General features: G+C 45.6%; 1 protein-coding gene across 4 annotated transcripts; it reads right to left on the reverse strand.

The window, feature by feature from the left end:
* Nucleotides 1-12,686: 12,686 nt before the first annotated feature.
* Nucleotides 12,687-94,836, reverse strand: LOC144943969 (la-related protein 4-like). Of its 4 annotated transcripts, none has more exons than XM_078871919.1 (17): nucleotides 94,573-94,836; nucleotides 44,306-44,393; nucleotides 41,866-41,967; nucleotides 38,987-39,080; nucleotides 34,086-34,222; nucleotides 31,987-32,090; nucleotides 29,342-29,452; nucleotides 27,913-27,966; nucleotides 26,052-26,270; nucleotides 24,609-24,715; nucleotides 24,085-24,123; nucleotides 22,054-22,287; nucleotides 20,711-20,756; nucleotides 19,365-19,592; nucleotides 17,934-18,046; nucleotides 16,218-16,371; nucleotides 12,687-15,007 (listed from the first exon to the last, which is right to left on the reverse strand). In XM_078871919.1, the coding sequence occupies exons 1-17, from the start codon at nucleotides 94,588-94,590 to the stop codon at nucleotides 14,696-14,698; spliced, it is 2,160 nt and encodes a 719-aa protein (XP_078728045.1). In that variant the 5' UTR covers nucleotides 94,591-94,836; the 3' UTR covers nucleotides 12,687-14,695. The 4 variants fall into 4 exon arrangements, with proteins under 4 accessions (XP_078728045.1, XP_078728025.1, XP_078728016.1 ...); XM_078871899.1 differs by having other exon boundaries at nucleotides 38,987-39,077; nucleotides 44,231-44,393; XM_078871890.1 differs by having other exon boundaries at nucleotides 44,231-44,393.
* Nucleotides 94,837-144,179: the final 49,343 nt, after the last annotated feature.

A 144,179-nucleotide genomic window follows, 5' to 3' on the forward strand; every position in this document is an offset into this window, starting at 1 on the left:
TAGAGGAGGTCGCGAGTGGTACCTGGGGACAGTGCAGCCATGCCTTGTCCCCCGGCTTCCACTGTAGCACGTGTGCGCGACCCAGTCTGAGCCGCTCATTAGCTTTCTGACGTAGGTCGGAATTTTGCATGGCAGCATCCCGTGCCTCTGTTAATTTCGCAAGATTAAATTTAACATGGTCGGCCAATTTAGTTTTACCCTGCGGCGCGGGGATCTGCAGCTGGGCCCGAACAGGTGGGTCAGGTTCGCGGCCATACATGAGGAAGAAGGGGGAAAATCCCGTTGCCGCATGGGGGGCCAATCTGTATGCTGCCAGGACCCCTTGAATTTGCAGGTCCCAATCGATCTGTGAGTCCGAAACCTGCTGTGACAACATGGACGTGATGGTTCGGTGCAGACGCTCGACCATCCGTCAGTTTGCGGGTGATAGGGAGAGGTACGAATTTTTTTCGTGCCCAGGAGCTCACAGACTTGTTGGAGCAGTTTGCCGGAAAAATTTTTGCCCTGGTCGGTCAGCAGCCGCTCGGGAGCACCTTTGTCCAGGACGTATCCCTGGACAAAGGCCTCCACGATGGCTGCTGCCGACTGGTTGGCCAGGGGCCAGGCCATAGGCCAGCGCGTAAAGTACTCCACCCCGGTCAACAAATATCTATTGCCCCTGGGGGTGGCGGGGAATGGGCCCAGAATATCCAGCGCGACAAGTTCGTTGACTCTGGAGACTCTGATAGACTGCAAAGGCGGGTTAGACTCCCGTGCTGGTGGTTTCCGTTGCGCACACCGAGGGCATGACCCCAACAGATCTGCGACATCCCTTGTCATGCCCGGCCAAAAAAAATCAAGCTGGAGCAAGGCGAGGGTCTTTTGGGTCCCCAGGTGGAGGAGGCGCTCATGAGCGGCCCACACCACCTTACCCCGTAACCCAGAAGGGACCACCAGCCGGTGTCGATGGGATTTCCCGTCCCAATGCATCAGCAGACCCGTGACCATTTCCCATGCGTCGGCATCACCCCTCCCCCGCCCAGCATCCCCGACGCGACGACGCAACGCGAGGAGGGAGGTATCCTCCATCTGTAGGCGCCCCCATTCAGTGACAGGCAACCCCAACAGGGAATCTGATCCCTGTTGTGCGATCGAATTCGTCATTGACGCTGCGTCGTCTGCGGCTGCCAAGACCGGAACAGATATTTCACCCGGATGCCTGCAACGACCCGACCCCAGGAGGCATGCGCATTCGGGGGTGGTTGGCATGCGCGACAGAGCGTCCGCATTGGTGTGGCGGACGCCCTTACGGTACGTGGTTTCAAAATCAAAGTCCTGGAGAACCTCCAACCATCGAGACAATTGTCCCGATGGTTGTTGAACTCGCAGGGCGTACTGTAGTGCCGCATGATCTGTACGGACGGTGAAACGCTGACCGTACAGATATGGGCGGTACTGTTGGATGAAATAGACAATTGCCAACAGTTCCCGACGGGTGACACAATATCTTTGCTCCGCTGGAGACAACACCCGACTACTGTACGTGACTACCCGTTCCACGCCGTCAACCACCTGGGAAAGCACGCCCCCAATACCTGTGTTGCTCGCATCGGTGTCGAGCACAAAGGGTTTAGAAAAATCGGGGTAAACCAAGTGAGGAGCTTTAACCAGAGCGTCCCGAAGGGAGCGGAAAGCAGCCTCCTCCTCCTGTCCCCAATGAAAGCGGACCCCCTTTGACGTCAAAGCGTGTAGGGGCTTTGCAATTGTCGCAAAATCCGCGACAAAGCGTCGGTAATACGACGCGAATCCAATGAAACTCCTGACCTCTCCCACAGAGGTGGGAGTCGGCCAGGAGCTCACGCACTGCGTTTTGGCGGGATCGGTAGCAATACCTGAGCGTCCAACGATGTGTCCCAAATAATGCACAGATTCGCGTAACAGATGACATTTTTGGGGTTTAAATTTCAAATTAGCAGCCTGCATTTTGAGGAAAACCGCCCGCAACCTCTGGAGTCATCCAAATAAATTAAGCATGAGTCCCATTGCAATCCAGCCAAAACCAATTCCATCAATCGCTGGAAAGTCGCCGGTGCCGAGTGGAGTCCCATCGGCAACCGGTTGAATTGGAAGAGACCCTGCGGTGTACGGAATGCAGTTTTAGGCTTAGAATCATCGTCCAGAGGAAGCTGCCAGAATCCCGAAAGCAAATCCAATGTGGAGAAGAATCGCGTTCCCGCCAAGGCGTCCAGCGATTCGTCAATCCGTGGGAGCGGGTATGCGTCGGCAACAGAAATTTTGTTGAGGCGGCGAAAATCGACGCAAAACCACAACGAGCCATCCTGTTTCTTAACCAGGACGATCGGCGCTCCCCACGGGCTGGTAGAGGGAGAAATGATGTCGGCGGCTAACATGTCATCAACAGCTGATTTGACATGGTCCTTTTCGGCGGGACTTAACCGAAAAGGATTTTGGCGTATTGGCGCGCTGTCACCTGTATCAATATGGTGACGCAGCAGATGGGTACAGCCCAAATCGAATTTGTTCTGACTGAAAACGTCGGATAATTCACGCAGCAGTGTCCTAAGGTTTTGACGCTCTAAATCCGACAGGTCCGTCGATCCCACACAAAGCGCCTCGAGCCACCCTTCATCGGTGTCCGAATGTGGATGCGGCAGAGGGACAGTGCCTACGTGATTCGCGACAGGTTCCTCACAGGGCACCGGCGTTGCGTGAGCAAGCACGGTCCCTTGAGGAACCACCACTGTCTGCGACCCCACATTGAGGACCGCGATGAAAGGGTCCCCGTCCCCTTTTACGATGGTCTGGGCCGGAATCAAATGAGGCCCGCTAACCCCGGCCCTAGATGGCCCCTGCAGAATTCCCTGGTCCCCAATGCCTTTAGCGAAGGGCCGACGAAGTTTGAGAGGCACCAACATTTGTGCCCCCGGCGGTACGCGAACCGTTTTAACGACGAACGCCGGTACCGTCGCGAACGCCGTCCGAGCCGCAGTAGGGGATGGCAGAAATGCCATGCGTCGTCCCGACGGGAGCTCAATGCAGCCCTGGTCTATTAAAATACGAATCGGCATTTTGCCCAAGAAGTCCGTCCCCAGCAGGCACGGAACCGCCAGCGAGGAGGAAACAAAAATCGGGCCGGACAATTTGATATCACCGATACAAATTTGTGCTCGAATCTGTCCAATGATGCCAAGTGAGCCCCCGTTAGCAGCATAGAATGGGACGTTAACCGGCAGTAAAGGACGGCTCTGGACAGGGAGAATATTGTAAATCAGTTCCGAAATGATGGTCGCCGATGCTCCTGTATCGACCAGGATGCGCACCTCAACCCCGTCAATGTGCCCCACCACGGCTGACGACCCCGACGATGCAGCCACAACGCGATGGGCCAACACGGACCACTGCCTGGGTTCGATCTGAGTCCTCATAGTGGTGCGTGTTGGCGCGACGGTGCGCAATATCGGCCCCCCGTTCGTTGCGGTGTGCGAGTGTGTGACGGGTGTGTGCGTGGGCCAAACATGAGGGGTGCCGCGACTCGCCGGGTTATGTTGATGGAGCTTGGGAGGAGGGCCGGCGTCCTGTCGAGGCGTCGTCCCGCGCTGCCGAGGAGAGCGGCACCCCGAGGCGACATGGCCCTGGATGCCGCAGTTGTAACAGCGCGGCAGCGCAGGCGGCGATGACGGATGGTCGGAGTGGCTCGATCCATCCCGGCCCGCCCGTACTCCCACCCTCTGCTGCAGTCGATGGTCGATGGCGCAAACTTCCTCCACCGGGAGGGTGGCTGCAGCCACCGTACGTCCGGCCGCTGCCCTGCTGGCCTTCCGTCGCTGCGACAGCAGGTTGGCGTGAAGGAGCCGCGCAGCCTGGAGGGAACCCATTTCTGTGTCCTCCTGTGCAACGACGGCGATGTCCAGGTCGTCCTGCAGGAGGATCTTTTCTGTTACCATCGCGTCCACGCCTTCGTCGTCCATTCGTGGGAAGGCCGTCTTCGCCAGCGCCAGGAGACTCGTACGGTACGCCAGGGGCGACTCCTTTGCACCCCGCTGGCGATCATAAAAGAGCTGCCTGCATTCTGACGATGGTCCGTAGACCGCAGCCAGCAACTGCAGCGCCATCTGTAGCGTGGAGCGTTTGTCCTTCGGCGCCGATGTAAGAGCGGCGAGGGCGTCGCTGTCGAGGAGCGCCGGCAGCGCGCAGAGAGCCTCGGCATCCGACCACTGCGCCATTTCCTGGTGCGCGAGAAAGCGCCGCTGGAAGCCGCCCCAGTCGCCCTCCTCGCCCACAAACTCTTTGAGTGGAGGTAGCCGTTGGTGCAGCGCAGCGGCCGCCGTGGAAGCTCGCACTCCGCTGTCCCCGTTACTCGGCTGGGCTTCGGCGCGAACGACGGATGGTATCGCCGGTCGCACCAGTGGTGACGCTCTGTCCGCTGGTGATGACGCGGCAGCCCCTGTGAGGCCGATGTCGGACCCGAGGTTCAGGCCGGCCACGCCCTCAGCAGCTGCTGCGGCGATGGCGGGAGATTCAAAGTTGGGCTCCGTTCAAATGGCGGGAAGGCGCACCGGTCGTCGGCTGTCCTCGCCCCGTGGCGGTCCACCAGCCCCCAGCCGTGTGATGTGTTCGAGCGTGGCGGCAGCAGCGTACAGCAGCTCCGCCAGTCTGGCGTGAGCCAGCCTCAGACCTTCTGTTGACGGCTCCCCTTCGTCCCGATGCTGTGGTAAGGATGCGTCCGGCCCCGGCTGCTCGATGCCTTCTTCAGCCGTCTCGGGCTCCACAATTTCAGCGGTGTCCTCCGCCTCCGGTACCCCGGCTCGAGCTGTCCGGCGCGTGTCCATGTACGTGGTCGTTCACTTCTGTCACCAGATGTAATATCGTTGAGGACTCTTGGACGCCGGGGTTGAGGCACACGTATTTATTCCGCAACAGTTGTCACAACCGCAGACATACAACACTGGAGGGGGTATCGGCCCCCTCACCCGGCTAGCTGGGAATACACTGCTAGCTATCTCTGACCTACCTCCTAGTCCTCCACTAACGGGCTAGGGGAGGCTGTCTGGCCCGACACTGGTAAGTTGGGCTACGGTACCCGGAGTCCCAGAGCACTAGCTCTGGTTCTCGGGACCACGCCGCTGGCTCGGTCCTGCGCGGCCCTGACAAGGGCGGCGACCCAGGGGAGTCCAGGGCTCTAGCTAGACGATCTTCGGTCTTCACTGGTTTAGCTTTAACATTGTTCCCCGAGCTCTCCGGCTCATCCCCTTTTATACCAAAACCCCCCGCTGAGGGGTGGGGCCAGCCCCCCAGGCTGCCCTGTGCGGACGTCGTTGAGAGCACCTCCCCGTGCACTCACGAAGCCCCGCCCACTGTGTTTGTTTCCCGTGTGATCCTATGTATACAGCCCCTCCGTAACACCCCTACACATTTTATACATGCTCTATGTGCCCTCCACCTGCTGTACGGACAACATCGAGACGATAGTTGAATTCGTTCCAAACGCTTTCCTTTGTCACCTGCACGAAGAGCCTGTAACATTTGCAACCGGTATGGCCTCATGATTAGACGTCGCCTTGACACACGCCAGACAGTCGTATGCGGGATCGCAAGTTTTCCGCTGGCACGACGAGTGGACTTGCGCGGGAAATGCAGAAAACTCTCTTGAATTCTCACGTTTTCCTCTGAGGTGCGTGGTCGCCCTGTGCTCTTCCCCTTACATAAACAGCCTGTTTTCTCAAATTGTCGGTACCAACGAAGAATGCTCTTTGACATTGGCAGATCAATGCCAAAATGCCGTTGAAACGAACACTGCACCGCAATTACGGATTCAGTCTTGCTGAACTGCAGAACGCAAAACGCCTTGTGTTGCGGGGTCGCCATCTTGCGAATGACTGAGGCTAGGGGCTGTTTGTGCGCTGGGAGAGGCATCTAGTGGTAATCATTTGAAACTCTATGCCCTGCCCTTTCAAGTGGTAAGTTTCATTCATGGGCGGTTCGTGGTTGCAGAGATATAGCGATTTAAAATTGGGTCCATTTTTTTGAAACACCCTGTATAATGATCTCAGTCTCTCCTTTGCAAACACAGTAACCAACTATTTAGTTTGGCTCTCATTCCACATTGCTAATACATTTGTGTTTTCTTTTTATGTACGTTGAATTTGAACTTCTTTCGCATTGTACGCAGCCATCCGTGCTAATGGAAGGTGATATACACTTGGTTATCTCTTCTTTTAAAGTGATGATAGCACTGCAAGTTCATTTGAATATACACCCTAATCCCGAAAATATAGTAATTTTATATTCATATATAAATACTTGAGAAGTATTGAAAATGGAATTGAATTACATTCATTATGAACTCCAATATTGTTACTTAATGCAAACTAAAATAAAATGCTTAACATTCTTGAAACATCAAATTTCAAACGTTATACAGTTCAACTGGGTACGTAGTGTGGCTGATTTAGTGAACATATTGCTTCTTATACTTATGTAGAATAGTACTTATTGACACCAAGGACGATTGTAGAACCAGACCGAGACGAGGATTCTTACACACTCTGTCCACTGTACTCTCACTGCTGGTTTACACTCTCTGCACTCGACGCTTACACCCGTTAAGGCGCACGTCAGAACTCTGTCTTTCACGCGGCCATCCCTTCATTATCTACGCCCCGGTATGGCTCCCCTTTGTCGACCCACTCGTCCGCCCCGGGCGGAGGATCACCAAATACCGCCCGGCGTCGAGGTGAAACCTCTACATCTCGAACCCTCTTCGGCGGCGGCTAGGACGTCGTCCACGCAGGCTTTCGTTCGTCTCTCTCTCCCTCCCAACGACGGCGACCTCAGTCTTCCAATGGCGACCCAGAGCTCACGCACACTCCTGCTTATATATCCCTCCTCATTCTGAGACCGCACGTGCCCCCACTTAAGCTGCCGTCTCCATGGCGCCCCTCGTACTAGCTAATCCTTATCCTCACGCCCATCTCCCCGGCACCAACCCTGTGTTCCCACGCGCACACCTGTTCGCCCCCAATTGCCCCCACTCACAGAGAGACTTGCACAAGGTTGCATGATGCATGCCCTTGCACGACCTCTACACCAACTCACACGTACCAGAGCTCGTCCCTCACAGTACTCCTCGACACATATTTGATCAGGGTATATGGCTTCTCATCTACCCATCTCAATGTTTAGTTGCATTTTTTACACAAACGTTTTTAATATTATTGGGTCTTTCGGTAAAGTCACGTAGATAGGTTCAAAGAAAATAACAAAAAAATAACAAAAACTACGACGTTTCGGTCGCAACACAAGCAATCGTCATCAGGAGAAAATATCGGGAAAGCTGCTGAGACAGGATGTTTTAAAGGTTTGAAATGGGTGTAGCCCAAGGGTCATAAGCAAAGTGGGCGGGGCTAGTGATGTTAAAGTGAGACATTTGCATGTAAGTGTAAATCAGAGAGCTACCTCCACGACGATGAAGCTGCGGAGGTGGCCATTGTATTGTGAGAGATTAGCATGTCAATGTAAGATCGCAGTGCCACCGCCACATCGAGGAAAACGAGCAACGGTGGCTGTGTTAGTGTGAGACATTTAACCTGTTAATGTAAAACCAGAGAGTCGAAAATAACTACTAACAATGGAAGGTAGGATGGAAACATCACATTTCAAACCTTTAAAACATCCTGCCTCAGCAGCTTTCCTGCTATTTTTTCTCCTGATGACGATTGCTTGTGTTGCGATCGAAACGTCGTAGTTTTTTGTTATTTTTTGTTATTTTCTTTGAACCTATCGAGGTGACTTTACCGAAAAACCTAAGAATATGAATTCCTGCAGTCATGAAAGCTTTAAGTCAACGCTTTTAATTTACCACAACCTATCTCATAACCTCAACTTTTTGCTAAATAACTACGATATACAGAATACATTACAGCTTTAATGGCAACTTGAAACTTACTTGACCAACACCGCATACTCTGCCCATCTTTAAAATCTTTATGGTTTTCTTTTTGTAACATGGAAGAAAATACCGTGCAGTATTTTGTGAGTTTATTCATCTATCAAATGTATACAACCCTAGCAAGCACGTCTGCTAAGTATTAGACAGGCAATCTCTTGCAATCGGAGATGGTGCTTTCCCAGATAGTGCTGCGGTGGGCTACGTTCGGTCCGAACGAAGTTCAACGGACATACATACTTTTGAGCATTATGCATACGGACTAACATTGCTCAACAATGTCTGCCAATTGTATTACGGTGAAATACTGTTACAAAATACGTGAGTGGGCCCTGTGCATTTCCTTTTGAATGAAAATTCTTAAATATGAAATGACAAATGTAAGAAAAAACGTGCAATGTAATAAAAAGTATATTCTAGGGGTTTTCCATTGCTTAATAAGGCCTTCCCCACTCCAATGAGGATCGTGGGGATAGTTGACCACACTTGTCAGTGCGTGTTGTTGAATGCAGGGAGCATAGATGTGGAATCGTTAAGTTCCGTACAGTAATCCCTAGTGTCGCGCGGTAGATGGGTTCGTGTAAAGTGACGCGTTAAGCGAGGAATGACCATTCACAGAATCACATTTGCATCATAAAATCGGCCTGCATTAACCCCCAGCGCGACACGTACTCTGTCGTTCAGTGCACTGTATCATTCCGCTCAGCCGCACAGCTCAAAAAAGTAGTTCGTCGTCGAACGCTCAGAATGCGCGTTATCACGCTGCTCGTTCCGCGTTATAACGGGACGCGTTCCGCAAGAAAAGTGTGCCCTAATAGAAGAACCGCGCTGTAGTGAAAAACACGTTGCAATTAAAACGCGTTCAGCCAGGACTTACCGTACAGCACACCAATGGAGTTAGCTCTACTGCCCCAAAGATGCCCATAGCATGGCACGGCTCTGCACTCGCCCATTACATCCGAAAATAAACAATTAAATTTGCATGCTATCAATACACTGAAGCAAATAAATATATTCGCTGGTGTTTTATATCACTGCACCTTTGAAATTATTGTTAAATGAAAGGAATGCGAGGAACATGTGAATTGGATATCTGTGAAAACTACTGAAAATCAGTGAAAAAGAGCTTTATAGCTCATCGGATTCCTCCAGTATGAATACTGATTCAAATTGTTCATTCTACTGTATCCCGCTTTTTTTTGTTCACGCAGTTGGGTATATTCATCCTTCTTATTTGTGATTTGCCCTCTCGGGAATTAATTCCCCCCAACGAATGCGGGAGCTGTCACCTATTAATGAATAGTCTGCTTCTTTAATTGCTGTCTCTCTTAAGCTGATGCTATACGAGTAGCTTGGTTTGAAGAATGTCGAACTTTTTGCGCACCGTACGTAACCATCCGTGCTAATCAGAGGTTCGCCCTGTGCCTAGTCACCTGGCGCCCCCTCGTGGCATAAACGACCGTGCAGACAAATTGCGACTTCTGTGACTTCAACACCGATAGACCAACGGGGGCGTCGCACATAATCGAATAAAGGTCATCATCGATTATCCGGCTGCTTCCAATATTATCCGGCGGTCCCGGGCCGATCCGGCGAAACCGGCAAAACCGCTCCAAAGGCTGTACACCAGTCCGACCATCGGCTATGCTCGATTTCAGTGTCAAATGTTATTTACGGTACATTATACACTACATACAATTTAAAAATTAAAAATACTGCACGTGTTTATATACATCACCCCAGATTGGAGTGGTAAGTACGGTACAGTAAATAGGTCACTTTTTAAAAGTAGGATGTTTATTTTTTGTCTATTTGTATGTTTATTAATATAAATTTCATAGAATAAACACATTTAAACCACAAAAATAACACCTAATCACATGTCATACAAGAATGCCCCAAAGTAATCTATCTTAAACAATTATCTAGTGATTATCCAGCGTTTTTTTTTTAATCCGGCGCCCCCCTCTCCCCCAAATAATCGATGATCGACGAACTCAAAGCCGGGTCTAAAAGTGCCAACCCAATCTTGATTTGGAGCTTTCGTGGCTGGAGGAATCCATACTCTTTGATTCTTTCGGTAAAGTCACGTAGGTAGAAAAAAATAATAGATCACGACGTTTCGATCGTAACACAAGCAAGGCCTGAGGACAATTGCTTGCGTTGCGATTGAAACGTCGTGATCTATTATTTTTTCTACCTACGTGACTTTACCGAAAGAAGCAAGGAGTATAGTGCCAAACCATATTTGGTGTTTTGGTAGCAGGAATGTTGGACATGCCGTTATTGCTGCACACACACCATATCCACCATGAAACGTATCGTGCCTCGGGGGATGTTGGGTCTTCTTCCGTTATGCCTTTTTTTGTTTGAGACCGGGAGATCGATGATCCATATTTGGTCGCCGCGTTGATGGCATTCGTCGTCATTTCTCACTTAACAGAGTTGGACCGCGTGAAGGCCGCTGCCGTATTCCACTCCTTCCGCACGGCTGCTGATGTAGATGCAGAGCAACAACTACGATGTCACATTGAGGTGGTCAAGCGAGACAACAGTGTCAGCGGCAGCGGAGTCAGAGTGCATCGCTGTGATGATGTCTCCTTCGTATTTGTGGATCGGGCATTGCGACGTGAAACGTTGTACGGTTTGCTCTGGATTACCAGTCACGCAATGGCGAGTTTTTTTTCCTTTTGTCCATCAGGTATCCGCATCTGCCATGGTTTGTGTGGATGTGGTTTGTACATGTGGAACGAAAATGCTATGATTGTAAGCACAAATACTACGTGAACTGTTTACACAACCGAATATTCTGGAGGTTGCTAAAGTGTGGGCGGACTATATTTAGAATTATGATGTGATGTGAAATAGTTGACCTTATTTACACAATTGTATTATTTGTATGATTTACTTTTCTTGTTTGAATCACACGTGTGCAGATGTACCGGCTGGAAAATGTGTCCCCAAGAATGTGGTCACATGTAGTGATTGTCTCGCCAGTGGTGGATATTGTGCCTGGTGCAAGACACTGGTATGCATAACTCACAGCAACACTAATCCCATTCACAAACACATTCCTGCGGAGGGAGCTGGGAGGAACGTTGGGTTGCTCGGTCAATGGCCAGGGTCAACGGCGGCGTGGTGTATTCCGCAAATATGCCCGACTGTGAGGGCGGGCACAAGCCGGCGTGAGTAGGTTAAAAGTTGAGTTTTATAAGGGCACCACGGGATGACCACCCAGCCCCTCCCCACCCAGCCCCTCCCCACCCAGCCCTTCCCCACCCAGCCCCTCCCTGCACGACGGACACAATAATCCCCTGTGGGCTGGTGTAACCAGGAGGTTCCTACCAGTATTAACTCTGCCTCGTAACGGCACAAATATAGTCGGCTGAGGTTTTGTTGAAAATGGTCCTTGTATTGAGAATAGAGACAGAGGGCAGAGGGATTGACTGACTTGTAACTGGAGTTAACCACTTTTAAGAGAGTTGAATATGAACAGTTTTGAATTTATGCGAGCAGTTTTCTATTCGCGGAGTGATTATCGAACAAACCATTTAGTCAGAAATATATATACATTTATTAAAAGTGAATTATCCATACACCATGTGACATGCTCCCACTAATTTCCTCAAAATACCCTCCACAATGTTATTCATTGTTTGCGCACTTGGATTAAATTACAAAGTGTCCCAGTTTGTTTGGTGAGTTAGGTTTTAATTGTTGGATGTTCTAACCATGACCGTATGGAACTAAGCGAGGGTACTGGTAGTTAGGCTTGTTAAGTGTCTCTAAAATTCTTGATAAATGAATAAATCCAAACGGGTACCGATTTCCCACACATTTATAAATGTCTAGAACGATAAATATTTTGTGGTTGCCTTTTCAACTGAGAAACAAAATGAGCTGCCGTGCTGTAGCTGTTGGCACAATGGTCCTGCAATGCAGAGGTCGACAGTTCAATCTCCTGGCACGGCAGGTAAACCGTTGGTGCAAGTTTCTGAAATCCCACCGGGGCCTCAGTTCACCCAGCAACGTTACATGGGTACACCAGCCAAGTCTATGATCGTTGGCTGGTCACGCAAAGGACAGGCCAAATGGCCTCGACAGGAGCTGTCAACAGCTCCCTTGACATACTCTTTGGTTCTTTCGGTAAAGTCACGAAGGTAGAAAAAATAGTAGATCACGAAGTTTCGATCGCAATGTAAGCAACCGCCTGAGGACGACTGCTTGCGTTGCGATTGAAACGTCGTGATATTGTTTTTTTACCTACGTGACGTGACTTCACCGAAAGAACCAAAGAGTATGGATTCCTGCAGTCACGAAAGCTTCAAATCAAGCTCCCTTGAGTTGAGATTCCCTCCATCAGCTGTGGCGTGAGCAAGCAATGTTACGTGGACGCTGCGGTGGCGAGATGTTAACTACCTCGCCTGATATACAGGAGGTCGTGGGTTCAATCCCGACCCTGACGCCTGTATATTTTTGGAGTTTGCAGTGCCTCTCTCCCCGTGGTCGCGTGGATTTTTCTCCAGGTCCTCCGGGTTTACCCCTCCATATTTAGAGACATACGTTTAAGAGGACTTGGCTGCGATACATTTCCACGTGATAAGCAAACTGTGTTAACCTATCATTTGTGGGCAGGTCACTTCTGAAAAAGAGCTGCCTGGTAAAATAAAAAAAAAAATTGTTGAGTTTAGTTCATCGTTTTTTCGGAACAAAACAGAAACAAACATCCCCTTTATTTTAAAGTGTTTAATCACAATACATTCAGTAAAACCAGCATCGTATGACAACTCAAATGAATAAGCACAACGGCATTGCAAATTAACTTCCGATAATCCATACATTTTCAACGTGTGCATTAAGAATAGTTGGATTATAACTAGTGTTGACTTAATATTATCTTTTCATATCAGCATGCCAGCCACCAAGTTTGAAATATGTAGGCACAGGTGTGGGAGACAACAAATGACAAAATTGTTGACAACTGTAAAAGGTGTGAACAATGCATAATGGCAGAACGCTATATTAGCTCTCTCAAACTAAAAACATGACCGTACATTCGTAAATTATGTTTTAAACACTTACAATTTTAAAGTTAATTGTACCCTTACATTCTTTCAAGAGGTCGTTGTGTCTGCATTAAAGGCAGTGCCAACTTGTGGAATCGTCAGCAGATGAAGTTGTTAACTACACAGCATGGCTTTGCTTTATGTAAACAAGGTAACATTGACATGAAAACATAATAACTGTAGGTTAAATTGTCCAAACGCAATGACGGATTTAGCACCGGGATCATGCGATCGTAGAGCAAGATGAAATGATGATTTTTAATCAACATGGCTGTTAGTGCAACGTTAATCGCTGAGCAAAATAGCTCGGCAACACCGACCTGTAACCCTATTCTATTCCAAGCACTTGCATTAAAAGCTATTACAGAACAGCAAACTCAACGGTAAACAACTGGTTGCGATTAATCATTACGATAAAATCATTCAGTGACGTTTGCATGTGATTTCAAGTGAAAATTATTAGAAAATAGCGGCGGCGAAAAACGTCGATTTATTAACGAACAATAATTTCACTCGGAAGGAAATAAAAACACTGGCATCAGCAGGAACCTCAGCGCATGAAACGGCGAAACAGCAGTGCACCACACCCAGGCTATCTTACATTTTGGATATCTCTCAAGAAAGGAGCTCACAATATATTATGTTTATCGTATGAAACTAACAAAAAGGAAACTTCCAGTTTAATTCTAAAACTGAACAAATGTTTATATGATATCTTCATTGCATTTACCTTGTTAAAGCTACGGGATAAAGTAAGATTCAATCACCAAAAAAATCAAGCAAACGTAACCTAAAACCAAAAATCCCACTTATCTACACAAATAATCATTGTTACAGCAACTTATTACTCTTTAAATATAGTGTGGATTAAACCTAGCAATATAAATATATAAAATGATATGATTTTTTTTGTATTTTTTACATTGCATATTTTTTTTCTCACCCAAGGCATTAAAGCTTGCACTTTAAAATATTTAAAGGGACAGCGCTACACTAAATATTTTTTGCTCCAAACAAATATTTACATATTCTGCTAAATATGCACAAGCTCAAAGCACAGGTGTTGGTTTTTTTTCGTATCAATATTTATGTGAATAATATACTGCTTACTTCTAGGTCACAGAAACTATGGTTATCTAACTGGTACTTCCTTGTAAACATTTGCCAACGTACGATCACAACTCGCGCTGAGACAGCGCCAATCTGAAAAGCCACCTCTCCTCTGGGAACACCTATGAACGACATTGTTTTTGGAATAACTGAGGCTTGTTTATATTAAGATGACTTTATAATGACCTACAGAGCTTTGGTAATTATTTCATAGCTGAACACTTTTATTTCTCATAGCAGTACCATTATGAGCAATTTCAGGAAATAACATAATACGTTATGCATTGCCATTCCTATCACTAGAACCATGAAAAGATTTTACTCCAAAATCTACAAATAATATCACGCAACAACCTTCCCTTCTTGGAAATTAAAGCAGTTGTATCTTAGGTACATTCTCCTGCATTTCATTACAACCATCAAGTACAGTACTATGGTTGAATTATGGAGATATTCTCGTACTGTTATTCTCCGTAGCCCTGCTAACGATAGCAAAACAACCTAGACCACAAGCGACATTAACCCCTCGAACCGCCTCGACTCAGTTCGCCTCTCGGCTGCAGTGTGCTGCCCGTCAGGCTGTATCTCTGTGTGCGGCCCTGCCTGCTTCTCTCACGTGCTGGCGGCTCACTTTAGAGCCTGCCTCCCCGCAGACCTGCGGCGGTGTCGGCGGCAGACACGCTCCCGCGGGGGCCTCGCTCGGCCTGGCGGCACATCCCGAACGAGCGTGGCCATCGCCGGTCTTTGCCGAGGCCCCGCTGCCCTCGGCCGTCCCCGCCTCTGCCGGCGGCTCCTCTTCGCCGGGCTGCAGAAGAGGATCTACGAGCGGTGCCGGGAACTCCTTGGAGACGCGCTGGCAGACCTGAGCGTAGCTCAGCCTCTTCAGCTGTACGGACAAACCACACACACACAAAACAGACTTCCTATAATTTCTAATACTCGTTGAAAGCACCATTTTGTACGAATTGGTGATATTTCTACAGACTAGCCCTGATCACAGAAATGTGTAATTTGCATCACTGCCTCGGAACATCCCGCTGAGATTAGCACCGCCAAAAGCTCTTTTTGAGCAGGAAGGAAAACTTATTTGTAATATACTTTGTATGTTTGTATGTATGTATGTATGTTGAACTTCTTTCGCACCATACATAGCCAACCGTGCTAATCTGAGGTTCGAAATCGGAGGTACTTTGATGATAGCAAGAAGCCACGTGTTGGCTTGCCACACAGGTGGCTCAGAGGGACGAGACCTTTGACAGTTCTTTGCATTAACGCCTTTTAAATGCTCGATTTGTCGTCGGGATAATATCTGTGAGTAAAACCAAGTTATGTATTGTAGCAAGTCGATTGTCTTAGCTTCGTCACATAATTGCATACGCATTTATAAATGAATATTAATATAGATATTCCAGCTCTGTTGCCTAAATATTGATTGATTGCCATGGACAAAACGATCTCTGATGAGAGGCTCATAGAAGTGACCGAAGGAGTAGATTTGTGGTGTCATCTTCGAGAGAATATTCTTTGACAAATTCCTTTTGTGAGTTATATGGAGCATTCCTCCATCACGTCACATGACCATCAGCACAATTCCGATTAACATAAGATATAATGCAACAAAAAAAACACATCTAAATTGCTCCAGTACCTTGATGGGTGATCCATTTGTAGGCTATTCCTGTGTTATTTCCCAAGGCTAACCTTCATAAGCAATCACCCCAATGGGCTATTGTCTATCTGTAACATAAATGATCAATTGCTGAATATATCTTAAAGTAAATACATGGTTAAGCAGTGTAATATAATTAACCGCATAATGAGTTCATTCGTTGGCGCTCTGTTTTACACGTTCCATGTTTAAACAACAAAAGATTGTCCCGATGCACAGCTAAGTTACGACGTCGAATTAACAACGCCGTTCTGGAAACAGCACGGTCTCAGAAATTGCACCAGAATCAGAATATTTATACTGGAGAAATCCGATGAGCTATAAAGTTCTTTTTCACAGATGTCCAGCACCCAACAACAATAGAAACAAATTAGACTGCTGCCTTCTACATAACGTACCGATGAGAATTAATCTCAGCGTGATGTACCTGCGTGTCTGTGCTGCCGGGTTGTGGCTCTGCAGGTGGATTGGCCTTGGCTGTAGTTGTGCAGTCCTTCTCCTGCTCATTCGCTGTCAATGGAACCTCCACAGCAGCTGGCTGAGGGCTGCCGGGTTTGCTTCTCTCAAGGCTGGACTGTGGGCTACAGTGATAAACAGGACACAAAGACAAAGATCTCCCGTATAGCCTGAACAAACTGTTAGGGAAAGTGCTGTTTGCGAGCATCTATGAAGGCCAGCATGGCACATGCAGGGGTGGGTGGCCAGCACCACGCCCGGCCACCTTTGTCTCCCTCGTGGCGATGTTTACACACCGCGCCAGGTACTCACTTGAGGCCAAGTCGACCTAGGGGAGGCCCAGGACCGGTTACGATAATCATCACTGGTGTTGACCGTGAGTGGGAATCAAACCCGGGTTGCCAGGTTCGTAGCACAGCGCGCTAACCGCTACACCACCGCTCCCCACACACAGGACACACACATTCCACAGGAGCAACCCATCACACATGTCCTGGTAAGTGAAATCAAAGATGTGATTGGACCTCACAATTGGAGCTCAAATGCAAATGACTAAAGTGAGATATGTCGATTGTCATGTTGTTCGGAATGTAAAACCTTACAGTCACAAATTGAATAAATGGTGACATCCACGCACTGTGTATTTTTGAGTGACACCCCTTTTTTAAAAGAATGGCCTTTGATACAAGAAATTATGAGTCTAAAGAGTATTTTGATGAGGGTCTTGCCAGGCATGTTTCATCTATTCCTTAATAGTTATTTTCCCATACAGAAGAAAACTGCACCATAACATTATTTTTTACATCTACGTGACTTTACCAAAAGAACCAAAGAATAACATTAACCCGCTTTAAACAACCATGGACAGATCAGCAGCATGCCACACTGCCACATACTGGCCACCTCAGGTACTGCAGGTCAGGTGCTTGGACACGTGATGATCTCGGAATGAACGACCTATCCCAACTGAGCTTTAGTGCCATTCACCTCCGTCAGTGTATTTGACACGGGGCATGGAATACCCGTCTCTCCTCGGTGTGATGAATTGTCAGAATTGAGGTCACAATTACATTCACATTGAGAATCATCTCTTGTCATTACGGTGCATGCAGAACGTATAATATTGATGGCGAGATTTCCAAGGACATGCAGTTTCCACGAATCAAACGGGGCCAATACATGGATTGATTCCTACATGGGAAACTCGTCGCAAGTACATGTTAAGATATTGTATCGATCCACTGCTAAATAAGGGCATCCTCACACTGTTCGGGTCATCGAGGTTATTTTATGATACTTCACCACGCTGATCAGTGTGGGTCGGTGAAGGTTGGTAGCATAGATGTGGGAGCATATAGGTGCAGTATAACAACGGAATTTTACTACACTTGCCGCTGCTGCCTACAACGTAGAACCACAGCAGCCTATGACACATGTTTTGTGCACGGTGGTGACCCATATAAGCATTGTCCAGGCTCACCTTGCTTATATTCTGAGATCATAAGGGATCTGAGCATTCTGGGTAGCTTGGTCAAATGCTTGATGTATGCAGCATGACATTAATAACAATTATATGTAATCTAAACATTTACAAACCGTTACCAGCTTACTAGATACCGAATAATTATCAGACGTCAACATTATTTGAAAACTAATGGTGCTCTATGCCCCAACTCTCTCAGCTCACCTGGCACTGCATGCGGATAGCAAGCTGGGTCTGGGCACGGGGATCTGTGCTGTTTGGGTTTTGCATGGGGAGGAGGGTGGGGGCGACACGCCTGGAACCTCTTCACCTTTGGTCTGTGCAAAACAATAAGAAAATACGTCACTTGATGACAAACGTCGTCTAAGCCGTACATGCAGACGCCTGCAAGCGACACGAGCAGTTTGCGTACGTGGTATATCTTTTTGTAAACGAACATTCCCCATGAATGTGAAGCCACTGCTACAAGAACAACAACAAAAACCTGCCATGCGTAACAATCTAAGTGTGTGTGTGTTGCACACAATCTCAGAGCATTCCACCAACCATGGCTCTAAAACCAAATTACTGGGGTCAGCCACTACGCTCAGCAGACTATTGACGTCAGCATGCAACGCAAGAAAGTCGCCTCGCTGTTGAAACCAAGAAATGTTCTTTCAAATGACGGGCCAATGCCAACTGGTAGACAGAGATTTAATGAGCAATAACTACAATGCACGTTGCTTACATAAGATGAGCTTCACAGTCGTTATTCACAGCCAAAGGTAGTTAAAACGTCCCGTAATAAAGCAGGTAAATGTTATAACAGTTGCTGTAGGTTTTCCGCAATGGATTGATAATGAATGGCATGCAATCCCCACTCTCTCTCTCTCTCTTCACATTGTCCAAACACGCACTGTTGTGCACTCTGTACCACATCTGCAACTTGCAAATGGCAGATGTAAATGAGGGAGTGGTGGTACAAGCTATTCTGCATGAAGTTCGTAAATGTAGTCACTGGTTAAGTAAAGATCAACAACTATTACGTAAAATAACACTGTCATTACCTTTTGTTTCCATTCAAACGGCCACTGGATCACACACATTCAGATGTGCTTCTGCGGCTGTCTGGAACGCTCTTCCAATATTAAGAAGCCACTGGCGCTATGAACGTTTAAATCTAGATTGAAAACTTATTTCTATAGAACTGTTCTTGTGTTTAGTTTGTTGTCCTTCACCTGCACCTCCAATTAGCACGGTTGGCTGTGTAGGGTGCGAAAGAAGTTCAACATACATACAATGTTTTTCTGACACTTATATAGTTAAATGCAGGAGTGCATTGATCCATGAGAGAAAATGAAGTGAATTACAACAATTACACTTAAAGCAATGCAGGTTGAACCATAACTATTCTTACGGCTTCGCGTTAACACCCGGCCGCAAGCGAGTGCTCGTCCAGTGGCCCGTCAATTGTGAGCGTGGGGCCTCACTTGGCCGTGGAGACTGATTCAAAAAGGGGCAAACTCTCCCGAACCCGGGTTGCAGTGGTGGGTGGCAGCGGGGGGGGGGGGGCGGCGGGTGGCGACGCGCCCGGAAAACGAGACCATGGCGAGCGATGAGACGGCGAAAACTCAGGGAGGACGCGCAGCCCTTTACCGTGGCCGGCTGCGGCTTCCCCGCGGGGACGGCAGGCTGGGAGGAGGAGCCGCCTCCCTCCGCCTTTGGCTTGGCGGTGGCAGCGGCGGTGGCGGCGGCGCCGGCGCTCGTCGCGGCGTGTGGCTTGTCGGGAGTGGCGGGCAGCAGCGGGGGGAAGCTGGAGGCGGCCAGCTCGAAGCGCGACATCGCCGGGTTCGCCGGCTCGCTCGTCTGAAGCTGCTGTCCGCCCTTGGTGTTCAGACAAACAGGCCACGGCAAAGAAAGACAAAGCCTCAACAGATTGTTGAGGCAAGTGTCCGCTAGCGAGTAGCACCTATGAAGGCCGGCACGGCACACGAGGGGGTGGGTGGCCAACACCACGCCTGGCCGCCTTTGTCTCCCCAGTGGCGATGTTTACACATGCCAGCAGGTACTCATTTGAGGCTGTGTTTACCTAGGGGAGGCCCAGGACAGGTTTAAGCAATTGTTACTGGTGTTGGTGATGGATAACCACGACACTGCCGCTCCCCACAGACCACCATCAACACACACACCGTAGCACAATTATACTCATGTCAGAAGTAAATGAATATTCACACTTACAATATTCAGCATCTGCAACAAGAACCAAAACAAATGTAGAGGCGATTAAGTAAGAGGTTTCAATTAGCACTGGGGTGGAGCGATGTATTGATTTGTGGATTTATGTCGATGGTTGAGCTCACAGTTGTGCGTGTAAGAATCAATGTGTTTCGATTTGTGTACATGGTAAGTAATGCGTTCACAGCAAACTGCAGCCACATGAGGCTCTATAGCATTCACCGTAACGTGAATATAAATAAATAAAATATCCATTAAATAGCTGGGAGGAATTATTCCATCCCATAAATTAGAGAATAACATTCTATTTCATATCAAGACAATTGATATTTTTCCACGTTGAATTAAATATTGGGCAGTGATCATCTCAAATGGCGGGCCAAAGCAAGAATTTACAATTCCAAACTTTGATAACTATGGCCAGTCTCTCCATTGCACGGTCACTGTTGGGGGGTGACGGGCTGGCGATGTTATTCCAAAGCTTCGCAACATTTGGTAGGAGCTGTAAGGGAGGGGGGGGTTGTGGCAGCTCATAAGAAGTGTGGGTAAACTGTTTCCACAACAGTGGCCAACCTAGCCTGGAGTAGCTCTCATAAAGAGGCTCTCTGTGTGATGAGTGCTGAGGTTGCATCTCTGGGTGGCAGCACTGCCAGCAACACACATACTGGAGGCTCTGGGCACTACGAATTAAAAATGTTGCGAGCAACTGTGAACACATTCCAGTGGGTAAAATGTTAAATGTTACGATTAAAAACACATTCACTCACAACTGGACGATCGTCATTTCGTCTTCTCCCCCTGTAGCTGGTGCGTCTGCAGAGATATAACAGCAAATCACAACCAATGGCAATATTTCTTACACCGTACGTAGTGCTGGAATAAAGGCCTTAAAATTGACAACTCCAGCCAGACGTTAAGGCATGTGAGCCACCTCTCGTACAGGCGCTGAGATGAATATTCAATTAACATCTTTGAAATGTGCCTCATGTTCACAACCCAGCCTTTAAAAGCTTGCCAAGGGACCAGAGTCGTTCAGGAGAATGTTTAATGTGCGCAAGTCACAATCCATCTCTCGAGAGGAACACGAACACACCGAATATATAAAACGATATTTTGTTGCTATACAGCATACCAGGCATTAGCCAGCACTCAAAATCACCGTAGTCATTGCTATTATCTCATGACGCTCTTAAATTATGTGGGGGTCACACCAGTACGTGTAATAGTAACTAATATGGCCATAATTTTACAGTCTTTATGTGAAGCCCTAACTCTGCTTAACATAACCACCAAATAAGCATCTCTGACACACATTCAGCTGCCAGAACAGAAACTCTGTCAGCGTGGAGAGATCTTTATCCAACAGTGAATAGTTCATGGCAGATGATGATGGTATTAACAGAAACAATGTCAAATGTTATCATGCAATAGAGTAACGCAAATGTCGGAAATGGCTCCAACTTACAATGAAAGTTTAACCCGAGACACGTTAATGAACACCCCGACGCTGGACGTGCAACGTCCACAAGGCAACTGCAACTCGGATGATTCCTCTGGCACTATTCCGGGGCATTAGATGGACCCAGCCAAAAGGAGACGATCCCCTATTAAGAATTCAATGTCACTTATCTGATGCAACCTTGTATATCCTACCCAAGCATTAAACAGATCTGACCCCGCTAAGCCTCTAAGACCTGATGAGATCAGGCCAGCAGTGTTAATGCACTGTCGTCACTAACACGTACTATAAGTTTGAAGAAAGAGGGATCACGACACCGCAATGTCAGACGTATGTATGCGTGTTGAACTTCTTTCATAAAAACATGACGGAATTTCAAACGGGCAAAAAAATACGATAAATGCAAGGCTTTGAACACTTGCGCTTACCAAAAAACAAAGATCCCCCGCCCCCCGCCCCCCCGGTATAGCCTCAGCAGACTGCTGGGGCAAGTGCTGTTAGCGTGCAACCACTCGCGTGCGCTGCCAAGTGTGAACACACCGCTTGTGCAAAGCCACACGGTAGCGGCAGGGCTTTGTTTTGTGTCACCGCGAAAAATGCCCTTGAGCGGGCACAGTCGTGCGCTTGTTGCTCAACGGGTGTTGTAATCACCTTCCCCTCCCTGTGGGCGCGAAGGCTTCCTCAGCAGCAGCAGCAGCGGTGGCAGTGGCGGCGGGGTGCTCCCCCCAAGCGGGGTGCGAGTCTCTCCGTCCGCGCCAGGTCCTCCCCGAGCCAGCCGCCACCTCGGTGCGGGCCGACGCCTCTCCCCGCTCGCTCGACGAAGGGGCCTCGGCCTCGATAGCGAAGCCGCCGGAAGGCACGGCGTTCGCGTTCTTGCCGTTTTGCCTGCGACAAAGCGGAGAACGAGCGGGAAAATCGTACGTGACCGTAACATTACGGACGGGGGGAGGGGGCAATAATTCCTGCGGCAATCGTAATCAATTCGTAATTATTCCATCCCGGACGATTTTTTTTTCAAGCAATGACGATTCTTATGCTGTATAGGCGATTCCCGTGTTAAAATCTCCATTCGTTGGGGATGGGATTCTAGCAGGGATTCTGCCATGGAAGGTTCAAACATCCTGGCTGCGGGTAAGGACCATGCCGAAGCTGGCCTTAACGAGACTAACGAGACCATCAATGTGCTGTATGCCCACCTGCTTTGCTTGAATGCTACAATAATTGCAGCCTCTGTTTTATAAAGCACCTTTCATATTGAAGTATCTCAAAGCGCTATACATGGAAATACAAACTACACTCACAAGTATAGATACAATCATGGAGAAATAGAAAGCTGATAATAAGTATATCAATGACTACACTCGAAATTCCAATAAAATGAAGAACTATGATAACATCGAAGGATAATAATTGCATAGTAATCCAATCGGACAACAAATATGATTTTCAAATCTTAAGTTACGCGGAAAGCCTGCAGTACAAACTGTAGAGTTTTAAGCCGCGATTGAAAAAAGTGAGACTCAAAATCCCCAACGGACCAAGGGGAGGGGATTCAACAATTGCGAAGGCTGGCTGCAAAACGCTCCGTCTCCCATACAATTCATCACAGCCTTCTCTTTGGAACGATAAGTAGACCAGGATCAGCAGATCTGAGAATTGGGAGTGGAACCCAGTCGATTCCAAGCACTAGGCATCAGCCTTATGTTTTAATGGCATTTCTGGCCAATACCACCCGACTGAAATCAACTCAAATACCAGCCGGCCGATACCACCCAGATTCACCATTTGAACGTATCGCATAGGCGTCTGCTATTACACCTTTCAATGCCATGCTGGGACACTGCACAGCCCAATCCCCTACCCCACCCTTGACTCTACGAGGCTGCTGATCCCACGATCCATTGAGGAATCGTATTTGATTACAAGAATCAAACTGAGTTGCACTGCTGAGAATAAAGAGAATCGCCCAGCTGTAATCTACATCGGTGCGTAATATGTGTTTTGCTGTACTTTTATTTCTATACAAAATCGCACTGTGCGCTGGTGAACGTGACTTACGTTTGTCGACAACACTTGACGAAAACACCAACACAACCCAGTAGTAGCATTCTTTAATGGGCCACACCGTGCAGACGCGACTCTTGAGAATTCAAAGTGTTGTCGAGTGAGTGGTTTGCCTCGTTTAGATAAATTAAACAGGAATAAATTGATCCAAAAGAGCCCCATTGGGTCACTGCCTTAGACGTCGTATTATTAGGGTGATTTTCTTCCGAGAAGAAATCTTTATACGGACGAGGGGGGGGGGGGTCGGGTGTGAGAAGAATAGGGCTAGGAGGAGAATAGGGCTACAGTGCAATCTGAGTGAAAAATGTATCGTGGGACAGACGAATCATAGGCAGAGAGAGAAGAGCATGACCTGGACGATGATTTCGATTATGATCATGTCATCATCACCATAGTCAACAAGGCACCGAGCATGGGCTAGAAGATGGGGTGTGTAACTATCTCAGAGGGAGGGAGTTCCAGACTGTGGGCAGCAGAAGAGAAGAAGCGAATGCCTCACACCTCATCTTCCAAATGCACAACATCTTTAATAACATCGGTAAACCTAAACCGGCATTTTTCAAATTATTAATTACACAATTTGGTATCTTAACACAGAGTCGGGAATTGAAATATTACCTGTAAGTTTGGGGCGTCTTTCTGTGCGATTGGCCCATTCTGCAACAACAACCAAAACATCAATCGAAAGCATTTAAATAATATTTAAAATTAGATAAGATCTGTCGGGAAACATCAGAGAAGTGGAAATTATCGATGCTTCTGAAGTTGTCCTTTGGGTAATGAATTCAAAATAAAAAAAAAATCAATACAAGTGAAAAAAATGTGAAACGCCTTGCTCTGAATTGTTAAATTAAATATTTTTCAAGCTGTGTTACAACTTAAATAAGGGATAAATTCAAAGCATTTTCACGACATTATGCAGGTCTTGTTTTCTACATTTCTAATGCCAATTCTGTTTGACTATAAACATGCCATGTCAGTTTACAAACAAGATTTTAATATACATATTTAAAGCAATGGCTTTATATTCTAAAATTTCTCTCAAATGAGTCAAGATTTTTTGTTTGTTTTCCAGCAAAAGTCCAAAGGCACTGATGTGATGTGGTTCATAACGCGAATGCACATTGTTGTCTGTCAATTACCTGCTTCTCCAAAAGTGCTGTCTTGTTCCATTCGGTAAAAGTGCACTGGTTTTGAACGTCCCCGGGTATGTGTATCCATTCATATAACCCATGCTGGAGTAAGGTGCCTGAAAAAGGCAATGAATGCCATGACAATCATCAAAATATTCGGAGTAACCACGGGGGTCACATTGCCTCCCTGCTCACGCGAGCATGGGCCCATCTCTCTCGTAGTGGCCCAAAGCCAGTGGTGGAAATTACACAATGCTAGGGAAAGGGTCAGTCTCCAGAAAACAACCAAGTTCCGTTTGGCACGCTCGAGCTAGGAGACCACCTCTTAGCACCGGCAAAGCCCCGGACTGGACAAATACAAGCGATCTGGCCTTGGGCGATTGGAGTGGAGCCTGGATCAATGGGATGGAGAGAGTGTGCACAATATGCATTATGTGACACAGGTTTGAGAGAGGAAGCGACTATGGGGCAATGCTCATATCCACTGTAGGCCCTGAGCACAACGAGCAATAGTATACTCCCCGATGCAGACAGCATGAACTGGTTCTGACTGCCCCCTATGTCACCAACCTGCACTGACCAGCATGGTGAAGTATGGTCAAATAACCTACATGACTGACACGGTATGGGGAGGCCTTCATCCAGCATTGGATTGAGGAGGGGCAGAGAATGATTATTATTGTTGCTTGTTATAAAATATCTGTCTTTCTGCGAGACCAGAATCACTGGCCACAGCTATGGGTCGATAACCTACTTAACACAACAGAAGCCCGGTTGATGCACTCGCGTTTTTCAATGAACTCGTTAAAGTTTTAATTGGTCTATTTCCTTCTCTGGAATCAATGGATGTATTTATAGCGTTTCTCATGTCACCGTGAGCCTCCTTTCCTGAAAAAGCTCCCAGCACATGAATCGAAACGTCAGACATAGTTCCAAACAACCCTGCAGCACAACCAAAGAACACATCGGTGAGAGATTTGTCTTTGAATCTATCTTTGATCCTTTAGGTCAGGGCTCGGCAACCTGCGGCTTTGGAGCTGCATGCGGGTGGCTCTTTAAGGAACTGCAGTGTGGCTCTTAAAATTCTAGAAAAAATGGCTCTTCTTGTTTTTTTGGTTTCAGACCCCTGACCAAGGAAGTCCAGTTTACCATGGGCAGGGGTCATTAAGGACTCTTTCGTGATGTTATTTATGAAGGATCAAGAGCTCGTATTCACATGCATTGCGTCTCTTGCATTTTTTTTTACCGAATTGGGAAAAAATGTCTCTTGTTGTTGTTTTGGTTGCCGACCCCTGCTTTGAGTGGTCCGCAAGTGGTAATAGTAATAATAACAGATAAAGCAAAACATCCACTAACTTCACGCGTGGCACCGCTGCCAAACAGGTGGCTGGGAGGTCCAAGTCTCGCTCGCACGTGAGGGCCACAGCAGTGCCGAGGAGAGCAGGGACTCACCAGAGACGCATCCACGTAGGGTTGGGCCGTGGTCCATCCCGCGGCTGGGACCCCGTAGAGGGAGTACTGCGGCTGAGTGCCCTGGGGGCTGTACACGGGCTGCACGAACAGCGGCACCACAAACTGGGGCGCCGGCTGAAGGCTGCCGCTCCCCATCAGCGGGTAGCCTTTCTTCGGCGGTGCCGACGCAAGCGCCACGGGCCTCGCCTTGATGCGGACCTGGACGGCCGTGAGTGGGTAACATTGCCCCGTTTTAGGTAAGGGTATAAGTGGAGCCCTGCGATTACTCGCCTGTGCCACTGCCGGTAGCACGTTCTTTCCTTCCCCCCCATCCCATGCCTCTCATGTTTGAAACGGTTCTATTAGTTTTCTTTATTGAGAAGCATTTCTCGGCAGCAGGGCATGTGGGAAAGTTTACCCCCAGTGTGTGGATAGAGCCCACTTAATTTTGTACTCAGAAGTAGTTCTGTGAGAGTATGAAAAATAAGAATAGGTATTACCCTTTCTGGCAATAAAACAGGTGTTAAGATGTTCAAACACCAAACTAAAACCTTATACAAGGAATCAAGTCTGCATTAACCACAATACTTGTGGTCAGAATGCAAACAAAAAACGTACTCTGATAATATATGCATTGTCTTTGAAACTGATTGTTCCACACCAGAGACAGCTTTCTTTTCAGCCTCATCTCAAAACGGTGTTAGACCAGAGGGCGCCAAAAGGCATTTTGGTACTGGCAAAGGAGGTCCCATGATGTCAGTGTTAAGATGTTCAAACACCAAACTGAAACCTTTTATTTGCTTGTTTGTTTGCATGTTCACCATACATACGTGTGGTCAATGCAGACTTTATTCCTTGCAAAAGTCATCTTTGGTGTCTGAGCATCTTAACACCTGTTTTATTGCCAGAAAGGGTAACCCCTATTCTTCTTATTCATACTTTTGTAGGGGTATCAGGGGAAGGATTCCCACCAATAGGAGGGGGAGTGGGACGGTGACAGGAGAAGGGGGAGGAGCAAGTGAGGAGATATAAGGGAGAGAACGGGCGGGAAGAGGGGTTGGTTGGCGGGATCGAGATTGGGACGGCTGGGGACAGCTGTGGATGGGAGAAAAGGAATAAAAGACGAACCCCCTTCAACCTTGTGTCGGCTCTTCTTTACACTTTGATATTGGCAAAAAGGAGGTCCCATGATGTAGTTCTGTCACAGCTGCTTCTGCGGGCCATTCTCCAGCACATGCAGTATGCACCGCCATGTGAGAGTTCTGAATGGGCTCTGTCACATGACATGACGCTGACAGTGCAATTAGAATAAATTACAAACGCAATGTTTTGCTGGAAATTCTTGGGGGCCTTTAGAAAACATGAAAAGTCTTGACATAGATGTCCCACAAGATTGACATAATCCGCATATCAAAGTTTTTCCACTGATTTGCATGGGTTATTTTCTGAATACTCCAATCTCGTACAATGCGATAAATATTAATTTCGGGAAACTGGCCTAACTTCCTATGACAGGACTTCCTACGCAAGTATTGCACCTCCGCTAAGCACGGTCGGCTGTACATTCTCAGTAAAGCTTTCCAAGATAAAGGACACGACAGTACAGTGTTATAAGATTGTCAATGATAATAGAAGGTGAATCCCAATATCGACCATCAATTGGAGATTGCCATGTGGTCGTAATTGACAAGGAGAGTTTATGTCCCGGCTGTCTGGATTTCACGACCACAATGATGCCCCCGTATTAATATTGTCCATTTCCATTGACCCTGATGTACGTAATTTTATACATCGTTTTGCTGAGAAAAATCCTCGACCAAAATTGCCGATCGGCGCTGTGTGGCGCACAACGCGAACTCACCAAGAGGGGCTTGCCTTGAAATGTCTTCACCTCTTCTCGGAGGAATTTAAACGCCTGCAATATATCAAACCAGGCTCAACAAAATATACATTTTACTTCCCTTTTTTCACAGCCACGTTTGTGGCCCCAGCTGAGACTAACACTTTGCTACACCAGAGAACCAGATGTGATCTCAAGATGACCACTACGATTAAAACACAGAATGGATGTAATTTTGGCCTGTTGCTATGACACACAAAATGCACTATATTAGCCACCTATGCTACAGCGCTACCTCCATTGCAAAAAATATCCATCATAGAAGGTTTTTTCGTTTAGATCGCGTAAATATCAATGTAAGAGTAAACCCATAAAATTTACAATTACAACCCACAACATTTACAATTGTTGTGAGTTTTTTACTCTCCAACACACTGGTGTGCTGAATTAGTAACTAATTGGCAGGCTTGGTTTACGTGACAAACCTTACTGATTGGCTGTGTCGGGTGGTGGGCAGATTTAATGATAACATTTATATTTATGCGATCTAACTAAAAAAACCCTCTATTATGGATAATATTGGTCGCGAAAGTCTACTACATGTTAAAATTGCAAAAAGTTACGTTTGAAAAACAAACAAACTTCTGCTCCGCATCGCCGATTCCATTTGCAGGGGTTAGGTTATTGTGTGCCAATGTCACCACCTACATTTCAAACAAATTACGAAAACTAATGACGCTTAATTAACTGTACCATTACCCAAGGTCAAACTGGGTTCTCGCCAGGTCCTAAAACGGAGTAGGCATTGTACAAAACATGCAGAACTTCGCGATGCAATACATAGATCGGCTCACGAGCCGTCGATAACCCCGTAAAGTCCGTCGGGGAAAGACAACAAGGGGCTGCTGTGGGACTCAACGTGGTTCAGAGAAAGCCGGGACAAAATATCCCCGTGCTTCATCGGGGTTAGCCGAAATCCTTTTGGTGTACCTTCATGTGTATATATACACATATATATGTAGCTGTCAACAAACGGTAAAGGTACAGCCCTGCAATTGCTTGCTCACGCCAATGCGCTCTTGAGGCCACTCGGCCCACGGTCGGTGGCCAGACGACTTTTGGAAGAGGTGCAGAGTACCCACACTTGACCCCACCACGTGTGACCTGTTGATCGGCCAGCTCCAGTGTACCCATTTATACCCATTCTTACCTCCGATTAGCACGGTTGGCTACGTACGGTGCGGAAGAAGTTCAACGTACATACACAAACTACTGGCTGGACAGAGGCGAGGGAATTAAAACAAAACTTGCCCCATTGCATTAACTGCCGCGCCAGGGAGATGGAGTCGAACCGGCGACCTCTGGAGTTGAGGTCAGGTGTGCGAGCCATAACACCATTGCAGCGCCCCACATATAGACACAGGCGCCTCTATGTGCGACATGACCTCACCTGCTGGGCGTCCTCGTCCGAGTCGAAGGTCACGTACCAGTTGCTGTTGTGAGCAAACTCACAGCTGCTCAGCTTAGGGCAGTTCTCACTGCTGAATATCGCTTCGACCTCCTGCACGGACACACAGACACACAGACACACACAATATCAATGTCGATGCTATCTTTATCTCCTTCACAATGCAAACAGTGCAATGCACCGGGGTCACACGCAGCACAAAGCAGTATTTATAGCAACACTCATTGGCCACTTAGCACGTACTTGCTGGTAGTACGTGACCCAACAGTCTAACTTGCCTCAACAGGGTGGGGGGGGGGGAATCTCTGTCTTTTTATAGCAACGGTGTTTCAATCTGATATGTATTAGATGCAGAGTTCATCATGTTCACGTAAAGTGGCGCGCGGTTCATTTAGACATTGAATGTATGCTCGAAAACATCAATTTTAAACGTGAACATTTTGACCCCCTGTTATACAGGGTGCCGTGGTAGCGAGATGTTAACTACCTCGCCTGGTATGCGGGAGGTCGTGGGTTCGATCCCAACCCTGACGCCTGCTGTATATTTGGAGTTTGCGTATCGCTCCCCGTCGTCTCTTGGATTTTTCTCCGGGTCCTCCAGTTGTTCCCTCCACATTTAGAATCAACATGCATTTAGAGCATTTGGCTGCCATACATTTCCACGTGATAACCCACATTGTTGAGCTATCAGTTGTGGCCAGATCGCTTCTGAAAAACAGCTACGTAACTCAGTGGGGGCCTTAGCTGGTAAAATAAAACATAGTTTAGTTTAGATTCTACATATCAATACTTTAAAATGTACATGGAAGGATTTGAATTGAGCACTGACCCCATCACTGTTATGCTTCATGAGATGAACATGGACTGCGATGCCGATTCGAAGACTCTAAATCCCCCGCTACACTGCGGCAAACTGGCGAACGCAGAGCAATGGTGCAACGCAACGCCAATTAATTTATGAGCCATCACAAAAAGAATGTGGAATCCGTTTGAATTGAAACGCTATCGTATGAGTAATTAGATTTGGCCACGCTTTGTTAAGTATTCAATCTCTAGGTCACTCCCACAGGAATGCACAGCCCCATTATCGATCCACTGCTAGATGAAGGCCTTCCCCACGCTGTGTCGCTCATGGGGGTTTTGACCGTACGTCACAGCGTGCGGGTCGAGGCTAATATGCACAAATTAAAAGCGTTCTTGTGTATTCATTCTAGATTTGTGTAGTCACATTGCTACGCTGCTTCTCATCATCGAGGTCAGATCCTTTAAAGCGCCCCCAATCTGCCGTCGTCATCATTTATTGTGTAATTTTCATCCAGTCCCACTTTCAATAACCGCCCACAGTAGACTCTTGATGTGTCTGCCAGTTCTTCTTCTTGGTTCTTTCGGTAAAGTCGCGTAGAAGGGAAATAATAATATAGTAAAAATAAAACATAATAAAGTACAATTCTCACGACGTTTCGGCCACAACGCAAGCAGCCGTCCTCAGGTGAAGAACAGGTCTGTCGGAAAGACAGCGTCTGAATGAGCACCACCAAGCTTGGCAGCGTATATTTAAGTTGGGTTGGAGGGGTACCGCCAGCAGATATATTACATTACTAATACAGAGATCAATGAAATGTTCTTTATAAAACGAATAAAACACTTGCATTTATTTATTGAGCATGGCTTTCTAGTATCGTCTGCTATATGTAGTTACAAATCAGTCCTAAAAATTCATTGCGACACTTTTTAATTATCCACTATGGCCCACATTTGGGGTGGCAGAGTGGCAACGCTTGTACGTTCTCTCCCCCTGTTATGCACGGGTTTCCCACCCAGGCTCTCCGGTTTCCTCCCATAGCTAAAAAAAAACACTTTGGCCAAGCATCCCAACTCTGGAACTCGACCTGCGAATTACTCAACCGGGATTGGATGGAGAGATATCGCCCCCTTCTGTGAAAATGTGGCAGGAACCCTCCTGAAGAAGAGTGTTGCGACTCATGTGAGTGAGGCTTTCCTGGCTAAATAACAATCGCTGAAACACATAATCTTGAAGGTTTGCCCCATTGCTGGTAATGGGAGGCCAGATGACAATGAACATTCATCAACATGTGTGTGTGAATAGACTCTTTAGGCAAGTGCTGTTAGCGAGTAGCACCTACAAAAGGCGGCACAGCACACGAGGGGGTGGGTGGCCAGCACCATGCCCAACCACCTTTGTCTCCCTAGTGGCAATGTTTACACACCGCACCAGGTAATCATTTGAGGCTGAGTCGACCTAGGGGAGGCCCAGAACCAGCTGACATATTCATCACTGGTCTTAGTCATGAGCGGGAATCGAACTCGGGTCGCCGGGTTTGTAGCGCAGTGCGCTAAACGCTACACTACCGCTCCCCTTCATTGGTAGGGCAAAAACAAAGATCCCCCATATATTATAAACAGATTGTCGATTGTCAGGACAAATGCTGTTTGCAAGCAGCACCTATGAAGGCCGGCACGGCACACGAGGGAGTGGGTGGCCAGCACCACGCATGGTCGCTTTTGTCTCCGCAGTGGCGATGTTTACACACCGCAAAAGGGTATTTATTTGAAGCCGAATCGACATAACACGCATGCGCACACCACACAAACACACACTCGTGTACCTCGACAGGAGTGCTCTCGGGAATCTCTCGCAGGATGACGACGGAGCGCGCGTGGTTGGGCCTCACCTTCTCCCCCTTCTCATCGACGTGAACAATCGCTGAGGCTGCAGCAGGACAATGACATCGCAGCCTCTTGTTAGGGACACACGTCGAACACATTTCAAACCGCAGGCCTCAACTTCACCCTCACCATGTATGTATGTGTGATGAACTTCTTTCGCACCGTACGTAGCCAACCGTGCTAAATGGGTCACTGTGCGAGTCCATGGGTCACTGTGTGAGTCCATGGGTCTCTGTGAGTCTATTTATGTATATGTGTTTAACTATTTTCGGACTTCAAGTAGGTAACCGTGCTATTCGGAGGTGCAGGGGGGGAAGGACAACAGACTACACAACAAAAAGCAGTTCTAAACAAATTCATTTTCAATTCAGATTTAAAAGTGCATAGCTCCAGTGGCTTCCTAATAAACCGTGACACGAATGACCGCCGAGCAAACTTGTACTCTGCGTGTATGCAATCAGTCGTTCATTCATTACAGTCGCCCTTGCTAGTCCTGTACGTTGACAGTCTGTTTTGTCAAAACACTGCAGGATGAGGGTCTCCACCACGCCTTGGGAACCGTGGGAGTTGTTCAACCATATTTCACCACGCTGGCCATGGCAGGTTGGTGAATCGGAATACAATGGATTTCGCTGCACTGCCCTCTACTGTCCGCAGTGCCCATTACACGTGTATTTTTTACATGGTGGTTGCCCAACCAGGCCCTATGCAGGCCCAACGTCCACCAGGGAGACGGAGCGATGAAATCTGCTCGCGTGCAGGTACTAGGTGGATTGTTCCATCGCATGGGCCGCGTACTGAGTGTGCGGTCCTGCGCACACTCTGCGCGCTTGCCACAAATTAACCACAATACCTTGCTGATCTTGTGAAGGAGCATAAACCATCACGCGAACTCCGGTCATCATCGCAGAAGCTTTTGGCTAACGATCGAATAAAGACGATCACTTCATCACACGCTTTCAGATGCCCTTCTGCGGCCATCTGGAACGCTCTTCCTTTGGATATTAGGAAGCCATTGGAGCTAAGCACTTTTAAATCATCTAGATTGAAAACAAACTTCTTAAGAACTATTTTTAGTGTTTAGTTTGATGTCCTTCCCCCGCACCTCCAATCAGCACAGTTGGCTGTGTACAGTGCGAAGGAAGTTCAACATGAATACATAGACACATTACAAGGTGTGATAATTCTACTCGTAATTCCCAAAAGCAATTACAGAGTGGCTGTAGAAGCAGACCTGATGACTCTGTGCTAATTGGAACATTGGCGAGTCAATTGACCTCTATGCTACCCAGCCACGCTATCCAGCGAGCATACCTCGTGATTTAGTATCATGCCAGCATTAGTAATGGAATTATGTAAAATCTGAAGTTGTTAACCTCAGTTAACCCAAACCCTCACATATCCACTTAAACCCATTGATGATGCAATTTACATCCATTCCATTTGCACGCAATCCATTATGTGCGTGTCTATACATATATATTACTATTGTGCTAGCCTTATCACTAGGCCAAACCTACAGACTCGATCTAACATAATCAAGTTTATATTTATAGCACCCCTTCACTCAAGGCGCTTAACATACCTTACAAAGCGGTGAAAGAATGGAATGATTTCAATGGCACGGGCATGCTACAAGGATTGAGGAATGAGTGACAGTGGCAGAGGGGCACTCAAGGATCACGAAAGATTAGGGGAGGGATGGGAAGGTGTGAATGGGGCGAGGGGGGGCAATGGAGAAGAGGTGAGGCTTTAAGAGAGCAACGGACAGAGGTTAAGGAGGGGAGACTGCATAATTTACAAGGTTTAGGCCACATGGGGTGGTGGTGGGGTGGTGGTGGGGTGGTGGTTGGGTGCTGGTGGGGTGGTGGTGGGGTGCTGGTGGGGTGCTGGTGGGGTGGTAGTTCGATGGTGGTTAGACAGTGGTGGTGGGGTCTCACCACAGACATTTGGCCGGATCGTCACGCGGCCTAAACATAAGCGTGAAGCCGTGACCTCCCGTTTGACAAATACCGGTGGCAGGAAACAGTGAACGTACATCTGAGGACCTCGACGATGAGGTCCATGTCGGTGGTCAGCCGTTTGACCTGGTTGAAATTGGCGATGGTCCATATGGGCACGTAGTGCTCGCCGTCCATCTGGGCTACCAGGTACAAGTCCTTGGCCAGGTTCTCCCTGAAATGCAAAGCGAGTTGTGGGTCACAATCAAGGCCTTGGGAGACGCACAATCAGCTACCCCACGTGTGCCTCGTTCACATTGGTAGCATCTGCTGTCCATACAAAGTACCGTACTGTATTGTGAAAATAAAACGGTATAGGAACTCAAACACTGGGAAACAGGTTAGAAACATGCATTCACCCGGCACGTTGCGAGCACAGCTACGAATGGTATATGCATTTGTTTACTGAAGGTAAGGGATGCTGCCACAGTTAAGTTTGATCTGCCAGCGTGGCAGTTGAACCAAATGGGCAAGATAATTAAATCCCTCCCCCCCACCTCTGTCCACCCAGCAGTATAAATGGATCGGCAGGTCACATGTGGTGGGGTAAAGTGTGAGTACTCCCTTTAGGCATAGCCCTTTTACCAACAGTGGGTGCCGCGGTGGTAGAGATGTTAACTCTCACGCTTGGTATGCAGGTTGTGAGTTCGATCCCCAACCGTGACGCCTACATAGTTTGCATGTTTTCTCTCCCCGTGGTTGTGTGCATTTTGCTTCGGATCCTCTGGTTTTTCCTTCCACATTTAGAAACATGCATTTATAGTATTTAGCTCCTATAAATTTCCACGTGATAAGCCACTTCGTTGAGCTATCACTTGTGGCGCGGTCACTTCTGAACAAGAACTATACACCTCAGTTGGCCTTTAGCTGGTAAAATAAAAACATATTTTTATAGTTTAGTATTCGGCTGCTATAAATGTCCACGTGATAAGCCATTGAGCTATAATTTGTGGTTGGGTCGCTTCTGAAAAAGGGCTAAATAGCTCAGTGGGCCTCACCTGCTAAAATAAAAAGTTTAATTTTGTTGCATAAGCAAGCAATTGCAGGGCAGCACCTTCGCCCTTTAAAAACATATTTTTGTTTATGCATATTACTGGAAGCCAAAGGGTCAAGGTCTTCTTTATCTGTGCAAGATTTTTCAAGCCAACATTCTGGAAAATGGTCAGTGTTCTCTCACTGGCACAGAGGCAATAAGGGTGAGGTAAAGGGCATTCGTTGGTATTTGTGAAGGTCAAATTCCCACTGCATACTGCCCGATATTTCAGTGCCAAAAACATCACGCTTTTAGCTCAAGTCTAAATTAGATGGAGAAGCATACTTTTGGGAGTGGCTGGGATGAAGACATACCAACCCTCTTTCATGGGATTTCTTTTTAATCTTTGACGCAAGAGGAATTATTGAAAATAATTAGTTTCATTGTCAAAATCCAGATACGTCAAGGCATCCTATCACAAGACTTGACATGGAATAATAACCACGTGAATAACTTACGGAGACAAATTATGTACACATAAGAACGCAGCCAACATCTTCTGAGTCCTGTCTTCAAATGTCACGTCCGATGGAGCATCTTAACATACTGTGGCAGTTTTTCACCGTATCGCATATCAGGTAAAGATATATTGGTGTAATAAAACGGAATACGATTTGGCTTTCCACAGCATCACAACACACAGAGTATCTATCGCCTTGTCATGATTCAGTGCCGTGTCAATGCGCAATGAAGGCGAGGTGGGAAACAAGCAGATATATAAGCAGGCCACTCGCTTCATCAAAGAAGACGTATTTCATTCACTCTCTCCCATACGCAACTATAAAACGTGGCTGTCACGGATGACACGGCCTTTCTCAAAGTCAACCTAAATGTCACCGGTTTCTTGCGCCTTTTTGAAGCAGCAGAAACCTATTTTTAGCCTCGTTGCACAGGGCCCCGGCCGCGACGTCACAACGCCAACGCGGCGACGAGGCTGCAAACCGCACCGCGGGCGCGCCGATCGGCCGACCGAACGTCGCCGTCTCCACGTGGCCGCCCCACCAGCAGCTGCTCTCTCAAACAATCTGACAGGAAGACGCGAAGACCAACGTTCACACTTGGCGGTAAAATCTGGCGCTTTTCTCCAAAGAAAACCACAGAAAAACGCCAGGGTGTATCTTGGCCCTCGAATTAGCATCGGGCGATGCTCATCTTTGTTGGTGGCCGAGAGCCGCTTTTATAAGTTTCACATTCGTATGGCAGAGGACAGTCTCTCCAAAAAGGACAATAACCATTAATATGTTTGTCACAAAGAGGCACAGATATTAACTGGCTGCAGACAGATGATGCGTCGAGTCAACTTCCAGCCAAGGTTAGAGATCGAAACCTTCCCACTGTGAAGAGAAAACATCTCCGTAACGGCACCACAAGCGTTTTTTATATATATACACAAATACCACCTGAAAATAGTGCCAACATGTAAAACGGGGCCCATGGGTTGATAAAACGTTAGCTGACATAGGGCAGGGGAATTTACTGGGGAAGAGATTGTGAAACATCAACCGGTCGTCGGAAAGAGGGGTCCTTCACACAGCTCCAGACCGTATCGTTGGCTACCGCTTGTCTCGGTCTTACAGCCCTCGACTGTTCAAGCAATGTATTAACAAATAAAATAAACTATTCCAACGGGAAATCAAAAGATTGACCCACACACGCCCGATGCAAATATCCAGGAGGCAAGCGATGAATGGCACTTCTATGCCAAACTAGGGGTGTGTGCGGTATTATTTACATCGCTCCCAGAATAAACTGAACCCTCTTCACTCTCCTGCGAACACCAGAGGCATTTCCCCTGAATCCTAAGCATGCCAAAAGCGGCCACCATGGTGAGTTCCCTGCGCTGGGGTAGTGTACTCTAATCAACGCACAACGCTGTCTCTTCGTTGAGAAACCTATTGGGTGTAGGGGGTGTGGGGAAGCATGTCTGCTAAACTCACTGCATGAAATGTGATGCGCACAAACGTGTTTCTGTACCAACCCCACAAAGTCTGAAGTTGAAATGGCAATGGTTAAACCCAGCATGACATGTCACCAATTTATATGCAGTAGCCTGGAGTATTTATGACCCAATTTAAATTTACACGTCCGATACAGTGGCTAGGCAAATATTAATGTAAACAATTCATTGGGCCATGCGGGGTACAGTTTACTAGCGCAACCGGTTTAAAGGTCATGATAATGTAATTACTACCTAAAATTACCATATCGGACCACACCCTCCTCCACCAACATCATCACACCTTATGGACGTTGCTATATATACACGCACACACATATGTTCCCTTTATAATGCAGCGTAAGTAAAAAAAAAAGTGGAGTTTTTAACGTTACAGCGCTTGGCTCACGACTATAAGGCTCTGCATTCAAATCCCACGCGGGAGTCAACGCTCGCTGATATCCTGCCCGGGTTTGATAACAAGGAAACCTTTTTTTACGGAAGTGAACAGTGGATAGATTGACCCCGTCGTGGCAATGTGGAATTTCCACCACTTGGCCCAGGGCCTCCAATGGCAATGCAGTGCTATGCCATTGCTTGGTGCAGCAGGGAAACGTTCGGATTTGTTTTTTGACTTTCACTGCAGTGCGAGCATAACCCCCACCCATCACTTCCAGCACGAGTCGAGATTCCTTTGCCCAGACATGGCCAGGAGGCTCAGGTGTCGGAATGCTGAGCTGGCACCATTGGAGGCCCTGGGTTCAAATCCAGGCAAGCCACCTGTGATTAAACTGGGCTCTCAAGTGTAGCGAACTGACGTATCTTGGTCACGAATCACTCTTGTAGTTTGTTCAGTTATTGGTACTAGTTCACGAGTTTACATTTTTATGGATTCACAAAACCCAATGAGTGTGTTCTTTGCCGGACATTTTTAACTTTACGTTTTTCGAGTGTCTATTGTAGACAACAAAACAACGTACGCAAACCAAGTGAAACGGTCGCTTGTTTTTCTCGCACAGGCTGATATATTATGATGTGGTCAGTGTTTTAACACTACCTGTGGAAGTAACGCTACCTGATAGCACAGAAATATTGAACAAGGGGCATTGTTTCCCTGCGTGTGTGTGTTTGACGAGAAGTAACCGCTGACCCCCCAGGAGAGACTATTCTGGTGCAGAATTCCCGAGATTACTGCAGGCGTAGGTTTTTGCGGTTGTGCACTCCAAATCTCCGATGTGTTTACGGGTTGTACGACATTTCTGCCATTTGCTGGGACCTTCTTCATGAATTTAATACAATTCGCTTTGCTCTTTTTAATGTGAAGAACATTGTACCTTCTTGCCAAGTTGCAAGGGGCGCCAGAGTGGCGAGATGTTCACTACCTCGCCTGGTATCCAGGTGCTCGTGGGTTCGATCCCGACCTTGACGCCTGCTGTATATTTGGAGTTTGTATGTTCTCCCGTGGTCGCATGGATTTTTCTCTGGGTCTTCGGGTTTTTCCATCCTCATTCAAAAACGTGCGTTTAGAGTATTTGGCTGCTATAGATTTCCACCATTTCATTCAAGCCATTTCATTGACCTATAATTTGTGTCCTGGTCGCTTCTCAAATCGAGCTATATAGCTCAGTGGGCCTTACTTGGTAAGTATATTGAAGTTCTTTCATACCGTACGTAGCCAACCGTGCTAATCAGAGGTAAAATGACAAAAAACTGTTTAAGTATCGGCGACAGAGAGGTGAGTAATATTTCCGTGTAGGTTTTCAGAGCTATGCCGTACGGCTCTAGCAGCAGCCGGATAGAAACTTCGGATGTCAGCCGAACACAATTGCTGACCCACCCGTACTGGACATCAGTGAACAAGAGCTCATGGGATTACTCCGGTCTGAATACAGATTCTGACTGTAAAGATTCTGAAATTGTGCGTTACAACTGGACAGCACAAGGAAGAGTTTACCGGCCTACACGCGTACCTGGAGAAGTAATACTCCAGCTGTTTCCGCAGAGCCTCCCGGAGCTCCTCCCCACACAGCACGGGCAGAGACTCCGCTTGCTCTCCTTGTCCTGCTGGTCACACAGAGAGTTTGCACGCGCAAGGTTAAGCAGTCGCAACGCCATTCCACAGCAGTGACAACAGAAACAACGTGTTCTCACCAACACCCAAGGTAATTTTCAGCCAATGAAAATGAGTAAACTCTCTACACACGTTCCGCAGCTCAAGATGATTGCTCAAACCCAGTGGACAGGCGACACCGACGTTCAAGAATCACGTGATCTCGTGATTTTCAGCCAATGAAAACTACCACGAACTAGGAGAGATGGGTGCAAGTGGAAACGGGTTAGATATGTATGTGTCAATTGACACCCTTCAATAAGAGATGTTCCACCTCAAGCAATTATTTAGGAAAAATATAATTAATAAGTAAATAAAAGATATTTAGAATGTGCAACATGTAATGACATCGTTACACAAAACACCCACAATACCCTGCAAGTCACGTAAAATGTATGGTTAGCAACCTGACCATTAAACATCATAGGATATAATTTGGCATTATAGCTACACGACGATTTAACCCAAAATAAACGAGTCATGAATCATAATATTGCTCGTTAAAGACTGCGTATAATATTTCCCGAGAAAATTGAAATATAAACATGTAAGAACCTTACAATTGTATTTAGATACTTCATAAATCAATTAATCAATAAAAATGCGATTACATTATACTTTGCCAAATAGGTTCTTGTTATGAATACGTGGTATTGAAGCAAGGATGATGTATGATTGTGTTTACTGGAATTTAGTATGCAGCAAATATCATTCACAAAAACGAGCCAATAAGGTGAAAGTCAACATAAAAGTGGCTCACGCAAAAATCCTCCTCTCAGTAACAGTCTTATCTGCAATTGACAGACCCATGAAATGCCATTGTCTGTGACCATTTTTTGATCACTAAAAAGTCTGATGGTATTTTCTCGTCAGATTTAATCCGCGTAAACAAAAGTGCTTTGTCCTGCGTGCGATGTTCTCTGTTCTCAGCAGCATTGTGGCTTTCATAAGTGCAGTATTGCTGACACGGTCAACGTACGTTTCACGTCGCTTGGCAATGGCGTGCGTTGTGCGGCGCGTTAACAATCTGACAAACTGGCAGTACATGCATTCACGTGACACGTTACCGAAGGCCATGGAGATACAAGAATGGGAGTTAGAATCTATAAAATCCATGACGATTTCAATTTCCATCACGGTGACAGCTCCCGCATTCGGAAATTAATTCCCAAGAGGGCAAATCACAAATAAGGTGGACGAATATACCCAACTGCATGAACAAAAAAAAGGGGCTATTTTATACCTACGTGACTTTCCCGAAAGAACCAAAGAGTATGGATTCCTGCAGTCACGAAAGCTTCAAATCAAGATTAAAAGGGGCTCAGTCGAGTGAACAGAATCAGTATTCATACTGGAGGAATCCGATGAGCTATAAAGCTCTTTTTCACAGATGCCCAGTAAACATTTGGTCATTGGACGCACAATGAGAGTGCCGGTTACAATAGGTACGATAAGAGGTAAAATTGAAATGGACAATTTGACATTTCTGGAGGGCAAACATCACTCTGTCTCCAACCTTCGGAACTGTGAACATACAGAAATATGAAAAATTACCTCGCGGAAATGTTTTATTCGTTTAATATTTTTTTTTACTTTTCTGTTTACCCTATAACAAAAAAACTCAACACATCCACCAATAAGACCGTGGCCTTGAAAGCAAACGTAACAGTCAACATCCCCTACCTCTGCGTGCTCTGAAAAAGGTCCATTTCCTTGAAAAGTCGCCTATTATATACTTTTCCTCTGAAGGTCACGGCGTTATTGATACACTTGTTGAGTCTATAATAGAGGTTTTTGGGTTAGATCGCATACATATAAACGTGTCGTTAAACCCGCCACCACCTGACAGCCAATTAGCAAGGTTTGTCGTGTAAACAAAACATGGCAATTCATTCGAGTGTAGTGACTGAGAATGTCACTGTGTGGTGCCGGGCCTGCGAGGCCACGGCGGGATCTCTACTGTTGTGTGTACACCCCGGACACGGGGTGTAGTACCAGCCCTAGTGGGGGCTTGGGTGAGCGCTGGTTCAGCGCGGTGGCACCACGCACAGCATGCTGTGCGGGCTCCCGTTGAGAGAGCGAGAGAGTGTCAGCCAGCTAGGGTTACGTTGGGGGCATGATACTCTGGCTGACCTGGGGACATGTGACCGGATGATACTGGAGGGGGGCCACTGGTGGAGGGGGCCAATGGGTGGTCACATGATCCGAGAAGAACTCTCGAGAGCCTTCAGGCAAGGGCGAGAGAGATCGAGAAGGTGGGCGGGGCGAGAAGTGGAGCCAGCCCCAGCCCGGCCCGATATAAGGGGGGCCCTGTAAGGGGCTCGGGGTTCTTACTGTCGGAGAGGCAGGAGACCCACGTCAAGCTTGAAGAAGCCTCCAGCCACGCGGTCCGGGACCCAGCTTGTGGTCCGGACCGTGATAGTGGAACCGTGTCTAGTTCCGCCGTAGCGTGGTTAGTTGGGTGGTCACCACCCGACGGTGTGTTGTGTCAATAGCCTCGAGTATGTTGTGTTAATAGCCTGGAGTATGTTGTGCAAATAGTTTAATAAAACGTGTTGCTTCCTAAGACAACCTTGGACTCACTACACTAGCACAGCACACCGGTGTGTTGGAGAGTAAACCGATAACATTGTTGAGTCTGTCTGTGATTTGTGCTTGTAACATGACTGCCAACGCAGCATCTCCGTGTAATTTGGTTAGACCTTAACAGTGCTGTTGAGGCGTGACCTATGAGCTTACCATCTCTGGCAACGTGCATGTGCGATTTAAATGAATCAGCCAGGGGTGAATCCACAGCACACTGCATGGCATCCTTCACTTGGCCATTGGCACTGCTGCTGCCTGCAGGACGCACAGACGCACAGCTCAGGACAACAGCACAAGAACATCACAAGAAATACACCTCTCTGAAAATCCCGTCGCGCGCTTACAGACACGCTTCCGCGGCCGTCTGGACCGCTCTTCCTTCCGACATTAGGAAGCCACTGGAGCTAGGCACGTTTAAATTATCTAGATTGCCAAACTCATTTCTTTACAACTGCTTTTTGTGTTTAGTTTGTTGTCCTTCCCCCGTACCTCCGATTAGCATGATTGGCTACGTACGATGCAAAAGAAGTGCAACGTACATACATAAATAAAACTACCATTGGGGTAAACAGGGCCATAGAGTGGGGGGGAGGCAGCAGTCCTCCCCCATGCCTCAGCTCTAAGCGGGCCTCAAACAAGGCAATGGGGGTCTCTAGGGATAAGAACCTGGTGTCTGTGGGGCAAATATAACTTGTCTTCAGTACACAGCAGACAAGTCCTGGCGTCTAAGTGGCATATATAACTGGTATTGTGTATCCCAGCATTAATTAGACAATTGTGACAATGCTGTAAAATACTAAACAGTTTTACAAACAATCTTAGCCAGTCCTGCGTTATAAATAAGACAGACTGACTATACTACTCTAAAAAATGGCTAACAAAGGGTGCTGCACTGGAAAATGCCTTTCCCCTTCTTTAATGGAAAACCGTAAAAAAAGGACTAATGGGAGATTCTCATCTCTTCATTTGTAAAAGAACATTTGCTTAACATTTCTTTCAAAAGTTTCAATCATAGAAAACGGCAGATAATGTTTAATGTGATATTCCACGCTTTAGGGGGTACACTAATGTGAAATGTATATTCAGAAGCTCAATGTATTCACTATAAAAATACATAAAAAGACCCCAAGAACTTTGTAATTAAAGGTCTTTTACGAAATTCTATAATTTACACATTCAGACATCTTAAATTATTAATGGCTCCTTACATCTTGGCAGGACGATACTGTACAGTAAATCCCCGTTTACCGCGCATTCACACCACGCGTTTTAACTTCAACACGTTTTTTCTTTTGCTTTATTGCTGAACATACACCGTACCCGCTATAACGCGAGTGTAGCGCGTGACGGAATACTTACGATAACGCGAGTCTAGAGCATGACGGACAACTCGCTAAAACTTGAGTGTAGTGCGTGAAGGACTACTCACTATAGCGTGCGTGTAGTGCGTGACGGACTACTCACTATAACGTGAGTCTGGAGCGTGACTGAGCGGCATGGGTGTTGGGAGCGTTGTTCGGTGATGCTGAATCTGAGATAAAGATTCTGATTCCGATGCGCGCTGTGATACACGCCATGTCTTCCCCATCCTCACTGTGTGTTCCTGCATCTTTGTGTGTGTCGCGTCATTTTGCTTTCCTCGTCTTTTTCACTCGCCATAGCTCTCCCCTCACACACTTCATATTTAAATCAATGACCGTCACACATAGCATATTTATAGAAATACTATATAAACACAACACATTTTAAACTAGACATGTAAAACAGTATACTGCACCGTAAAAAATAAAAACAATAATAAAATTACGGGCTGGAATAGCACTTCCACCTTCACTGTTATCCCTTATGGGAAAATAACTCCCGCTTAGAGCGAATTTGCTTCACACGGCAATTTTCAGGAACGGAACCCCCGCGTTAAGCGAGGAATTGCTGTACAGTATTCCCTCGTTATTTACAAACTTGCTATCCGGATTTTGGCTATCCGCAAATCGCGTCTGGAACTCCACACGACTACTGCATCGAGAGAAAGATAGAAGGAAAGTGATGAGAGGTAAAGTGATGAGAGAGAACGTGATGAGAGAACGTGATGAGAGATAAAGTGATGAGAGGTAAAGTGATAAGAGATAAAGTGATGAGAGATAAAGTGATGAGAGGTAAAGTGATGAGAGATAAAGTGATGAGAGAGAACGTGATGGGAGGTAAAGTGATGAGAGATACAGTGATGAGAGATACAGTGATGAGAGATACAGTGATGAGAGGTAAATTTCTAAGAGGTAAAGTGATGAGATAAAGTGAGAGATAAAGGGATAAGAGAAATTATGAAAATAGAGCAATGTCAGACCACGTGAAGCGTTACGATCATTTTCATGTATTTAATAATTTTTTACGTATTTATTCAAGGCAAATCATAGGCCAACATCACTATCCGCGGGATTTTCTCTCCACGAGCATCTCCGCAACGTATTCCTCGCGAATAACGAGGGAAGCGTGCGCCGCGAATCATCTGATGCCCGCTCACCACCGTCCAGCCCGTTAACGGGGCTCTTTGAACTTTGATCGTTGGGTGCGTCCAGGCCATTGGCGGAGGGCTCACTTCCAGCTGTAGCTGGGCCAGCTGCTCCCGCTGGAGGGCTCTGCCAAGCCTTAGCACATGGGTTCAGGCCCGAAGGCAGGCAGCCATCCTGCAGAGATAAACAAACGAAGCACGATATAAAAAAAACAAATTCAACGCCAGCACTCAAAACCCACGTGACTGTGTCCGCATCGGTTTAGACCGTGCAACCACAAATGCGTTATTGCATAGTCTACACGGAGGGCGTGTGTCAGGGTAGGCAAATTCTGGTGCGACCGTGAACGTCGTGGCAGGAAAAGGACATTCCAGTTCCCTTCAACAGTGACATTTCTGTTGTCATGTTTTTACAAAGTCTTTTTTCATCCCCATCAAAGTGAAAGAAACGGGAACAATCACGGCTTAAAATAAAAACAAGGCAAATTACCAGCACTGTTTTTTTACTCATTTGAATATTTTAAAAATAGATTTATTTTTTAATGAACAGGGATATGATTGAACTGTAAACGCTTAAAAATGTAGGCATACGCATGAGACATTAATAACACATCGCACATTTCCACCACAATCACGTACACGGTGTCAAATACGGACGGCACAGACGTGACACGCGCACGCCGTGAAGTGACATCGGCTGTGGCATGATTACCACGGTTGGCTAAGTACGGTGCAATAGAAGTCCAACATACATACCTACACATAGCAGGAAACCCGATGCAAGATTACAAGCAACATAGGATGGCAGTGAGGCGAGGTATAAGTGAACAAAACGTTGCTTTTCCTTTAAATATGTATCTTCTAACTGGCGGTACTTCCGATGATAAACACTGTAATGTGTTTTTTCTGATATAATCACTGCGTTCCAACATGACCATTACGGATACAGGTTTCCGTCAAAGTTACGAGGGGACACCATTCTACTCATGAAATGCAAAAGTATCCCAATGGCCATGCGAACTCTCTCGTCGTACACTTCTGATTCGCCGATTAACAAACCTGCAGTGCACGTCCACAGGGCAAGAGGTAGGTAAAGAAAAAAGGCACTTTCCTTCACGAAAAATGGGGAAATGCGTGATACTGGTTTTTGTTTCATTTCTTTAGCACTGCTTTTTGTGTTGAGTTCATTGTCCTTCCCCCGAGCCGCACGGTTGGCTACGTACGGTGCAAAAGTTCAACGTACGTCAGCGCGTACACTTTGCGCATGTGGGGCTGGTAAAGAAGGAGGGCCGCTCTGGGTTTGGACCAAGGCTCGAGTCAATCCGATGCGATCGGATTGAGGTCAAACTGTACTCATTAAAATGCTGTCCTTGGAAGTTGAACGGCTGCAGTTGGTCAAGTTGCTGAATGCTATTCTGAGTCGTATTCTCGCATCGGGCACCAAGCCGGTACCCAGTAACTAAACTTGCTTCTCGTTTGTGTTCATATTTACATTCTCAGCCTCGTCGCCCCTGGAGTGCACAAAACAATCTCGCGATCCTCATCCACCAGATATCCGTTGCTGACTGAAGGATCTTGCCACCTCCATTGTTTGCAAGCATTACACAAAAATGACAATGCAACATTTGGCTATTTAGTTTTTATGAGCAAATCTCTGCTCTAAAAAAGGTTTTTTGTTTTTAATACGGCCCTGAATATTTGACAAAAGCCATGGCGATCAAAACTTTTCACAAGCACTGAGAACAGCTATCGGGTAACGTGTGAGAGGTGGTGATTTTACAACGGTTTCAGCAGTACTTTATTTGTCAAATCTGAGGGCTCAGATTTGAGGTTTCCGCAGCTGTTTGTCGATTGATGGTCATGATGTCAGTGGCACACGGGAGATCAGAAACCTCGGTGTTCAGTTTGACCAGTCATTATACTTTGAGGAACATATTTAAGGTGGTTAACATGTCCTTTTTCCACCTATGAAATATTGCCAGAATGCCGACTTGGAGAGACTGGTCCATGCTTTTGTATTATCCAGACGACTGCAACACCTCACTGGTTGGGATACCGAGCAAAGTATTGGGCAGACTCCAGCTTTTAAAGAATGCAGCTGCGAGAGTGCTTACACCATGTACATCATTCCGTGAGGACATTACACCAGTTATCTAATCTCTTCATTGGCTACCAGTTAAATTCCGAGTGGATTTTAAGATACCGCTGTTAACCTATAAGGCTTTAAATGGGCTCATCCCACCTTACTTGCAGGAACTAATACATTTATATATTCCATGAATGTCCTTCTGATCTCCAACTGGTCAACACTCCCAGGTCTAGGTTGCACTCTTTTGGTGATCGGCTTTTGTTAGCGTGGCACCCAAGCTATGGAACGCCTTGCCACTTGAAATCAGGCAATCAAAGTCGGTAAATATATTTAAGTCTTGATTTGAAGCTTTTGTGACTGCAAGGATTCATACTCTTAGTTTTTTCGGTAAAGTCACGTAGGTTAAAAGTTTTTTAATAAATGATTTGCATGAATTTTAATTTCATTTTTTTACCTACGTGACTTTACCGAAAAAACTAAGAGTATATTTAAGTCTGCTTTTAAAACCCATCTCTTCAAAGTGGCCTTCCTCCTCTTCGGTTTGGTCAGTTGGGCCCTGGTTCTGTTTTTGTTTCCTGTTTTATCATGCATTGCGCACTGGGATCCCAGGATGGGATGTGCATTATACATTTGAATTGTTATTATTTGATAAAAAAAGTTACATTTCAACTTTATTCAGGCAACGACTGCGTGGAAGACTTCGCCATCAGAGTTGTGCAAGTCGCCCTCCTACAACCCGGCGTCCGGAGCCCACAAAGGGCCACGCAGCGAATTAGCAGTGGGATTATAAGGAGATGGTGAATGTCCCCAGTGAGTACCGATGTAATGCTCGCAGATTGCGACACTGTACAAACCGCCCACGTAGCCTAGGTGGCTTATGTAGCAGCAGTAAATATAAAGCAGCAGCCCACGCAGCAGCACAAGCAGCAGCAGACCGTAAGGCAGTGGCACATTTTATAACGACAGAGGCAGCTAGAGTCCAGTTCGTTAAGCCTTGTCCGGCATCAAATTCACGTGATATTCCTCAGATGGAGAGCTAATGTCTGACCTGGATATATAGACCCTGAAAGTGATCCAGATGTGATTACTGTACATTAGAGAAGTAATCTTAGGATTTTCGCATACAGCATGTGTCCTGGCCCCAAACCTTATTACTGTAGGTTGTAATGTGTATTGCTGACAACTGCCTTCTTAATTGTTATGGGTATCAGTCAAGTTGATGAGATTTCACCAAGCTGCAGCTGTATACATGTCTTCCATGCTTTTAAGATATGAACCAACAAGATCCCTCAGATCCCCTGGTACTGGTCTTTTAGTCGTCCCAAAGGCCAGGACCAAAACCTACAGAGAAGCGGCTTTTAGTGTTTACGGTCCTCGCCTGTGGGACAGCCTGCCAGGGCATCTGAGGGCTTCAGAATCATTAAGCACTTTTAAAATGAATCTAAAAACTAACTTTTTTTAACTTGCTTAATTACGATTTCCTTAATGTGTTATTTCTATTATGTCTTTGCTATAAATTTGTCACGTGATTTTATTTGGCCTACAATTTCACTTTTATTGTTCGTGCCTGTAAAGCACTATGTATTTGCACGAATAATGCTATAGAAATAGAGTTTGATTGATTGATTGAACTGTGGACAACGTGAAACAATACATGGATTGACACGGCAAGTCACACCCAAATAAATTACGGGGGCAGTTTCCCAACCTTTTCGATAATCTACCGACAGCAGCAGCAGCGCCGTTTCTCCGTCTCGTGACCCGACTCGGGATAAAATTGCTGAAAAAAATGAGGGGAGAGAAAATAATTCACCCTCCACTGCCCTTGAAGTGCCAATTGAACGTAACTCGCGAGTCATCGGCGCCCCCTCCGGCAGACCCGCAATGACAATACGCTCTTCAACAGTCGCGCCATCACAAAACGCCTAGCCGCACGGGGCTTTCACGGGCACGTGTTTAAGTCTGCAGCATAGCCCTGCGTCGCCACGTACCAACGCGACCCTTCGCACTGCGGCGCACAGAGTCTGGATGGCGGCAAGTGACCGAGTCCATGGAGCACCCCCCCCAATCCCCGCTGCGCGGACTCGGATCGAGGCCAATCGGCGCGATCCTGCGACCGGCGAGGCCAACTCCACATTCCTGTGAGCTCGTCCAGACAGCACATTCTTGAGCCGGCATAACAGAAGTGCATCCCGCAGGGAGCAGCCTGCAATAGAATGAGAAATCCCCAAAAATAAGAAGCTCGTACTTTTAATTTTGAGTTTGAATTCGCGTTGCATTGACTTTTTTTTTGCAGTGGCCAACTTGCAAAATATGATGTCGACCTATGAAAACTGTACAGAGGGATACACTGGTATAATTCCCATTCAGACATCACCAACTGATATTATTTCCACATGTTATCATAAATACCGAAGTAAAAAAATATTTAAGTTGCCGAAAACGAAAATTGTTCTACATGGTGCAAGTTGCGTTTTATTTACACCAATCCGACGGGGGGGTGGGGGTAATGTATTTTAAAGCCCCAGGTTTTTAACAACTCCTGTACGGTATTCCTATATTTATCCACAAATCTCACCCCGAGACTTAAGACTCTTCCTCGAGAGGATCTTTCAAGTGTGAGATAATTGGCCAGCAGCTCCCTATCAAGTGTGCGAGGAAACTGGAGCAAGCCAGAAAAGCGCGGGGGGGGGGGCCTGTGGATTACTCACAAAAGTGCCTCGCGTATCTTTATTTAGTCACCACTGGATAAGCCCATCAGGTTGGGAGTCTTAGCACATGGAAGATATTTGCATGATCCAACAACCTTGCCTGCAAAAAACCACGCCAGACCAAATGTATGTTCCACTAATAATTTAATTCATTTAAGTATTTGTGAGATCTGAATTGAAGTATCGATTTAAATGTTAAGATCGAGCTTCCTACCGATATCCCACGCCGAAAGCTTTTTCGAAGGCGGTGTACAGTAACGTCGTGATTGGTTGCCGAAAACATGTGTCCTTCTAGCCGCTGGGCAGCCGCTGAGGCTTGTACGAGCGTTCGCCATGAATAATTCAGACCTCAGAGGAAAGCAATAAAACCCAAGCGGACAGTTCCACGGGCCTTTAAAGGGTGCGTCCAAAATGTCACCTCGTCCGGTTGCGCTCATCACACGAGGACGATCAGCACAAGCACAGGCTGCGTTCGCATGATGGGCGACATCCAACAAGTTACGTAACCTTCTTTTCACTCGACAGCGGTCGATCCTCCAAAATCGAAGGTGAACGATTAAAAAGGGGCAGATGTTAATATTGCACGATTCCCTAAAAAAAAACCACATGCAACTGATGGTGTTTCAACACCGAGAACAATTAAAGGGCCATATCCAAACGTGTCATGTGCGACTTTTCCAAATAAAATAAAAACATGATCGACAAGATGGGCAGAGCTGTCAAAAATCCAAATCCTGGTCGATATTCGGAAGCCACTGGAGCTATGCACGTTAAATCCAGATTGAAAAAACATTTATTGAGAGCTTATTGTGTTTAGTTTGTCCTTTCCCCGCACCTCCGATTAGCACAGTTGGCTACGTATGGTGCGAGAGAAGTTACATTGACATGAATATGAATCCCTGCAGTCACGGAAGCTTTAAGTCAAGATTTAAATTTACATACTTACATTTACATACATACAAGTCAACCCGTCATCATCCCACTCAAGTCAACAACAACAAAACCTCTGCTTGTGTTCTCAGGTTGTACTGGGTATTGCCTGGCATGACGTCCGAAGTTTCGCTCCGCTTGCTGAAAGAGGCTCCCAGCACGTGGAGCGAAACGTCGGACGTCGGGCCAAAAGCCACGCAGTACGACGGGAAAACGCATCTGGTAGCCGTGGTGATAACACAGGGACCACTCGGTTCGCATTCAATGGCAGTTGTGGCCACAACAAGTGACATTCCTCACCGTAAGAAAGTGATGTTTATTTTTCTTATACGCATTTTCTATCGTCATTAAAGAAACCCAGAATACCCTTCACTCGTGCTCTATACCGGGCTCTTGTTTATTAACTACTATGTTTTTAAAGAACCCAAACATTTCAAAGGGAGGGGAAAAACAGCAGGTAGCGTGTAACAAGTTAGGGCGTAATGCCACCCTCATAATTAGGGAACGAACGAGGGGCGTCCGGGCTCGCTGCCCTACCGCGGTGGGGGTAACAATCTGGGAGCGGTGAATTTAACGGGGAGGGGAAGCAAGCAGGAGAAAGGGAAGGCGGTGGAAATAATGTAACCAAACACAACCAGAAATATAATAACATAAACACCATTTCCAAGTTTGGCATTGTTTGTTTGCTCCCTGGCGCAACTTATTACCACGTGTTAACGAAGGTGGCGTAGTATCCAGAGTCCATCACTTCTCCCCGTCCCCCATTCTACCGGCTGTTCATGCCGGAGTTCGGCAAGAACGAGGACCATGTGCCCTCGTACTCCCTCGCCTTCCCTTTTAACTTGTGACTCAGATATTCCATTCCTGCCAGAGAGAGGAGAGTTATATGCCAAAGTCTTTCTAGTTTGGCCAGGGTGGTTTTCCTTGCCACAATATAGGAGGTCTGAAGCCGAGCGAGCTGGTGGTTTGACGCTCCTTTTGGTTTTTAAGCACCACAGAGTCAAACTAAACAAAAAACTTAAACGATTTTTGTGTTACCTGGTAAGGTCCACTGAGCTATGTAGCTCTTTTACTGGTAGGAACCACCTGGTTCCTCCAGCCCACAGGGGATTATTGTGTCCGTCCGTCGTGCATCCAAAAATGGGAGGGGTCGGGTTGGGTGGGGAGGGGCTGGGTGGGGAGGGGCTGGGTGGGGGTGGGAGGGGTGGGAGGGGCTGGGTGGGGCTGGGTGGGGTGGGGCTGGGTGGGAGGGGCTGGTCACCCCGTGGTACCCTTATAAAACTCAACGTTTAACCTACTCACGCCAGCTTGTGCCCGCCCTCACAGTCGGGCATATTTGCGGAATACACCATTAACCCTGGCCATTGACCGAGCAACCCAACGTTCCTACCAGCTCCCTCCGCAGGAATGTGTTTCAGAAGCGACCTGGCCACAAATGATAGCTCAACAAAGTGGCTTATCGTGTGGAAATGAATAGCAGCCAAATACTCTAAATGCATGCTTCTGAATGTGGAGGGGAAAACCGGAGGACCCATAAAAAAAATCCACGCGACCATGGGGAGAACATGCAAACTCCAAATATATAAGCGTCAGAGTCAGGGTTAAACCCACAACCTCCTGTATACCAGGCGAGGGAGTTAACATCTTGCCACCATGGCAACCACAAAGTGGCATTTCAAAACATACGAAGATCACGAGCCAACATTAACGTGGGGCCTCAACAAGAACCATTCGCAACGTCTTCCTCTTCAGTTAAAAGATTAACAAGAAGTAATTCCTGTTGTATATCTTTCCGTGTAATTCACAGTTTCTCTACAGAAAATGTTTCCATTGCTCGGGAATCATACGCGACGTACTTCCCCAGCATTAATGGGCCTCGCAAAACATGGCGTTGTGACAACAGCAACTGTAAAACGTTGCAAGAGTGGCCCGAACACAAACCTAACACCAACATTCACAAAGAAGAGCCACTGTGTGTGTGACGATGACGATGATGACGACGTTGCACACAGCGCACCTGGCCTGTCTCTCTCTGTGCGTGAGTGTCCCTCTCGGTGTGTTTCTCTCTATCTCCTGCCCTCGATGTGGTGTTGTCCCTCGTTTGTTCCCCTCGTTTTCTAACGAGCTGGATGTCGCACTAGCACTGCCACCGTTGCGTTGGTTCGTTTACATTGACATGCTCATCTTTCACGACGCAATGACCACCTCCCCAGCTCTCGACCCCCCCCCATCTCGGTACCCATCTTTGGATTTCCACCCTCTTGCCCGATGCGGCAACCCCCCCACCCCTCCCGGCTCTATATATAAGGACTTGTTTCAGCAGCCTGTTTCTCTCTCCCACCTGAAGACGATTGCTTGTGTGGCGATCGAAACGTCGTGATCCATTATTTTGTCTACCTACGTGACTTTACCGAAAGAAACAAAGAGTATGGATTCCTGCAGTCACGAAAGCTTCAAATCAATAGTAAATCACTCTATTTTTGTGACCGCTGTTTAAACTACTCAAAACGCCTTGTGCGAAGGCGATCTATAAATATAAAATAAGAAAACCAGCAGGGAGATTAGGATCGACGAATAAAATAAGTTTTACTGCATGGGCTACTTTCTTTTCCCCGTAAAAAAATGTATTTTACCAGGCAAAGCCCACTCAGCGATAAGGTCTTTTTCAGATGTGACCTGGCCACACGTGATAATGGCTCATCGCAGCAGCTGATATCATCATCATCATCACACGTGGGAAATTATAGTAGCAGCCATATAATAAAAAAATATGTTTCTGAATGTGAAGAAAATAAAACCAGCGGGCCCAGAGAAAAATACACGCGACTACGGCGAGAAAGAAAACGCGGACTGCAAATGTACAACAGGCATCGTCAGGGTACGGGATCGAACCACGACCTCCTGCGAACCAGACGAGGGAGACAACACCTCGCTGTCCTACACATCTACGTTTAAATATCATCATAAGCCATGTTCTATCCACTGCTGGATGAAGAACTCACGATGCCAAACACCACCCATCACGGCCCCGCGATGCCGGGACCCAATTAGTTCCCCAGCGCGAGCTGATTTCATCTCCCGTGGCGGTCGTTTTCTTGGGCGTGTAAAATTCAGTCCCTCCAGAAAAACGCGATTATGCGATTGCAAGATTTCACGCAAAATCAGCCAAAGTCCGCATATTTATGCGGGGGGCGCGTTTTTTCAAATACGCCGCACTTTCGCCGCATAAATTGCAGATTTCCGCGTGCAAAATATGCGGGCTTGCATGATTTCATAATCCCCGCATTTTCGTTGCAAAAAGTCACATATATCTTAGCAGAAAGTTGAAAAATGTTGCGTTTACTTCACACAAGCGCAGCCATTTCCCCTGTTGCCATGGGAACGTTATGAAGTGACGTCACTCATTACGCGACATCATTGAAAAGCTGCAAACCCCGCGATGCCAATGAAACCATGATGAAGCCCGCAAATCTTTCTCATTTGCCAACAAACATAAGCGCAAAAGACCGCGCAAAGCAGTTCCCCAGTGTGTTACATGACAGTGGGGGCAAATTATTTTGCATAGCTACCTCTGTAAAACAGGAAGCACACATTTTATTTTTTAATATTTTATTTATTCATTTTTACAGAAGTTGTAGCATATTCATTTTGTAAAGCTACAGAACTTGTTCGACTCAATGTTTTGTAAGTTTGAGCCATCTGTTTGTTCAGGTCTGAAATAAAACAAGATGAGAACTTAAATATTCCCAGCACTTTCTGTGATGTAGTATGCTTGCTTATCATAGGAAGTAATAAGAAATGACTCTTTACATTAAAGTAGTAGCCTAGTGAATAGGGTGTTGGGGGAATCACTTTTTTTCTCTTTTTCATCAAACCGCAGTTTTTGCAAGTTCCCGCAATTTTTGCAAGTTCCCGCAATTTTTGCAAGTTCCCGCAATTTAATCGCATAAAATTGCATAAATATCCCGCATATTCCATCGCATTTTTTAAGAAAACGTGCCGCATAATCAACGATTTTTGCCCGCAACAATCACCAAAAAACTCCGCGTTTTTCTGGAGGGACTGAAAATTATTCGGATGCCATTCCATGACCAGTCTCATCCATCGGCCATCATCCCTCGAAGTCGAGATTGGTCTCTGATCTGCACCTCCGACTAGCACGGTTGGCTACGTAAAGTGTAAAAGAAGTTCAACATACACATGATCTATGTATTCCTCTTTCTGTCTCTCAATGTGATTCTAAGCGTGGGGCTCTCAATACTTCTTCGGTTTTCATTCAATCTTCTTTGTTAGTGTCCATGTTTTTAATCCATTGTGCCATTGCAGATGAGATACACTGACTAAAACCTTCTTCTATAGGCACATTGCTCTGTTGCTTTTCATTATGACATTTGAATTTTACAAAAACACTCCAAACCCATTCTTGCTTTGCCGCTATTTCCTCATTTGAATCTGCCTGCAAATAATCGCCCTGGACAATAATAATAATTATATCAGATTATTCCCGAATTCTACAATGGCATCGCTGCACGTGCTACGAACCTACACATCACAACAAGCTGCGTCAGGGCTACTGATGAAAGCGCAACCCTTGCGCATTGCTCCTTCGGTGGGGGAAACCCCACTGTGCATCGCATCTGCAGATGTACAAGAACACACGAAGCCCTCCCCGCTTTAGCTCGCCCGTCTAACCGCTCCCATCAAGTGGCCGTGCGCCGTCTGCTCTGGGGGCCACTGCAGCTCACACCAAACATGGACAACTCCCTGCCGCACCGCGGTCCCACTGAAGGTCAGACGGGAGCTGTCGCTAGGCTGCCCCAGTGTAATTTATTTAGTGCCCTCTCACTTGGCAGATTACATTTCCATTTAAAATACCGCGGCCCTCACATGGACACGAGAGCCATGGTGATCGGCAAAACGGTCTGCTGTGATGCTTCGGCAAGTGGCTGTTGCCAGTCTTGAGTAAGACAATCAAATGCTTTCATTTCACGGGGCGGATTGTTTTTTTTCGTGTCAGAATGCCTCCCCCCGCCAATAAACATTTCAACCTTGTGAAGAGAGGCGCAGACATTTTGTTCATCGGAAGGCTTTTAACATTCAAACAACCCTGCCGATGATGCGACCGCTGTCCTTGGGTGGACCTCTCTGTGACTCGTACGTGGCTGCCAAAAATCTCGCATGATAAATCTGCATTTTAGAAGTACTGAGCCCGCATTAATCCATGTCTGTGACCCAATGCGCCCGATCGAGTTCGATCTCGCAACATTCGTGCTGGTATCGTGGTTGGATAGCAAATCGCCTCGCATGCATAACAGGTGCCATAAGCTGTGGGGGCTATGTGGTGGGCAGCAGTGAAGCTCTATAATTGTACTGCACTTCTGTGCTCACATATCGATGCTTTCTCACCTTCAATAACCCGCACTGTCAAGACATGGTTAAGTATGGTCAAATCGACTACGGGACAACCATCCGGTAGTGGACTGATGGATTGGGGGATTGGGCTGTATATTTATGTGTATGTAGGTGGCTCACATCGCCAAAGGCACCAGTATAATTATACATTATGACATCATTCCAAATTGATTTGGTCTATGACACATATTGCAATTCTGTCTCTGGCATTTATTTGTTTATTTCCCCCCCCTCCACCACAACACGGGACAAGAGATCTACTGCATGTAAAAATAAAATGCTTCGCTTAATAAGCCCTTCGATATTTTGTAACCAATGGAATAGGTCCTGTTATTGTACACCAACAATAACTCACATTCACATGAAAAGCGTAAAAACATGTAGCTACGAGTGTAAACTACGGCATCCCAATCATTTTTACAGTCGTCATATCTCTTATTGAAAATTCGTCGTTGTGATTTGGTGGAAGACGGAATAGATGTTGTACAAGCAAAACTAAATCACCCGCACACAGTAAGAGCTGCCTGTTTGGTTTATAATCATATAATTGCATTGTGGGTCACACCCATTATATGCAATGACTTTGCCAAATGACCTGTCTGTACCATATGACATTCAGCAGTGTGTACATCTCAATAGAAACCAATAGAACTTTGGCTGGTCTAACAGTATCACAAACCCGAGGGATATTTCGGTAATCTTTTTACAGCTCTTAATAAGAATCGGCAATCCATGGATTACCAGATGAATCACAGATCGGCCCAACCCCACAGATAGCATCAGCTACGGATGAGAGAAGTTTCACTGTCTGGACAACTGCCCAACGTACAGAACGTACTTTTAAATATCATCAGCCCTGGTCCGTCCACTGCTGGATGAAGGCCTCCCCCCCCATGCCATCGCCACCCTTCACGGTGCCGTGACGACACAATCCATCGAGGCACGTGTGGAGGTGGGGTCACCAGAGATAAGAGAGAATGTGTGTCTTTGAGGAGTTCCCCTTTGAACTCGCTAGGCAACACTCATGCTGTGTTTATCTTCAGTGCAAGGTGCCCATACTTCCTGTTGATTATGCCAGTGCTACTTCACAAAGACAAAGACCCCCCCCCTTATAGCCTCAATAGACTGTTGGGGCAAGTGCTGCTTGCGAGCACCACCTATGAAGGCCGGCACGGCACACAATGGGATGGGCGGACAGCACCGCGTCCTACTGCCTCTGTCTCCCCAGTGGCGATGTTTACACAACCACACCAGGTACTCATTTGAGGCTGAGTCGACCTAGGGGACGCCCAGAACCGGTTCAGATAATCCTTGCCGTTGTTGGCCGTGAGCGGGAATCGAACTCAGGTCACCGGGTTCATAGCGCAGCGCGCTGACCGCTGTGCTATGGCGCACACACACACACACCTTGGTATCATGAAAGCAGTCCCTGCATTAAATGAAATGAGAAAAGACGCCGGTAATGTTGCCATTTGGGACCATGGGGTCCTTGTAATGACCCAAATTCACACGGCGCATGGATAATCTCACGTGACCCAAGCAGAACTCCTCTCATCTGTAAATTATCTTATCTGTAAGACTCTGCTACCCCATCAATGCTGCTTTCTCGATTGAAAACTCATCTTTTTTGAACTGCTTTTTGTGTTTAACTTGTTGTACTTCCCCTGCACCTCGGATTAGCACGGTTGGCTACGCACTGTGCGAAAGAAGTTCATTATTATACATACATCGCAAATGGGAATATTTCTACAATTATTTGATTTAAATGCAATACATGCTTTTCTTCTAAACTTACCACACGTGCCCTTTAAGCCTTATTATTTTACGGGTGCATTTATAACTTGTTTCACATATTAATGACATGACAGACATAGACAAGAAGCTTTGCACGACATCCATCAAATTACATGATAACCAAGAGCCATCAACTGACACAAGGCTCAATGATGAACAAACATCACAAATCCTGCACTCTTTGTGCAGTCAGCGGGACGGGTGCTGCAGAATGTTCTAAATAGGCAACAGATTTCCCATATTGTTCTCATGAACCGCGCTTTGCCGTTACATAACATCACGGCTGGCCTCTGCCAACAACAAATATCTCTCGTAGCATTTCACTCCACGTAACACATGCTCGTCCTGAAATCTCACACGACACTTTGGGTCAGTGACATCTGCTTATCAGCTCGTTGTTTTTCACAGTTTTACTACCTTGCAGAACCTGTTATACAAATCCGCAGTGCCTCAGCATCTGGTTGTGCCCGAGGGTGCCAACCAACGCCCAGTCACCCAAACGCCTTGCCTCCAGAAGGCGATGTCACTGTGCCAAGTCTATGTGTTCAGATGTGGGGTGTTGAAATGTGCTCAGTAGAGGCGCGCCACTCTTACAACTCATAGCCTGGAATCACACATTCAGAATCCAATATGACAGATCGTGGTATTGCGAGTGGGGCTCTGCTAAGCCTGGCCTGGCGTTCAGGCGCGAAGGAAGGGCCCCACCGGGCGTGGCTGGCCTGGTCGAATCTCCACTGAAATATATGGACAATGCCTCGAGCATGAAATTGGCTTGCTGATTCTGGTTCTCAGGCAAGAAGGGAGGGCCCCATGGGACCTGGGCCATCCTCGTGGAATTGCCATTGATTTGAATGTTGATTGTACTTGGGTGGTTCCTCAGTTGTTAGTGACTGCCCAATCATTTGAATGGCGATGCAGGAATTCCCGTGGAAATGGTGATTCTACTGAATGATTCCAGGGCTCTCAAACAAGCATCGTTCATTGCAATTGAAGATTGCTGCTTCTACATTCAGAATGCCTCTTAGAATTAAATTTCAAGTGAATGGGGAGTTTTTTTAAATTTGAGAATCCCTCAGAGGATCCGTAGGGATTCCGGTACGAATCATCCATGGCAGAAGTGGCTTTAAGATAAAATCCCTACAGGAATCACCCTGGACTAATTTGCTGGTGTATGCTTTGTGCTCAATCGCTCACGGACACGCATGCTCTGCTCCCGCATCACCAAGCGGGAGAAAAGTGATGTCTAACGTATGTATCTTGAACTTCTTTTGCACCGTACATAGCCAACCGTGCTAATCGGAATTGCGTGGGAAGGATAACAAACAGTGGATTGTGTCCTCTCGACCAGAGAGAGGGTGAAAAGCTCTGGATTGCAAACGCTCCATCTCTTTCTTTCCTCGTCTGCCGCTCCGCTCTCCAACACTGAGCCTTGTGCTTTAGAAAGCGTTAGTCACTAACCCTGAATGCACAGATTATTTTCACTTACACCGCAGCTCGTTTTTAATCCCATAATAGCTGCAAGGTGTAATTACCAAATGGGTGGTACAAGTAACAGGAATGATCCTAAACAGCCAACACATCCTGGCCAAAATGTAGCCTCATCGGTTACACTTCCACTATGCTTGATATGACCACACGCCTGCCTCTCCAGCGTATGCATCGCATTTGCCAAACAACTCATTACGCTTAATCACACAGAAATGCCTCACCGAGTGTCAGCACTGATTCAGGAGGGTTCCTGCCAGGTTGTGGCAGTCGTGGGCCGATGTTGTTGTTGCTGCTGCGTCTAATCCCAATGAAGTAATTTCCAGGTAATATTTCAGCATCGGGAATGTTTTGGCCAATACCGGTTACACTTCAGTGTTGTTTTTCTTGCTACGGGAGGAAACTGTCGAACCCGGAGAAAACCCATGCAGAGCAGGGGGAGAGAAGATACAAACTCCACACATGAGAGGCACCCAAGTCAGGAATCAAACCCAGGGCCATCTGGCTGCGAGGCACAAGCGGTACCACCGTGCCACCCCGCCGTCTTTTGTAACAGATACGTAACGTCAGTGCCGGATTAAGCGAGTGCGGGGCCTGTAGCATATGTTAGAAAGGGGCCCTAAATAAATAAATAAACACATACATATTAAAACACGTAAATGTTTTACTTGCATAGTAAATTATTTGTATTTTTTAATTTGCTATACAGCCAGATAATACGACAAATCGCTAAACTTAAACACCCAGTCGTTCATAAAAGTTGAAGGCAGTATAGTACTATAGTCATAGAACAAGTGCAGAATCACTGAACCGGAATTGATAGCTTGAAAGCATTTAGCGTGGGGACCTTGAAAGTGCGGGGCCCGTAGGATATGTAGCTACTTTTGCTACTAGGATATAATCCGGCACTGCGTAACGTACAATGTGAAATCCCTCGGCGTGTGTTCTGAACTGCAACCACCACCGGCTAGGCGTGGCGGTTGAGGGTCTTCGACTCTCTGGGCCAAATGGCCTCACCTCGTTTGAACCATCACGTGTTGTCATGCATGAATATTAAATACACGCGGAAGGCTAGGTGTGGTCGTGCGCGCACACGCACGAGCACCTGAAATCCGGGAGGGGAGGTGAGATCATGCGTGTGAGAGACACCCGCCTATAGAGGAGGGGGCAGCGAGACGTTCTGTGGATGCAGCACAGTAAAGTAGCCTTCTGCAGCCAAGTAGCACAGCAAGTAGGTTGCAGCAAAGTGTCTCGTTTAAGTATCATCCCCTGATTTGTGCAAAACTTCTCTGGACACTTTCAATGCCACCCACCCTGATAAATATTCAAAGCCCATCGCAACTTGATACTCAATGAGGTTGCCTACAGGGTGGTGCAATTAATTAACCCCCACATTCTTTTTTCCTTTTAATATTCATTTTTTATAAACCTTACTTTTTAAAATATTACGTTTTAGATCATTAAATAGGGGGGGGGGGTCACAAGACATCTGGACCACCATGCAGCTAGACATTATCACCGCACGAACCATTATGCAAGCGGAGGAGCGGTGGCTCATTGGTCAGCACACTACACTGCTGTGACCTGAGTTTGATTTGTTGATCAATTACCAGCCATGGCTAACATCCGTAGCGGAGCGATATCCGGAAGCTGCCCGGCACGGGCACGCCTTCGCATCCCAGTAGAGTGACAAAAAGGGCTTCAGATAATTACACTGACGATGACTATTGCTCCAAGCAACGACTCAGGCCTCCTATCCATGTGTGACCCACCAACCCAGCCTCCAGCTTGGGCGTGCAAGGTTTGGGCCAGCATGGCCACCAAATACCGTGTTGTACATTGCAATGTAGAGACGTATTATAGTGCACTGTACATCAATATTGGTTTACCTGTTTATGAGTTCATGACAATAAACACAAACGTTTACGAACAAGCAAACCAACGCATGCACCACCACAACAAGATTCGCCAATAAGTGGCAGTGACGTCATCACGGCGCTTGTGCCAGGCTAGGTGCACTGTAAGGCCACGTGAAGTATCGAACGCCCGCTGGCAGCTCACGGGACAGACCCAGGTGCCATGGGTTGATTGACTGAGATGACTGGCCGATGCACCACCTGTGCCCCCTACTATGCCAACGTGCATGCACACAGACACACACAGATTCATACCATTCACATCACTGCTCCGTTCAATGCAAGACTCACTCACAACTGTAAATCAATCACAAGGAAGAAAAAATAAAAGTGCACGTAAAAAAACAACTTTTTTCTAAAGCAATAAAAACCTTGCGTAAAAAAGAGGTATCTTGATAAGCCTTTACTAGGCGAACCCCTCTGTTAAATAAAGTGGTGGTAAACATTGGCCTCTTGTTTTGATGACATGCATTTCCTGATAACTCCCACAGCTTGCCACAGGTCAAAAACCAGTGTTCCAAAGTTACATCGTTTAATGTTTAATGAATGTACTTTTAGCCTGGCAGATTGTTGAATGAAGATTCAATCAAGGCACATGCCAGACCTCTGTGTAGTATTCAAGTTCTGGAATTCCTACTGCAGTACTGTGATTGTCCTTTTTTTACAAGTTTTTACTGACAAACACAACTACGGTGTTGAATGATAAGAGATCACCCCTTTAAATTCACTGCTTTTACACACAGTGAGGTGTAAACCAAATGGGTGGGACAGTCTGAAGAAATGTCGTAGTTCATAATGCAATGAGATATCAAAGCCACGTTTGATACAGGCTATACAAATGAGACATTTTAATTGTAGAGGTTTCTAATCTTGTTGAAACTTACAAATGCCAATCGGAATGCCGTGACACATAGGTTTGACAACAATGTCAAGGACAACGGCCTGCAGTTCCAATATGGCTACCATATTTTATATTGGAAAGGTATGCAGACATAATAAACTTCCTGTACTTCTCTTTTCGAAGGTAAACTAAAAAAATATATCCTGCACTATGTTTTACATATAGATTGTTTCTATACAATTACTACTTGCCTTTTTTCTCTCATGAATAACGTTTGTTGTCATAGTCTGAACAGTCGCTGTCTAGACATCCTGTGTACTCTGGGTACACATTTTGGGGTGCAGCAGCAAAGCACGGTGTATGGTTAGAACATCGCTTATTCCTACCCTGTTATTGATTAATGTGGAAATTAACAGATCAATTCCAACCGGCTAGATTACCTTAATTATGCATAACTCTGTTAATAAAAACAGGAGCGATATCATTTGCATCAAGTTGCAGTGTTTACGAATAATCGCTGCATGTCACGCTGTGTTGATCGTGGAGGTAGTTTAACCGTACTCCACCACGCTGGGCAGTGTGGATTGGTGAAAGGTTCGGGCCTCGGGGCACAGGATCAGTTCAGAAACCACTCGCCACTAATGCTCACCATGGCTGGGAATCAAACTCAGATCTCCGGACTCGCAGCACAGTTTCGCTAACCACTGTGCCACGGCTTCCTCAACACGGCCCAATGGTTAGTCTCGACTGTTATTCTCGTACATGTTATTATGAACGGAAATAAAACATATATTCGTGAAAAAGTAATATAAAAAAAAATTCTTCCAGAAGAAAAAATGCGCTCAACTAAGGAGAAAGAGCCCCTAAATGGTGCCGAGACTGTTTAATTGTGTGTGCGTGATGGCTGAGATTATAAACAGCAGCAGCAATTAGACACCCGCCGAATTCACATATATGCTGTGTTCATCTCAAGCTTATAAAAGACAGGCATCCTCTATCAGCATTAGATGCAAGGTTTACCGAAACGGTTATGTTGCCAATGTCATGCCAGGCTTGGCTTAAGACTGTCCCGCCGCACTGGGAGCGGTATTTAGTAATCTGGACGTTTTCCCTTTTGTGTTGAAATATTCATCAGGCCACTCGTTTAGAAACACAGAACCGTCACTTCACTGTGCAGATAACGGGAGACAAGGATGAGTCAGCAGACAAGCTTATCGCTCTCACGGTCAGCCAATACTGTTCACGTGCAGAGTTCTCCATTGAAACACTGCGTGTACGACAGCTACATTAACAGCGAATCTAAATTGCTGAACTCATATTTAAAAAAAAGTTATTTCACGGAAAAAAGTATTGTATTTTTTTTATTCAGCGCCCTTCAAGCCGAGGCGTCTCAAAGCGCTTTACACGCCAAAAGCAACTTACATCACATCTCGTATCAAACATTTTAAAGCGCACCCCCAGTGGCAGCTGTCCCGGTATAGCACAAGGCGACTCGGTACATGGCCTGCAATTGCACATGATTCTCCCAATGGGGGAAGATGATCGCCATGTATAACCCCAATTGAGTAATTCGAAGGACATTTCTAATTAATCACATTTGGAATGTGACACTGGCACACAACGGTCTACTCACTTCGTATGACATCAGGGGATCTTTCAACATCCACTACGAAGCAGACAGCTCACAGCATTTCATGGTTAATATACCCCGAGCAGTATTAACCAGGGCTTCCTGCCGTACTCGAACCGCGGACCTCTGCAACAAGTGGTGACCGTGTTCCACGCTGGGCCCCGTCACCGCCGGGGCATGTTTACAATTTGCAAAAAACTCGCCACCATTTGAACTTTGGCTACAATTTTTTTTTTGGCATGACCCGAAATCCCCATGTGTACCTCCTCCCCAACGCTTCACTCATTGCAGCAATCGTGGCGGCCAATCGGGAGACGGCGCTTCAGTCCCTCCTGACACACGGCTCTCGTTACAGTGCGTGACCACACGGCAGGGTGGAGATCCACCTGCTGGCAATGCGCAGCCATTGGGTCACATGACTCATGGTTGTGACTCTTAACCCTGCAGACTGCAAAGGGGCCTAGGCTCTCTTGTCATTGCCACAGAAAACATGAACTGTCACAGGATACAGCCTGCCAGGGAACAGTCTATCGATCTATGACATTATTGCAGACGGTGACACGGCCCAGTGGTGGTAGCGCGTGCCCCATTTGTTGCAGAGGTCTGCGGTTCAATACTGGCCAGGCAAGGCCAGCCCGATTGTTACCGCTGGCACATTAATCAAAGATACCCTGACGTCAATCGAAAGGGGTAGGTCAGTGTGTGCCAGTTTCACGGTCAAAATATGCAACATTCTAAACATTACTCAATTGGGAGTAAGGCCGTACGAAGCAACATCACCCCACCCTGACCGTTAAGCTACTGCAGGCCTATGTCTGTGAAACATCGCGTCTTCGAGATGATAACCTTGCGCCATAAGTGTGGCATGAATAAAACTGAACCACTAAAACTAAACTATTTTTTATTCTACCCGGTAAGGCCTACTCAGCTATACAGTATAGTTATTTTCCTGAAGCGACCGGGCCACAAGTGATAGTTCAACGAATTTATCGTGTAGAAATGTATAGCAGCCAAGTACTCTAAAACGCTTGCTGCTTCTAAATGTTGAGGGGAAAACCGGAGGACCGAGAGAAACATCCACACGACCATAGGGAGACAGACATGCAAACTCCAAATATACAGCAGGTGTCAGGGTTGGGATCGAAGCCACAACCTCCTGTATACCAGGCGAGGCAGTTAACATCTCGCCACTGTGGTACCCCAAAATTTCCCAAAATGTTACTCATAAATACTGTATGTCGAATCAAATTGCCAGCACATTTGGGGTGAGTGCCACGTGGGCACAGATTTGGAGGAGGGCAGACAGCACATGGCTGGAGATCAAATCACTGGACTACAGCGGACAAAAACTAAACATTTACATTCGTAAATTAAGGAATTGTGCTCTTAAATAATTCACATATATTTTCCAATCGTTTCCATTAACAATGAGTTAAACATTTCAAACATTGCTTCGGATAAACAATTTGTTAAATTTGTGATTTTCGAAATTATCGAATTGAAAACATGAGCCATAATTTGATTTGCAGCACCTACTAGTGTAGTTTGTGCGTCAGGGTGAGATGGATGGCAACGGCCTGGGAAGGCCTTCATCCAGCAGCAGATAGACAATGGCGATTGATGATGACCTCTGAACAAATGTACGTTTTCCCGAGGACGAAATCCCAAAGCAAAGCAGATTGTACACACTGCCACCCAAGTTGCTCTGCTTGGATGGGGTTACGCTGTTGTGACATGTGCGGCATGTTGCAACGCGTGACACTGCCCGTGTTGTCTGCACCAAGACATCTCGTTCGTATCTCCTCCGCGTCCACCAGACACACATTGTGGAGGTCTCAAAAGGAATGTAGTGAGCGGCAGGGTTGAGCAGTGGAAACGCTTGTGCCTCACAATGAGAAGTGCGTGGGTTCGATTCCCGATTAGGCAGCCTTTTCTGTGTGGAGTTTGTATGTTCTCCCCCTGTTCTGCATGGTGTCCCTCCAGGTTCTCTCGTCTCCTCCCATAACTAAAACAAAAACGCACAATGTAACTGGTACGGGCCAAACATCCCAAGTGCTGTAAAATTATTAGCAAATTACTCAATTGGCATTGTACTGAGCAGTAACACTGCTCCCTACCGCGAAAACTTGGCAGGACGCACCTCAAGAAGATTTTAGACTTCAATGGGTAAACAAGAAAAATCACCATCATCACCACCACCGCGTAAAATTGTAAAACTTTTTGCAGCCTCTCAAAATATGAATACCCCTGTGACCGGTCTTTTAACGAGCAAGTTGAGCGTAGCCATCGTCAGGTTGAAATTTACAAACTGCTGAGACCCCTAAAGTGGACACACAAACCGTCAGTGGGAGTGGGGAGCAGTGAGGAGAATGAGGAACTGGGACAGTAATGCACACAGCTCAATTCCCAGTCCAACCCATTTGTGGTGAAGTATATTCTGCGGAGATATGAGGAAAAAAAACGTGCACATTAAATCTACGACACAGAATTGGCAAGATTATATTTTTTTAAAAAGACTTTCAAGTTAATTTCCAATTGCATGTTAAAACAAAAAAATTATATAACGAGGGGAGAACAATAACAATGACGCGGGTTTAAAGAACAGCTGTAAAAGTTGGACTCAAAGCCACGTACAACACGTTCACCCAACAACAGTGACAACAACTGGGACCCACGTGAGGTTAAAGCATTCCCGGGGTAAGTTTCTTGAAGGTGCTCCGAGGTGACAACGGTGACACAGAAAGGTGGACAAGAGCAGGTCGGAGCGGGTACATCAAGTGTTCGTCACGAGAAATCAGATAAATGAAACTATTTTACCAGGTAAGGCCCCACTGAGCTACGTAGCTGTTTCAGAAGCGACCTGGCTATTACAAATGATAGCTCAACGAAGTGGCTTATCACGTGGAAATGTATAGCAGCCAAATACTCTAAGCACGTGATGTTCATTCTAAATGTGGAGGGGAAAAACCGGAGGACCCAGATAAAAAGCCAAGTGACCACGGGGAGAACACGCAAACTCCAAATATACAGGCGTCAGTAGTTGGGATCGAACCCACGGCCTCCTGCATACTCGGCGATGTAGATAACTTCTCATCAGACTGACAGCTGCACGAAAAAATATGGACAGGTTTTAGTAAACACTTTCTTTCCCTGTATAGCCTTCACAGACTGTTGGGGCAAGTGCCGTTAGAGAGTAGCACCTATGAAGGCCGGCGCAGTACACGTGGGGCAGGGTGGCTAGCACCACGCCCGGCCGCCTTTGTCTCCCCAGTGGCGATGTTTACACACCACACCAGGTACTTATTTGAGGCCGAGTCGACCTAGAGGAGGAGGCCCAGGACCGGTTGAGATAATCGTCACTGGTGTTGGCCGTGAGCGGGAATTTAACTCGGGTCGCCAGGTTCGTAGCGCAGCACGCTAACCGCTTCACTGCCGCTCCCACCAATTACCTCATGCACAGGCAAAACTGCGTGCGTGCTCTTAGCCACCGAAATATTTGGCAAAAAATGAACGCACCTCGGCACAGAAGTTTATGAATTCTGGCTTCCTCTCTGGTTATTCCACAACAAATACCTGCTTATTCAGTCCTGCTCTTTTGGCTGCCGCTCTTACTTTCTGTGTCCCTTGGGGCACATTCAGCAGGAATACTTTTAATTTAATTTGGGAACAAAGAATTTGTTTCTGACTCTCCCCACGTCTACCTTTCCAAATGGTGTTTTTTCATCCGTTCTAGCAACATTCATTAACTACCAGACATGCACAAAAGCTGTACTTGCAGACCCAACATCTTTGTCACTCATTTCATCTTCATTAAATTGTATCATATTCTTGGTTCTTTCGGTAAAGTCACGTAGAAGGGAAATAATAAAATAATAAAAATAAAACATAATCAGAAAAAATTCTCACGACGTTTCGGCCACAACGCAAGTAGTCGTCCTCAGGTGAAGAACAGGGCTGTCGGAAAGACAGCGTCCTAATGAACACTGCAATGCTTGGCAGCGTATTTTTAAGCTGGGTCGGAGGAGGAGAGAGCCTTGACAAAGGAGGTTACATATACAAAGGAGTTTGTCAAGGCTCTCTCCTCCTCCGACCCAGCTCAAAAATACGCTGCCAAGCTTAGCAGTGTTCAATAGGACGCTGTCTTTCCGACAGCCCTGTTCTTCACCTGAGGACGGCTGCTTGCGTTGTGGCCGAAACGTCGTGAGAATTTTTTCTTATTATGCTTTATTTTTATTATTTTATTATTTCCCTTCTACGTGACGTCACCGAAAGAACCAAGAATATGAATCAATGCAGTCACAAAAGCTTTAAATCAAAATTTTAATTGTATTAAGCAAGATCAACAACCAATACTGTTTTTTCTTACATTATGTATATTGACCTGATATTCCACTCTCTCTTCACCGGCTTTCCCTCTGCTTAACACTGCAATACCTCTTGCCAATAAATGACGTTGAAAAATATGACATTACTAGTTTGTACAAGTCTGTAATTATTTGTTAGTAATAGCATAATTCCCAAGTTAACTGGTCAGTTTCCTCAACCCAGTCAATTTGTAATCCCTCCCTCTTGCTTATATTTCGTCTCAAGCTCCTTGCAAGATAAATGTAACTCTCCCCTTCTTATATCACCCCCACCCCCCCCCCCCCCAGGAATGTTAAAATGTCCCCATAAGACTCCTCGCAAAACTTGTAAAAATCTAAGCATGCAGGACTGTACTTAACTTCAGCCTTAAAACTCCACTTACAACTTATTTCCTACATTTGTTTTCCATTCACAAACAACGATTACAGAACATCTCTGTCCTCAAAGCGCTCTAGTCCCTTCTCAACTAGTCTCCCATATCACCATGTTTCTTTCAGCATTCAAACAATAATCATTCAAACTTATAATGCGCATTCCATCCAAAATCATAGAGGCACGTAAATAACCTTCATTTCCCCGTCCATAAATTTATTCCCCTCCGTTTATCTTAAAACGGTAATCTCATCTATTCCTGTTTGTTTCTAAAGGACTGCATTATTACAATTCACCACTGCTCTTGCTGGCGTCTCTCTCCCCCTGCGCTTTGTAAATTGTTACCTCTACATGCCTGATTCAATACTTTATTCAAATACATTTTACATCGTCAGGAATTGCCTTTCCGAGTTCAGCACAGGTTTCTGGTAGGAGCACCAGCAGCAGCGGTAAGCATAGACATATCTTCCTTTAACCACACGTGGCAACATCAAAGCACCCGGCACGGGCCAATTTTCAGCCACTCACGATCAATGCCGTCTATATTTATTTGAAAACGTAAGTGATGCAATGAGAGGCATTATGAAATCAGCATATTGCCTCTGACAAGATAGCGTCCATATTCCATGTCGTCCTTCCGTCACTATCAGGACGACACCTTAATGTGCAGGCACCGCACTTAGTCGATCGCGAGCAAGAAGTCCGCTTAGTTTAGTTTCGCCTAGGGACCCCCGTTTCACTCATCCAGAAACCCCCCTTTTTCTGATATCAAAATCTTCTCGTCAAGTTTTGTTTTCTTCTTCTGTAAAACCAAGTTGTTTATGCTGTCCTTCCATGGAATACATCTCCGCCCTTCCTGTCCCTCCAACTTCACCAACCAGCCCGAACCCGGCATGGTGAAGTATGGTCAAATATCCACCATGGCTGACATGGCATGGGGAGGCCTTTATCCGGCAATGGAATCACGAAGAGCAGTGATATAATATATATAGTTGTAGAATACGATGGACATATAACGTGTATTTTCTACAACCACAATTACAAAACATCAGAGAAAACATTTATTATTTCAAAACGTAAAATTATTAAATGAGCAACAAGTCTCCCACTTCATAATCTACACAATTAGCAGTTAAATAAGCTGTTCCTTACACATTCACCAATAGCGCTGTCCTAAAAAGACAATATATATAAATAACAGGCAACGTTTCAGGCAATAAAAATACTTCATGACAGAAAGATGTGACTTGTGCCATGCAGAAGGGACATTGCTTAAAACGTTGCCTATTATATATCGTTTCCTTTCAAGGGCAGTGTTAATGATGAACGTGTTGAATTGAAAATTATATATTATTTGTGCTTATGCACCCCACTGCCAAAGCAATATTATGAAACACTGTTTTATTTGAATCCTTCAAATCAAATGTTTTTTTTTATCATGTTGAACTTAGCAAACATTGCCTACGAGTTTCATTCATCGCTGGTAAACTCAAATGCAATCATACAACTCCAAACCCCTTGTGGCTGTGATTACGTGCAAACAGATGGAATTACAATGACAAAAGGGACCAAATGTAAGTTGTATCAATTCACAATTTGACTCCACCGACTGTGAATGCGTTTGAATTGGTGAGACCGGTGTGTGTAGCCGCCTTGAATTCTCTTCCCCCCCCACCAAACTTCATGCAGCTGAGACTGCTGCTGCCCTCGTTCAAGTCCAGACCTTAAGACTGCATTCGTTTTCACGTTTAGAGCCCAAATGTTGTTAATTTTAATCTCTCTCTCTATCCTCTGCGAAGCGTCTGGAGATGTGACTGGGTTTAGACACTGCTATATAAATTGTGTTGGAAGACTGCGGTGCATGCATACAGCTTGAAACCAATAAATCACCTGTTTGGTGACCACACGGATGTTGTGGTTCTGTCTGCAAATTAGTATTCTTGCAAGGACATTTAAAAATACGCATTCTCAAACAAAACGACCCAGTGTGTTAATACTGTACGATTACAACTCAATCCAATACGATGCATTAATCCGCAGGATTAGCCCAGAACTCTGTAAGTTCTGTCCGTAGCACAGTGATCCCTTCAAGACAGTACATTGTTGTGTACAGTGCACATGTGTACCTAGTATTTGGTGGGGGTTTTTTACCGGATAACTTCAAACATTTGCAGCGAAACTGATGCAAAGTTGTCACCCGTCCATCCCGAACCCAGTGCAGATTGTCACATGACGGACACGTGTTGCTTATGACACATCTTGGAAAAAAGCGGTGTTTTCACCGTATGATGTAGTCACTCAACAGCAAGAATGTGCCAGAGTTTGCAGAAGCAAAAGGTCCCAGCTTGGAAAGGGCTGACGGAGGAGCGGGGGATCTTGGTAGACAGGGCCTGGCTGGCCATGAATTTCCCGCAATGCGATTCACAGTAGATCTTGTTAGTCAAGAGTTGAACGACAATGTGTGTCGTACGCCCTCCTCCACCCGATACAGCCAACGAAATAAAGATGCCACGCGATCAAACACGCCAATCTTTTCGATAGCTGCGGCACTACGGTGTGTCGGGGAGAAATGAACATGCCTGTCCACCCTTACCAAGTTTTAAATATACCTAGAAGCTTCAAGGCACAGATAATGCATTGAATTCGCGATGTGGCTATGTGGGTGTAGAGTCGTTTGGTTTCCACCACCTGTGATTACCAAAGGAAAACTGACATCCAGGTAAAAACTAACGACAGTAGTCCCTCCGTTGACAGTGACATCGGTTAACGGTTTTTCAGTTAACGTTTCGCCTCCTATAGGACCCCATGGTTTCAAAGAACGTTAACATTCTGACTAACGGTAGTGTTTATGTTATGCACGCGGGCGTCAATTTCGGTCAGCCCTCAGCCAATCAGCGACCCCCATTTATGAGCGTTTAGACCTGGACTTTGTTTACATTGCGTTTTCTGTTTTGGCAGTGGAAATATCTCTTGCAGACTCAGCAATTTTTACTTATTTTTCTACTTACATGTGAACTAACAGTGATTTAAATGGCCCCTCGAGTGAATTCGCAAAAAGGAAAAGATAAGTAGGAAAGTAATTCGCCTTAAAACGAAGCAGCAAATTATTGATGAACATGGAAAAGGGGTTAAAAACTATTTCTTCAGAAAGAGCCCCAGATTGGACATATTGAGCGAGCACTTTTGAACCTCCAGAGGTTCCTATGGAAGGACACTCTCCTTCCAAAAATGCATTTTCTCCGACCTCAACTTCTCCATCGGCCCCCATTAAGCCAGCCATCTTCTTAGCCTTAGGTAATACAGTTTTATGCTCTATTTATTCATTATTTAACTATGCTTCTATTCGTATCAATCCTTTAACATGTTCTCATGTTGATTTATTAATATTGAGTGTTTAAATGTTATACGCTATGTTTTTAGGGTTAAAAAGGTCAACTTCCGATCATCTTGGAACGAATTAATGCTTTTAACGTGTAATTTCGATATTCGATTTAGTTATTTTGGTTAAAAGTAGTTTTCATGGAACGGATTAAAACACTTAGCCAAGGGACTACTGTACTATTTTTATAATACCAAGTAAGGTCCACTGAGCGATACAGCTATTTTCCAGAAGCGACCTGGCCACAAATGATAACTCAACGAAGTGGCTTATCACGTGGAAATGTATAGCAGCCAAATTACTCTAAACGCATATTGATCCTAAATGTGGAGGGGAAAAACTATCCTGGAGAAAAATCCACTCGACGACAGGAAGAACAAATATACAGGCACCAGGATGGGATCGAACCCACGACCTCCTGCATACCAGCAGAGGTAGTTAACATCTCGCCACCACAGCGCCTCAGGCAACATCCAGCCTGTGCATGGCATAATAACACGTAGGCCGATTGCGTAATGAACCCAGCTCATTCCCGGCGGCAGCAGCCAGTATGTATGTGTGTTGAACTTCGTTGGCACGGTACGGAGCCAACTGCGCTAATCGGAGGTTTGGGGGGGGGGAGGACAACCAACTAAACACAAAAATCAGTTCCAAAGAAATTAATATTCAATCTAGATTTTAAAGTGCACAGCTCCAGTGGATTTCCAATATCGCAAGGAAAAGCGTTCCAGACGGCCGCAGAAGAGCATCTGAAAGCTCACGACGTGGTGAAGACTGACATCGCCAGCGTGAGTGACGAGTGACATCGCCAGCGTGAGCGACCGCTTCGCCAGTCTGCAACGACCAGCGTAGTTACACGGTTCGGTCAAACAGCCCGCATGACAAACGCGGCGAGGGGAGGTCTTCATAAAGGGCTGTAAATTATCATAAATGTGATAGTTTTATTGTCCTCGATGTTGCTATACCATGAAAATCGAGTCCAGGGCAAAGGGCTGCTAAGAACCTGGTTTGCAGCGCTACATGCAGCTATATGGCAATAAACAATTTTTAGACGCCCTCGCCATCCTGCCATGCCTTGGGGCCCCGTCTTCCCGAGTGAGCCAGGTGCTGTCTGTGCCATAGCGACACTCATTCAAACACGCGGGCATAAGCTCAATGCACGCACGCTTGCTCACCTCTCCAACACAATGGCCACTCCACTTACAATGATAACATTCGGTCGAGCCCAAAGACACCACGCGCGCCACTCCACGCAAATAACACGGCCACAACTCGCGAGCCAGGAGATGTTTTTTTTAAATGCCCGCCCGGTTTCCAACAGCCCCCCGTTGAGCACGGACGTGCAGGTGGAAATAGATTTGATCTCAGTTTGGCGTCTCGAGTCGTCGATATAGCAGATGACACGCGACTAGTTAATACTTGCACGAGTGCGGGCCAGAGGCATGTGCTGTGATGCTCTGTGTACCTGTGCAGCTCACACAAACCGGCAACGTCAGAATGCAGCTTTCGCACACGTTTTGTTGGCTGAACCTTACATGCATTTGCATCCATAAATATCTATGCATATACAGTGGAACCTCGGTATACGTCGTAATTCGTTCCAGAAGGTAGGACTTATACCGAAAATGACGTATACCAAACGAATTTTTCTTCCTCCTGTGGGGTCGCCTCGATTCCGTCATTTACAAAACTCGACAGAGAGAATGTATGCGTCGTGCATCTATGTCAATGGAAGTCAGTTTGAACATTTGTTAAAATAAATGAAATCATGCAATGTGATCTGTTGAAATATAATAACCCTACACGTCCTGGCTTTTGGGCCACCCTGTAAATATAAACATCAACAGCTGAAATTAACGATGCTGCAAGAACAGACACATCGGAATGCCTTGCTTCTATTGATACTACTTGCTGCAGAAGATGATGATGATGAAATAATTTCACCCCACGAGGGTCCAGTATTTGATTGTTTAGCCAAATCCATTATAACAAATCGCACGTAGATGAAACCAAGCATAAAAAGGAGGTAACACTCAAAGATGTATGTTGAACTTCTTTCGCACCGTACGTAGCCAACCGTGCTAATCGGAGGTGCGGGGGAAGGACAACAAACGACTGCACAACAAAAATGAGTTATAAGGAAACGAGTTTTCAATCTAGATGATTTAAAAGTGGCTTCCTAATATCGGAAGAGCTTTCCAAACAGCCGAAGAAACGCGATTAAAAGTGTGCGTGATGCGGAGACGGGACACACATGGGTTCGTGTACTCACGTGCGGAACTGCCATTTCGTCGCTATGATGTTTTCGTTTCACGAGTTTACATAATCCCGCCGGACCAGATTAGCACGATCGGCTACGTACGGTGCGAAAGAAGTTCAGCGTACGTACGAATGCACATCCACCGACCATCGCTCGCTGCTCTCTCTGGCAGCTCGCTCGCTCACTCGCTCTGCGTGCAGTCCCCCCCCCCATCCCTTGCTATGCCGCGCGTGATTCGTTTGCCATGTGGTGGGCGGATGCGAATTGGACCGCCGTCAGAACGGCTTGAAGGGATGCGGAGGATGTCCGTGCAATGGGGAGATGGACCGCTTGAGAGAGATGAGTCGTGGTATCGCGGGACCGTGAGCGATAGTGACGGCGCAGTGGCGAGTCCAAAGCTGGTGATGGTCAGGAAAATTAACGTGATGATGAAAGGTGAAAGCAGATATGAAAACGACAATAATGATGAGTTTGTTGTTTTTGCCACTGCCGTCATCTCTCGTCACCTGACACAGCACGCTACGACTACGACACCGCACGTCTTCCGTATTTTCCTATCATCCACAACATTTTCCTGCATAAGGGGAGTTGTGCTGTCGTCTGCGCTAATAAGTTTACAGAAGTGTGGTGTGGTGGACAGCCATGGAATGTGCCATTCTACAAACGTTCCCTTGAAAAAGACATTTAAATTCCAATGGACTCTCACCTGAATATTGAAAGGTTTACTTATCTATGAGAAACACAAATGCCACACACCACTCCAGGTCCCTCACGGACTCCATTAGTGATACGCACAACACAGACCTTCACCGCGATGTGAGTAGCACGCTAAATCATACTCTGAGCACAAATGCAATTCTTTCACTTCTCCACTCAGGATCCATTCTTTAAGGAGGGAAACGCAACGAAGGCGCTCAACTCCCCTTACCGATGGTTCCTGTCATACCTGAATCGTCCCATTATCCATGGAACGCCCGCATCCTCAGCGACGAGGAAGGGTGCAAATGGATAACGGAAAAACTTTCCCCGTGTTTGTTTCTAGATCTCTTCTTCCTGGCGTGCTCTCCTCCTTTCGAGAGTCCAAGGCTTTCCGTCTTGGGGACTCGACTCAACCATGGCTCACAGTGAGAGGGTTAACCGCCCCTTCTCCTCCGCTGTCTGCGTCGCTTGGAATTACCTGCCTCCAGCCCAGGTCTGCTACTATTACTACGAGTTTTATTTTACCAGGTAAGGCCCACTGAGCTGTATCGCTCTTTTTCAGAAGCGACCTGGCCATCACAAATGAGAGCTCGACGAAGTGGCTTGTCACGCGGAAATGTATGGCAGCAAACAATGCTCTCAACGCGTAATGTTGATTCTAAATTTGGAGCGAGAAAACCACGCGACCACGGGGAGAGAAACACGCAAACTCCAAATATACAACAGGAGTCAGGGTAGGGATCGAACCCACTCCCTCTTCCATACCAGGCGAGGCAGATAACATCTCGCCACCGCGGCACCCTCGACTCCCTGTCCCTCTACTCAAGCACAGGGTTAAGACGTTTCCTCTTCACGACCGCCCATCTCGTAACATACACACGCTTACTCCTCCTCGTTCCCCACGATGAACAGGTCTTACACGGCATGGAGATGGAGTTGCATTTGAACCCCATGCAACAACCATTGTTGTCCCCCACCACCCCGCACCTCCGATTAGCACGATTGGCTACATGCTACATACGGTGGGCAAGAAGACCAACATACATACATACATGCGATCCAAAGTTAGCATGCAATAAGGGCTACAGATCAAACGTAATTACATTAGACATTGTTATTCTATCAGTAAGAATAACAATACACCCCTTGGGGCAGTTTAGCATTACCTTAAATAAATATACAGTACATTGGTTTCTTGTCAAGTAATCGCCAGTTTAATTCGAGTAAGCCGAAACTTCAATATGTATCCAGCCGTCACGATTCCGAAGCTAACAAGCTTGACAACTGTGCGCAGCCATTCGCAGCGCGCCTGCACGTGAGCGTGCATGGGGATCGGCGGCGCAGTGGTTAGCGCACTAAGCGACGAGCACCAGCGACGCAAGTTCGATTCTGTGGCCTCCCCCAGGTCGATTCAGCCTCAAATGAGTCACTGGGAAGAACAACGGAGGCCAGCTGTAGTGCTGGCCACCTACCCCTCATGTCCCTTGCCAGCCTTCAATAGGACCAATTTTAATGTGCAATTTTATTGAGGGACTGTGCATTTTCTTGGTGTGGTCTGGGACTGTTCTTGGTGTTGTTTTTCTGCATTTGCCCAAGCTTGGAAATTGGTGTACTCATGCCGTTTGGACTGATATACTTAATCTATTTTACATATTCAGTTGTATTGATTTGCTAACCTTTACTATACTTTGCACTACAATAGTATTTTTGTTGCATTGATTGTTGTTGTAACTTTCTGACCCGCCCCAACTGGATATCTGTGAAAAAGAGCTTCACAGCTCATAAGATTTCTCCAGGATATATAAAGATTCTCATTCTGATAAGTGCTCGCTAATAGCACTTGTCCCAAACGGTATTTCAAGGCTATACGGGGCATCTTTGTCTTTGTGTCAAATAGCTCGCAAATGGCTTGGGCTGTCATTTGACTCCTGCTGGGCAAAGGCAGCCCCCTCTGTCTGTGGTGATCCCGCTGCAAGTGGCTGGCCCATGAGCCAATCACGCTCCAGGGCTACGGCAGTTTCTACTCTGTGGGGGGGTGGGCAGAGTTAAAGGTCTGCCTCGTTTCTCCCACTGCTGCCATCAGCCACCACAACTTATATCGATCACCAAGGTTATAAACAACACTGCGTCTTGTCGCGTGAACGCTCACCACCGTTACCTTACGAGCAGCTTCTTTCGTACGGCCTATTTTGAGCATTTCTAAGAGATGCCGTTTGAACCGAATTAGTCATTCAATTTACACAACAGGCGACGTTTCGGGCAATGGCCTTTCTTCATGGCACAAAGCACATCTTTCTCCTTTATAAAGTATGTCCACTGCCCAAAACATTTCCTATTTATTGATACAGTAAACCCTCGTTAATTCGACACATATGGGGCTCTGGCCTTGCTGAATTATCAAATATTACGAATTATGTACAATGGGACTCCCTAGTGCATCCTGCCCCAATATAATTTGTTTCCCAACTCTTCACACACCATACGCATTGACACACCTGCATCCCTTCCATCCAAAACATTGGATTTGTCTCGCAGACTAAGGGATTTATACTTCACTCCCATTCTATTACTTCTTGATGTACGGTAGGTGGACATTTCTGCGGGGGTTGGCTTGCACAGAGTGCATAAACAAGGCAAAGTCCAAAGCGATGACGGGTCTGCACCGACGCTCACCACGTTCGCCGCCACCAGACCGAGTCGTTGTTTTGGTCGTGGCGTGCGGCGTCACTCCACGTGCATGCCGAAATTGGACCATTCGGTATGGCAATTCGGCTCATGGTGAATTACTAATATACTGTGTATATGCCGAAAGCGCAGCCGTGCCAAATTATCCCCAATTACGAATGATCAAATACCGAAATAACGAGGTTTTACTGTATATATATATGTCTTTTTAGGGCAGCGTTTATTGGCGAATGCATTGCATTTCTGGCCATTAGCACGGTCGGCTACGTACGGTAGCCAACCGTGCTAATGGCCACCATTGTTGCTGCTATACATTTCCGCGTGATGGTGCAAAAGCAGTTCAACATACATACATTATTATATACCTTTCCTTTTAAAGCCACGGCGTTATTGACAAATGTGTTTTTTCTTTGAGTCATTCAATTGTTTTTTTATGAGTTGGGGGGGGTAGCCCTTCCCCTACCCACCACCCACCACCTTTCACGTGTATATTGGGGAGCAGTGGCAATTTAGGTGGTCCGTGGTTTGGTGTCCGCAGCTGCTGTTGCACACAGGGGACAGAGAGAGAGTGAGAGTCTGTGATTTTACATTTGTGTGTCAGGTGTCCACATCTCCCGTGGTGTGGATCTTGGAAAACATAATCATAAAACTATTTTTATTTTACCAGGTAAAGCCCACTGAGCTATGTAGCTCTTTTTCAGAAGCGACCTGGCCACAAATGATAGCTCAACGAAGTGGCTTATATACTCTTAACGCATGTTTCTAAATGTGGAGGGGAAAACCGGAGGACCCGGAGAAAAATCTATGCGACCATGGGAAGATCATTGCAAGCTCCAAATATACACCAGGCGTCACGGTCGGGATCGAATCCACAACCTCCTGTATAGCAGGCGAAAGAGTTAACGTGTCGCCACCGTGGCACTGAGCAATTCTCTTCCAACGTCTAACAACTCAAAACACTCTTGCCTAATATCAATAACATTTAAGTGTACAACATTTTCATTAAAATTATGTTTAAATAAGTCACGGACAATTACACACAAGTGCTTGTGCGTAATAATTCCACAACGACTTTCATAGCTGATTCAGCTTTAAAATGTAAACATGCATGCAATGTATGCTTAAACTCCTATTACCCGAATTCCTATTATCCGATACGGCTATTATTTAGACTCGCAAACTGACTTTCACAACATCCGGAGGAGCTGAAGAAAAATCCACACGTCCACGGGAAGAGAGATACGCAAACTCCAAATATGCAGGCGTCAGGGTCGGGATCGAACCCACGATCTGCTGTATACCAGGAAAGGTAGTTAAAATCTCACCGCCGCGTTAATCACGCAGCAACAGCATGCCGATCCCATCAGCATCACCACCCCTCCTCCCCGCTTCATCCACACACGCACGGCCGCCATACACTCAGGGTCACACGCTTCAAACGGCACCGACTGCCCTATCTGTATCACTCTATCTGTGTATCTCCCTCCCGGTCTTCCCCCTGCCAGCTCATCCGCCTCTCCCACAACCCATGCCTCCACCCACGGGTGCAAGTAAAGGATGGGGAAGTGAACAGCTTGATCCAGACCACCCCCATTCCCCCCGAGAGACCGACCACTTAGCCACAGCACTTCACCGGACACTCGTATTCACGCTTTTCACTTGTCACGGCATGTGTAGTGGGTCCAACTGAGTCAAAGACGTTGTTCCTTTTAGAGGCAACACTTTTATTTGTAACACGTAACACAAGGGGTAACCACCCCTTTACCAGACTACAGCGAGTAACTGCTACGAAGGGTCGATCCCTCACTCGGGTCTTCCCGACCACGTGGTTGCCTCGTAGGATGGAGAGCTTTAGCTTGAGATGTAGAGCTTCCCGCTTGTAGATGTTGAGCTTCTAGCTTGTAGAATACAGCGACCCCGGTCCGAGAAGGACCCGCCTTATATCCCCATAAGGTCGGGGCTGCTCCGCCATCGGCCCCGCCCGCCTGCTTGAAAATTCTTGTTCCCTCTCGATCCTTCTCAAGAGCTCTCTCCAGACACGTGATCACTCCCTAGTCCCCCCACCTGGGGCCCCGTGTGGACATTCCGGATCACGTGTCTAGGGGGTCAACCAGAGTGCCACGGCCCGGGGCAACCTTGCCCCTGGGCTGATACTCACCCCCTCCCCCACGTGGGAGCCCCCACCACACGCTGTGCGTGGTGCCCGCACTATGCCAGTGCTCGCCAAGCCCCGCTAGAGCTGGTGTTACACAGCCACCCACACGGTGCTGTCCACGATGTAGGAACATCGAACGGCACGACCCTTCCGGGCCGGCACCATACAGTGACATCCGCAATGTCACTACACATGCGCAAACTGTGCCTGTCCGTGCAATTGTCAGATCACAAGGGCATAAATAACACTTTTCGCCAAGTTACCGATGACAACTCCTAGGTGTTTAGGGATTGCTGCTGCATTACGATGACGCTACTCGACTGTTGGGCAATAATGTCAATAAATTACCGTACGTTACGCTTGCCGTGTTTTATACGTAGAGTGTAACAAGATGGTGCTTATTAAACAGTCCACTGCGCTATGAACCTAAGTTCGATTCCTGGCCACGGAGAATGTCAGTGGTGATCTGATCCTAAAACTAAACTATTTATGAAACTATTTTTATTTTACCAAGTAAAGCGCACTGAGCTATATAGCTCAAATGATAGCTCAACGAAGTGGCTTATCATGTGGACATTTATAGCAGCCAAATACTCTAAACGCGTGATGTTGAGGGAAAAACCCAGAGGACACGGAGAAAAATTCAGGCAACCACGGGGAGAACATGCAAAATACAAATATATAGGCGTCAGGGTCGGGATCCAACCCACGATCTCCTATATACCAGGCAAGGTAGTTAACATCTCGCCCGTTCATCGACCTGCGCTAACCAGATCAAACAATCCCCATGACCACAATGGCATGGGATGCCTTCATCCAACAGTGTAATGACTGGACCAATAAGTTATTACTTTTAACAATTATTAAACGGACATTCCAAAATAGTGAGAAGAATATCCCTCATTCCACTGATTAACATCACGCTCTCTATTCGAACTACAAGCCATCACCCAGACACCAATTCGCTCTGCTATGCTTATGCTAACTAGTGTCATGTTCTGTCCTAACAGAGGACAGATACAGTCAACTAAGCCGGTCCCCTACTCAAACAAGCACAGGGCAGTGCTCATCTTCAGTGGTGGGTCTGAGCTAAATGGTAATTCCACATTCCTATGGCACGAGATCATCAGATCGACAATCGCCGATAACCTCCAAAAACAAATTGGTATGTACTTTAGGGACCCCAAAGGGAGGACTTGTGCCGACTCAACCCAAGACAGGATATTGAACTTCCTACCCTTCCACCAGTGAGCGGAATTGCCCTAACCACGGAATGCCCCTCACCACAGCATGATCAGGCAGTGGTTGTAGATGCTTGAGCATCAATAAACTACTCGTGTGCAACCTCAGCAGGAGTTCTTTGCGAAATGGGAAATATCAGGGAGTGTTTAAAATAAGTCACCTTGAGAATCAATTTTGCTGCGGATATTCGTGATCGTCGTCAGCCATCATCTATCCACTGCTAGATGAAGGCCTCTCCTCAGGTCATAATTTACATGAATTGAGGATGTAAATGTATCATCAATGACACTGTAAATACTAATTAAATTGCGCAAAATTACCCACATCTTAGAACAGATGCAAATATAATTATAACAGTGGATAATCAAATTAGCAGCGAATTGGGTCATGGATAACTGCTGCTCTACTGTAGTATACATTGCTTTAAACAACTTTAGCTATATAGTACTGTACAGTGTCATTATACATTTCCACTTCAGTGCTGTATTCATGAAATGGCTTGCCAGCCTGAATGCACGGTTAAACATTCACAGCAAAGTCAGAATCATAATCTTTATTTAGACTGGAGGAATCCGATGATCTATGAGGCGCTTTATCAGTTATGTCCAGTAAGTAAAAGTTCAGTTTGACAAGGTAAAATAACATAAGACGCCAATGTAAGAAGCAACACGGTAAACCCTCTTCATAAAGGCAGGGTATAAACAATGCACGAAGAGCGGCAATGATGTCAAGACAAATCTCAACGCGTACCATAGTATTTGAAAATGTGTCAAGTTATTTGAACGAGTGAATTCTAGCACACGCCTGTAATCCAGCACTTTGAAGGGGGGTTAGTGGCCAGGGCAAATATTATTACTGTACGGTCCTGCACTCGCATATGGGGGAAATGCTTCCTTGGTGTCGTGGTTAGCACAACTGGACTTGCGATTCTCGTCACGGTTCGATTCCATCTCCTGATGAGGCAACTGAAACAATGGGGCAACTTTCTTCAATGCCCCGCCTCTGTCCGCCCAGCAGTTATAAATCGGTAGGTCACAGTCAGTCGACTGGCAGGTGGCATAAGGTAAGGTAAAGTGTGGGTACTCCCACCGCCCTCAAAGAGGTCTGGCCAGTGTGGAAGAGTAGGCCAAACCACCTGCTAGGGAGGCTCTCTAGAGCTCCCTCCAGTGGAGACCCTTCCACCAGCAGTGGCATGAGCAAGGTATTTCAGTGCTGCGCCTTTACAATGTGCAGTACTTGAGTAGAACACCCAACTAGGCATGGTTCTAGACGGCCAGTAGACTGCAGTGCAGAAAGCACGTGACACACCTATCCGAACGTTTCCTTTCGGGTGGATTCTCCAAGCATGTACTAAATAAGTATTTTATTTTCCGGGCACTCTTGTTTCATCCACAAACAACATCAATAAAAAAAAACTCAACCCAAATCCTCCAAACAATACCCGTCAGAAAGTGAGTCTTTATAGCCTGGTGGGGAAAGAGCAATAACATAATGTTACGCGTTTCGGTATTGTGGGCCACCTCCATGAGGCATCACTGAGGGCTATGATGCAAGAGTACGGTAACATATGCACACAATGTATATTTAATAGGCCTACACGACCAAGCAGCTTGTTCCCTTAATTTATGGATTAGAAGATGAAAAAAACCGAATGGAGAAGAAATGCCTCTTATCAATTTCGCACATAATTGGAAGATACTACAGTATTCAGGCATAATATAATCTGCGGATCGATTCTCATCATCCGTCATATAAATTGCAAAGCACACAGTTCAATCGATGTTAAATATATTTTAGGCCTATTAATCTACAAAATGTTTCATCCCCCTTCGATTCCACCAATGGGAGCACATTCATGAAACGTATACGCACACTTTCCTCTGGCATCAGACGCAAGCATGTGTAGGGGTGTTAGAGAGAGAGCCCGTTATGCATGGCAGCTTATGGCAAACAAACACAGTGGGCGGGGCTACGTGAGTGCACGGGGAGGTGCTCTCTACGACGTCCGCGCCAGGCACCCCGGGGGGGCTGATTCGGAGTTATGATCCCCCGGGGCCCCACCCCTCAGCGGGGGGTTGGGTATAAAAGGGGATGTATCGGAGGGCTAGGGAGTCTTGTTAAGCTAACCAGTGAAGACTTAAGACGTCTTAGCTAGAGCCCTGGACTCCCCTGGTTCGCCGTCCTTATCAGGGCCGAACAGGACCGAGCCAGCGGCGTGGTCCCGAGATCCAGAGCCGGTGCTCTTGTCAGCGCTGGTCTGGGACTCAGGGTACCGGGCCCGACTTACCAGTGTCGGGCCAGATAGCCTCCCCTAGCCCGTTAGAGGAGGACTAGGAGGCAGGCTAGAAAGTAGCTAGCGCGTGTATCCCCAGCTAGCCGGGTGAGGGGGCCGACACCCCCTCTAGAGTTGTATGCCACAACCGTGCTGTGTGTAATAAACCCGTGTGCCTCCAACTCCGGCGTCCAAGAGTCGTGAACTCTACTACACATGCAAAGTCTGCTTTGATAATCACCACTGGCGCAAAGGTTAGCGAGCAAATATGAACATTGACCCCCCCATCTCCGCCACTTCAAAACGATGGCACTCTCATCCGGCCCAAAAAGGGGAAGATCAAATAAGCTGCCACCGTATCAGCGTCGGTTACTTGTCTAACTTAACGGTGCAATTACTAATGTACGGCTGGCGCACAATACAAACGTTGCAAACAGGAATAAATCATGGTGCAACCTCTCTTCATTTTTTTGTTTTCATAAAGGGCAACAGTTGGTTTGGGGGTTAATATCGGGGGAAATGCAATTTTGCAACAACGACAAAAAACATTAAACAAGAATGGTATCTTTGTACCTTATTACCAAACAACAAACAGAGGGTTGTGATTAGTCCGGCAGCTTATGTGAAGGGAGGTGGGTTTACGTCTGTAATTCTGGTGTCACTCCACAGGCGCTCAAAACAACGCTCATGCAAAAAGCAACAGACATACTTTTGTGCGTACATAACTGCACGCGTCTTTTTAGCGGAATGTGCTCATGCTATGGACTGAAGCCATTTGCTACACAGGCTGAAAGGTCAACTCCGAGCTATGCCATCGTGAATGTAACCTACTCACTCATGGCTTCCCCCTCCCCCCAATCTGCATGCATTTTTCATTCACAACTTATTTTTGGCTTTCAGGCCAAGTAATGATCTGGAAACATTTTGACGTGTCAACCTCCGCCGTCCGACACAACCAAACAAGTGAAAGCATCACGTGCACGTGCGTTTGAATATGCCAATTATGAGTGTCGTTTCAACTCACTGGTAAGCTGAACAATGTCGTGACAACCGAAACGTAGCGATTTAGAGATGCCTTTCCACTGGAAACTGCGTCAACAACCTTCAGGTAAGTGAGAGAACATGCCGTCAGGGTGGTGAGATGACCATAATTTGGCTAGACCATTGCGCGGCCTCCTAACCCAACAATCAGGGTGCCGTGGTGGCGAGATGTTAACTACCTCACCTTGGAGTTTGAAAGTTCTCCCCATGGTCGGGTGGATTTTTCTCCGGATCCTCCGGTTTGTCCCTCCACATTTAGAATCAACATGTGTTTAGAGTATTTGGCTGCTATAAATTTGCACATAAGCCACTTCGGGGGGCTAACATTTGTGCCCAGATCGCTTCTGAAAAAGAGTTATATAGCTCAGGGAGGCCTTGCCTGGTAAAATAAAAAGGTTTTATAGTTTAGTTCATCAATTCTGAATAATAACATTGGCTGGGAAAACCGCAGGCGTTAACACGGTGCATTTCATTAATTCCTTTCAAACGAATCCCATTGTTAATTTCCACCAGTGAAAGTGACTGGAGAAGAGGCACTGAAGAGATGCACACAGGAAGAGAAAATGAGTAGCCAACCCCATGCAATAATGGGACTTCTGGCATAGAAGATCTTCCATACATTTTGGCCAAACCTTGCTCCAATAAAATTCAACAGATAACCCTAAAGAACATTCGCGCTCCTGAAATGTGTCCTTCGACAAAGACTAAGGTAGGCATGGATAATTCTGCTTACGCACGGTGATAGAGACTTGTGATTAAAGCCATGTAGTTACAGCACAGCATTCAAATCTGCTACTGGCTGATGCTTTTGAGTTTCAAGGATGCAAACTGTACAAGCCGTAAACCACATGACTGGCTTCATTCGGCTTTCAGAACCAAGCTGGCTATTTATGAACCAAAACTAAACGCCAGTCTGGCAATTGAAATCATTTCGGCACAAAATAGGCTTGAAAAATAAAAAGCGCTTTAAAATTGCAACCATTTAGGAAGGCTGAACACTTCTCGTAACACTACTTCGGATTGGAGCTGTTCTGCTATAATGCTATAGGTACAACATACAGTGTATACAAATACAAAGATCCCCTATGTAGCCTTTAACAGACTTTTGGAGCAAGTGCATTTAGAGAGCACCTATTAAGGCTAGCACGGGACACGACAGGGTGGGTGGCCAACACCATGCCTGGCCGTCTTTGTCTCCCCACGTGCTGATGTTTCCACACCACACCAGGTACTCATTTAAGGTGAAGTCAACCTAGGGGAGGCCAAGGACCGGTTCAAATAACCGCCACTTTTATTGGTAGTGAGCGTGAATCGAACTCTGGTGACCGGGTAATGCTAACCACTGTGCCACCGCTCCCCACAATACACAATGCAGAGTAATGTATTGTAGAGTACATATGCGGTTCACATTTTCATACTTTCTGTAAACTCATAAGGAATAATACACATCAAAGGTGATTTCGAGACACAAAAATGTACAATTGCGACCACTCAATCAGTACTCCCATCATGGCTTGCATGTCACGTGACATTGCCACACTGCATGTGTAATGTAGACCTTATTTTTTAGACCACAAACTCTGCTTGTTGCCATACGATGTATGTAAATTGTTGCAATCGGATGTATGTATGTTGAACTGCTTTCGCACCATACATAGCCAACCATGCCAATTGCCGATGATTGTGCTGATCGTGATGTTGGACAGCAGTACTGTATAAGCATGAGACAACCCAAAACAGAGGACTGGTTTCATCCTTGCAATTTATTTGCACCATCTCCTTTGTATTATTTATCATATACGTCATGCATTGCCCTTCTTGTATTAGCCCATAATGTTGGCTCTGTAAGCTTAATTGCAACATTAACATACTGTATTATGGATATGATTCACACAAATCTTGCGTCTCAACACATTTAAATCAATAATTTCTTTACGTTCCCAATGATGAGGCACGTAACGATTCACCCTCCCTCCCCTGCGCTGTTGATAAAGTGCCACTATTGGATTCTAGCACACACTGCCATCTCGTGTGTACTGCATCTTTGTATTGTACATTCCGTGCATTACGTCTCGTTCATTCTAGAGTACTGGCCTGCAGGTCGGTGCATGAGCGAACAGTTTGCATATAATTCACATCGTTCGCGAAGCCTCGAGCATCGGAATTCATTTCGATTGACGAACGGATGGATCGGTGCATGCCCAATGGTTAGCGGTGAGAACAACAGCTGAGGCTGATAACAGCGACGGCAGCATGAGCGGCCGCTCTTCTGCTCTGCGCGTCGTCGATGACTTCGATGGCGAGGACGGTCACTGCCTTCGCCACGCCCGGTCGCCACTCCCAGGAGGACGGGCGCGCGCACACAGTGCCCGCCAACAGTACGGATTATACAAGAACGACAGGCGAAACCTATAACAACGACGACGGCGGCGTGAGTCTGCCGCTGTTCTGCTCTCCGCGGCATCGATGACTTTGATGGCACGGAGAGCCGCTGTGTTCGCCACGCCTGGTCGCCACTCCCTGGAGGACGTGCGCGCACACAGTCTCCGCCACAGTCGCCTGTAGCAGCACACGGCTCTACACTAAAAACGAAACTCTGAACAATTTTTATTTCACATGTTAAGGCCCAATGAGCTGGATATATTTTTTTCGGAAGCGACCTGGCTGTGACAAATGATTCAATGCGGGATATAATTGTTTTTTACACCTTTTTAAAAGAAATTTAAGTTGAGAGCTTTCTTTCATTGTTAATAAAAAGATGACAATCCATGTGAGGGCTAGAACTGGGGTGTTGGGCTGGGCCCCGAAGCACAACATTTTTATTTGGCCCAACCCAAGTTCATTCTCTTAAGAATCTAAAACTAAACTATTTGAATGTTCCCAGGTAAGGCCCACTCAGCTACATAGCTATTTTTAAGAAGGCATCTGGTTGTCACAAATGATAGCTGAACGAAGTGGGCTTATCATCATATGGACATTTACAGCAGCCAAATACTCTAAATGCACGTTGATTCTAAATGTGGATGGAAAACCCAGAAGATCCGGAGAAAAATCCACGCGACCACGGGGAGAACATGCAAACTCCAAATATACCGGTGTCAGGGTTGGAATCGAACCCACGACCTCCTGCATACAGCGGAGGGAGTTAATATTTCACCACCATGGTGCCCTAATGTGTTTTATCCGTGTCACAATCAATGGCAAAAAAACGTGCACGGACAGCAGTAAAATCTTCCACTTTAATTTTTTTTTGTTTTAGTGGCTAGAGTTGCTCATAAAAAGTCATATGATCTGCAATAATCAAGTTTTGTTGTTGTTGTGGAGAACATAAGGACGATTCTCCTCATTAACCAATTCACTCATGTGTGACAGGACCCTAAGACTGCCATGGATATTGCTGGAAGAAAAAAAGCTCATCTGTTACAACGTTGATGCAAACGTTGATGGACCGCCCAATTGAGGTTTCTTTCATCGATGGAAGGGAGTTGTGCAGTTATTGCAGATAACAGGTTACGAATAATACGAGTGTTTATTGCTGGTAATTAGACAAGGCCACCTCCGCTTAAAAAGCCGACAGGAGTTTTACTGTATAGGCTTGCGTGGGAACGTAATTATGCAAAGAAAAAGATGCTTTACCCTTTCCGGCAAGAATACCGATGTTAAGATGTTCAAACACCAAATAGACACCCATCACAGGGCATCAAGTCCGCATTAACCACACATGCGTGTGGTAAAACGTGCACGTCTATTCTTTTTCTTTTCATCATCTTGAGACTGGAAATAATAGTCCCATAAAAACAACATCATTGCTCGTGTTGATATAATACTACCTTGTTGACATACGTGTGGGTGTCATTCACCAGCAGCAGCGTGAATTACGATGCATGAATTGCAATGTTTTATTCTAGTTCGTATCTAGTTTGGCAGCATTTCCAAAAATTAACTATACCTTGCCGTATCCTGGACCTAGTATTTCAGCCGAGCCTCCCTTGAAACGAGACATTTCTCACTTAGGCTCCGTCCCGTCTGTGTGCGAAGATTGCGAATCAATGACCAAAATGATACCCGTTCACGTATAGCACAGAAGCTCATTCTGCAGCGCCTGCCACTCTGTACACAGCACTGCTCACAACACGTTAACTATATAGACCCATTAAGCTCTTTAGCTATTTTTTCAGAAGTCACCTGGCTATCTTAATTGATAGCCCCCCAAAGTGGTTTATCATGTGGAAATTTACAGCAGCCAAACACTTTTAACGCGTGATGTTGATTCTAAATGTGTAGGCAAAAAAAAGGGAGGTCCCTGAGAAAAATCCACGCAGCCACGAGGAGAACATGCAAGCTCCAAACACACAGGCGTCAGGGTCGGGATTCAAACCCCGACATCCTACATACCAGGCGAGATGTTAATGTAATAAAAGTGTGACATCACGTAAAAATGTACACGGACTTATTTTATGTTGCATGACTACTGTGGTCTTAATATGATACTGTTTTCACAAAGTATAGGATTCTCTATTGATCCAGTGTAAATAAAATAAAACCCATAAAAGTGGAAAACAAACTTTGAAAACCAAAACCAATGGTAATAAATCAGTCTTCTCAGCGCTCTGATTTATTGATGTCGGATTTACAAGCTACATATATGTTGCATACAGTATTAATATATATACGGTGTCATGCTAACATTCATTTGCCTTGCAGCAATTCAGCCCAGAACAGTCTCTGGCAGCTCAGCAATGGCACACTGCCTTGGCAGGCACGAATATAGATACACACACACACCAAACGACAAAGATCCCCCCCCCCCCCAATTAGCTGCACAGGCTCTAAAATGCTGAGAGTGACTCCCCATTAAATATGAAATGGAACACAAGGGGAGGTGTGGGCAGGCATTGTCTCCCCATCACTGAGTTTGGTCATGCACCAGGGTACTGTACTCGTTTTAAGATGAGTTAATCTCGGGCAGGCCCAGGAGCCAGTTCAGGTTCCAATCGGCACTGCTGTTGTGCATGAGCAGGAATGAAACCTGGGTGGATGGAATTGCAACAAAGTGGCCCAATTGACTGTGCCACTCACTGCTCCACACGCACACTTACAGCATGCACATTTAGCCGTGTGCTATTAAGGCAACAAAGACAACGATCCCTGTATAACCTATAGCAGCCTGTTGGGGCAAATGCTGTTCGCGAGCACCTAAGAAGGCCGGGTCGGTGCGCTAGGGGGTGGATGGCCAGCACCACACCCGACTGCCTTTATCTCCCCAAGCAAAAATTTGAAGGAAGAGACCCAAGACCAGTTCGGATAATTATGACTGGTGTTGGCCATGAGCAGGAATTGAACTCGTGTCACCGGGTTGGTAGCGCAGCACGCTAACCGTTTATCCACCGCTCCCCGCAAGGGGAAATGGTGGCTCATTCACATGCAGCATGGCGTTACGTGATGATTCGAAATGAGAATGTTAATTTTATTTTAATACAATCATCAATAACAATGTCACCGGCCAACTCTTTTCACACACTTGTAAAACGAACCGTGCCTTATAATTCCGAAAATTAGTCAAAGATATTTTCATATTTTGTGAATTTAATTAAGGCTTTTCTAAACTCGCAATCGATTACAACCTATGCTCAAAACGTAAGTCTTCACGAGATGCATGCAACCACATATGCATTCGAAAACAAGCTTGGCAAAGGGTTGGCAAACGTGGAACTGTGGTGGATTGCAATGCAAATTTGGAAGCCGTGATTTAACACAAAAGCCTAAATTCAGGCGTGGAGATACGTGTTCGCTAAATCTGCTATAGTAAGGAATATAGGTATTCCCGCAAACAGATCCCCTGCAGCAAAAGCGAGTGATAAAATCACTATCGATTCCAAGTTCTGGGGAGAAGCATGCTTGCAAAGACGGTGCCTCTTGCGAAGAACAGATGCTTGTAAGAGTCGTAAATGGTCATGCATAACTGAAAAGGAGCCTGACATGAAAATTTACATATCTTTATCTTTTTATACATGTAGTTTTGTGTTTTCTAATTTTTAAAAGTCAGTGTTCCCATGCCTAAATGAGCATAGGCCAATGCTTATCTTTTGGGGGCCCAAATGCAGTTGAAGCAAACGCCACATTTCAATGTCCAGGGTCAGTCTCCCCATTACGAACGCTACATTAACTGCAAGGTATGGGTTTGTGTGTTTTTATGCAAGTGCTGTGTACTTGCACATACAACGATGTGTAGATAAATCATTGTTCATCGTGTATACCCGTAAGGTTTAGTTTTACACACAAGAGGTAACACGAGCCCATTCGCACCTTAAAACGATGGGCACAGGACACCCCGTGGCACTTGAGCGGAAAATTATCAGATTGTAAACATTCAATTTAAAAGAACAACAAAAACACAACTTTACTGTTTATAGTACACTGTGAAACAACACCTCATGCCGCACTATAAATTTCGACCAATGGAATATAATGTGATTGCCAAGCACGCTGGCAAAACACCAAAATCACTAGGTGTCTATGAGCTGTTTTCATGGTGACAAATGTGTGCCTTTTTTTGTTGCCAAACTGCAGAGTGCATATATTGATAAGGCCCTTGGGGCAGAAGGCAAGGTGTGCAATTTCACACAAGTGAGCTAATCGCTCGAACCAAAACTCCACCGACATAAAAGAGCCTCGAATAAGTGAAGCTGCAGCTCTCAAGAATGGCAGTGAAAAGCGTGTTAAAAGCAATTTATGGCATCGCAAGTGTTGTGGCACTTTGTGCAAGTCGACTCATGCAGTGGTGGGCTACCTGCGGTCTTGCAGGCCCACCTGCCCGCCCTCTGGAGCCACTCACGGTGGCCTGGTCTAAGTGTGTCAGGGTTACAAGGTCGCCCCCTCATTATACGCTCAAAGTGCTTGCCACAAATGTGAACCACAATACCTTGCCGATCTCGTAAAGGAGCATCAACCATCGCGTAAACTCCGGTCATCCTCGCAGCGGCGGCTTTTGGCTAACCGGCACACGAAGACGGGTCACTGCATCGTGCGCTTTCAGACGCGCTTCTGGAACGCTCTTCCTTCTGATATTAGGAAACCGCTAGAGCTATGCACTCTAAATTGAAAACTAATTTCTGTAGAACTGCTTTCTGTGTTTCGTATATTATCCTTCCCCCCGCACCTCCATGAGCACGGTTGGCAGTGTACGGTATGAAAGAAGTTCAACATATGTACATACATATGCATGGGGTCGTGGTTAATGCACTAGCACGATTTCAAGCTTGCGGCCCACTCAGGTGAAAGAGGGCTGCTCATGTGGCCCACTGACTTGTCCAGGTTGCCCATCACTGTTCTAAGGCGTCGCCTAAGGCTGCTGGTAGCGTAGGCTTCCGTAACAAAACACTTGAGCTTTACGTCATGTTTACATTTATACGGAAAGTAATAGAGTGATGGACTGCCCAACATATACGATTCAGATATTAAACTATCAATTCACAGCATTTCATTACGTTTAACCCCGAGTAAAAAAAATTGAAACTGGGCAGCAGACGGTCATGATTTAGTTTGTTTACACTAAGCTGCGTTATTGATGGAAGGGAACAGTAGCAAGTTGGCAAACGGCTCAACACACTAAATAACTGCTTAGACAGCACATCTTGATAACTATCAGACCCTTATCAGCCGTCAACTTTGCACAAACCAATCAGCTCAGTAGCTCAGAGCTCGTCCGTGAAATAAATGACACATCTCAGCCAGCTGTGTAAAATGACGAGAAAGCCAATAGAAAATTATTTTACACGCGGGCAGGAAACCAATTTGAAATGGTGGTAGGTAGTCCGTGTTGGAGTTTAACAAAGCGTAACAGCTAATAGTGCGGATGCCTGGCCACTTTCCAGCGGAACATTGGACCCAGAGCCAAGGGTGGCACATGCCTATCAGCAAAAACCTACAACCGCAGATGGCCTTCTGTGACTTGGAGAGGCCATGAGAATATTTATTTGTACTGGAGGAATCCGATGAGCTATAAAGCTCTTCTTCACAGATGTCCAGTAGGAGCACGAGGTCAGAACGTTGCAACAACAAACAATACAAAATCGCGATAGGAGTTCAAAGTATAGGAAAGGTAAACAAATCATTTAAACAAATATATACAAATATAACTAAACTATGTTTTAACTTAGCAGGCAAAGCCCACAGAGGTATTAACTTATTTTTGAGAAGCGACATGGCCACTACAATTGATAGCTCAACAAAGTGGCTTATCATGTGGGGCAGAGGCACATTTCATAATCGGGAAGCCCGTTGAGCAACTTTTAACTTGCACTGCAGCTTCTAAACCTGGCGGCGAGATAAGAACAATCGTGGCTGGAGGATGCATCGGTAGCCCGAGCTGGCTGCATCCGACGCTGACGCATTTTCGAGTAACCTGAACTCGACCGGGTCACCTTCACCGATGGTCGAATCCACAATCGTGTTTCTGCGCGTATCTCTGCAGTGGTTTGTACTAATGAGTGTTCTGCGCAGAGTACTGGAGTCCGCCATAGGAATGTGGAATTTATACCAATAACTCAGGTCTACCCATGGAGTTGAGGGGCCCGATCCGTGCTGATTTGAAGGCGGTGATGGAGTGATTGCTCAGAGCATTAAATCAACTTGAGGGTATAAAGCAAGCTCTTTAACGTGAATGTGACATTTCATTGAGGGGCTGCGTGTTACCTTGGTGTGATGTGGGACTGTTTTGTCATAGTTTTTTTGCTGCCTTGCCAAAGCTTAATTAATCGGACCCATATAAGTAATGTATTCATAATTTATTGATATGTAGTGATTTTGCTTATTACCATTTTATTTATTTTGCACTCCAATCCGATTTTTGTTGTTGTATTGTTTGTTGCTGTAACTTGCTGACCCAGTGCCCATACTGCCCCATCTGTGGAAAGAGCTTCACAGCTCATCGGGTTCCTCTAAACAAAGAGTCCGATCTCCTGCGTTGCAGCTCCGCGCAGACAGGCTGGAATTAAAGAGTGACATTTGCCGCAGCAATCAGCGTGCGGGTATTGTATTTGATGCAGGTCGTGTTGTGTAACACTGGACACTTGAGACCGTGGGTAATTAATAGACGCCACCGGCAGCTATATCAGGAAGCATAAAGGGGGCAGGGGCAGGCAACACAAACATAGGTGGCTGTAATTGCGGATGACATCAGACGCGACGATTTTTTTTCTTTGACGCTTGCTAATAAATGTCACGATTTGAATTCAACTTCCAAAAAAACAGCCATCCGGTCACCACCCCCCGTGCAAATTGGAACCTCGACAATGTTTAGAAAGCCCCCAAAAAAATCCCTGAAAAAAAAACAAATAGACTGCAGCCTTAAACAGTTTCGAACACATGCCCAGAAAACCCTGCTAATCCCAGCAAACGCTGAACAAGGTATTTATGCCGGGTCATTATTCCGTGGCTTAAGCCCAGATCCGCCCATACCAATCCCGACCATTCAACCCCAAGAGCTGCAGATGCGTATCAGCTGATCAGGCTCAGACAAGCGTGCATCATCAGCACGCCCGCACATACATAATGCACACACACACGCACACTCACATTAACACACAGTGACTGCGGTACATACAGCCGCACACACATTATGCACACACGCCCAGTAACTGCAATACCCGCAAATACATAATAGACAAAGATCGACTACCCCCGCAAGTGCTGTTAGCGAGTAGCACCCATGAAAGCCCGCACGGTACACAAGGCGGGTGGGTGAACACCAGCACCACGCCCGGCCGCCTTTGTCTCCCCAGTGGTGAAGTTTAAACACCGCACCAGTTACTCCTTTGAGTCGACCTTTGGGGAGGAACCCAAGAACGGTCCAAATAATCGTGAGCGAACTCGCGTGGCCGGGGGTTCGTAGCGTGGCGCTAACCGCTGCGCCACCGCTCCCCGCCTACATAATGCGCACACCACGCAACTAACCCCCCACCCACCCACCAGTAACTGCGACACACACACACAGTGACTGCGGTGTATAGACACTGGGGTATTGCAGTATTCCCTCGCTTCATACATAATGCACACAGAGTGCGTGTGACTGCAGCAGTAGACACATGCAGACACCGGGGGAACACACACACTCGCACACACACACACACTGCAGTACACGCACATACACATACAGCACAATTGTGCTTGCAGTACCCAGACTGCAGCACACAGGTGACATGCACAGCCCCACACATTGACGACACCATCTACGGGCACGGCAGCACACAGGCACGCACGTATACATAGTCACTGTAACGCACACGCATACACGACATGGTGAGCGACACGCACTGGGTGAGCGACACACATGTTGAACAACTCACGCACACGGTGAGAAACTCACTCATATATACACGCAGTGATCATCTCACACACACACAGAGAAACACACTCACACACGCAGTGATCAACTCACACACACCACACGCATGACGATGAGCAACGCCTTACAGGGACGGACGGCCACAGCCCCACTGGGTCGCACCCCGCCCAGGGCTGAAGGTCAGCACCGAGCACCGAGTGAACTCCGACCACCACCAACACCAACCACCACCACCAACTACCACCAACCACCACCACCAGCAGCATTCGCAAAGTCCACACATTCCCACAGTTCATTTGCAACACAACGTGAGACACGCAGACACACGCAAAGACACACACCACATACACACTCCACACACACACACGCAGAGACACACTCCACACACACACGCAGATACACACGGAGAGACACACTCCACATACACGCAGAGACACACCACACACACCACACACGCAAAGACATACGGAGAGACACACTCCACATACACGCAGAGACACACTCCACAGAGACACACACCACACACGCAGAGACACACTCCACACACACAGAGACACACACACCACACACAGACACACACACCACACACACACGCACACACCACACACGCACACACAGAGACACAGATATTCACCACACGCACACACAGAGACACAGACACTCACCACACACACCACACACAGACACACAGAGACACACTCCACACCGACGCGGATCAACCGCCCTCTCACCTCCGCTTGCAGGCGCATGTCTTGTGCGAGGCGTGCCGTGCCGAGAGAGTTGAGCGCCGGCGGCTTGCGGGTGAGATAGCGAGACGGACAAGACGGAGGAGAGAGGGAGAGACGAGAGAGGGGTTGAGGGGGAGGTTGGCATGGAGGAGGGGAGAGAGAGAGGGGGGGGGAGTCTGAGAGGAGGCTGCGAGCGAGAGGAGCGAGAGAGGCCGCACCGCGACAGCTCCCCACACGCACCACGCGCGAGCCGGCCACTGACGGACCACGCCCCCTCGCGGGTCATGCCCCGCCCATAGAGCCGGACGCCCCGCCCACAATTATGGCAGCACCGCCCATAGAGACGGACGCCCCGCCCACAATGAGAGGGAACCCCGCCCACAACGCATGAACCACGCCCATCGAGACGGACTCACAGGGACACTTCGGCCTTCAAGGCATATGAGGTCAGGTTTAGGGCATTTGAGGTCATAACTCTACCCTAGGGTTGTTAAAACGATAACCGGTGAAACGGTAACCGTTTTCAAAATCCGTTTCCAGTGAAATGTTAGTAATGAATTATTAAAAATGAATGCATTACTAGAGTTGGCCTAATTTCTCAGTTCAAAGGTCAAGATACAACCCATCAATGGCTTGCTTCCTCAAACCACTGCAGGTGGTCGGGCCTCCACTAGAGGGAGCTCTAGATGGGTTTTGGTCTACTCTTCCACACTCTCCAGATATGTTGGAAGGTGGAGGAGGTACCCACGCTTGCATGGGACCTAGCGATTGACTGTGGTGGCACCTATGCTTGGCGAACATAGGCGCGGTTGTAGATTTAAGAAACGTGCCCCATTGTTTCAACTGCCGCGCCAGGAGATGGAATCGCTGACCGTTCTACCGCAACAGCTCCAACAGCCCATTTCCTCTCGGACGTTTGACAATTGATATTATGGGAATGTGTAATTTCCCACAAACACTGAAGGCTGCCAATGTAATTGATGGGATTACTAACTTGGGTCATTATGACACAAATACACTGCATCGCGCGCTTTCTGATGCCCTCCTGTGGCCGTCTGGAACGCTCTTCCTTCCGATATTAGGAAGCCATTGGAGCTATGCACTTTTAAATCATCTAGATGAAAGCTCATTTCTGTAGAAATGCTTTTTGTGTTTTGTTTGTTGTCCTTCCCCCACACCTCGATTCGCACAGCTACCTACATACGGTGCGAAAGAAGTTCAACATCCAAACAATGCCTACTCATGTAACTCTGAGATTACAGTACAGTCGTGTATCGTTGTGCACAATTAACTCAACTGATCTACATCGACTGTGCCTGCTAAAATGTAGTGCTTATGTGTGCGTTATCAGGAGAAGCAACCATCTGAGATTGGTAATTGTTGCTGCTTTTGAACAAGTGGCCTGCTTTTAATGGGACATTCCATTCAACTTTCATTTTACAGATCAAATCACGTGGTTTGTCCTTTAACTTTCAATGTTTTGAATATTTTACCGTGTTTTACGTGATATTTACTCTCCACTTTTTTACAGGTGGGCTGGCTCTATGTACATTTGGGGGTGGGAGCTTTGGAATTTTGGGTTGTACTTGTTATATTAGCACCTTTTAATATTGTAACTCTTCTATACTGGAAAACAAACATCGCGTTGATGTCTTCGGGAGGAAACTACATGGGGCTAATTTAGGCTGCAGAAAGAAAAACAATATCAGTCATCTTCCTGCATAAAGTTTGAAAAAAACGGTGTCAATACATCCCACCAAATTCCATGGCATCAGAAACAACATTAACAGTTGTCAGATGTTTGTCTACAAATCACAAAATAATAAAAAAAACGATGAGATCAACAACTCACCGCAATGTGAATAAGATGCTTTCACCAATGGGTTTTCTGCACAGGCTCCGTGCTGCAGGCAAGTCATTCCATGGGTGGGATGACAGTGCCGTGTGTAAAAAATTGCCACGCCCTTCAACACAATTCTCTGAGATGCCAATGTGGGGTTGCACGGATGTCGAAAGGCACATATCGACGTGGGTGTAAAGGCCACACACCTGATTGTCAAATAAATCGCAGTACAAAATAAGATTAATGTGCGTGGTACTGGCCTGAAATCACAATTACAGTGCAGTACTGTACACCTTGACAAAAAAGATGAGAAAGTCATGTCTTTTGCAGAACATACATAGATTTGTATTTATTTATGAATGTAAGGCACTCATTTCAAGAGTTTGAATTTATGAGGGTTGCCCCCGGCCCCCTCCTCCCATTAGAAGTATTTAAATCCCTCTGGTTTGTGCCAACTACTGTGTTTATGTAAGACCCATTATCTAAGTTCTAAAGGGCCGATAAGATGAGTACCCCTTTCTGAATGTGCAATTTCCATAACTGGTTTTGGGCCACCAAGGACGAGCAGTAACCAATTATCATTTGAGCGCATGCATGTTGTTATCAGTATTAATTTGTTAAAACTACACGTCCAATATCAATTTCACGGACAACATATGAACCTAATATGTACCGTACTTGCATTGTGTATGACATCTTTAGACATCTGACACAAGGACAGTTAACTTAGCTTATGCACCCAATTCAAGTAACTTTCTTTTTAAATGTGATATATAATTCACATTTTGCCTCGTTCGTGTCCAAGCAACGCTATGATGGATCGGTTCATGCGTTGCACATACTCTGAAAGACATGTGATGCAGGAGTGTCAAATGCCACCACTTCTATATCAACATGCAGACATTCACACTATTTCTAAAGGATGTGTTGACTTACAGTACATGTTTGCATTGAAATATCAAATCCTATTGTATGTTTAAGCCTTTGGATATACATAAAAGTCACGTATATTGATACTGTTGGTAGTCCGCTGCTGCCGTGTCTGTTATGGGTGTTTGTGACCATACTTCACCAGACTGGTCAATACGAGATATTACACTAATAATGTTCACCGTGGCCATGATCAAACTCAGTTGTCTGGATTAATGGCTCATTGCGTGTCACTGCTCCCCCAATTTTATTTACGGTACTAGTAAAACTTTAATTTTTTAAAATCAAATACACCAAGACATCAAGGAATTCGGCAGATTGGACTCTAATGTGACCTCAAACTATTTCGCGTGAAAGTTGCACGAGGAGAACGTTTGGCGAGTTATATGCCATTACAGAATACGCCAATGCAGTGCCGTACAGTCTGACCTGCAATGCAGATCTGAAATGGGCATGCAAGTGCAATCGATCTAAATTTAACCACTGCCTTTTAAGACACGGTTAAGCCTGAGGGCTCAGCAGCTCATCCCCGACATGCTTGACTAGTCGTTGCTCAAAGCCTCATATCCATGTAGACCTCTGATTTTTTTTCTTCTCAATTCACGGGGGTGGATTTAAGCCGGCAGTCCACCTCTTATTGGAAGCATCATAAAGCATCACTATTGTCACACATGCCCTCTAACTTTATGAAAATTACGCAAAAGTTTGGCGCCTTTTTTGTCTTACTGCTCATTGAATTTCTCTGTAGGCTGGACCGGTATTCAATGTGAATGAACTCCAAACCGGTTGTTTAATAATTATTAATTTACGTTTTAACGATCTAGGCTATCTACATAATCACAACTCTTACAGTATATTTAAAACTATACATTATTGAACTATTTTTATTTTTCGATTTAAAGCTTTCGTGACTGCAGGGATTCATCTTCTTGGTTCTTTCGGTAAAGTCACGTAGAAGGGAAGTAATAAAATAATAAAAATAAAACATAATAAAACAATTCTCACGACGTTTCGGCCACAACGCAAGCAGCCATCCTCAGGCGAAGAATGAGAACATTATCAAGCTAGGAGCTTATATAGGTGTAGCGAGGAGGAGCGCCTTAACAAAAGAATGTGCATATGAAGAGGAATTTAGCATACCAATGGACAATGCGTAGGGGGTGGGCGGAGGGGTTTCAAAGTCCCATTATGCCCATGCATTATGCAGGATCAACAGCACCACGGGGGGGCGCAAGGAACAGCGTTAATAAAGGACAGGAATGTTAGTGATATGTAGCTGCATTTACCAAACAACCACGTAGAAAACCGAAGTGAAAACTACATAAAAAAAAAAACTAAAATATAAACTGATACTTACTATACTCTACAATAAGCTGAGTTACTAACAACAAATAATAAAATTACAATTCTACGTCGTAAGAAGTATATAATATACTTCCATCTAAACTTTATTCTCTTAGCATATACAGTACTATATACTGCCATAGATAAACCCAACATTAAATTATATACTGTATTGCTGTAAACCACCCTATACTTTATACATTTTAATATAACACTATGTATTATTCAACTCACCCTAATGTGTATCGAAATGGTTTATTACGTCCTTCCAATGATTGCTAAGCCTGAATCCATCTTCTCGGTTAAAATTGTCTCTGTGTTTGTATATGTGGATCGCCTCATGAACGAATCTCTCATGATAGCCAGATGGCTTGCAGAGAACCTCCGTCTTGGAGAAGTCAATGTCATGTGAGCCCACTGAGTTGTAACAGTGGTCTGCCACGGCTGAGGTGTTTGTCCTACCGTGTTTTAGATCAGCTTTATGTTCACGAATGCGGTCTGAGACGTGTCGTTTGGTTTCCCCAATGTAACTGCTACCACAGAGGCAACTTAGTTTGTAGACGCCAGGGTACTGTATGTCTGGAATCACATCTTTTACAGATGGTACTTGTAATTTTATTATTTGTTGTTAGTAACTCAGCTTATTGTAGAGTATAGTAAGTATCAGTTTATATTTTAGTTTTTTTTATGTAGTTTTCACTTCGGTTTTCTACGTGGTTGTTTGGTAAATGCAGCTACATATCACTAACATTCCTGTCCTTTATTAACGCTGTTCCTTGCGCCCCCCCGTGGTGCTGTTGATCCTGCATAATGCATGGGCATAATGGGACTTTGAAACCCCTCCGCCCACCCCCTACGCATTGTCCATTGGTATGCTAAATTCCTCTTCATATGCACATTCTTTTGTTAAGGCGCTCCTCCTCGCTACACCTATATAAGCTCCTAGCTTGATAATGTTCTCATTCTTCGCCTGAGGATGGCTGCTTGCGTTGTGGCCGAAACGTCGTGAGAATTGTTTTATTATGTTTTATTTTTATTATTTTATTACTTCCCTTCTACGTGACTTTACCGAAAGAACCAAGAAGATATTTTTATTTTACCACGTAAGGCCGACTGAGCTATATAGCTCTTTTTCAGAAGCGACCTGGCGACAAATGATAGCTCAACCAAGTAGCCAATCATGTGGAGGAAATGGATAGCAGCCAAATTCTCGAAAGGCAAGTTGATTCTAAATGTAGAGGGGAAAACCGGAGAAAAACTCCACACGACCACAGGGGGGACACGGGGAGAACACGGAAACCCCAAATATACAGGCGTCAAGAGTCGGGATCGAACCCACAAACTCCTGCATACCAGGCGAGGGAGTTAACATATCGGCATCGCATCGCTCCGTTATGGGTCAGGCTTGGTTGCAGCTCCATTCGGAAGGAGTGGGCGAGGGCAAAGCTCTTTGTGTGGGGGGTCACTATGACAGTACTTCATTGCTCGAGATGTTTACTACCTCACCTGGTATACAGGAGGTCGTGGGTTCGATCCCGACTCTGACACCTGTATATTTGGAGTTTGCATGTTCTCCCCGTGGTCGCGTGAATTTTTCTCCGGGTCCTCCGGTTTTCCCTCCACATTTAGAATCAACATGCGTTTAGAGTATTTGGCTGCTGTAAATTCACACATAAGCCTCTTAAGTGGGGCTTACCTGGTAAGATAAAAAAACAGTAGTTTCGTTTTTGTAAAAGTGAATTTGGGTTGGGCCAAGTTAAAATGTTGTGGTTCAGGGCCCACCCCAGCACCATCGTGCTTGCCCTAATATGGATTATCATCTGTTCATTACCAATTAAATACAATTCCCAACTTCAACAGTTTATATCGTTGCTAAAGATTTTCATATCCCGTAATTAATTTGCATGGCCTATATGGTCTTCAAACATTCAGATTCCATCATTCCTCGGTCCAGTATTGCACTTTTCCCCTATTCCAGCCTTCTCAAATTATAAAGATATAAGAAAAGCTGCTTTACACCACAGTATATGACTTAGACAACACTTAAACAGGTAGTTCAGAGACAGTAACACAGCTTATCTCTAGAACTATTTATTGCCGGTATCAAGCTGATGAAAACGAAATAGGCAGTACCCTTTCCAGCAAGCGTACATGTGTTAGGATGTTAGATCCATGTCTGCTCGACCCGAACTATTAATGCTTTGATATTTGTATAATGGGTAAATAATCGACGGAGAACTTCTTGTGAGGCAACACAATATTTATTAACACTCTATCTTACAGGGTCCCGAACACAAAGGGGTAGCGGCCCCTTCACCCGATACCTGGGGAGGTATGGCTTCCGGACTACACGTGCCCTAACACTGAGAACCTGTAAATTCCCCATCCTCCGACTGGGGGCCCTAGAGGAGGCTATGCTGACCCGACCATGCCAGGGTCTTCGGGTCCTGATCACTGGCCTCACTCAGCTCCGGCCCTTAGAAGGACGACGGAGCTTGGGGTCCAGCAGGGTCCTAACTTCAACCAAGGTCTTCAGTCGTCGGCTTGGAGATGACTGAGCCGGACCCTTGAGAGGTCCGGCTTATATACTGGTTCGTGGCTTGCTCTGCCCTAGCCACGCCTCCCTTCCAGAACTTTCTGGAAGGTGACATCATCCCCCGGTCCCCCCTCCCGGGGTCCGGGGAATGTGTCCCAGGATCTGTTTCCCAGGGATTGTTGTTGGCCCCTTTGGGCCACTGTCATTAACAGTGGCGTGATAGCGCTTCGGCCCCCTGTTGACGAGAAGGGGGAGCTACCCGCTAACAGGATGGGGCCTGCCGATTAATGCCTCTACATTGTCTTTGTGCTACTCTTTGTTTGTTTCGGTAAAGTCGCGTAATTAAAAAAATTAATAAAAAATAAATGAAAAAACAACTGAATTAAATCACGACGTTTCGGAGGCAACACAAGCTTCCGTCTTCAGGTGGAACCGTCACAGCAACCTGAATACGAAAGCTTGTGTTGCCTCCGAAACGTCGTGATTGAATTCAGTTGTTTTTTCATTATTTTTTATTTTATTTTTTAACTACGTGACTTTACCGAAAAAACCAAAGAGTATGAATCCTTGCAGTCACGAAAACTTCAAATCTAGAATGTCTTTGTGCTGTTTGCTTTTTGGCGTTCTCTGATCTATAACGCTCGTGATACAAAGCCATAAAGGAGGCTGCCTCTAGTGTAGGCCAATCCGTTCCCAAAGACAATGCATATATTATCAAAGCATGTTTGTTTGCATGTTTTACCACGAGGAAGTGTGGCCAATGCATGTGTCTAGTTGGTGTTTGAACATCTTAACACCTGTATTCTTATAGGGAACGGAAAAAAAACTATAAATGCTCATAATTACACAACTTACAATGCTACTCTTGAGCAATACGATTATGACTCATGGCGTTAGGCATGTCAAGAAACGTTGCCTTCATACCATCGAATACAGTATTGTATTGTACTCAGACACGAGCTGTCAGGGTCACACCCATACGTCCTATCCTTGCTGCCATTAGCAGTAACACTTAAACTCAACACCATCCATCATGCCATATTTCAGCCCTGTTGCCATAATACGGTTATTGAAATACCACTGTCTACCTGGGGAAGGCCAGAAACAAACTCTAGTTTAAGCATTGCAAGCAATCAATGTGGGGAATCATTACTCTGGGAATCTTCAGTCAGATAATGGACTTAAGGTGGTCAATGGACCTTAAGGCGATGAGAAACGTGGACAATTCTATGGTGAGTGTCTTCAGTAATCGTCACCAGCTGAGCAACTTGGGTAACCTGGGTGCGGCAATGGCATAGCATAACTGATAACAAACACACCCCAATCGGTATCCATATTACTCATGCACTTTGAAGTGGCTTAGGGGCCGTCCATAAATTACGTCACGCACCTAGGGGGGGGGGGGGGTCAGACATTTGTGACGATGTGTGACGAGGGGGGGGATTTGAGAAATGTGACGTCACATCAAAATGCGCAACTTTAAATGAATATAGACAACACGTTCTACTTAATTAAATAGACGTTTTAATAAATGTTTTCTCCTACAACATCAGAGTACAGCGCCACATTAAATATGCACTACTATGACAATAGTTTAAAGCGATTTGAAGCATGTTTTATTTGGGGGGGGTGCAGAGCTTTGTGACGTCATATTTGCGGGGGGGGGTCTGACTTTTTGTGACGCCGTGTGACGACGAGGGGGGGTGGGGGTCAAAAATCGTCAAAAATCGCATGACGTCATTTATGGACGGCCCCTTATTACTCATACATCTTAAAATAGTTGACAAGAAAAAAACCCAATACAATATGAATATTGTTTACCTGTTAATCAATCAAATTTGTTTTTCATTATACACTTATTATACACTCATAGCCACTTTTTATGAATAGGACACAACATCGGACAGTCAAGTGACCTGCCTTGTGACCCGATAGCAAATACTGCATTCATCCGTGTGTTACTCACTAGGGGAAGCAACAATCAGATTTGTCCACATTTGGGTGACTAAATTCACAATAACTACAGTATAGCACTGTGCTATATTGCCAGTGATACTTTGACCCAAAATTGTCACAGTGTATCATGAACTTTAAAGGGGTCAGGTTTGCAACAACTGTGGGTTCTAGCTTTGAGATCAGTACATTAAGTCGATTGTTAGATTACAGATATTAATTAACTACTTTTTTGGGAGGCCCATTATTCATGCAACTTTTGTAAATGTGGCTGACCCGAACACGTCCTGCCTCGCGAAGGCGGGAAACCCCCGAGTCACGCCCAGCCTGGTGATGTCACAACGCCCCCATCCACCACCTCATGAAACAGCGGCACACGTGGGAACAGACGTGAGACTTTTTCTTTCCCCAATTATTTTCGTGATATCTGATTCGTCGAGTGATTATAATTTGACGAATAATCGAACCGATAATCAGTCAAGTAATATATTACTTAAATATTGGAATAGCCCAGCTGTAATCTAGCACAAGTAAGAGTAAGCACATGCTGCCCATGTAGATGAAGAGTGCATGTCGCACAACTTAAGTGGTCAAGTAAAATTGTTAATTCCATCCTTGATTTTTGCCCCTAAATTCCATTAAGCAAATACATGACCTTGTTTAAAAAGTTAACCATGTCTACAAAGTGTACAAACAATAAGTAATATTTAAAAATACTTTTAAAAAACACGCTTTAATGAAATGTACCGTACGAGTAATGGAAGAACTCCACGACTCTAGGAAGTGGCCCCAAGGCTTTCCATAACGTAAGTGACCATGGTGATTTACAGCCAACGTCAGTTGAGCGTGGACAATTAGAGCCAAGGCAAAACATAACATATAAAAAAGATTGTTTAAAAATATGTTTTTTATTTTAATGATAGAATATAGTATCGTCATCAGTATGACATAAGTATACGAAGTTTGCAGTCGATACCACATTGCTAAGTGGGTTAAAATTGAGTTCCAAGATTTGAGGATACGACAACGACAACAACAGAGTGAGTTAAATTAAAGCGTGTAAAAAAATATCGCATAATAATTATTGAAGGTAAAGAAGAGCACAAGTAGAACATGTACTACACCCTATACACTACACGAGGTTAAGCAGGAAACACCGTAAATAACAATGGTAAATGGTAATGTACCTGTGTATGTTGAACTTCTTTCGCACCGTACGTAGACAACCGGGATATACACTCCATTCGCCAAGTGGTCAAACACACTTTGCATTGCGCACGTATACGCATGGGAAATTAAAAGTGTTTTACTTGCAATTATATTCACAGGCAGCTGTTATGGATTACAGTAATGGATTATTGGGCCACTAGATAAGGCATGTTCCTCTGCAGCCACGAGTGGAACGTGTTTATGGTATGACCTCCGATAAGCACGGTTGGCTACGTACGGTGCGAAAGAAGTTCAACATACATCAGCTACATATTTGCTGCCACTACAGACCGTCCATGACTATGATGGTCTACTATGTAGAGTATTATGCTTTGAAATACATTTTTGTCAAATGGTGCAAAGTTAACACTGCGAAATATTTGAACTTCCAATTTCAGTTACGCGCATTAGATATTTTAAAACAGTCTTTTGGAATGAAAATGTATAGGGGGGTGGGGGGGCGACTGCACGTGACACTTCACAGGATACACGGTGAGAAATGGGTCGCCTTCTCGCGTTGCCCAGCATGACGCTGCACTAAGCGTAAGCACAACACGAGCTCGTGCTTGAGAAATTCAAGACTCGCACAACCCCCGACGGCTACTCATACTGACTCTCCACGCAGAATAAATCCCACAACTAAGACGACGGCCCTAGCTAAGCATCAGAAGTAAAGGAGGCACGGCTCTGTGTGTCTACGCGTAATAGTGCAGAACGACAACATGAGCATTTCACTCATGGAAATGAACCCTGGGTTTGATTTTTTTCACCACGAGATGCTTTGTTTTGTTCGCCATTGAACATCAGCCCTATCGTTGATCTCATGCTTAAACATTGTCTAGAGAAGTTTAGTGTTTCTAAAATGGGAGGTCATGCTCCCTGAAAGGTAATCCGGCTCAAGAAAGATAATCCGGTGGTCCCCTAAACTCTGTCCCTGTGTCCTCGTCTCTCCCACCTCGTGTCTCTCGCGTCAAATCTGTCTCTCTCGCATCTCTCTATCTCTCATCTTTCTCCCCATGTGTCATTCTTTTCACGTGTCTCTCAGTCTCTACTCATATTATCCTCTTGTATCTCTCCTCGTGTCCCCTTGTATGCATTTCCTCTTGTCTCTCACTCTCTTGCCTCGCTGTTCGAGGCTCTGCCCAGATCAGGAGCAGACTCCAGGATATTGTCATCCGTCTTAAAATCATTGCATACGGAATGCATGATTTTTTACATCTTGTCATACTTGGCAACGTTTTGGAAACAACAACAACAAGAGTTAGGTCGGCACATGTCCAGGCAAAGAATGACTCGTACAATATAGCACTTACGGAATATTTGAAAGCCAAATGTAGTTCGACACAGTATACAAAAAATATTTACGGAAATAATGAATAAAAACAACGATTCGAATACAAAACAAGAACTAAAAGATGAGATGGGCTACAAAAACTTTTTTTTCTATTTTCCAGCCCAATTATTCCATTATTATAACTGCAGTCAACCATCGTACAAGGGGCCCTAGAATGTCTATTCATATTCAAGTACGATGCAATTATTCCACAAAAATGTCACAAAAAAATCTACAAAATTAACGTGTGCATTTTTTTCACATCATTATTTTAAAAAGTACGATTAGCTCTGCAAATACGTTGTTGGGGTCAGAGGGGTTCAAAAACAGCAGCTTGCCGTTTAAATCACGAGAGTCGGCAAGTGCTGTATCTATTGTTTTGATCTATTGTTTTTATAAATACAAACAAACGACGACGATTTTTACATTTGATGAAAGCCAAACTGTTCCCATACAGACAAATGAGGCAGTGCTTATTGCCAGAAATTCCACATTCCCATGGCAGAGGCCAGTCTCACCAAAGTGTGACCATAGTTGACCTTCTGGAGGAGAGGTGGGCTGAGTTTACTTCAGCCAGGGATTGTAACTCTCACTACGGTGGCGAGCTGTTAATTACCTCGCCTGGTATGCAGGAGGTCATGGGTTCGATGCCGACCCCGACGCCTGCTGTATATTTTGAGTTTGCATGTCTCTCTCCCCTCTGAATCCTCTGGGTTTTCCCTCCACATGTAGAAACATGCGTTTTAGACACTGCTAAAAATTTTCACATGGTAAGCCACGTCGTTGAGCTATCATTTATGGCCAGGTCGCTTCTGAAAAAATATCTATAAAGCTTAGTGGACTTTATCTGATAAAATATATATATATTTTTTTATGCTTTTGTGTTATTAATTGAACGCTCTGCGACAGCGCCATCTGGCGGAATAGACCATGGATACAGGAATACGTGTGTAGTGACGCACTAGGAGTACGAGGCAGTCTATAATAAAATCAGCCTTCACAGCTCACAAGAGGTAACTACAGCTCTCAGTCAGGACAGCTGGCAGACTGCCTGACTGACGATGCCGAGAAGGTGAAGACGGCGACGAAGACTCCAGCAGCACGACGACGGGATCCCACTCCAAGCGACAGCCCCGAGCTAAGACTCGGGGTCCTCTTTTATCCTCCCAGCGTGGCCTCGCTCCGCCCCGGCCACGCCCCCTTTCTATAACCTACACGCGGGTTTCCGGGCTTACCTCACGTGCCCCCCCCCCATCACCTTTCCCCGATATCCCTCTCTCTCTGACTTATCACGTGACCTGCTGACAGACAGGGCTGCTGACAGACAGGGCAACTGCCGATCCCCTTCTCTACCTGAAACCAGTGGCGGCTCCTGCAAAATCTCTCAGGGGGGGCAAATGTCTGGATGATTGATAAGGATAAGGTCCACCCATGCAATGGATAAATTAACAGCTTAAGCATATGAAGGCAACTTCACTTCTTTAATATTAATGAAAAAAAATGTGACTCTTACAATACATCTTGTTTGTTTCTATACTCACTATTAAAACAAACCACTCAAGTTTCTTTTATTAAAGATTCCACTAGGTGACGACAAATTATATTGTTGGATGAAACGTGCTTACGTATTATGACGTAAGCACGTATGATGACGTAAGCACGTTAGGGCGAGCCCTCCCGGAAGCCATAGAGAATGCATTGCAGCGCCCCCGTTCGAAAAAAATCATCTTTGAATGTAAGTCTATGGGACCACTCGGGGCGATTCTCAGCTGGAGGGAAATCGCCCAAAAAGAGGCGGTACTCCACAGAACGTAGCATGACGCTGATTGGACTATATCCAGAGGCACAGTGACGGCTAGCGTGACTCTGTGGTTGAATGACATTGGTGGTGCGTCGCCCAATCGCCCTAATGAAGAAACCGCCCCTGCCTGAAACCCATGCTATGATACGTAGTGACCCGTTCCATTTCACTACACGTGGAAGCATCGTAGGTTATTCTCACAGTGCATGGCAATAGTCGTGGTACATTCATGTTATTGTATTTATGCCTTTAGTAAGTCCACATTCAATGAGTCCAATGAGGCAAGTTCGTGGTGCCATCACAGTACAGAACAATGGGGCCAGTACAGGAACGTTGGAAATGTGATACCGTATTTGTATGTGGCGAGATGTTAACTCCCTCGCCTGGTATACAGGAGGTCGTGGGTTTATTTTGCTTGGAAGTAGGTTTTAATTTGCTGGGTAATAGCTGTCCTTATATAGAATTAATGTACAGTGTTATGAAGTGCAATTAGCATGAATGTATGTTGAAATTCTTTCGCACCGTACGTAGCAAACTGTGCTAATCGGCAGTGTGGGGAAGGACAACAAAGTAAACACAAAAAGGTGTTCTAAAGAAATGAGTTTTCAATCTGGATTTCAAAATGCATAGCTCCAGTGGCTTCCTAATATCGAAAGGAAGAGCGTTCCAGACGGCCACAGAAGCGCATCTGAAAGCGCGCAATGCGGTGACCATCTTTGTTCGATAGCTAGCCAAGAGCCGCTGCGAGGATGACCGGAGTTTGCGTGATGGTTTATGGTATTGTGGTTCAAACCACTATATATACGAACACAATATGAAACGGAAGTATTATTAACTGTTCTTATTGTACGGCCAACGCATAGCGCGTGACATTGGCCTGATTTGATCTGGGTATTCAGGCAGTCTAATTGCCGTGAAAGCACGTGGCCAATCCATATGGAATACAGTTCCTTGGTGATTCTGTTCAATACTCAGACTACTGCGACAATAAAACAAATTGACTGCCCCACTTGCATGTGTAATTTGAATATCATCTACACTTTGTGCTCACTCTTTGTAGATATGTAAAGATTTTAAACACGGGAATTGCCTGCGGAACATTCACAATTCCAGCAGGAAATCATTGCAGGATGAAATTGTAGGAATCTCATAGATCTCTGTGGTAATCGCACAAATAACCATAGCACTGGTCAATAAAAAAAAAAATCTGGCCTGGACTTTTGCAGCTGTTTTAGACTAATTTCAGGGTAGGTGCTAATTCCAAATCTGATCTGAGATTTGCTCTATCACATTTCATTGTTATGCTATCGGCATACCCCATTTTCATTCATTTTACCCGAAATTAACTCTGTCACTTATGATTGCAAGTTGTTGCGAGTCAGTGACTGCTTTAGTGTTAAAATATGGTGCTGTATTTTTAGGATAGTGTGTTTATAATATCATTTTATGTAGATATCCACATTTATTTAATATTTTTCTTCTGCAGTTTTTATTGAAAATGCAATATTTGATATCTCAAAAACCTGATGTGATAGACAAAAAGCACCCCAAAATTATCTTACAACCGTTGGAATACCTTATGCCAGAAAAAGTGTGTTGACCAGTGTAGTACAACCATGTGCAGTTGTGGCGCACGCCAATGATCAAGTACTGGAGGCAGCAGCGAGGGTTGTTGAATCATCGCACAAATGTTGTGAAAGTCCCTTCTCGTGAGGGTTGAGGAGGTGGCCGTTCCCTGGCTTTGCCAGAAGGCGGTAAAGCAAATTTGGACTCCACCTGTTCCATCTGCATGGAATAGCGTGTAAGCCGCTCACACGTGTGGATTTTCTCTCATTAAATGGCAGAGAATATCTTTATAAGTAGAGCACTGCAGAGCTTCGGGGCATGACTGCCTTTCCTCTTAGAGAGTAAACGAATACTGGTCCATGAAGTTATCTGCAAGGTCACCTTGTAAGTTTGTCTAAACACCAATCGTACCTAGTTTTAGTGACGTAAGTGCATACAATACCCAATCAATGAGTAACAATCAAAGATGAACAGAATATCGATAAACCAATGTACACTCAATGTCATGCAGTCATAGATTTTTACATGAATGTTAAAAGGATTGCATTCATAACTCATACCTGTTAAAAAATGCAGTAAACAAGGCTGCATGAAGATGGTAAATATGTACTGTAATCCCAAATGTAGACAGAATGTCTTATATGTGCCACCAAATCTTGGACACCATAGCAATTTAGCTGAAGCTTCCATAGTTGTTTATACAAATATTTATTTAAAAAAATTGACATACAAAGCAATGATTATTTATACATTCCTGTGTTTAAATTGGCAAGCCACAAGTAAAAGTTGTGCATTCGAAATGCTTAGTATGCTCACACCACCAAGATGTAGTGATTATCCTACGGAGAGACTCGTTCCTACGTGAGACATGTGGAACCCCCACAAATTGTTTAGCACTGCCAATGGAAAGGGCGGCACGGGTGGCGAGATGTTAACTGCCTCGCATGGTACGGAGGAGGTCGTGGGTTCGATCCCAACCCTGACGCCTGTGTATTAGGAGTTTTCGTATTTCTCTCCCCGTGAATTTTTCTCCAGGTCATTCTGGGTTTTCCCTCCACACTTAGAAACATGCGGTTTAGAGTCCAGTATTTGGCTGGTATGAATTTTCATAAAAGCCACTTCGTTGAGCTATCCTTCATGGTCAGGTCGCTTCTGAAAAATAAATATATAGCTCAGTGAGCCTTACCTGGTCAAAAAAATATAGTTTAGAGTGCTGCCCAATGACACTTTTTCATTTGTATGGCCGATGTAGATTGCAGAGCAACAACTACAATTTCACATCCACGTTGTCAAGCCAGACAACGGCGTCAGGAGCAAGCAGAGTGGTATCATCGCTGTGATCATGTCTCCATCGTATTTGTGGATCGGCCATTGCGTCGTTATTTGTTGTGCGGTGTCTGTTCTGGATGACAACAGTCGCACGCTGGAGAGTTTTTATTTTTATTTTCCCATTGTGCATCATCAGGTATCTGCATCTGCCATGGTTTGTGGAGTGGATGCGGTTCAGGGTGGTCCATGAGCTTCATGGAAGATCAAAACCAGGGATCTTCTTCATTGGGTCTTTAACAGCAAGATGTTTGTTTGCGAGTTCATTTGAACTCCATTCAGCCATAGTGAAGACACTTTGGCACGATGACTTGTGTTAAACATTTTAAAAGTATTACCGCATGTTATCAAGGCAAGCACATTCCTTAAATATCCCCGCCTCTGTCCACGCAGCTGGTCAGCAGATTGCGTGGACATCTTGGAAGAGCAGGGAGTGTGAGCACTCCCTGCTCTTCCAAGACGTCTGGGCAGCGTGAAAAAGTAGGCCAAATACTGTCGAGTAATGGCCCTTCGACCAGCAATGCTGGGTGCAATTGCAGGTCTGCACCTTTTTAAAAGTATGCGATGATGATGATGTACATTCCCATATGGTTTAACTTCCTCGTGAGTCACGTGACCATACAGTAAATTTTACTCGTGACATGAAATAGATTTTGTTGCTTCGAGCAGCGATTTTTGTTGTTATCAAAGTGGATTTTACATTGTTTCAATGTCCAGAACAAGTGTTGCCGATCCACTCAATGCGCAACTCGGGTCAACAGGTGGCAGCATCGACCAAAGTGTCTCTGCCGGTGTGGCGACGATTTCGAAAGGACCGCGATAAATTTATCCGGTCAACGAACACAAAACAACAACCACAACCGAACACAAAACGAACATAAAACAACAACAACCGCCATTCGCCACTAAGTGGCGGTGGCGTCACCACGGCGCTTGTGCCAGGCTAGGTGCACGTTGAGGCCACGTGAAGTGTCGAACGCTCAAGCTGGCATGGGGTAACGGGACAAACCCAGCAGGTGCCATGGGTCGACTGACTGAGATGACTGACCGATGCACCACCTGTGGGGCCGTCCATAAATGACGTCACGCACCTAGGGGGGGGGTCAGACATTTGTGACGATATGTGACGATGGGGGGGGGGGGCGGGTTTGAGAAATGTGATGTCACATCAAAATGCGCAACTTTAAATAAACATAGACAACACGTTTTACTTAATTAAATAGACTTTTTAATAAATGTTTTCTCCTACAATATCAGAGTGCAGTGCCACATTAAATACGCACTACAACGACAATAGTTTAAAGCGATTTGAAACATGTTTTATATTTTTTTGGGGGCAGAACTTTGTGACGTCATATTTGAGGGGGGGATCTGACTTTTTGTGACGCCGTGTGACGAGGGGGGGGGGGTCACAAAACGAGCGCACACACACAACGCACACAACACAACACCTGCCGAGCCGCGTTCTGAGTCACTTTAAAGAGGTGTGCCATCACTTGAGCGCGCTGCGGCTTTCCACTGCCAGGTGACTGATGCGCATGGAATTCAGCCCACGTGGCTCGAGGCGCTTTTCCCTTCTCCTCCCCCCACCCCAACAAACGGTCTCCTCCAAGAGCTCGGATTGGTGCCAATTCCATCATTATCAACGTTGGAACGATCTAGGGGGCACTTCAACTGTCCATCATACAAGTTTTTTGGAGCGTGTGTGTGTGTTAGATCTCGTAAATATAAATGTGCCATTTAAACCCCGCCACCGAGACACATTTATATTTATACTCTTAGGTTTTTTTCGGTAAAGTCACGTAGGTAAAAAATAAAATTAAAATTAATAAAAGTAATAATAGAAATAAAGTAAATCTAGCTGTGACGGTCCCACCTGATGACGGAGACTTGTGTTGCCTCCGAAACGTCGTGATTTATTATTTTATTTTATTTCTATTATTACTTTTATTAATTTTAATTGTATTTTTTACTTACGTGACTTTACCGAAAAAACATAAGAGTATGAATCCTTGCAGTCACAAAAGCTTCAAATCTGGAATAAATACATTTATATTTAACGGACACTTTTATATTTATTTTTACGTGAAAAAACGTTATTGTTATTTTTTATTATGGATAATATTGTTCGCGAAAGCCTACGCGTTAAACAGTACCGTATTGAAAATACGTGTCACCCCATACGGTTTACCCCCTATTCTTGTACAGGGAAATTTAGTTTTCAGGTCCATACGGCGTACAGCCGTTTCACTACGGGCAAAATGTGTTTGTCTATTTGTTTGTGTTTTTCCGTTGTGATGGGACTTTGTAGGATGAACGTTGAGATTTATAAGGGGTACAGGATGACTAACAAGGTCTGAATTGGTCTGTAACAAGGTAGGGCACTGATAAGGGGTTGACAGGTATGGTACTGTATTTTGTGAAACGGTGAACTGACCATCTTCCTTCACACTAGACATCCATCCTTCCTCCTGCATCTCCGATTAACACGGTTGGCTACGTACGGTGCGAAAGAATGTCAACACACACACGTCAATACCAACCAATCGCGAAAACCAATTGATCTCAAATACTGTTATGTTTAGTCATAATCCAGGAAAGATTGTGTGCAAAAATATAATCTGCTTTGTGAATTGTTGTGGGTCTGACAAAAGTGGCGGACCTTTTGTAGTTCGGCGATCGAAAATCCTCTGTTTGTAATTGAGACTGACGATAAAGATGAATACTACACACGAGTGAATGGATTTTAAACAAGTTTTATTTATTCACCATTTACAATGAGAGGTGCACATTCAACAGATAAAATATACAAGCCATCACGTGACATTAATGCCAACTGAATTATGTACATACAGCCATGTAGACTCATCACAGGCCCTCTGTCTTGCCGTGTTCAATAAGTAACCAAGCATTCGTCTGCGGAACATTGTTCAAATTACTGGATCGTGAGCGGTGTTGCAACAGTTGAGTCGGAATGTGATGGGGGCACGGATGGGGGCCTCGAATGAGGTCCTGCAGCGTTGGGCTCCATGAGAAGAGAGTGGGAGCTCAGGAATGATGATAATGCCAAGTAGTTGTCTGCACACTCTGCCAGGGTAATGTCAGAGTTCAGGAGGTGTACGTCAAACCGGAGTCTCACTGTCGACCCTGCGTCAAGGCCGGATGTGAGAGTGGGGAAAGATTCCGGGAATTTTGTATATGTATGTTGAACTTATTTTGCACTGTACGTAGCCAACCGTGCTAGTGGCGATGCAGAACTGGGTGTCATCGTCGTACAATGGTTGACATGAACTAATTTTACTAAGTGGGACGAGATATTCTGAGAAGAGCTGGAGACCAAAGATGGAACATTGTGACTTATGTTGAACTTCTTTCGCACCTTTACGTAGCCAACCGTGTTAATCGGAGGTGCATGACAACGTAGCACGTGGGTTTCCGAATGGAACACAGTCCTTGTTAGAAGGATCAGCTTGAGACGCAAGAGTGGAACCAGGAGAGAAATGTGCGCAAGATGCCCCACGTGGTTATAGCCGTGCCCAAGGAGGATGGAGTTAGTCTGCGTTGTCAAAAGCAGGTTGTTGTGTTTAGTTTGTTGTCCTTCCCCCGCTCATCCGAGTAGCACGGTTGGTTACGTACGGTGCGAAAGAAGTTCAACATACATACAAGCAGCGCTAGGAGTGAGAGTGGTCCATGGAATGGCGTGAGAATAACGTAATTTAGTACGCGTAGGGGAGCGCATGGGTGCAATGGGGAGCAGATGCACGTGTGTACGTACACTACTGCTTGATATATGATGGCGTGTCGGTGAAAAGAGATGGTGAATAATGTCACTGGAATATTTACGACAATATTTCTTTAAGATATGGTTTTTTTTCTCCCAGAAGACGTGTGTCAATCTCACCCTAAAAGGGACTGCCCTGCTGACAGGCGACTGTCTCATCACTTAGAAGAGTGACTTGCTTTCATGCCACACAGTGCCGGATTATCATCGTAGCGAAAGCAGCATGTGCTACGGGCCCCGCACTCTCAAGGGCCCCGCGCTAAATGCTTTCAAGCTATCAATTCCGGTTCAGTGATTCTGCACTTGCTCTGTTACTATAGTACTATACCGCCTTCAACTTTTATGAACGACTGGGTGTTTACGGTTAGCGATTGCTCATATTATCTGGCAGTATAGCAAATGAAAAAATACAATTAATTTACTATGCAAATACAAATTTTGAGTTTTAATATTTACGTGATTTTCTTTTATGTATTGCCCCTTTATAACATATGCTACAGGCCCCACACTATCTTAATTCGGCACTGATGCCACATCATTCAGATATTGTATGCTTTGCTTAGGTCTTTACTGAAATGTTAACAGACCAGTGCAGCTTTATATAGGGTCAACATACAGCTCGGGTCAAAACAGCAACGCTGTCACCTCCAAAGTGTCCTTATTTCTACTCCCGAATAGGAGGCGAGGCCGAGCGCATTCCATTCCGAGGTGACCCAAACAATTTGAGCTTTGATTCAAAAATGTCCAACGATCTTGTACCTCGGAGTCTGCGGCGCGAGCGAGTCGTTTTTTTTTATTTATAAAAAGGGCATCGATTCCCAGGCGACCGTTCCCTCACCTTGAGATGTGAAAATACAGTTGGGCCACTGTTTCGGGTGTCCTTCAAGATTGATGATGGTCGGGTCCACGGAGGGGAAAAGCTGGCGATAAATTCTGCAGTGGGGACGGGGGGGGGTTGGATGGGCGCCTTCTTTTGGAAAGTAATATTGCCTCGAGGCTTGAGCCCAGAGGATTCGCAATGGGTGTGTGGTCTATAAACTAGACCAAACATGTTTACGGCTTCTTGTTTTTTTTACTGCTGAAACACTCTAAAAAAACCTCTACTATAGGCTTCAACTTTCAAAACACCATATTAAAAATAGATGTATATTTTAATCATAATTTGATTAAAATAAAAATAGTCACTGTACATTTAAAACAAACACTGTAACCTGTTTTTGTTAGTCGGTAAAAACTTGACAATGCAGTTGGGCAATTTCAAAATCGACTTTGTGAGTGCTCTGGACGAAAGTTAAATTGTCCTCGTATCGGTTTTTGACCTCTTCGTATGCATTTTAAAGAATCAATTTGACATCATTTGCCAATTTTTTCTTCATACTGCCAGCTTAAAGTAGATCTGCACAATGACAATTTCCACCCTTTCATCTGCCTCCGCTAGTCTCTGTGATTGCATTGGATCTCAGTGCTCCCAGCGGCTAGACTAAAGGGCCCATTCACTTGCCATCAGATGTGTATTTTGACGCAAACACACATCACTTAAAGCTGTTTTGGCTTTGTCGTGTGTAAAGAATTCAGTGGCTTTCAGGGCAGGTTAAAAATGCATTGTGTTCAAGGGAAACTTTAAATAATTTCTCAACCAGTGTCACAGAACTTTAAGAACTAAAGAGTGGTCGTCCATCGAAAAGGCATTCTTTGTGTGAATTTGGAATTTCCACTGATGGATTAGGGCTGCCAGTGGAGATTAGTAGTGTATTGCTATAATGCTCATTCGAGCATGAAGACACTTTGACTTTGAGCGTTTAATATCTCTCCGAGGGAGATACTTATATATTCAGTCGGGAATCTTATATACACCACATATCTATCTCCTGATCACCTTCCTTCCGACATTATCGACGTGAAATTGATTTCAAATGGAAGCTCCTGTCTTTGATAGGCCAACTGATCATGCAAGCGTGTACATGAGCAGCACAATACAGGACGAACGATACCAAACATTAGTTCAAGACAATCACAAAATACATCCCATTAAAACCAGAGGACTATATTTAAGGGCTGTGTGTCACTGAAAGTTGTCTGTAACAAACCGCACCACGTTTTGGGTTGTCAACAAAACTGCTAAATAAGAACAACGTATTGCTGCATCTCTTAAGAGGTAGAAACGTTGCAAGCCATCTTTGTGTGGTTGCATTGTTCCAAAGGGTAAAACAAACAGTTAATGTGCAGCCTTGCAATGACTTGCTCAGGCGAATGCTAATGGAAGGGCTTCCACTCGAGGGAGCTCAAGAGAGACTCTAGAGCAGTGTTCTTCACTAATTTTCAGAGCGGGGGCCACTTTCGCCGATAAGACATCATCAGTGTGAGGGCCACCACATATTTGAAACCATTGGGGTTTGACAGTAGCACGATGACGATGATGATGGGGGGTGTTTTCACTCGTTGTGTATTGTCAGGGACCGCACTAAAGGCCACCAGGGGCAGCCAGTGTCCCGCGGGCCTTGGAATGAAGAACACTGCTCCAAAGAGTATTTGGCCTACTCTTCCATCCTGGCCAGACGTCTAGGATAAGGTGAGAGAGTACCCACACTTTACCCCACCACACGCGACCTGCCGGTCGACCGCCAGGCGAGCTCGTTTACAGAATCAGTCTTAAATATTTAGACTGCAGGGGGAATCCGATGAGCCATGAAGCTCTTTTTTCACAGATGCCCAGTATGGGCGGGTCAGCAATGCTGGGTGAACAGAGGCGGAGGGATTCAAATAAACTTGGCCCCACTGTTTCAACTGCCGTGCCGGGAAATCGAACGGGCGACCTTTCGGATGTGACAACGTGTGGACCACTCACGACACAACGGCAGTGTAAATTACAGTGCAGCTTAAATCAGTTGAACGCCCTTTAACCTGTAGACAAGTTTTTACATAGTTTTTTTTAGACAGGTAAAACAAGATCAACTGGCTTTTGTGAAAGTTGTTATTTAAAATATGAATTGAAACAATCAACAATTGTGTTCTTTTGTGTAAGATTTCGCAATACAGGAGTTTGTATTATTATTATTGTGACGTGGAGCTGTCTGGTAATAACTCATGGGGGATAACCCAGGGCTCTGGCAGGAACTGAGCTGTTGATGCTGTCAGTGATGACTGAGCAACGCTGACCACCAAGCCCCACAGATAGCATCTGAAGGATAATGTCAGCGTGAACCTGTGAACCTGTTGAATCGAAACGAATGACTTCACTTTGTTCATACAACAGTGCATCGTGGTGATACAGAATTCTTAACTAGCATTTTACATCTTTCTCTCTGAATGAATGCATAATGCGCTGTCACATCTCTGGTATCCCAGCTAACTTATAAAGTACAACTTTGGATGTATATACGCATAAGGAAATATTCATTAAAATACTGTAATAGTGTTACAGTATTCCATAATACAGCAAGGTGTCTCAGCGGTAGAGCGATTGGCACGCAGTCAGAAGTGTATCAGTTCAATCCCTCGCTGGGTGTTGACTCAGCCCATCATCCCTCCAGGGTCGATAAACTTAATATCACTTTGTGGGGAAATCAACAGCGGAGTGAGTGTACTATGGATGGACTCTTGTCCCTGCCATAAGAATATGGAATTTCTGCCACTTGACCAGCGATGTGAAGGGGACGATCAGCAACGCCTCAATGATCATTTTAGCAGGAAATCACTTCTGACTTTGTTTCTTTTTTCAGGAACCTTGCAAGTCGAAGTGCCTCCTTTGCTTAGTCGCGGGCGTGTGGTGGTAAACATCTCCATGGTCGTATGGAGAGACTGGTCCCCACCACAGAAATGTGGACCGTCCACAAATGTGCTGGCTCAGAATGAGCACTGAATAAGAGCACCCACCCACATAGCTTGTTGTGGTGTGAGGACACACTTTGACTTAGACATGCGTTTACACGGTTTGTGCAACCATGGAAGACAAATGCTAAAAATGTATAGAAACAGGATTCTCACTCCACATGTATGCTAAACTAAAACTAAACTATGTATATATTTTTTTTATTTTACTAGGTCAGGCCCCCAGCGGCCTGGCTACAATGATAGCTCAACGAAGTGGCTTATGACGTGGACATTTATAGCAGCCAAATACAGTACTCTAAACGCACGTTGATTCTAAATGTGGAGGAAAAAAACCGGAGGACCCAGAGAAAAATCCACGTGACCGCGGGGAGAACGTGAAAACCGCAATGATGTATGCGTCAGGGTTGGCGTCGACCCCACAACCTCCTGTATACCAGGCGAGGTAGTTAACATCTCTGTCACAGCAATAAAGCCCTATGTAAATCTCTTTTCGGAATGCCTCCCCATGCCTTGTCGGTCGTGTGGGTTGTTTGACCGTACGTCAAGCATGCACTACAGTATTTATGAATGACACTGCCTGCATTTATGTACAGTTTATGAAAAAAAACAATATCTTACGGCTTAATCGTCTGTAATTGGTGATCTCTGCCTCGCTAACAGTCGCGAAAACTGCCCTTGGGTGCCTGTTCCAACCAATAAGACGACGTCAACAGATCACGGTCACAACAGCGACATCGCAAGTGTAATTAGCAGCCTGTGCAGTGCTTCACTCAACGTGTGTCTAGTACGTATGAATGACAGTGGGTTTCAGCAGATGCGACTCTCTCGTGAAATCATGGTGCTTCTGCGCAACCGAGCAATGTGCTTGTCAGGAGAAGAAAACCATGGACCATCTCGCCGAGGTGCCCTGCAGCACCCACAATGCACTCCCCATAAGATTTGGCAATGCCAACACCAGCAGCGGTGGCCTGTGCAGAATATTGGGAAAAGACCCACATAGGAAGAAGAGGAAGTCAGCATTACTGACTATCGGGCTCTCCCGACGGCAAACAAACGCATTTCAAAATCATCCCCACGGCGCTAGCTTTGTTATCAACGTCCCACGGAACACGCAGTGCATCCCAAATTGTTGTGCCTGTCATTTTACGTGACCGCAAACGCGTGCGTGCCCGTAGCCCGTCGCTGGGGTGACGGAGCGGGACAGTTCGGTAGGGGGAACGTGTGTACGTGAATTTGTTTAAAGGAGTCTGCTGGTGGCATTTTGTTTGATGTCTTTGCTCAGTTTTGCAAACTTTGTAATTTATTTTGCGCCGCTCCGTAGCCAAAGGCTAGGGAGCAGGACATATGGACGTCGTCCTGACATTTCGTGTGACTGCACTGCTCATCCATTGACGTGATTACATTCATCATATATCAAAGTCACGTGACACACATAACGTAATTAAACAGGGTTGTCCTTCAACGCGTTGCATTACTGGGCTGTGACGGGTAAAATTAAATGGCTCACTCGAGCAAGTGCGTTAGCCTTTCCCTTGGCGGTTCAGCCAAATGGCTCCTGCCCATTATTCAACCCATCTATGGACAACAACTGTTCCACCACTGGTGAGATCCGCATTATCCATATTTTCACGCATCTCCATCGTGTCATCTATCTGACAAGGTGGCGACGAGATCAAGACATCTGTTCACGTTCATCCAAAGAAATACCCACAAAGGATACATTGAGATGCGTTAGAACTCCTTTCTTCTGCGGCAATGCGGTGGGAACGGGCATCACTGATCCCTATTACACTGGCCGACAATTTTCTTAGACGTCGTCTGCTTCAGAGATGAAATGTGCTGTTTATTGTGGATTTTAACGTGCCGAATTAAAATATGACAATTAAAACAACTGATTGGCTACTGTTCCCAATATATTGGAGTTTTTACATTTTACGTCTATGTATATTGTGTAGATAGTAGAGTTTTACTCGTAAATTGTAAACCTATGGTCTTTGCACGTGTTTATGGTTGCTTTACATGATAACATGTCACCTGTTCATTTAACACTTTGAAAATCATGTAATTATCGGCGACGTCATCCAACGATTTGACTCCACTTGTCCGTTTAAAAAAAAACCAAATGCGGAAAAATATGGTGAACTTCGCTGATTGGCGCCTCGTATCCCAATTTGTTATTCGTTGGCGACACTGCAGTGGTTCACGAGCACGAATGACAAAACATTTTTCTAAAAATTCGTCACAAGGCAAGGTGCAGTTCAGGAAATGTTAACCACTGAACTGTAGTTTATAATAAGCCCTGTCTTTTCTTCACCTGGTTTCCAACCTGGTCACGACGTTTGTACGTAATAGTTATTCCTGATTATAAAGTAAGACGTGAGAGGACACATTCAATACTTGACTTAAAGCTTTCGTGACTGCAGGAATTCATATTCTTTGGGTCTTTCGGTAAAGTCACGTAGATGGTCTCTCTTTCCTCCTGATGACGATCGCTTGTGTTGTGATCGAAACGTCGTTGTTTTTTGTTATTTTCTTTGAACCTATCGACGTGACTTTACCGAAAGACCCAGAGAATATACATTCAATGCTCTACGATAATATTGTTCATGCGTACAGCACATTCCACATACAGTAGGAATTACAATTATTCTACTGGATGGATATCCAACTGTCCGCAAAGTGTATTATTCAAGGGTAACATTAAATAGACGAATGCCAAATAAGTGATATTAAAAATTACACTCCAGGTGCAAATCCATGTTTGTACCCCGAAGCCGCATTATTACTCCTGCACAGACGTTGTCAATGTATGATGTCGTCTGGCTAACCGGACTCTAAATATATAATTTTTCAGTATTTTTATTTTAACGTGATGTGTGTGCCATACAATGCGTGTACTGTATAGAAAAAGGGTGTTTCCATTTTATCCAAAAAGTAATATACCTTGGGGTAATGCAGTCGCTGTACGATGTTGCAGGCACAGATGCTCAGTAATTGGCTTCTCAGACTGTGATGCCGTTGTGACCTATGTACCAGTTACTATGGCTATCATAAACCTTGCCACGGCAATGTTTTAAGTGGGGAAAAACAGTTTGCTGCAAGTAACAATACCTTTCAATCAAAGCCAATGTTTTTTTAATGGTTGAGTTTTAAAACCAGGCTTGCTCGCAAATTGATTATATAATGGCGACAACCACATGCATAGCCATGTTTCACTGTGGAGTCTGTCCACGGTGTGGGGAGCGGTGGTGTTTTGCGGTTGATGCGCTGCGCTACGAAGCCGGCGACCCGAATTCGATTCCTGCACACGGCCAACACCAGTGACGATTATCTGAACCGGTCCTGGGCCGTTCCCTAGGTCGACTCAGCCTCAAATGAGTGCGGTAGCTGGTGCGGTGTGTTAACATCGCCACGCAGGAGACAAAGGCGGCCGGGCGTGGTGCTGGCCAACCACCTCCTTTATGTGCCGTTGCCGGCCTTCATAGGTGCTCGCTAACAGACCTTGCCCCTTAAGTCAGTTAAGGCTATACGGGGGATCTTTGTCTCTCCATGGTGTGACTGCTATACATGTGTAAACTCAGCTGTCTCACACTTGAAATGTGACATTTCATATTTCTATTGTGCGTGCCAGTCTCTCCACAGGAAAGCTGTTGGGTGTTTCCATCCCACAGAATGGCACTCACTCGTGCTGTCGAGCATGGAGGAATGATAAGCTCAGTCTGGCCTAACCCTAACAACCCTAACCCTCAACACTTACAAAATCACAATGGTGAAATTGAGTGCTCTCACAGAGTCGCCTTGCCGCAGAAACGCAGAGTCCTTCGTTTGAAAACGTGACACTAAATCGCGACTTTGCACCCTCAACGTGCGGCACAGCGAACACTGTTCAGCGGGTAGGCAGGATGCACTTCCCCTTGATGCCCACGAATACTCCCATCTCCGGGCATACCTCTACTAGAGTGGCAGAAGTTTTGTTTTTCATGTTCACGGAGAGTACCTGTCGTGCCTTGGGATTATTTTATCGACGAGTCTTGTACAAACGTGTCATTTGTCTACTCTTGAAACAATATTTCCAAGAGCGTTTGGCTCCGTATGAAAGGCAATGAAAATGTGTATCCGGAGTATAGATTATAATCAACGTGGACATCTGTGAAAAAAAGAGCTTTGGAGCGCATCGGATTCCTCCAGTCTAAATAAATGCTCCGATTCTGAAATGTTATTTGGGTTAAAGTATCACCTGCTTTCCTCGAGCACTGTTTACTTCATGACAGTATACAAATACTGTGCTGCGTTTATTCACTGACCTCACTGGTTGCACGCAGATAAAATGAGGGTAGAACTCCAACAATTAGCGGTGATATGGGATGAGCGTCTCACTGACCGTGCAATCCGCGGCACACCGTGAAATTACACCAAGAGATTAGCACTGGAAAATTGCGGATTCTAGGAGGGAGAGAGAGGCACGAATCTCACCACTCCAGTAGTCTGTGGGAAACAAAAAAACAGCCTGCAGATTATTATAGGAGTTTCACCTTTTTAATTCTGAAACACATTTGGAGCAAATTTACCGCACCTCTGATTAGCACGATTAGCTATGTACGTTGCGAAAGGAGTTCAACAAACAAACATACGACCAAATGCGCCTGTGGTTAAGAATTTTCGCATTTCTGAGAATTATCATCCAAAGCGAACTACATCGCCCGATCAAGAGACCACGTCGTCAAAGCCTGCATAACCCGAACCCAATATTTTGTTTGAAATATTTTTTATTCACATGTTATTTCTGTATCTCTGTCTCTACATCTCCGTGTGTCCATGAATGCCCATTAGTCTATCTGCACCTTTCTGTGTCTCAGAGACAGAGACGTGTTTGAAGTGCTTAAAAAATGTCACCACGCTATGAATGTGTTTTTTTTTTAGTGCGGCAGGCTTCTTTCTTTGAAGTCTGTCACGCTTAAAAAATGTTTCCCATTGTGGTGTCTCGCGAATTTTAGGAGTAATTAACTGCCATACGTAATCTGCGAACTTCCGCAGATGCTGTGAGTTTTAACTGCCCTCTAAGAAAAGTCCCTAAATCTTAATATTCTCCAAACCATGGAGCCACTGAGAGTAATTTGCTGCTCCAAAAATGATTGACGTCCACTCACATAAAACATTGACAAGTATATGTATTTATTTATCTTGCATAACCGGTGCTCTAACTGTATGACAGTCACGTGTAAAAGCATTCTCTGAATAAATACAATTGAAGGATTGATTTTTGAATGTCACAGTATCGTGTATTTCGTGTATCTACCATGTTTAAATTGAGTTGACTGGATATTCTTGCAAAATACAAACATGATATTACAGTGGACAGGAACATGTAACAATGCTTGTGCACATTGTAATTATATCAAATGGGTCCAGCAAAAACAACCCCTACCTCCTCGTTGGTGCTGGACTGTAACGCTGTGGTGAGCAGTGACATGCGGGGGAGGGCCAATTTATATTGGCCATTCCCCTCATGGCGTTTGTAACCACCACAGCGGCCAAATGGGGATTCTGGATGGGTGCGAGGGGCTGGTAACCCCCTCCACCTTCAATTAATTACCACAAAACCACGTCTAAAATAGTTAATTAAGCTTGTGTCGGAGGCCCCAGGAGAACAGGCATTGATGATGTCTCCTGGCCAAATCCCATTTGGCGGAGCCAGGAGACTGAATCTTTACCCTCGGGGCTCCTCCAGAACAACAAAAAACCACTGACAGTGGCCACGTGGAATGTTCGAACGCTCCCTGCGGAGGAGAGGCTGCCACTCCTCTGTCGGAAGCTGGACCGGTGCTGCCTGGATCTTTGTGGTATTCAGTAGGTCCGGTGGACCGGCTTTGGCTCGTGCCACCATGAGGGGTGGACAGTCCTCGACCCGGGGCAGGAGACTGCCAAACAACAGGGAGTGGCTCTTTTTCTGAACAAAAGAATGAAGGGGGCGTAGGAGCATTGCAGTGAGGTGTGGGAAGCTGTAAGCCCCAGGCTGCTTTGGGCTCGCCTTCCCATCAACCAGAAGCAAGGAGTGGTGGTCGTGGTTACTTATGCCCCCACCGAAGACGAACATCTGTGGAGGGATGCAGGTAAGGCCGATGAGTCAGATTACTTCTATGACCTCTTGTCATATGTGCTAGCTAAAGTGGCCCCTCGGGATAGAGTCATTTTGTTGGGCGACTTCAATGCCCGAGTTGGTCATGATGCTGGCACCTGGTCTGGAGTGATTGGAAGGCATGGGTCAGATCAGCTCAATAACAACGATAAGAGGTTGCTAGATTTTTGTGCAGCCCATGGGCTTGTAATTACCAACACACTGTTCCGGCATTGGCCCATCCACACAACATCATGGATACATGCCGGGTTTAAGCAAGAACATATGCTGGACTACATAGTGACGAAACAGCGGATGCGGGCCCATGTCCTTGACACCAGGACCTACCGTGGATCTGATCTGCCCACTGACCATCGACTTGTCATCTGTAAGATGCACCTGCCATTCTTCCACTCTGGTGCTGGGTGTATACCCTTGACCACATTCAAACCCAAGGTAGCCTGGTCTCAGCTAGCTGATGAAAATTGCAAGCGAGAATTTAATCATCACTTGCAGCTGGGGTTGGCATCGTCCGTCACTCCTCCAGATGTCGAGGGGAAATGGGCGAGGTTTAGGACTGTGGCTCATGCTGCTGCAATGGCTGCTTTGGGTACATGGTCCAGACCTCCCCAGAGACCCTGGCTGACGGCGGAGGTGTTCAGGCTAGCTGAGAAAAGCGACAGGCCCACCATCATCTTCTACAGCATCCCACGTCAGAGAGTGAGGAGGCTTACCGCAGCTTACGCTCGGAGGTTTGGAGAGCCGTGTGGCGGATTGCTGAGAAGATGGAGTCTGCCTCAATGGCCTGCGATCACAAATCGCTATTTAACTCCATCAAAAAAGTAACCTGCAGCGCCACACCTATTACAATCATTAGCGGAAAGAATGGTGATCCAATCTACGACCCCCAACACAGGTTTGCAGATTTGTTGAGCATTTTTGTGAAGTCCTGGGGGAGCGAAAATCCCTCGTGGGACAAAGTGGGGATGACCCTGCTGAGGCTGCGGTGTCTCAAATATTGGAAGAAGAAATCCCCCCCTGTGAGTGGCTAGCTGAGGTGCCATCTGTTGAGTAAGTATCAGAGGTGGGACAAAGTCATTGTTATGCAAGTCCAAGTCGAGTCGCAAGTCATCAAATTCATGACTCGAGTCTGACTCGAGTCCAAGTCACATGACTCGAGTCCACATCTCATAGGTGGGACAAAGTCATTGTTATGCAAGTCCAAGTCGAGTCGCAAGTCATCAAATTCATGACTCGAGTCTGACTCGAGTCCAAGTCACATGACTCGAGTCCACACCTCTGGTAAGTATATTCTTGGATCTTTCGGTAAAGTCACGTAGATAGAAAAAAGGAATAAATGTAAAATAATAAAAGCAAAAAACCCACAACGTTTTCATCGCAACACAAGCGGTCTTCATGAGGCGTAGAGAAAAGAGGTGGCAAGCCTCTAAATGCAACTGCTATTAAGGGCGTTCAAAGTGAAACAGCATGGGCAAGGCAGCCAGCGCAAATGTAGGAGGCAATGGGAGGAGGGAGGGGGCAGAGACAGGTGGAGAGAGGACTGCGCGCTCGCCTTCAGCTCTACCTCTCCTCCCCCTATCTCTACCCCCCCCCTCTCTCTCCCCCTATCTCTACCCCCCCTCTCTCTCTCCCCCTATCTCTACCCCCCCCCTCTCTCCCCCTATCTCTACCCCCCCTCTCTCTCCCCCCTATCTCTACCCTCTTCCTCCCCCCCAGTGTCTAACACACTTGGACTGCACCCTCTCCTTCAGCTCCTTTCTCACCCCCAAATTTTTCCATTTTTTTCTATCTACGTGACTTTACCAAAAGAACCAAGAATATAAATTCCTGCAGTCACGGTAACTTTTAAATCTTGAAGAAGTACTAAAGGCGATCCAGAGTCTCAAGGATGCCCTGGTGGTCCCCCTCTTTAAGAAGGGAGACCGCACAGACTGTGACAACTACAGGGGCATCTCACTCATCAGTGTGCCGGGAAAGGTCCTGGCAAGGATTATTCAACATCGCCTTGCTAGGCACGCTGAGGAAAGGCTTGTGGGAGCCCCAATGCGGTTTCAGCAAAGGGTGGTCCTGCACAGATTCCATATTTTCTGTCCGTCTGCTACAGCAGAGGTGTAGGAAACTCCAACAAAATCTACATCTCTGCTTTATTGACCTGGTCAATAACTATGATACTATCAGTAGGCCTGGGCTCTGGGTTATTCTTCGTGCTTTCGGAGTCCCTGACCCTCTGCTCACGATCATTAAGGACCTTCATGATGGTAAGCAGGCACAGGTGGTGCATCTGCCAGTCATCTCAATCAGTCGACCCGTGGTACCTGGGTCTGCCCCGTGACCTCCTACCAGTGGGTGTAGCTCGGCACAAGCGGCGTGGTGACGTCAACGCCACTTAGTGGCAAATGGCGGTTGTTGTTGTTGTATATCAAATGTAATAATCTAGGTTCAGCTCTACTGTATATTTGTAGGTCATCTCTCAGGGGCTCAATGTCAAACAATGACATTGCTTTAGTGAAAGCTGACAGTAAATATTATTGCAGGGCAGTATTTTTGTACTTTTATTTTACAATGTTATATCCATCTGAATGTTTGCGTATGTTTTTCTGTTATATTTGAAATTTTTACTTAACAAAAAATACTCACGAGTAAAAGACATTCTGTAAAAACGGACTCGACAGTCAACGTGCAGTGAAACCCATTATGGGACTTCACTTGTAAATCATATCATCAGTTTTACCCACGTGAAATATGCCTTGCAGTGATACAAGTTATCGTTGAGATTGGCAATTCCTTCACAAGTTCACGTCCACAAAACATTTCCCGCCCTGTAAATGCACACTAGGCCATCCTCTCCCAGGCCCAATCGTGTTGCGTGGTGTGGCTTATAACGGTTTGTCAATCTCTTCTCACTACTCTATCCTATTCCGTGTCATATGCATCGCGACCTTTGCTCCCACTCAGTTGAGTAGGACACCGATTTGTTTCTTTCTATTCTACCAAGCAGTGTGTCGTGTCTTGCTTAAGCACTCTTACTTGTCCTGTATCATACTTACTGATTATTATATGGGCCTTAATACTTTAATAGTATCGTCGGAAGAGACTATTCCTCAGCAAGCAATATGAACATATGCTAAGCTCTAGGCTGCAATTTTAGAGACAAGAAAATTTAGATTAACAAATCACGTGACATTGTTTCCAGAGTACATCGTGACGTATTGTATCTTGAACAGTGTGCTGTCATAGTGGTCGTAATTAAATTAACAATGCAGCGCTTACGGGCTACGCTTGCCTCGCTTAGATACATTTCAATATCATGGAATCTAAATTTCAAAAATATTGAAAATCATATCAAACTCAACAAACCCTATTAATTTCAAATTCAAGTTCAGTTCGTTGAACCTGGTGAGAACTTCAAGAGACCAGGATGGGTCACTTGCAAGTATGACCTGGGTCACCAAAGTGACGGAAGCAGAACAAATAAAACAAAAGTACACCGATGAAGCATACGGCAACCAGAGCAACTACAATAACAACAAACACAACTGTGTTGTCACGTGTAAGAATAAACATACCTCGTGTAAATTTAGACCCACATTTGATATCGTACTGAATTTCGTGTGCATTGCAGTTTTGGGGTGACTAACAGACTGCGCGATATCGCAGGGTTAACGTTTTCTTGTCAGACGAGGAAGGACGTGAGCCATCGTGTGAGTCGCAGCTTCCTTCCTCAGTGTGGCAATTTCCACAACGAGGAGACGTTGTCCATCGAGGACACCTCCACGGGTCTGCGGCTCAAAATATTTTTTTTTTCGAACTGGTGCTGCTTTGCAAACCGTGTCGGCTCTGATGCCTCTGAGCCACACTGCGTCAATGCAAATGGAAATTTGGAAGATATCTGAAACAACACAAAACGTGACTCACATATGTATTAAAATTGAAAACTTAATTTCTTCATAACTGCTTGTTGTGTTTAGTGTGTTGTCCTTCCCCTACAGGGGCATCTCACTCATCAGTGTGCCGGGAAAGGTCCTGGCAAGGATTATTCAACATCGCCTTGCTAGGCACGCTGAGGAAAGGCTTGTGGGAGCCCCAATGCGGTTTCAGCAAAGGGTGGTCCTGCACAGATTCCATATTTTCTGTCCGTCTGCTACAGCAGAGGTGTAGGAAACTCCAACAAAATCTACATCTCTGCTTTATTGACCTGGTCAATAACTATGATACTATCAGTAGGCCTGGGCTCTGGGTTATTCTTCGTGCTTTCGGAGTCCCTGACCCTCTGCTCACGATCATTAAGGACCTTCATGATGGTAAGCAGGCACAGGTGGTGCATCTGCCAGTCATCTCAATCAGTCGACCCGTGGTACCTGGGTCTGCCCCGTGACCTCCTACCAGTGGGTGTAGCTCGGCACAAGCGGCGTGGTGACGTCAACGCCACTTAGTGGCAAATGGCGGTTGTTGTTGTTGTATATCAAATGTAATAATCTAGGTTCAGCTCTACTGTATATTTGTAGGTCATCTCTCAGGGGCTCAATGTCAAACAATGACATTGCTTTAGTGAAAGCTGACAGTAAATATTATTGCAGGGCAGTATTTTTGTACTTTTATTTTACAATGTTATATCCATCTGAATGTTTGCGTATGTTTTTCTGTTATATTTGAAATTTTTACTTAACAAAAAATACTCACGAGTAAAAGACATTCTGTAAAAACGGACTCGACAGTCAACGTGCAGTGAAACCCATTATGGGACTTCACTTGTAAATCATATCATCAGTTTTACCCACGTGAAATATGCCTTGCAGTGATACAAGTTATCGTTGAGATTGGCAATTCCTTCACAAGTTCACGTCCACAAAACATTTCCCGCCCTGTAAATGCACACTAGGCCATCCTCTCCCAGGCCCAATCGTGTTGCGTGGTGTGGCTTATAACGGTTTGTCAATCTCTTCTCACTACTCTATCCTATTCCGTGTCATATGCATCGCGACCTTTGCTCCCACTCAGTTGAGTAGGACACCGATTTGTTTCTTTCTATTCTACCAAGCAGTGTGTCGTGTCTTGCTTAAGCACTCTTACTTGTCCTGTATCATACTTACTGATTATTATATGGGCCTTAATACTTTAATAGTATCGTCGGAAGAGACTATTCCTCAGCAAGCAATATGAACATATGCTAAGCTCTAGGCTGCAATTTTAGAGACAAGAAAATTTAGATTAACAAATCACGTGACATTGTTTCCAGAGTACATCGTGACGTATTGTATCTTGAACAGTGTGCTGTCATAGTGGTCGTAATTAAATTAACAATGCAGCGCTTACGGGCTACGCTTGCCTCGCTTAGATACATTTCAATATCATGGAATCTAAATTTCAAAAATATTGAAAATCATATCAAACTCAACAAACCCTATTAATTTCAAATTCAAGTTCAGTTCGTTGAACCTGGTGAGAACTTCAAGAGACCAGGATGGGTCACTTGCAAGTATGACCTGGGTCACCAAAGTGACGGAAGCAGAACAAATAAAACAAAAGTACACCGATGAAGCATACGGCAACCAGAGCAACTACAATAACAACAAACACAACTGTGTTGTCACGTGTAAGAATAAACATACCTCGTGTAAATTTAGACCCACATTTGATATCGTACTGAATTTCGTGTGCATTGCAGTTTTGGGGTGACTAACAGACTGCGCGATATCGCAGGGTTAACGTTTTCTTGTCAGACGAGGAAGGACGTGAGCCATCGTGTGAGTCGCAGCTTCCTTCCTCAGTGTGGCAATTTCCACAACGAGGAGACGTTGTCCATCGAGGACACCTCCACGGGTCTGCGGCTCAAAATATTTTTTTTTTCGAACTGGTGCTGCTTTGCAAACCGTGTCGGCTCTGATGCCTCTGAGCCACACTGCGTCAATGCAAATGGAAATTTGGAAGATATCTGAAACAACACAAAACGTGACTCACATATGTATTAAAATTGAAAACTTAATTTCTTCATAACTGCTTGTTGTGTTTAGTGTGTTGTCCTTCCCCCGCACCTCCTATTAGCACATTTGGCTACGTACGGCACGAAAGAAGTTCAACACACTGTACGTACGGACATACAGGTCGCCTGGTTCGTAGCATATTGCGCGACCCACTGAATCTCGAATCTAACCATGAACGAGTTACAATCACAGATCACTGAAATGCTTCAATGTGTAATTATCCAAATAAAAGCCATTACAGTGTAGAATTGAATTCTAGAAAGGCCCATCACAATTCAAGGTTATACGTTGTTAACCAGGTGGTGAGAACTCAAGAAACCAGGATGAGTTTCATTTGCAAGAGTGACCTGGGGGATTCGGCTGCCAGTAGGGGCGACCATGTTGGCATTTTTATCAGCACATTTTCGTGGAAGATTACATTAGACAGCGTCTCTACGATTCGATAATACCACTGTACAGTACAGTATTGTCATTTACAACCCTTTGTCAATACAATGTTGGATGAAGGCCTCCCCAAGCCTTTCTAAGAAAGGCTGTAAATTATTATGATCAATACAACAAAGATACTCTGTGAAATATAAGGAGACTGCATTACCATGCAGTTATTTCTTTCTTACATTGCTGAAGGGCAACATCGTTTCTAACTCTAGAACGTGGTGCTAAGCCACTCCTGTAGAACTAAGATTTATCTCATGATCGATAACAAACACAATTTACAACGTGTGCATATTTCATGGATTTGACGCATTGCTCGATCGAAAACCGAGGCGCAGAAATTAAAAACCTTAACTCAATATGGGGATACGAGAAACATGTGCAACGTATGACGTGTGTGAAGCCACCACTTTTATACAAAACACCTCCTTGACGCGTAGACTTTGACTTTTTGGGGGAGGGGGTTACCACCAGACTGCCAATTAGTAACAAAAAATAAACCTTTATTATGAAAACTTCCTTTTATTCGAGGCCCTATCAACCGCGACAGTTGAATGGTCTGCAAAAACGCGTGTTTTCCATAGCCCTACCTCTTACAAATATTCGCAGTAATGCACGATTGTTGAACCTGCGGATGGATGAGCAGTAGAATCGCAAAGTAATCTCGTGGATAAGAGGACCCCACGATATATTGCCATCCCCCATAACCACGAACGAGAGGACTTCTGTAATTATTTATATCAACACAGAATCGCAATGATCCAAGAGGCACAGCTGCGATTGCTAGAAGGGCATTCCAAGTCACCAATCTCCACCACGCGACTGCCAGCTCATTCATGTTGTGTAATTGCCATAGCAAGCGAGAACAATCACAAACTAAAGAGACATCTTACCTTACAAACGCGGTATTTAAAATATATTTATATAAAATGTGGGATATGCAACAGGCAGCAATCACGCGCGAAACATTCCACTTTCCTCCGCCACTGTCTGAAATGTAATATTCAAGACCAAAACACTTTTCTAGGAATTCTGTCTGGCTCGGTACCAAATTTGGGCTCAAGTGTGCCCATGGCATTTCAGCGGTACTGCAATGTGTGAGATGACACAAACAGTTACTCTTTACCACAGTTTGACTTTTAATGTGTTTTTTTGGGGAAACTTGAGTTCAACCGTTGTGGGAAGCTTTTTAAAAAAAAGTATAAAATATCTTAGAAATTGGAACAACAGAGCATTCATTTCTCAGTAAAGGTAAGCCGAGAGAATTCTCATGTTAAGTCTTCCGGTATTTGTGTAATGCATTATGATGATAGGGTAGTTAAAATCTGGTACCGATCAGCTGAAAATGGTATCCGATTAAACGTGTGTTAAATATGAGCTGCAGGGAATGTGATTTAATTGGAGCTGGGATGGTTCGTTGATTTTAGAAATTGCGGCCACCCCTAACATCCTGCCTCCTGAAGGCGGGAAACCTCCACGAGCCATGCTCAGCGTGATGTGGCTGATGACATCACCAAGCCCTGCGCGTAACCTCCCGTCCAGCGGCACACATGGGAACAGAGGTGAGACTTTTTTTTCTCCACATCTCATTCAGTCAAGCGATGATGGGTAGATTAATCGATTACCGCTATATAATCTGATCATCCAGATATAATTTGAACAAAGGACGATCTTGTTCCATCAGACAAGCGTTGTGCCCCCTGGCAATTGGTTATTAATAATATAATCGTGATAAGCTGTCGACAGGTTATGTTTGCGTATCACGATGGTACAATGAAAATGTAATCTGTTTACCACACTCTACATTACAAAATGTACAGTGTCCCTAAACATACAGGGCGTATATTTTAAAAGTACAAAGCAAGCGTGTTGAACGAAAAAGAAACGTTACTTGGGTATGCTTTTAAAAGACACACCCTCGATTACAACCGTACGGTTGAATTCCCACAAAGTAGACGTCATTGTATCATCCTCAGAGGGAAATTGTGCTGCGTTGAACTGAAATTGTAATTTGAACGCAAGAATTAATGCGAGTGCTCTATCAATGCCCCCCCCCACCACCCAATATTATGTTAACTAGCAACCAAAATAGGCCGTTGAAGCTGTTTGAAAGACAAACAAGAAGGGTGAATGACGGCAATAAGTCGCATCGGACTGTTGCACGTGACGCTTGCTTGCAGTGCCGGATTAAGCTCGTGCGGGGCCTGTAGCATATGTTAGAAAGGGGCCCTAAATAAAAAAAAACCACGTAAATATTTAAACACACACATATTTTACTTGCATAGTAAAGTTATTGTATTTTTTCATTTGCTATACAGCCAGATAATACGACAAATCTTTAACCTTAAACATCCAGTCGTTCATAAAAGTCGAAGGCAGTATAGTACTATAGTAATAAAGCAAGTGCAGAATCACTGAACCGGAATTGATAGCTTGAAAGCATTTAGCGCGGGGCCCTTTAAAGTGCGGGGGCCCGCAGCTACTACATATGTAGCTACTTTTGCTACTCGGATAATCCGGCACTGCTTGCTTCTGCGGTAAGAGCCGCCTCGGAAATCCCATTCGGGGCACAGGAAGGCGGAGCTGAGAGCAGCCACGGAGTCGCGACCGTGGCCTTGGGCCAAGACAGGTGAGGAGCAGCTCCCCCGCAAGCGGGGGGCGCCACGATGGCTCGGAGATGTCAACTGCCTCGCCTGGTGTGACAGGAGGTTCGTGGGTTACGATCCCGACCCTGACGCCTGCTGCTGTATATTTTGGAGTTTGCATGTCTCTGTCTCCCTCCCTTATTATTTATGATGATGAGATAGGCTGCTGAGTGTTAGGCACCTGGCGTAAGGTAATGTACCTGTTACTGGCTTTTACGGAAATACGATCGATCGCAGAATGTGAGGAATGACGCATTGGGTCCCTGGATACTTTTTTAAATATATATATTGTTATGTTTGTCGTAGTTTCACCAAACAATGCCAGCCTTTGCTCAACACAAAAGGCAAATTCGACGTGATTGGCAGAAATACATTTGCGACTATATTCTTGGTTCTTTCGGTAAAGTCACGTAGATGGTCTTTTGTTATTTAAATTGTATTATTTAAAATGTAAAAAAAAAATTTATTATTTATATTTTCTATCTACGTGTCTTTACCGAAATAACCAAGAATATTAATTCCTGCAGTCACGATAGTTTAAAGTCACATTTGCGACTGATTGTCAGCGGGAATCTGACGAGTCGGCAACGGACATTCGTGACTTGGCTGTTTTTCTGCCAATATCAGTGGGAACTGCTTCTATACTAATACGTGAATCAGACGCAACATCCTCTCACACATTTGTCACATAGCATATTGTCACGTAGCATGCATGGGCAGGTTTACAGCATATTCCTGAGGAAACCCTTCATGCCGAACATTATCCGCCGTGTGGAGAGTCACTGACCTCACAGACACCTATAAACCAAACACAACAACAAAAATCTGTTTTGAAATTGCCTCTGATGACATGGATTGTAAATATGGACATTGGCAAAGAACATGGAACAAAAAAAACTGAATAGGAAACAAAGACACCCAAGTCAGGAAATAGGAACACGCAGAACATCCAAATGAAAAGACATCGAGTCATTTTGATTGTTGACAAAAGTGGCCTTGGGCTGGACACGCCACTAGATGAGACAATGGGCAATTTACATTAGGGAACATGCCTGAGAGGATGACCATTCCAGAGATGGATTTATGAAATCAGCTCACTGGTTGGGGCAAGGTGGATTATGGCATCAAAAAAATGTGGCGGCGAAGGAGATGGTGGGGATAACGACTGGTATGTAGGTCATCAAAGACGCTGGTTTCTTGGAGGGTTGTGTGTGTGTCCTCATTCTGTTCGCGGCGACCGAACATCGATCACCGATCTCCCAGACTCCAGAACGACAACACAATACCGTGGTGGGGGGGGGGCGATGACATTGGAGGACTTTAATCCAACAGTGAACTGAGCATGGCTGTTGGTGATACTTCATTGATGGAGTGGCTTGTGCTCTATCTCATAATGATTCGCAGTTTGGGATGCGGGGTCATTTTACCACAAGATGGCCCACAAATTCCTCTTCCGTGCTTTGGCCAATGTCTTCCCAGAATGCATTCTCGAAAGAGGCCTCGTGATTTGGAACTTAAGCAAAAACCAATTCGAATTAAATAGGTGGTGGAATAATGGAGAGAGGGGTGCAATTGCCAGGCAATAACTTGCAACTTCCACGGCAGTGCGCAAGAGTATGGATTCCTGCAGTCACGAAAGCTTCAAATCATGTGCCAGTGTCACGTGGTGTCACGATACACGCCATTGCGAGCGACAGCACTTACGTTTGAAAAGCACAAACCACCAAGAGCTGTCATCGCGAGCACCAAAGTGATGACGTTTGTGTTTTTCTTCGTGCAAATGAATAATGTGATGAGCGCGATGTGACCACTTCGATCTGACACCGCAGTGGACATTTTACCCGCAGCAGCGAGTATTTTCTTTTTAAGATAATTAAAGAAAATTATGCCCTTGGAGTTGCGTAAGACGAACACTTCAAGTATAATTATTTCGCTTATTTGGCTGATAAGCCACTTTGTTGAGCAATCATTTGTGACCAGGTCGCTTAAAAAAAGGAAGCTAATAGCTCCGTGGGCTTTACCTGCTAAAATATACCAAAACAATTGTTTCGTTTTATTTGTATATATTTGTTCGTGATTTGCTTACATTTCCTAAACGTTGCACTCCCATCGTGTTTTTCTTCGACGTATTGCTTGTTGCTGCAACGTTCTGACCCCCGTGCCCCCGGCTGGACGTCTGCGAGAAAGAGCTTCGCAGCTCATCGGATTCCTCCTGCGGTATAAATAAATCACGATTCAGACATGATTGCAGACGATTCGGCTTTCAGCAGTTGTTACCCCTCCGGGAAGCGCGACAATCTCCATCAGCCGGGCCGGATGCCAACTTCGAAGGGGCTTCGCTACTCCCCATTATGCCGAGAAATTGCGAGTCGCTTCTTAGGCTACAGGGCTCGGCATCTCGCACAGCGGCTTGCACGTAGAACTGCATTAACCATGCGATTAGAATGGACTTCCAGCCCCCCTCCCTCCCTCCCTCCCCCAATTTCAGCAGGCAGCTCAGATGAAACTTTTAACTCCCTCTGAAGGATTAACTTTCGAGTTTCATGCAGACCTTTCTCTCCCCCCCCCGCCCCGCCCCCCCACCACAAAGGAATCCATCTATCACCACAAGGAAATGGGAATTCAAAGCCAGCAAGTTTGCAGACGTGGGGGGAAGTGCGCTGACGACACCGAAGTCCACAAGAATGCATCCCAGAGATTGTACCAAGCGTGCTCGTAGCCACACAATCCCCCCCCCCCACGACTTGCTGCCAGTGCCATTGCGCTGCACGTGAAATGCTTTTAGCAACGCCGGAACGCCCTCTTGACGTTCAGCAACGCCTGCGGAATTAACCAGCTCGACAAACGGCAAAGGGGCCGTCCATAAATGACGTCACGCGATTTTGGACGATTTTTGAACCCCCGCCCTCTCGTCACACGGCGTCACAAAAGGTCAGACCCCCCCCCCCCTCAAATATGACGTCGCAAAGCTCTGACACCCCCCCCCCCCCAAAAAAAAACGATATTTCCATTTTAAAAATAAAACATGCTTTAAATCGTCTTCTTGGTTCTTTCGGTAAAGTCACGTGACTTTACCGAAAGAACCAAGAAGATGAATCCCTGCAGTCACGAAAGCTTTAAATCGAAATGTAATGCTTTAAATCGCTTTAAACTATTGTCATTGTAGTGCGTATTTAATGTGGCGCTGCACTCTGATGTTGTAGGAGTGTTGTTATAACCATTAGTGTTGTTATAACAATTCTAAATGTATTTAAAGTTGCGCATTTTGATGTGACGTCACATTTCTCAACTCCCCCCCCCACCTCGTCACACATCGTCACAAATGTTTGACCCCCCCCTCCCTAGGTGTGTGACGTCATTTATGGACGGCCCCGAAGGCAGTAGCCGTTTCGTGTGAGCAATTAGGCAGAATAATACGCGCTGGGCTGCAAATCCTTATTTAACAGGCTGAAATGTAAAAGGTGGCAGCGAGGCGCTTAATCGTGTAACAAGCAGCCCGCGAGTGGTTTGCGGATGAGTGCAATACACTGTGGATGTGTGCACGCGAGCGTGTACAAACAATAGCATGCAGTGTTGCGCATAAACACAACCACGTCTCACGATGCCGTACGCGGAATCGTAGCGCAGAGACGGAGGGCGCTTCCCCGGCGTGCAACACGATTGCAATCCGACTTGGTTTTCGCGCACAGGCTCAGTGTCACGCCACCACGTTCCATCTGCATGGGGTAGAGTGTTTCCCCCTCGCACGCCTGGGGTTTTATCCAGGTGCTCCTGTTTTACTGCCACATGTAAACACTCGTGAATTGGCCAATAACACCGTGATATCTAGAGGACCGCAGAGCTTGGGCAATTTGCGGTTCGTCGTCTCACCTCTGAGTCATTCGCTTTGCACGAGAGGCAGCGAGTACTTCACACGTCAAAAGTTGAAATTGCTACTATGACGAGCAAGCGGGGGTACCCCTCTTGTTCAGCCGTTTATATGTGACGAGCTTTACTACCACGGCTTCGCCCGGGGCTTGGATTCTTGTCTTGGATTAATAGACGGCCTACGCGGAGGGTGGGTGGGGGGGGATGCGTTACGTCAGCAGGCACACTGCGTGACGCTGCCGCATGCGGGTGACATCACAGATGTGATGTCACCGCTCACTTGCCATGCAAAATATATCCATTATTGAGCCCCCCCCCCCCCCCCAATAAAAATATATTCAAAAGTCTATTTTTTTACGTTTTGCATTGTGTACAGTCTGGAAGCTACCCACATGCCAATTTTCAACTTTGTTGCATGTTGGGAAGTATGCTAAACATTTCGAACATACACACATTCACAAATTTCCCTTTTATATATATGGAGATTTAACATTGAGGTATCTGTTCTTCAGACTGCCCGCAGGTACCTCAGTCATGAAGAGACAATTTTACTCCATGAAGGCACACGTTCGTGTCATTTGTATTGTCATTGACAAGAATCAGTCGAGGCACAGACTGCGTGGAAAGAGATGGAAGCTGCAAGTTGCGAATAACAGTGACTCACAACAGGCAGGTGCTGATGGAGACTGCACAGCTGACGTATGCAGAATCATCACATCCTCAGCCCAGGCTCCTTCTTCCTGTTTCAAAAGCAGGAAATTCACTTGTGAAAATGTGTTTTCCCCCCCTGTATAATCTCATGTTTTGTTCACGGAGAATGTATCATGGGTGAGTCCTGAAAAGCAACGGTTCTACCACGTAGTAATAGTCGACACAATGGCCTTGCAATCTAAACAAAAAAAACATTTATTTTACCAGGTAAGGCCCACTGAGCTATACATCTCTTTTTCAGAAGCGACCTGGCCACAAATGACAGCTCAACGAAGTGGCTTATCGTGTGGAAATTTACAATTAATTTACAAATGCTCTAAACGCATGTTTATTTTAAATGTGGAGGGACAAAACCAGAGGACCCGGTGAAAAATCCATGCGACCACGAGGAGAACACGCAAAATCCAAACATGCAGCAGGCGTCAGGGTCGGGATGGAACCCACGACCCCCCGTATACCGGGCGAGGTCGTTAACATCTCGCCAACCGCGGCACAATGCCAGAGTCGCCGGTTCAATCTCCCGGTGCGGCAATTGACACAATGGGAAATATTTATCAAACCCCTCCGCTGCTGCCCACTCAGCAGGGTAAATAGCTACCACCACAGTTAGTCGCATGCGGTGGAGTAAAATGTGGGTTCTGCCAACCTCTTCCAAGACCTTGTCGTCAGCGTGGAAGAGCAGGCCAAGATGCTTATCTACAGGCGGCTCGCGAGGGCTTTCTCCTCCAGTGGAGGCAAGCCATTGCAGGGCTGCTTCTTTACCTGAAAGGTCGAATATATGGGGCCGTCCGTAAATGACGTCACGCACCTGGGGGGGGGGGGGGGTCAGACATTTGTGACGATGTGTGACGAGGGGGGGGGGGGTGTTTGAGATATGTGACGTCATATCAAAATGCGCAACTTTAAATAAATGTAGATAACACGTTCTACCTAATTAAATATACTTTTTCATAAATGTTTTCTCCTACAACATCAGAGTGCAGCGCCACATTAAATACGCACTACAATGACAATAGTTTATAGCGATTTGAAGCATGTTTTATTTTTTGAGGTGGGACAGAGCTTTGTGACGTCATATTTGAGGGGGGGGGGGGTCTGACTTTTTGTGACGCCGTGTGACGAAGGGGGGAGGGGGGTCAAAAATCGTCCAAAATCGCGTGACGCCATTTTTGGACGGTCCCTATATACACACACACACAAGGGTTGTTTTAAATTGCCATTCACCGCTCAAGGCACTATTCCTTGCCAGGTGTGGTGTTACATGTCTCATCCTGTCCGTCCACACACCTGTCTGCAGCGGCGGGGTGAAAAGGTTGACTCACTCTGAGCCGCGGAAGATCAACGTGAGCCCTGGATCTGGGGTAGACGAACTCACCTCCAGAGGAAGCGTTGAATTCAGCAGGCCGAGTGCAAGAACGACCACAGCAACTTCACTGCCATTTTGCTGGGCCACGTGTGGTCACGAAAAGGACGCCGACTCTCAATTGCAGTCCGAGGCAAAGTTGCCCCGCGTGCTTCAACGAGCAGTGGGGTCGCGATTATCTCCAAGGGACCTAAGGCCAGTGGTGGAAATGCTCCTACGCACGGCACCTATTGTGCAAGTGAGACTCTCAAATTGGACAATTGTAATGTTTAATAATAATAATGTTCAGCTCTTTGTCAATCCACTGCTGGATGAAGGCCTCCTCACGCCGTGTCTGTCACGGGGGTTGTTTGACCATACTTCACTACGCTGGTCAGTGCAGGTTGGTGAAGGAGAAAGCCTTGGACCGTTTCAGATAATGCTCGCCGCTGATGTTAGGCATGGAAATCAAACCCAGGCTGCCGGGTTCATACTGGACAGCTGTGGAAAAGAGCTTTCTAGCGCATCAGATTCCTCCAGTATTAATACATATTCTGATTCTGATAGTGCAATTATAGGACAGTACTGTTTTAAAAGCAATGCATTTTGTTTGTAGTAAGAACAAGCATTCAGTAACAGGGATCCCCGTAACATTTGGTTAAAATACAAATGGGCTGGCAGCAAATATTAATGTTTAAATATGCATGCAAGAACATCTGTTACATTTTGTGGTGAAGTCATTTAACAGCAGACACAAACCCACAATGTCAATTATACTTAAGCCACAGTAAACGCTGCATTTTAGGTGAGTGCTCACGAATGCTCTATATTTACGACGCGTTTTAAAAATATTATTTTTAGCTGCCGTGTAGTAATTCGTTTCAAATTGATCACCTCCATTTGTGCCGTAGATTACGTCAACAACAATAGCTTGCAGTATTTTTAGTGCCAATCAAGGGCGGTGATACAATAATAGGGGACACGTAAGGAGTGCTTGGGGAGGAAGGCTATAGTTTCCCATGACCTTGAATTGTCTACGATACCAGGAGGCAGGAGTACTGGGCTGCTATTTGGCAGATGAAGCCAAGCGCAGAAAATGTATCCAAGCACAGTATAGTCAGGTTACAAATTAAGCAACTGCTAACGCAACGCCTGGAAGCTGCTGTTGCTGCCCGTGTTGATGTTATCCAATTCAGCAAGGTCAGGGCACTGCAATGTGGACGGTGACGGGGCTCAGTGGCAGTGCCTTCCACTCTTGTTGCAGAGGGTTCACGGTTCCAACCCAGCAGACTCCCTGGTTAATACTGTGGGGTGCGCTAACCGTACCGCGACGTGCTGCCTGCTTCACGGCGCACGTTAAAGATCCCCCCTTGATATCGTCCGATCTAATTTTTATTTACAGGGCACCTTCGCTCAAGGTGGTTGGCGTAGCTTACAAACGTGGTGCAAACGCTCTGGGTTTACTATCCAACACACCGGTGTGCTGAACTAGCATCTAATTGGCGCGTCTTGTTCACGTGACAAACCTTACCAATTGGCCGTGTCGGGTGATTGGCGGGTTTAACAACACATTTATATTTACGTGATCGAACCCTCCCCAAAAAAACCTCTATTATGAATGATGTTGGTCGCGAAAGCGTACTCCGTATTAAACTGACAGAATGGAATGGTGCATTGGTGCCAGAGGCGCAGCGAAGGGCTGATGAATGAGCGATAGCAACAGATGGGTAACCGGGGATCACGAAAGCGGTAGGGGAGGGACGGGAAGGAGTGGAGGGGCGAGGGGAGGGAAGGGGAAAAGAATGAACAATAAAGAAGAGCTGAGGCTTCAGGAGAGGAATGGAAGGAGGTTGAGCGGGGGGGGGGGCTGCTCAATACACAGGGGGAGATGATTCCAGTGTGCACTGGCCTCAGAGTTCAGATTTTACAAAGTCGGAATTTACACCACAAATTACTCAATTGGAATTATGCAAAAATACACACGCGCACGGCAGTAATAATCGCCCCCTACTGGCAGCTGAATGCCCCAGGTCACTCTTGCAAATGGGACTCATCCTGGTTTCTTGAGTTCTCACCACTTGGTTAACAACGTAAACTTTTACTTGAATTGTGATGGGCCTTTCCAGAATTCAATTCTACACTGTAATGGCTTTTATTTAGATAATTACACATTGAAGCATTACATTGTTCTGTGAGTGTAACTCATTCATGGTTAGATTCTATATTCAGTGGGACGCACAATATGCTACGAACCTGTATGTACGTATGTACAGTATGTTGAACTTCTTTCGCGCCGTACGTAGCCAAAGGTGCTAATTTGAGGTGCGGGGACAGGACAACAAACTAAACACAGCAAGCAGTGATAAAGAAATGAAGTTTTCAATTTAGATTTTAAAGTGCATAGCTCCAGTGGCTTCCTAATATCGGAATGAAGAGCTTTCCAGACGGCCCCAGAAGGACATCTGAAAGTGCGTGATGCAGTGACCGTCTTTGTTCGATGGCCAGCCAAGATCCGCTGCTGCGAGGATGATCGGAGTTTGCGTGATGATGGTTTATGCTCTTGATGAGATCAGCAAGGTATTGTGGTTAATTTGTGGCTAACTGGTCCTGCCCACCCCACAGCTTGGGCAGGCCTTCATCCAGCAGTGGATAGACCAAGGGCCAGCCTCCATTAATCCATATCCCATTCATGCACTTCCAAGTCTGTGTGTGAAATGCACATGTATGCAAAACCGCTGATTCTTAAGGCATAAATAATTGAATTAATACTGCTCTTAAAAGCGATGCCTTCATTTTGAATTGAATTGCTTATTAATTTTATTCACTCAGACTGTAAAAGTGATCTGTATATTTTTTTAATGGAAAACAGTTATTTTACTGCAGTAGATCTTACAGTGCTGGAATCTCCGTAAACAATATTCCATAAACCCATCCAATAATATGAAATACAACGGTGAAATGTCTTATACATTGAAATTACTCCAATTTTTAAAGACAATATATATCTTGGAAGCATTAATAGCGTATGTTATTTGCGTCCATAATATTGCAACACCTACTTTTATAACCTGTGATGGTAAAATTCGTATTTTTTCCCTGACAACATGCATTTATTCCTCTGGTGTACAAGAAACAATTTTTCATCGTACAACAACTTTTAGCATTAACAATCTTTCCTTCTCTTCCTGGACATTTAAATCCATTGAATGTATCTACGGTGTAAAGGCAAGATGCAATATAATAGCGCAGTGCGTTCATTATATAACACTGTCTAAACGTTGACTCAATGTTCTATTGGAATGAATTCAATTCAGCGGAACTTCATTCTGCCATCCTCCTAAAATCTACGATTCCTAAAATCCGTGAGAATTTTTGGCACGTTTGGGGCACCACGGTGGCGAGATGTTAACTACCTCGCCTGGTATGCAGGAGGTCATGGGTTCGAGTCTGGGCCATGATGCCTGTACATTTGGAGTTTGCATGTTTTCCCTATGGTCGCAGTGGATTTTTCTCCAGGTCCTCCGTTTTTTTTCCCATTTCGACATGATCAGCCACTCCGTTAAGCCAGGTCGCTTCGTAAAAAAGAGCTACTGTATATAACTCGGTGAGCCTTACCTGGTAAAAAATTTAGAAAAAACATTGGGATGGCAGCCAAAAATACTCATAGAATGTGCGGAAATTGTGTGGATTATAGCAGCTAATTTTCCTAAAATTCGTGAGACCCTGCTACGGGAATTATTTTTCGAGTGAGGTGCTGCAGATTTAAGTCGTCCGGCTTCATTGACGCCTGCTCCACTTGAGAGAGAGGGAGACGTTTTTTTAAGCGCTTCAAACGTTAGTACATTGCGCTAGCCACCGTTGCCACAACTCTGCCGCACTGACATAATGAATTAAACACCAAATCCCACTGAGACAAACTAAAATTAACTGTGGTATCCACTGAAGCACAAACATCCCAATATGAGTCATTTGGTTATTAAAATATTACAATAATATTCAACTGATTAATAAAAATAATAATTGTATGATGATGTCTGCGGACCGTTACTTTCACAGCAGTGTTGGCTTCCCAATGGGGAGTTGGCTAACTTTGGATGTGGAGCCCAGGGGCTTTCAGTTCCTCGCAACGGCACGGAATGCATCACATTTATGAGATTCACAATTTTAGAGAGTCCCACGCGTGATGAATGTTTTTCATTATTTCAAGTGATTACAGCTTCATTGGACCGTACATTATCGGTCATAAAATTCCAAACTACTCCAACAAACACCCATAGATACAGTTGTGCACTGCAATATATCCTGAGAGAGCTATAACCCAATATTATCATCTCTCATGTGCCAAGCTTCAGACCAAAAGAAAAGCCCACAGTAAGCAATTAAGGCAGAGTTTTGCCAAGGGAAGGTAGAGGGATTGGGTGAACAGCAGGAGTAAGTGAAGGTTGTTCCATGAGTAACATCAGCTACACAATAGGGTTGGGTAAATATTTTTTTTGTCATTTTTATATTGTCTCTTTTTCAGAAGCGACCTGGCTACAAATGATAGCTCAACGATGTGGCTTATCACGTGGAAATGTATTGCAGCCAAATACTCTAAATGCATTTTTATAAATGAGGGAAAAACCTGGAGGACCCGGAGAAAATCCACGTGATCACGGGGAAAACATGAAAACTACAATTATATTGGCTTCTGGTTCAGGATCGACCTCCAGCATACCAAGCGCGGTAGATAACACCTGGCCACATCACTTGGAAATCTCCAAAACATAATTTACGAATGTACGGTCATGTTTTTAGTTTTAGAGAGCTAATATAGCGTTCTGCCATTATGCATTGTTCACACCTTTTACAATTGTCAACAATTTGGTAAAAAGTTGTCTCCCACACCTGTGCCTACATATTTCAAACTTGGTGGCTGGCATGCTGATATGAAAAGATAATATTAAGTCAGCACTAGTTATAATCCAACTGTTCTTCACGCACACGTTGAAAATGTATCGATTATCGGAAGTTCACTTGCAATGCCGTTGTGCTTATTCA

Source organism: Lampetra fluviatilis, chromosome 2, assembly GCF_964198595.1.
Source record: "Lampetra fluviatilis chromosome 2, kcLamFluv1.1, whole genome shotgun sequence".
NCBI classification, from domain to species: domain Eukaryota; kingdom Metazoa; phylum Chordata; class Hyperoartia; order Petromyzontiformes; family Petromyzontidae; genus Lampetra; species Lampetra fluviatilis.

Coding starts and splice junctions, on each gene's coding strand:
- LOC144943969 (XM_078871890.1), bottom strand. Junction 27,967..29,341: donor CGGACGAGGACGCCCAGCAG/GTGAGGTCATGT, acceptor GATATATTGCAG/GCGTTTAAATTCCTCCGAGA. Junction 24,124..24,608: donor CAGCACTTTTGGAGAAGCAG/GTAATTGACAGA, acceptor TTGTTGTTGCAG/AATGGGCCAATCGCACAGAA.